This window comes from Uloborus diversus, chromosome 5 (assembly GCF_026930045.1).
Source record: "Uloborus diversus isolate 005 chromosome 5, Udiv.v.3.1, whole genome shotgun sequence".
Classification (NCBI taxonomy): Eukaryota; Metazoa; Arthropoda; class Arachnida; order Araneae; family Uloboridae; genus Uloborus; species Uloborus diversus.
The window spans coordinates 23,819,831-23,957,184 of record NC_072735.1 but is presented as its reverse complement, the minus strand read 5'-3'; the positions used below and the strand labels follow the sequence as shown (position 1 = coordinate 23,957,184).

General features: G+C 35.0%; 1 protein-coding gene across 1 annotated transcript; it reads left to right on the top strand.

Moving 5' to 3' along the window:
* The first annotated feature begins 24,933 nt into the window (after positions 1-24,933).
* On the top strand, positions 24,934-105,240 carry LOC129222496 (organic cation transporter protein-like). Its single transcript, XM_054857009.1, has 10 exons — positions 24,934-25,037; positions 61,678-62,052; positions 64,272-64,375; positions 70,769-70,923; positions 76,369-76,537; positions 83,384-83,528; positions 86,619-86,710; positions 91,399-91,613; positions 102,521-102,702; positions 105,097-105,240. The coding sequence occupies exons 2-10, from the start codon at positions 61,678-61,680 to the stop codon at positions 105,238-105,240; spliced, it is 1,581 nt and encodes a 526-aa protein (XP_054712984.1). The 5' UTR covers positions 24,934-25,037.
* The last annotated feature ends 32,114 nt before the right edge of the window (positions 105,241-137,354 follow it).

Sequence of the window (137,354 nt, the reverse complement as noted above, 5' to 3'; positions counted from 1 at the left end):
ATTTTATTTAATTATTTTTTTATTAGTATTAAACTTAGTCATTTTATCGCTTAGTATTTAACTTAATCATTTTCTTGCTTGTTTTTACTTTATCGTTTTTTTTTCCCCGTTATTTTTTAAACTTAGAAATTTTTCACAATTAGTAACAGGAATCGAACACACAAATTCTTCGAAACATTATCAAGTCTACAATTTTCATCCAACTAAGTTAATTTAAAAACTTGCAATCAATTTACTCTTAGTAGTAATTAACACTTATCATTAACAAATTTTCACGATTTTAAAAAAATCAACTTATTTAATTTTTTTCCAGTAAGCAAATTTCGCACTCAAGTTACATTTCATCACTTTATATGCTTTTCAAGAGTTTCATTTTAATTTATCACATTTTATTTAATCAACTCTATTAATTATTTTTTGATTAGTATTTAACTTAGTCCATTTTATCGCATAGTGGTTTACTTTATTATTATTTTTTTTTTCATACAAGCACTCTTGTTAGAATAAAACAAAATTTTCAACCTTCATGAATTAGAATCACTTTGACTATTTCATTTTCCCAATAATATTTTACTTTAACAACTAATTTCTTTAACAAAATCGATATCATTTATTTTAGTCTTTATCCTTTTCGAACGATACATTCAAATGGACAGCTATACGTTAGATTAAGAAACTTAATCTAAAATTTGACAGATTAAGTTAAAGCTAAATACTGACTAAAATTAAGTACAAAAGACTAACCTTTTTGGGGTGAAATCTCTCAAGTACCAGCTATCGCGAAGTTATTTAAAAACAGTGAATGAAATTGTAATAAGTGGATTGTTAATTATAACTCAATCTCACAAATTACAACTACACGCATGTTTTATTTGAAATCGCTGCATACAGCTGTTTGCCCATCGTCGATTTGCAGAAGGCATGCCGTAAAATCGCAAATCAACTCGGCTGTTGAAAAAAACTACCGTAATCCTACAGCACTTCGGATGGTCCACACACAACGGTGCGAATTGAGGAAATGACTTTATCAATATTTCTATCTACCCTATACCGATAACAGATAACAAACCCCACGTGCGAGTATGATTCATCCCTTAGCAAGTACGTCTTGTAAGTGATGTCACTGTTTCTGACCAATTAAAATTAGTTCACGTTTCTCAAATATCAAGCACATAGATCGACAATAGTCTGATGTCAGGTTTTCCAAACAAAATTTTAGATTTTAATTCGTAGTTTCGAATTAATTTCTTTTTCATTTCAAACTTATAAAAAAAATTTCCAGCTTGTAAGAATATTTCTTTCAAAAACAGATTTTTGATTCAAAACAGTATTTTTTCAAACTTGTAATATTTTTCTACTTAGAAAATGAAATCAAAAATTTTTGTTTTCTTTAATCATATAAAATGTTTTTAGGAAATAATTTCTCAAACTTGTAATATTTTTCCACTAATTAAAAAAAAAATCAATTTTTTTTTCAATCATTTAAAAATAAATTTTTAATCTTACAACAATAAATTTTTTCCGCAAAAATATTTTTTTTCAAATCAAAATAATAATAATAATAATATTTTTGTAACATATTATTTTTTTTCTTTTCAATCTTTTTTTTTAGCCTTAGTCATTCTTAACTCTCATAGGATTAAGAGTCACAATACTAAAAACAACTTCCTGTGAACTTAAAAAATAAATCAAACTAGGTTTTAACACTAGCGGGTGAAGAAAAATCCTAAGTACATAGAATAAAATTTCACGACGTCTTTCAAAGCTCAGAATCACTCTAAAAATGATTCTCCAAACATCCACTATAAACCAATGAATATTCACTTTAACCAATGAGAAGTGTACATAAATCTCTTGCTACTGACGTCATAGAATATCACACGAACTTTTGAGCAGAATTGAGTTGTTTTACACAGTATTCAGATTTTTAGAAAATGCCAACACTTTGACTTCCAAATTCATCCTGACCTACTACGAGTAATTTTTAAGATGGTAGCAGGTTTTCACATCACAACCGAATGTCGATGACGGTTTCGCATCTCGCGCATGACATGGTCAATCACGTGTGATTGATCATGGCTGGTGAAGGGCTGGTTGAAAGGCTGGTGAATATCATTCTGAAACTTTGAAGCCTGAAGATGAACAGATGGGATGCAACGAACATGAAAATGAACACTGAGGCTTCTCCACAGCCTGATGATATGATACACTTGGGTGATTGTATTTTCACTTTAGGTGAATACTTTTCGGAAACGTACATGCGTGCATATTAGAAGATATACGTGTGGGAAAGATGGTATTCTTCGACCAACTAAGGATGGTATTTCCTTAGAACCAGATGTGTGGAGATCACTTATTTCAAGCCTACGTAAAAATATAAATCAAAAATTAATCGAAGACCGTGATTTCGCTTTTGTTATAAAAAAGGAGAGTCGAGTGCGAATGGTAACATCTGTGTTAGTGTGCAAAGATTGTTCAAACTGAAACGAGAAGTGTTCCAGTTGATGCCTGATAGAGTTCTACTTTTGGAAAGCCAGACTGACAAATTGTGCTACGCGTCCCCTTGTATCTCACGTAGTGTCAAAGACAAACTTATGACTTATACTCTAAAAGAGTACATCCTTTCGGAAATTGAGAAAAAATATCCCTGTGATTGTCGATGTGATAAAAATCAGCACATATACATCACAAGAAGTTCGTAAACTGGCTGATTCTCTACGTAAGTGACTATTTGATGAGCTCATATGCAACATAAACTACCTTTCTAAAAAAGAATGTGTGGATTGTAAAAATGGATTCATTTTTTACATGAGAGAGAGTGCATGAATGTGAATCATTAACAAGGGGTCGAAAGTTCGACACTTTTTTCGAACAGGCTCTTTTTAATGTTAATTGGGAAAACTTGACTCGTGGACTTCGTTACTTTGAATGTTGATAGTCCATGTTTAAAATGTCATGTGTCTGATTTATTTGATGCAATCGATGTTAAAAATACGCTTGAAAGTTTTGAAGAGTTTAACTTAAAGATGAAAGTTTTTTTAATTGTCTTTTACTGTGTGTGTGAATAAATTGTGTTTATCATTTTAAAAGAGACTTGTGTTTTGATTGAGTTGTTGAATATGGTTGATGGATTATACTTTGAAATCACTCTTACATATATTTTTTATATGCACTTTATTGTAAGTAATCTTTATACTGTCGGTGTTGTCTTCATCTTATTGTATGGTTTTGTAATTAAGACTGAATGAAAATATAATTTTTGTAATATTTCTATAGTTTAATGCATGCGAAGGACTTCGACTAATGCTAAGTGGAAAGTCAAAATTAGAACCGTAAAGCTTAAACATGTCAATGGTTTGAAAACAATACACAGTTATATTCACATACACAAACTCGTACGTATCAATACACTTACATTAAAGAGAAATATTAAAGACTTATAAATTCTCATATGAGATAAGAACGCTCTTTCTTAACTTAGTTAGTCACATGATCGATAAAAGATCCTCACCTATTTGTGATTTGTCATGAAATAATATACATCGATAGATATGTTACTAAGTGTGTAATAGTTTTTATTTTTCTTAAATTCAAAGTTAAAACCAATTTGTTAATTGTAGGATTATATTAAGTGCTAAAAATGTGATATTTTCGCTTATAATTTCGGTTGATGTGTAAAGTTTTATTACAAGTTCCCTCACACGAATGAACAATAACATGCTAGATGGATATTTGAAAGCTTGAGTGAATGATTTGTAAGTATCTTAAACATTATTATTATTATTTCTAATGCATGTGTGTTAATTAATACTTAGAGTGCAAAGAGTAAATGGTTAAGTGCTATTGCTTATTAATACTAAGAGTAAAGTGATATTGAGTTTTAAATTTAATTAAAGCATTTCGTTTCAAGATTCAGTTGAAAAAATTTTATTTTGTAAGTTTGAAAATTTTTGAAAAAAAAAAAAAAAAAGAAAATAGTTTTGCGAAAAAAAAAAAGATTGAAAAGAAAAAAAAATAATATGTTACAAAAATATTATTATTATTATTATTTTGATTTGAAAAAAATATTTTTGCGGAAAAATTTATTGTTGTAAGATTAAAAAATTTATTTTTAAATGATTGAAAAAAAAAATGATTTTTTTTTAATTAGTGGAAAAATATTACAAGTTTGAGAAATTATTTCTTAAAAACATTTTATATGATTAAAGAAAACAAAAATTTTTGATTTCATTTTCTAAGTAGAAAAATATTACAAGTTTGAAAAAATACTGTTTTGAATCAAAAATCTGTTTTTGAAAGAAATATTCTTACAAGCTGGAAATTTTTTTTATAAGTTTGAAATGAAAAAGAAATTAATTCGAAACTACGAATTAAAATCTAAAATTTTGTTTGGAAAACCTGACATCAGACTATTGTCGATCTATGTGCTTGATATTTGAGAAACATGAACTAATTTTAATTGGTCAGAAACAGTGACATCACTTACAAGACGTACTTGCTAAGGGATGAATCATACTCGCACGTGGGGTTTGTTATCTGTTATCGGTAAAGGGTAGATAGAAATATTGATAAAGTCATTTCCTCAATTCGCACCGTTGTGTGTGGACCAACCGAAGTGCTGTAGGATTACGGTAGTTTTTTTCAACAGCCGAGTTGATTTGCGATTTTACGGCATGCCTTCTGCAAATCGACGATGGGCAAACAGCCGTATGCAGCGATTTCAAATAAAACATGCGTGTAGTTGTAATTTGTGAGATTGAGTTATAATTAACAATCCACTTATTACAATTTCATTCACTGTTTTTAAATAACTTCGCGATAGCTGGTACTTGAGAGATTTCACCCCAAAAAGGTTAGTCTTTTGTACTTAATTTTAGTCAGTATTTAGCTTTAACTTAATTTGTCAAATTTTAGATTAAGTTTCTTAATCTAACGTATAGCTGTCCATTTGAATGTATCGTTCGAAAAGGATAAAGACTAAAATAAATGATATCGATTTTGTTAAAGAAATTAGTTGTTAAAGTAAAATATTATTGGGAAAATGAAATAGTCAAAGTGATTCTAATTCATGAAGGTTGAAAATTTTGTTTTATTCTAACAAGAGTGCTTGTATGAAAAAAAAAATAATAATAAAGTAAACCACTATGCGATAAAATGACTAAGTTAAATACTAATCAAAAAATAATTAATAGAGTTGATTAAATAAAATGTGATAAATTAAATGAAACTCTTGAAAAGCATATAAAGTGATGAAATGTAACTTGAGTGCGAAATTTGCTTACTGGAAAAAAATTAAATAAGTTGATTTTTTTAAAATCGTGAAAATTTGTTAATGATAAGTGTTAATTACTACTAAGAGTAAATTGATTGCAAGTTTTTAAATTAACTTAGTTGGATGAAAATTGTAGACTTGATAATGTTTCGAAAAATTTGTGTGTTCGATTCCTGTTACTAATTGTGAAAAATTTCTAAGTTTAAAAATAACGGGGAAAAAAAAACGATAAAGTAAAAACAAGCAAGAAAATGATTAAGTTAAATACTAAGCGATAAAATGACTAAGTTTAATACTAATAAAAAAATAATTAAATAAAATGTGATAAATTCAATAAAACTCTTGAAAAGCATATGTAGTGATAAAATGTAACTTGAGTGCGAAATTTGCTTACTGGAAAAAAATTAAATAAGTTGATTTTTAAAATCCATGAAAATGTCTTAATGATAAGTGTTTATTAATGCTAAGAGTAAATTGATTCCAAGTTTTGAAATGAATTTCAGTAGAAGTTATTTTTCGGTAAGTCTATTTTTAAAATTTGCTGACATGAAGTTTTGATACTCGACTTATAATTTTAACATTTCTTGGGTACTTCATTGATGTTTAACATTTTTGTGTTATGTGTTTTATTTTACCGTAGGTAAAAATAATTAAATAAAAGTGAAATTTATAAATTGTAATGAAAATTCTGTTAATGAAATTGGTTGGTTGTAAAGTAATATTTTGGAAAAGCTGTAATGAATGATAAATAGTAAAACGCAGTAAGTAAAATAGTAAAGTATGGTAAAGTAAAATAAAAATATTCAGAGGGGATTTAATTCATGAAAGTTGAAAATTTTGTTTTATTCCATCAAGAGTGTTTGCATGAAAAAAAAATAAAGAAAGGAAAATATGATTAACTTAAATATCGATGATAAAAAATAATTATTAGAGTTAATTAAATGAAATGCGATAAATTAAGTGAAACTCATGAAAAGCATATGTAGTGATAAAATATAACTTGAGTGGGAAATTTGGTTACAGTAAAAAATTATTTAAGAAGATAATTTTTAAAATTCATGAAAATATTTGATAGTGATAAGTGTTAATTAATACGAAAAGTAAATTGATTGTAGATTTTGGAAAATTAAATGGATAAATGTATAAAAATAATAACGTATGTGATAATTTAAAATATTAACAATGAAAAAGAATCAAAGACGATTAAATGAATCTAAATCGTAAATGAGTTGCTATTTTAGTAAACTCAAACTAGAGTGAAAAGCATTTTAGTAGGAACATGTTAAAATCTCTTGTGCTAAGAAAAATAAATAACTTTTAAGCATAATTTTGTAACTGGAATAAATGTATGATAAAATGATTAAGTTAAGTATTAATGAAAAAGTAATTATTAGAGTTAATTAAATGGAATGTGATAAATTCAATGAAACTCTTGAAACGTATATGCAGTGTTGGAATGTAACTTGAGTGCGCAATTTGCTTACTGGAAAAAATTAATTAAGTTGATTTTTTAAAATCTGAGAAAATTTGTTAATGATAAGTGTTAATTACTACTACGAGTAAATTGATTGCAAGTTTGACATGATTGCAAAAATTGAAGACATGATAACGTTTTGAAAAATTTGAAGGTTCGATTCCTGTCACTACTTGTGAAAAATTTCTAAGTTTAAAAATATCGGAAAAAAACGATAAAGTAAAAACAAGCGAAAAAATGATCAAACTCTAAAATATACTAAAAAAAAAATCGAAATCACTAAAAATAATCTAAGTCTGAAATGCTTGAAATTAGTTAAAGACTAAAAAGTTAAGAAAATAGTTAAAGACTGAAAATAATTGAAAAACACTAAAATAGTGAAAAAAAAATCAAAGTGCTAAATGACAGGAAAAAACGTTAAAGTTCAAAATGTGTGAAAGAATATTTAAGTTAATTATTTCTTCGAAAATTTAACAAGTAAGAAAAAATATTTTGTTGTATGAAAGTCAAAAAAAAATTAGTTAAGAAAATTATTTCTTCGAAATTTTTACAAGTTAGAAAAAATATTTGTCAATTTGACAAAGAAAAAAAGAAATTAGTTAAGAAAATTTAACAAGTTAGAAAAAATAAAAATGATAAAGTTTAAAATGCATGAAAAAGAAAATCAAAGTTTAAAATATATTTCAAGTCCACAAAGCATTGAACCAGATCTAAAATCTCGAATGGGTTGTATTTAAATAAATCTTTACTTAAGTGAAAACTTTGTTATTATGAAAAATAATAATAATGATGATAGTTTCAATTATGAGCTGAAATACAGTTAATGATATGCCATGATTAGTACTAAAGAGTGAATTAACTGATGGTTTTAAAATTAATTTAATTGTAATATTCGTTGTCATGGTACAGATTCACATTAAGACTGAAAGTGTGATGGAAAATATAGCATAGTGGTTAGCATACGTTTTTGCTAACTCAAAGTTTGGATGTTCGATTCCCGACACTCTGTAAAATAAAAATAATGAAATTCGCGAAACTTTGGTTGTCTTGACAACCATTCGTCGAAATTATTCAAAGTCCGAAAAAAAAAAGAATCATCGAAAGAATGATAAATATAACAGAGTTGGGATTTATTTTTACAAGTATAATAAATGCATGAAAATAATAAAATGACAGTGTAAACGATTAATAACGCGATTAAAACATAACTCATGAAAATGTATAAATCATATTGAATATTAAAGCTGATTGATCTAACTTGTGAAAAATCTTCAAAATTGATCTGCATTTGTATGCAAATTGCATTGGCAGATGAAAAGAAGTTGATGGGGTGTATTTAATACACCGGGCTGGTTGGTGGGACCGTCAACTTAAAACATAAATTTATTTTGTAACAAAGTTCAGAAACGTAGGGAAAATCTTTCACGGTAAAAAAAAAACGACAAAGTCCAGTATGTTTGAAAAAAAAAAAAAAAAAAACACTGGAAATAGCTCTGTACAACTTCATGAGGATGGCATGACAAAAAGTATCACACATTCTTATGACAACAATTGTGACGTTTTGTCATACCCTAAACAGGTTGCCACTCGAAAACCATCGTATAAGGTTACGGAAAAATATTCTAAGTCCAAAAACTTTTCACGGTAAAAACGACAAAGTCTAAAAATATCCCTGTAACCTTTCACGGTAAAAACGCGAGCAAAAACGAGGAAGAGCAAAAACTCGAGCGAAAATGTAGCCGAGCGAAAACGAGGAAGGGCGAAAACGTAGTCGAGCGGAAGCGAGGAAGAGCGAAAACGAGGAAGGGCGAAATCACGGGAAAAAACCCTGGTCACCTTCTTCAAGTTCGAGGCGCAATCGTCAGGGGGTGGGAGGCGGAGGAGGCGTAACCCCAAGGTCAGAGGGGGAGTGGGAGGAGGTGTTACCACCACCACCACCTCCTCCTGCCGCAGAACTGTCCTTTTCCCACTACTCCTATTACTCAGTACTTTAAAACTTCGAATTAACTAGTGTGTAATAAGTCACGGAATGCTGAATAAAAAGTGTACATTTTCTAATTATGGCTATTTTTATGCAGTTGCTTATCAGATAAGAGAAGTGATTTTTTTTCGCACCCCGATGTTACGACTATCCCCGATTTAACGTATAAAAGTTTCGGTCCCAGTGATTTCGTTAAATCGAGGTGCGACTGTATTTTCAGAGCGAAAAATTGTTACTTAAATTACAAATTCATCTCAATGGGGTTGTTTCCTTCAATCAAAAGTATTACTTTTAGTCACTGACCTTGATAGAATAAGCAAAAAAAAAAAAAAAAAAACATTTAGCGAGGAAAGTCCTTTATTTTCAAAACGTTTAACTTTTTGAAGTGTCCGAATTTTCAAATAAGGTGTTGTCCTTGTGACGTAACAAGTGATGAATTTTGGAGTGCATTCCCCTGGAGCACGGAATGCTTACGGCTAACGCTTACGCTTGCTGTCTACCGCGCTTCCATGTTATGATGATTCAGAAGCGAATTGAATATTGCGTCTGCACTGATGGCATCAGTGAATGGCATTTCATCACTTGTGATGTCATGCACAGAGCATAAAAAAAAAAAAAAGGATCTGCGCACCGATTAAAATTAAAAAAAAAAATATTAAACTTCGTCAATTTCTTTAAAAAATGGTAAAATCCATGCTTAAAAGCATGCTCTTTCAGAAAAAAAAAAACTTAAAATCTCTTAAACAACCCTATTGTCTGTTGCGTGCGCCCCATATTTTTCCTTTTAAAACGCTCACAAGTATTTTGATAACTATTAAAAACTCATAAGCACAAAAAAATCCAGACAATCTGTAAGAAATTCTGAAATTGTACAGGGCTTTTAATCTGCACGAAGTTTTAAGAAATTATTATATACTTTTTAGTTCATTTTGAAAATTTGGTACTTTAAAACTTTATTTAATTAATTATTAACTGCTCTTTTTCATTCGGAATTTTCGATTTACCGAAGGAGGTCTTGACCCGATCACTTCGATTAATCGTTGTTGCAGTGTATTGCTATTATCAACTTATAAAACAGTTATTTTTACAAATTTATTTAATTTCAGAGAAAACAAAGCATCCTATTAATGAAGCAAAAATCTTCCAAAGCTCAGCAAAAATTACTTCCTGTAATGATGAGCAGATAAACTTGAGCCATAGAATGATTTTATAGGCGAAAATAATATAGTTTAACGATAACTTGTTGCACCATATACTCTATTTTAGAAGAAAAATGGAGTGTAAAAGTGACGCTTTTAATGAGTGAAGCTTTAAAAGTGATGTAGTAATATGGTTTCCCCTTTCGCACAGATTCAACACGAATAGTGTTGCTGCAGCAGAATATTTTTTTTTTCATTTTATGAAGCGAAGAAAAGAAACGTTGGATTTAAAATAAGCAGCATTATTTTTAAAAATACTAACGATTACGCGAATATATTCAACTTTTCAAAAATTTCTTTTAGAATATGGAAATCTCTTTCGTTTTTATTTTAGTTATTTGTGGTAGACAGACAAAAATTATTTTTTAATTTTATCAAGATTCATCGATTTGTAGGAATTCGACCTACTGTCGTGAGAAATGTATTTTTCCTCATTGGGAAATATCTTATAGCTTTTTAACCGAAAAAAATAAAAAAGGGGCTTTACATATGATGTCAAGCTTTGAAGGGGAAGGGGAGATCGAGATATTTTGACAGTTTGTGACAAGGGGGAAGGAGGGGATAGTAAGAAGTGTGACATCACGCTTTTTTTTTTGTAAGTATATGTTCAAAAAATGTTGACAAAAGTTTGGTATATCTTCTGGACATCCCTTATTGCTTAACTCATTTTCCCGGATGTGAAATTTTTGCAGCATTTGTATGTGCACTTTATTCCCTAACTAGTAGTACACGCACGGCTTTGCCCGTAGTTGAAAATTAAAAGGTCATTCGGTTCGTCTGTATATTTACAAATAATGGATGACGAATTTCTCGCCAATTGGCTATGTTCATTCGCTCTCCCATTCCACGTCATGATAATTTCGCAATTTACTCGTCCATCTTATGATATTTTTGCTCCGGAAAATAGTCTTAAAATTGAAACAGAAAAAGAACAAAATCGAATTTTCGAAAAATCGCTCCGAGGTGCACATCCCCATGCTACAAACTAATTCTGTGCCAAATTTCATGAAAATCGGCCGAACGGTCTAGGCGCTATGCGTGTCTCAGAGATCCAGACATCCTACAGACATCAAGACAGAGAGACTTTGAGCTTTATTATTAGTAAAGATTTTTAACTTCAGCTTTTAATTGTAACTAGCTGCGTTGCTCGGTTTTTCCCGGTCTACCTCTAAAATAACCAGTGTGGCAAGTGACGTATATTCAGCAATCAGGCTTAAATAAAAGGAAAAAAACATCATGCAAAATTTCCCTTTCAAACAATGACGACAGATATCAAAATACTTTTAAGAAATTACAGTGAGAAAGATTTATTTAAAAAGCGTAACCATGGAAACACAAAATAAAATAAGTTGGAAAGATGGAAAGAAACAATGGATTCAAGAAGCGTAACCGTGGAAACGCGAAAATAAAATGGTTAACATCTTAAATAGAGATGAGATTTTTCGAACTTTAAAAGGGCTTGTAACTTTTTTTTCTTTTGAGATAGAAGCTTGGTTTTTTTGACCATTGGTCAAGATAGATCTGGAGTAAAAAATGTAGCTTTTTCCTGTGGGACAATTGTGGAAATTGCGGGACAATTCCTTCACTTTTTATTGATAGATTTAATGGAGAATGTAGTGCCTGAATTTCAGCTAGGCCAAAAAAAAAAAAAAAAAAGGCTAAAAATGAGTAGGTTAGAGCATTGAAACAAATTACGTAAAACGCGGAAAATTCTACTCTTTCCCACAATATACAGGGTAGTTATAAAATAACGTTAGGTGTTCAGGGCCCTCTAGCGAGTGAAGTATTGAACCAACCATTGCCAAATTTCATGAACATTCACAGTAGACCATGAGATTTCGATTTCTGAAATTAAAAAAAAAAAAAAATAGTACCAAATTCGCCAGCAAGGGAAATTTCGGCGTTGAAAGATGTATTACTGTGACTATTGAAGGATTAAATGTTAAATGATAAAATAAGTATCAATTTTATTCACAAAATATGATTTTTACCGAAAAATGAGGTTCAATATGACCAACACCGAGATTTTCCTGGCACTGTATACAATGCACAATATTTTCCACAATTGGGGGGGAGGGGGGGGAGAGATTAATACTACCTGCAACATTTTTCTAGTGCTGAAAGTTGAGATATCGGGAAAATGTCGCAGATATACACAGCACCGTTACGAAATTCCCATGGTTAAAAATCACAAGGTGAAAGATTGAACGACCACGGTCTACATACCGTTGGAAATGCATAACTAATAAAACTGCTATTAAAGAAATGTTGCCGCCATACATTCAGTATCTAAAGCCCAACATGAGGGTGGTGCACCATCTTACATGAATATTATTCAGAAAGAAATCCTTGCTGCCGTGCCGAAATTTCTTCCTGACGACTTTTGGTAAAATTCTTCTCTTGTTACAAATTGACATTTCTTGTTGGTTTTACTGAACTTCATTTGTAAGCAACAATTGTAGCAAAAAACTTGATGTGTGCTGCATTTTTTGGCATTTAGTTCTTCAGTATTCGCAAGTACTACACTTATGCAGCGCCAAAATTCCCCCTTGTGGTGACTTTTGGTACTTTTTTTATTGTAGGAATCAAAATCCCATGGTCTGCTATGTACGCTCATGAAATTTGGTAATGTTTCGTCCAATACTTCACTTGCTAGAGGGCTCTGAACACCTCACGTTATTTTATAACCACCCAGTATAATATTAATGCGTGCAAGTATTTTTTCATCCCCCTATTTGGGAATTTATGTGAAAATTGGACCTAAATTGGAATTTAAAAAAAAAAAAGAACTATTTATCGAATTTTTTCGAACTGACCTGCAAACCTTTTCCGGACTTAGAGAAATAGATTGAAAATTTCAGCGAAATCGGCCGGGTAATTCTCGAGTGTTGCGCATTTAAATACACAGACGCTTTTTGGAGACTTCATTTTATACTATATAGAGATATAATCGAATAGACAGAATCATTTTGTATCATAATATGAAACATCAACTTAAAAAAAAAAAAATGTTAGCTTGAAAAATTATGATTTATTCGTGTTGCGCGTATGACCGTACGGTCATACCCGCAACGCGTACAAATTATTTCTTAAATGAAAGAAAACATTTTAGAAAACTGATACTTTATAATCATTCCCAACCCTTTTCACGTCGCGACCCCTTTTTCGGCAACTAAACAACTCGCGACCCACTATGTGCCCTCCTCTATATATATATATATGTGTGTCCTATATATTTACTGTTTGATTAGCATATTATTTTATTTTGAGTTTTTCCTACCAACACACCAACTTATATTAAAATAATTTGCAAATCAAACAGTAAATTAAAAAGTTATGGCAAAAAAATGTCATGTTACGGACTCTACATAAAGGTAAAAAATACCGTGAAATGACTCATATATATATATATATATATATATATATATATATATTATATGAGTGTGTGTATCTGTGTGTTCGCGTATGGGTAGACATTGTGTATATTTTACATGATAACTCAAAGAGCTTGAGTTATTTTATTCTTTATGGGTAAAACACAATGATTGTAGAAATAAAAAAAAGATAGTCCCTAACGTTAACATGCATTTCAACACTTTGAAAAGTCTTGCGTCCTAGCAGTGCGAATGCAGGATTTGGTGTTCGGCGGAGCTGAGCCCATGAAAATCTTACATAGACTTGGTGTCTCCAACTTTCATTTAAGTGAATGAAGGCATTTTCTTTTAACAAGCCGTCATGGGGTCAAAAACTTGCGAGGGGAGCGTTTGACAGTCACTCAATACTTTTCATACATACATATATATATATATAGCAAGAAAGGGAGAAAGAGTGTCAATAATTTTGCTTGAAGGGGTGAGGGGTCATTACTAGCATATGAGCAATAAAATTAAGATAATTGTGTTATAAAAGCGGAAAAAAAGAGTTAACAATATGAAACTATAGTCGTAAACGCAAAGGTCAAAATCCAGAAAATGTTCGACAATGAAGCAGTTTACACGAAATCTGGTGATGTTAAGAGGAGGAGGAGAGGTTCAGAGATTTTTATGAACGGTTGAAGCTTGGAGACTGCCTCTAAAATTTCTTGAAATTAAAGTACTAAAGATGAAGTTTTAGACAATTTTCCACCACAGGGGAGAGGGAGGAAAATTCACTAATTTTTCAAAAATAAAAATGACATGCCGGGCTACCTACCCGGAAAAATTTTGAATTTGAAGTCATAAAAATGCATTTATAAGCCGTCTTTTCAAACCATAAGAAGAAGGTTTGGATTTGGAGTCTCTCCTCCGCAGTTTTTTCGGAATTAAAGTCCCAAAAACGAAGCTTTACAAGAGTTTTAATGACCTGGAGGGAGAAAGGATTGAGGGTACTCCCGCGGAAATTTTTTGAAGTTTACATCCAAAAAACAAAATAGTAGCTTATCGTTGATAACAAAAAGAAATGATCGGAGACCCTCACCAATTCAAGGCCTAAAAGCGAAAATTTATACGATGTTTAATGATGTGAAGGGGGAAAGTAAGCACTCCCCTGGAATTTTTTTCAAAATCAAAATCCTAAAAACCCATTTCTTAGCTATTTTTTAAGAAGTTAGGGGACAGGTTTGGGTTCGGGGTTCTTCCCCGGAATACTTCCAAAATTAAGTCCTAAAACAGAAATTACAGGACATTTTTCAGGATAAGGGTTGTGGTGAAGAAAATCTCTCAAAGAAATTATTCGGAATTGAAGTTCCTAAAACGAAATTTTAGACGATTTTAGATAATGTTAGAGGGAGAAAAATTCGGTACTCCTTCGCGGAAATTTGTAGATATTGAAGTCCCTAGCCCAAAATTCAAGATAATCTTAGAGGACGTTGGCGATCAGCTGCTCTTTTGTGGGGAGGGGGGGGGGGAGCGGTGCTGCAGCCCCACATTTCCTCTCCTGGATTCGCCACTGCGCTCAAGTATTGATGCTACTCCAAAATGATGCGATTTTTTCCGTATGTATTTTAATTTTTAAATTATACAATGATATATTTTTTTTAAATTTAGAGATAGTTTCGCGATCCCCTAAGAAATGCTTCGTGATCCCATTGGGGTCGCGACCCACAGGTTTGGAAGCCCTGCTTTATATTAGAATACAAAATATGTTCTTTATATTCGAAAAAATAGAAGTTAAAGGTTAAATTTTAAATTTCCGGGAATAAAGCCAAAGCCCAAGTATATGAATAAACATGTCTCATTTGGGCGAATGGATTGAGCAATGAGTAAGTAAATAAGTAAACATAAAATAAATTAAATTAGTGGAGTGAAGCATGTGGTGGATTCAAAGCTTTGGCGATGGTTTTTCCAAAAGAAAACAAAAGTTCTGTTCTATAATAAACAGTGTTCTTGAATAAATTCATTAAATTTTATCTCTCAGTTATTCGCAATATGTTAATTTTTTTCATATTTACTGTCGGTTTTACATTAGAGAACGATAATAAGCTGAAAAGAATAAGGAAAACTTGATAGTTTAGAAAAGTACATTGCAAGGAGTGAGGAACTGTTAAAATAAGTATAAGAGTTAAACTCATACCGTCGCTTGTCTGGAAAAATCAAATAACTTACCTTATAGTCAACGTAATTGATAAAGCATGTACGAAAACCGCTGAAAATTTTGCAAAACACATTCAAATGCTGTTATGTTTTCACAGGTGGACATAATTTCGGGCTGTGCTGAACATAAAGCTTCATTCATTTAGTTTGAATAATGTATTAATCCTAATTGCGAAAGAACCTTTGACTTTTCACTTTTTTGATTGATCGCACGACATCAACAAAAAGTGGCCGCATGTATACTACTATTTAGTGGAAGCAGCGCTGTGATGTTAATTTTTAATTTGTTACATACGTACCCACAATTGTTTCTACTCAGTTCATGTGTTCCTAATACGAATTGGTATTATCATGGATGACAGTCTGCATGAAATGGAAAAAATTAACACGTGCATTGCAGAATAATTAAGGAAGAAAAATGCTGCATAGCGTTCCATGGTTTTTAACAGAACTGCAGCAGACTTTGTTTTCTAGAGGTGGGGGAGGATTCTTTAATCTTTACTAATAATAAAGCTGAAAGTCTCTCTGTCTGTCAGGATCTCTGTGACGCGCATAGCGCCTAGACCGTTCGGTCGATTTTCATGAAATTTGGCACAGAATCAGTTTGCAGCATGGGGGTGTGCACCTCGAAACGATTTTTCGAAAATTCGATGTAGTTCTTTTTCTATTCCAATTTTAAGAACAAAATTATCACAGATGGACGAGTAAATTACGAAATTATCATAACGTGGAACCGTAACATGGGAACAAGCCAATTGGCGAGAAAATTCACCATACATTATTTGTAAATATACAGGCGAACCAAAAGACCTTTTAATTTTCTATTACGGGCAAAGCCGTGCGGATACCACTAGTTTGAAAATAAAACTAAATTTATATTTTGGGACTTCTCATGTGTCACAGCCAAAAAAATATGGATTCGTAATGTAATCGGCTTTGAAACAGTTAGGGAATAATAATTGTGTAATGAATGATGTGTTTTATTTCTATTTAGTTAGTAGAATTTATTGTGCAAATGACATATATTAAAAAAAAAATCGAAAAATTTTGAATCGAAGTATTTTTTTAAAAACTTTTAATAATCCTAATTTATAAAATATGAGAGTAGTGTGCTGAACAACTTAAATTCAAATAAAAGTAGCTGTTTTCAATACAGTATCAATATATTAATTTTATTTCAGTTCAGTTAGTACAATTAATAACGCAAACGATTTAGGAGAAAAAAAAGGCTAGAAAATTTTGTATCAAAGTGTATTTTTTTAGTTATGATTATTCCAATTAAAATTATGCATATAGTGAACATAATAACTTAAGTTAAAAATAGGTATTATTAATAAAATAACTATAAACAATATCATTTTTTTTTTAAATTTGAGAATAAATTGCAATGTTATATGAGTGCTTTAATTAGATGACATCTGCCTGCAGCTTGGTTATTCACTTATTTACTATTCCAGACTGATGAGTCCATAACAAGGACGAAACTGCAGTCTCTGTATGTGATGACCTGGATGTCGGCACTTTGCATGTAAACAAAACCTTGTTGGCCACTTTCACCAAACCAGGAAAACGTCGTCAAATGAAGCTCCGTTGCACTGAAAATGGAGGAAGGAAAATAAAGGACATTTGATTGAAAAAAAAAAATTTGGATAGTTCTGACTGTCTCCATTTTGCTTGAATGTCTCAAAAATATCCTTTCGTTTCCGAAATTTTATAAGAAAAAATAAAAAGAGAGGTCTAATTTTTATGAAATTTTTCAGATGAGAATATAAATCTACTATCAAAAATACTTGCAAATCAAATCCACATTCGACAAAATATTTATAGTACTCGTACTACAGGATCATTGTGGCAACATACAATCTTCTCCGAAGCACATACCTACTGACTGGGAAAGTAGAGGAAAACAATCAAGTATTCCTACTAAAATTAGAACTAGTTTTCAAACAATGCAACTTTAAATGGTATTGAGAGCTAAAACATGATGCTATAAATCAAGCACTGTGAAAGAATTATTTTAAACTATAAAGCCAAAACTCATTTATTAAACTTAAAAACACCAATTGAAGTGAGAATAAAACTTAATGAAAGTTTAAAAAAAGAAGAAAAAACGTAAAGCTGAAAATGTAAAATAAATTTATGTAAATAGAATAGATTACATTCTTTTGGTGGTAACGGAAATAGTAATCGTGATAAAGGGTTCCCAAAGTGGGTGCTGTGGGACCCTGGGGTGCCGCAAGGAGAGGTGAAGAGTTCCGCGAAGTGTCGATATTATCAATATATTTTGTCGTAAAAATTCAAGAAGGGAAAATGTCGACCTTCACCGGTGCTTCACCGGAAATATTCGGGCTTCGCCAGTGTCTTTGGTATGTGGAAATTGATATTCACCGGCCATTGTCAACATTAACCAGATTTTGGTCTTTACAATAACAAATAGTATACATAATAGAGATGAACTAGGGTGCCTTGAGAAAATTCTAATTCTTCAAAGGGTGTCGCAAATTGGAAAAGTTTACGAACCCCTGCAAGATCAAATCACGAAATATATTTTTTAAGTGTCCCCTCCGCAACGAAGCATTTCACCGCGGGGTTTGGCTTATTGTATAAAAGTATTTTTTGACCCATATATGTTTCATTATAGGTCTTAAAAAAAAAAAAAATGTAGATATATATGAGCCAAATCACGGTAAAAGTTTCCGATGCGAAGGATATATTTCAAGCATTTTATCGAGGTTGGGCCCTATGCAGTTCCTCTATGCAAGATAGTAGAAGAATAATAAACTGGCTTTTCATTCATTTATTTAGTTTCGATGACTGGTATGATGAGAGAGAAATCTGGAATACTTGTTTGCGGGAAAATGACAGCTTAGTGTATTCAAAGCAGAATCATTTAAAACAGAGAACCATCCATGAAAAAACGCAGAATCGATTAAAATGCAGATCAACATTTGAAATAAAATGAAACTAAGTTTAGGTATACAAGGTGTCCGAAAAGTCCTTGACACATTTTACAAATTCATAAAAAAGCAACAAACTACTGTATAAAAATGCAGTTTGCTCTTCACATGTTCAAAAGAAAATTTTATGACATCGTAAAAAAAGATAAATAATTAATAAAATAAAAATAAAAAATAGAAAAAGTGAGAAAGAGAAAAAGAAAAAAAAAAACGTAATCATAAGTAAATGTTGTACCGTCACAGCAAGAAAAGAAAGCGTCATGTGAAGTGTTAAATCATTTTATCGAACAGAAAGCAGGGACTGATTTACGGCAGGGCATTCGGGGCCCGTGCCCGGGGCGCCAAAGGAAAGGGGGTACCAAATTTCTGTCATCATTTTTTTTATAGGGACCAGTGTTCGGGGCCTCTAACTAAAGGAAACAAAAAATTTTTGTCATTTGACAATTTTTTTTTTATTAAATGAAAGCCTATTAGCCAATTGTTGTGGAGAACGATCATTTTCGCTATTGAAGAGAATTAAGTGTCCTTTGCGTACTCTCATTTCTGATGGTAAATTATCTTCATTAGCTCTGTTATCAATAGAAGGAAGTTTGACCTAAAACTTGATTATGAGGACATTATAGATGAATTTACTACAAGAAAACAAGGGAGAAAATATATAAAGAATCATTGATGCGCAGAGAGCACATTATGATTTACCTTTACCATTTGTATCATAGTTTTTCCATTTGCAACTGTAAAAAAAAATTTAACATGAAAACCATAAATTTATTTTAGATTTATATTAAATGATTTCTTTGCAAAACATCTTAATTATTAACTTTTTTCGTATGAAATCGGTATTTTAAAGTTTTCTTTCTATCAAAATAATATCCAACACTTACCATCATATTTTTTTTGTGTGGGGGGGGGGGGGAAGCACCACATTTGTCAGTGCCCGGGACACCCAGGTATGTAAATCGGTCCCTGACAGAAAGCAATACCTTTCATGACCAGAGTGCAATGTATGTACCGTTTGTGTATGACGAATGAACTTAAATGACGCGTGTGTGTGTGTGTGTGTGTGTTTAGATGTAGTTCGAGCAACCTACGGTGCACACATGTTACTAGTAATGAATGGCATAACGTTCTGTTTTAGCAAAATTACCCAACTCCTCACATGACGATACAGCGATTCCTTATAATTACACTGTTATCTTTATCGTACTCCGGTCCCCCCCCCCCCCCCTTTTTACGATGTCATAAAAATTCTTGAACCTGTGAAGTACTATAGCATAAACCACATATTCATACAACAGTTTCCTGCTTTTCTATGGATTTTTAAAACGTGTCAAGGATTTTGGGACTCCCTGTATTTTAAACGAATTTAGAAAACTAGTATAGATTTCAAAAAATAACAGTCTAATACTGTAAAAAAAATATTTGATGACAATAAGAAGGATAGTTTTGCATGAAACTCATGGTTCAATGAACTCTAAAAAGTTTGCACGCATGGAAACCAGTTGTTCAATGAGAAAATTTTGGATGCTGCGTTATTCCAAAGTTTGCTGTAATCGTTACAAAAATGTGCCTTGTTCAACAGTTGATACACAGATTGTAGTTTCTTCCTTTTATTGGCTTTTATCGGTACAACCATGTGACCTGAATAAAGAAATTAATAAACGTCAATGATTTGAATGATCCATAACCACTTAAAAGTTTCATTTTTTCATCAAGAGAGAAAAAGCGTTCGAGGATCATTCTCGAGTTCAATACTTAACAAGGATTTCCTGTTTGTTTTTTTATTTCATTTTTGACGTCAGTTCACTTTCACTAAGCTATCGTAGCATGATTGCCTGGATTCAGTTTTTAACTTCGTTCGATAAATAGGAAAATTAAAATAACTTTTGCCGACCATTACAGGGTAAGTTAATTTAAGTGTAGTAATATACGCAGTGAAACCCCGATTTTACGTTCACCAAATTTACGTTTTCCCCGCATTTCATGTTTTTTTCTTAGTTTAACGAATACGAAAAAAAAATATGAATTTAACTCGGATTGTAAGTTTCTTATTTATGAATTTCCTGCATTTTACATTTTCCCTGGGAGCTAAAAAAAAAAAACAGAGAGAAAAATGTGAATTTACTCGGATTGTAAGTTTCTTGTTTATGAATTTCCTGCATTTTACATTTTCCCTGGGAGCTAAAAAAAAAAAAAAAAAAAAAAGAAGAAGAAGAAGAAGCTGTATGTCTCCTTTTGTATTTTTTTTAAAGATAATTCACGATGTTGAAAGTTTATCTTTGAAAACAGAAATGCTACTGCTCCATCCGTAGCCGACCAAAGTCAGAAAGTGAATTAACTGCCTTCGTCGGCTTCTCATTCTAAGTGGAAACGAAGCAAGCAAGTTTGTTTAAAAAAAAACTAAAGTAATACAGATGATTAAAATGAAAATATATATATATATATATATATATATATATATATTAGGGCGGTCCTTATTTATATGGGAAAATATTTTTTTCGGAATTCAACAAGTGACGCCCCCTAGTTTTGTGACACTATAATAAAAAGTAATCTGTGCAAAATTTGAACTCGATCGGTTAATAATAACACGTGCCCCTAGGGCGTTGAGCTTTAACACTTTTAACAATTTTCCCACAAATCGAGTTTTTACTCTAGACCCCGTACATCGTTTCTCCTAGGTTTGCAAAATATTTTTACAGCGAGGTAGCACTAAAATTAATCTTTTTAATTACTTCATAATTATCTAAAGATTTTACATTGAATAAGAATGAAATAGTGCTTTATAAACTTTACCTTAATCATACGCTTTTCTCAATGTATTTCAATCATGTGCAATTTCTTCTGAATCTTGGACTATCTGTAAACTAAACTGCTTTTGTGACTCAAATTTGGTAAATTGATTGTGAAATTCTTCGATTATTATTGTGCTCCTCTTTCAGTTGCATCATTCACAACTTTCAGTATTTTAACGATACCTCTTCCCTTTAAATAGCTTCCTTCATTTTGCCACGAATCAGGATCAAATAGGAAAACATCTTTTGGTGTTTGTAACTTATCAAACAGTTTTATATTGACTTGTAATTGATTCTATAAAGAGGGAGATCTTTACTAAGGAAGTATTCGAAATCATCTACTGTTATTTGAAAATTTTTATACGGTCATCAGACACGTCTTCCTTATTAGCAAGCATTTTTTGGAGTAGTCTTTTCCTATCTTCAAAGTTAATTCCTTCATCCAATATGAACAAAGCTACTAATTCATCCCCTAAATACCATAAGTGATTTATGAATTTTCCAATCACTGTTTCTGCTGCATGTTTGTCATCATTTTGTACGCTGCTAGCTTTTTTAGACACATTATATTATTTAAAGGAGCCTAAATTGGGTTGCTGCGAAAAATCATATCTTCATACAGCATCTAACTGTAAAACAGCATTTATGGGCTTTCTCTTCATGTAAGGTCAATTTAAATTGTTGCCAGTTTATTGCTTTTTTTTCAGTTGCATCTGGATGTAGCTTTTTGTATCCCAGTGAATAACTAAAAAATCTAAATTTAAATTCATGAAATTTGATTTTACCTCTCGAAGATTTTCTCTTGCTCTCTTAAGGGATGTTCAATTGATCACTAGGTCATTTGGATTTAAATTTACTGCATCTACATAGGCTGTTAATAAATGAACAGCATCTTTGTCCCTAATACGGCATTTGTCTAACAGTGATGAAAGGCGAGCCGATATCAATAGTTGTTAAGCCTTTCTTTTTCGTTGTAGTAGAACAGATATAGAAAAAAGTTTCAACAAGTTAGGATAGATACCCATTTCGGTTTCTAAATCTTGTGAATTGCAAGAAGAATTTGATGATAATAAAGGTATATGTACTAAAATAGAAGAAAATGAATTTAAAGTATAAATTTTTACATTATTCCGATCTGGACTTTTTTAAATTTATATTTTATGTATGGAAAATACAGTATATATTTATGTTAGAGAATCGAGTATTTTTCAAAATTTATGCTTTATGAGTTAATAATTGCACAAACATTTAAATATATTTATAACTAAAGAACAGCGAATTAAAATACAATTGCCAGTATTATATTTATAGCGCTGAAATCTAGCGACCCTCTTTGCCACACCTATAACATACACAGGAAATTTTTTAAAGCAACACCCCCAAAGCCTGAAGGAGGTAATTTGTTATCGTCAAAGATCATTCACTAATGGCCTAGACCATTCATTAATGGCCTTTAGAATCCCTTGTGTCTATATTGGTTGAAAGAAATGTTCCCCTGCCGCTTGGTTTGAACCGAGCGGAAAATAGCGGTATGGCTGACCCAAGGCCATTGGTGTACAAGAAGCCTCTGTAACATGTAAAATTTTACTTAATGAAAGTGAGAGAATGGTCAGTCTGGAAGTAGCAACATCTATTCGCGTTCAAAATTACTTTAAATATGAAACTAAAGAAAACTTTCACATAAAAATGAGAAAATCCGCAATTTTTTCTTCGAAACTCAAAAAAGGGGGCCCTAGGGGCACGGGTTAATATTCATGGATTGACTTAAAATTTTGCAAGGATCATTTATTTGTATAATGGAACAAATTGAGGGGGCGTCGCGTAACATATCTACAACTTCAAAAATAAAGACCACCCTAATATATATATATATATATATATATATATATATATATATATATATATATATATATATATATATATATATATATAATTTTTGTGTTAATATTATTATTATTCTGTTTGTTTGTCTGCTTGATAACCATTAAAAACTTAATTAAATCTCACGGAAAAAATATTATCAATATTTAGTTAAAATTAGGATTTATTATAAAGTGAGCAATAAAAAGCAGTCTTCCTTCATTTAATTAATTTTTTAAACCTATTCAAAATTTCATGTTGGGGAAATTGTTTGTTGTAACTTGATTCTATCATTAGTTTTTCCTATTTTTGCACTCTCACATATTGAACAAAGAGATATTGAACAAAAAGAACAACCCTCCAATTTTGAAAGAAAAAAATCACACGAATGAGAAATGTTTGCACAAAAAGCATTAATTGAAGCAGTGAGAAGCAAAGGGATGTAAGTGGACATTTTCAAGTTTTGAGTAAAACGCGTTTAAAGATAACTTCCTAGTTTGGCTTTCATTGAATGTTTTTTTCAAAATCATGCTGTACAGCAGCATTTACCAAGACTACCTATACTATTTCTTACCCCAAGACAGAGGATACGTTCCCCTTCCATCTCTGTACTGATTATATCCATTTTTTAAAATTTGCCGCTTACAACCTTTTGCTTCTCACTGCCTCAATGATGCATTTTACTGAAATGTATTGAAAGTTAGTTACATTAATGTTTATTCTCAGAAAAAAAATTAAAATAAATAAAATAAAATAAAGAAAAACCAAAAGCGCACAGACGCACATACAAACATTCCCCTCCCCCTCTTTTCCCCCACTCCTAATTTAAAAAAAAAAAAATTATAAAAGGAAAAAACCTTTTGAATTTTCAAAATTAATTTGAATTCTGAAATTTTGAATTCAAATTATGTTTTTCGCAATCACGAGTTGCGATAGGGACCTACTCATTTGGGGCTATTGTTTCTAGAAACAGCTCCTGTCTCCCCAAGTCTACCCCTCCTCCTGGGCGGTTACGTGTGTATAGTTGTGTGTGTGTGCAGGCGTGTGTGTATGTGTAGGTACTGGTGCATGTATGTGTAGGCTTGTGTGTGTGCGTAGACCTGTGTGTATGAGCGTGTGTGTGTGTATTTTTGTGAGAGTGTGTGTGAGAGTGTGTGTGTGTGTGTGTATGTGTGTGTATGAGCGCGCGTGTGTGTAGGACATGGACGCCATCGACCAGGAGAAACGGATTCCAGGAAGCAGTGCTCGGAGCCGCGCCTGCAGAAGCAGGTGGGCGGTGGTGCTGGTGTGCCTGGTCCAAGCTAAAAAAGGAACCACAATGCCAAGGACGGTCAAGCGATAACAATAAGCAATCGTGATTGCTCAAAAAAAAAAAAAAAAAAAAAAAACACACACACACACACACACACACAGACAAACAAACAAACAAATATTTTGATAGATGTTGGCACATGACAAAGTAAGCTCATTTAATTGTGAAATGAAACAATTCTTTAGCCGTATAATAGAAAAAGACATTTTTTTCTTCACGCATAATTAATAAGGAAAAACTTAAACTACTGATCATGTCGGTAAATACTTCTCCAAAGCGAGTTCAGGTGTGCACCCCTCAGGAGTTCCCAACCTTCTGACCCAATTCAAAACAGACTTTTACTGTCTCATTGTCTTACTTTCGTCAGGGATTGCTCTTTTGGAATACCGGTTTTGCAAGAGGCCAAGCACGTGGATGAAAAAAAAAATGAAAAAAAAAATGAATCTGTCGTTCCGCTCACAAGTTATTGGGAAATGACCAGCGACCCACGCTCAGTTCAGTGTTCCAGGAAATCAGCTGGGTAGAGATGTAAACATTGAAGTACTATCAGTCGAAGCTCTTTCACTTCATTCAAATAAAGATAGGTCCATTTGCCGGATTGACACAAGACAGCGAAGGTAAGAATCATTTGTTGCTAAATTTGCTCAATGCTTCAGTAGTGATATATTTATTGTTTATGTTTTTAATGAATTAAGATATACGGCATTTATGTTTGAAATAGTAGTCATAGAAAACTGATTTTTTCTCTTGCTTTTTAATTAATGCTAATTTTAAACTGAGTTGACAACGAGATGAAATGTTCGGAGTATGCTCCTAATACTTGCGTTGATCAAGTGCGCAACTGGAATCCTTAATTGTTCAAATACTTTGTTGGTGTTTTTCAATGAATTTTTACACCCTCGTTAGAGGGTATTCTGAGGAATTTCTGAGCTTGCGTACAGTTACAAAACTAAATTAAAATATAAATAATAATACAATAAGCAATAACATTGAAAATAAAAACAGATATTGTGACGGCAAGAGGTCATTGTATTTGAACGAAAATAACTTTTGAAAAAAAAAAATATGATTTAATTTTTCTAGCCGCGATAGCAGTCTAGTTTTTCTAGACGTGGAAAGTTTTCTGTTTAATACCGCGGAATCTTGTGATGCCACATGGAGAGGCAAGGGTTGCCGCGAATTTTCCATAACATCAATATATACATAAGGATAGACTAGGATGCCGTAAGAACATTTTAATACTTCAAGGTTACCGCGAATAAAAAAAAAGAAAAAATGGAAGCCCCTGCTTTCAAGGGTCATTGATGGGGACACAGTAAGACAGTGCATTTTTGACAGTTTTTGCCGAAAGAAGTGCTCTCCCATTTTTCAATGGAGCAGGGAAGCTCACATTTAGAAAGAAGCTTCTAACTCAGAAGTCCCCAAACTTCAGACCTCCGTGGATCCCCTCCGGAAAAATTACGAGCTTCGCGCCCCCTCCCCCCCCCCCCCCCGCGTGCGCGGGAAAAAAAATTGACACAGTTAAATCTATATTTCTTTCTAATATATTTTTACGCTTTTTTTTTCTTTTAAATTTATTCATTCATTGTTCTGCATATTTTTCATAGCTCTTGTCTGGTTTTCATTTCTTACATTATTATTTTGAGCTATGGAAGTAAAATTATATTTCAAATTCAATTAGGAATAAAAATGTTATAACCAAATTTCTACAGTAAGTTTACTAATAAAAAAAAAAAAAAAACTTTTGAAGTTTGTGAACAAAACACTGGTAACCTAAAGTAAGAAAGAACAACGTCAAAAAGCACAAACTGCTGTGTTAATTTTTCATATGAGTTGTATTTTTGGCGTATTAGATTTCAGTATTCTCATAAATGTACTTCCTATTTGAATTAAAATATCGTTACTCGTAATTCAATCTCCATTATATTTAACGTTTTAGCTAGGTAGCACCGCGGACCTCCTGGCATGGACTCACGGACTCCCGGGGTCCGCGGAACACAGTTGGGGACACTCTGTTCTAAGTATTAGCAATGCTTACTGCGGAGAATTTATTTATAGACAAAACAACTTGTTCAACCCTACCGTATAGTTACATAAGCCCTCAAATTCAGTATCGTTATTTCAAAATACACATTTGTTTCTGTGCATTAATAAATTCAGATATTTCTTTTGATTTATCTATCTATCAATTTGTCTCTTTCTCTTTGCCTAGAATGGTGTGTAACTATGTACATGTCATTTTTGAAAACCACCACTGTAAGTCCAACAATGTACTGGTCAATGTACTAATTTCGAATATTATTTTTTTTTTCGTCAAATAATATTGATAGTATGATAGAGCTGCAAAAACACATAGCTTGTAAAAACAAGAGCAAATCTAGTACTTTTGGAAGGCATTGGAAGTTTTCAGGTTAAACAAGCTCATTTAGATTCAACGAATTAGTTCTCGTTGATATTAAGCCTAATGCATAATAGTGTTTTTCTGGACAATTTTCTTCTTTCAAGTAAAGTATTTCCACAACAACGAGAGTAATATTTTAATAACATAGCAAAAGAAGTTATAAGTTTGTCTTTCCAGACACCTTGTCAGTTGCGGATTTAACCGATAATTTTGGGAGGAGCCATTAAAAATTTTAGAACAAACTCCCCAGAACTTTTATTCAAATGAAGTGTTAAAAACTTCTATCTTTAGAGACGTTAGGTGAGGGGAATGGATTAAAGAATCTCCCATCACGAAAGAGTTTCGAAATAGAAATTTCTAAGTACTATTTGGAAATTAGGGTCCTAAAAACGTATTTTAGGCTATTTTTGATGATGTAAGAAAAAATGTCAGTGTTCGGATGTTGACCCCAAAATACTTTTTGAAAATGAAGCTTAGAAACCGAAATATTCTGTTGTTAAATGTTGAGAAATTAGGAGAGGGGTTGAGTGCTCTTCTAGCTTCTCTGCTGTCAAGCCTAAAAATGCATCTTTAGGCAATGTTTACTGACATTAAAGGGAGAGTGGGGGTGTTTAGAATATCCCCTTCCTGGAAATGTTTTGTCATTGAGGCTCTAAAAATCCAATTTCAAGCTATTTTTGGACGTATTAGAGAAACAGATGCAAGATTCGTTACCTCTCCCTCCAAAAACCTAATTTTAATGCTTTCATCACGATATCAACCGGAAGGGGGGGGGGGGGTCTTATCGGAAATCATACATAATTGAAGCTCCAAAAAAGTCCAACTAAGCCGCTTTTACAAGTTAAGGGATAAAGGGTTGAAAAGCTAATCTCCGTTGAAAAAGTTTCCCAATAGAAGTTCTAAGATTCAATTTTTGGTTACTTTTTGCGGCATTTGCGGAGAAGCATGGGAAAAGGGGGCTCTCCTCCGGTAAAGTTTCGACATTGAAGACATAAAAATGCAAATTTAGACTCTCTTTGGTCTCGTAAGCAATAGGTGTGTTCTGAAGACAACAGCATTTAAAGATTGTCCAAGTGTCTAAAGTTGGAATCAAGAAATGATGTAAACGATGGAGCAAAATTTTGGAAATTACAGTTCTGGTTTGAGAATTTCTCTCTCAATTAAGATCTAAATTTCTTTTAAAGTAAAAAAAACATGCGTTAAATTTTGCTCTTTTCCCATAATATTTTTTTCTTAAAAAAAAATTCCTAGAATCTCAAGGTTTTGGGAGGGGCCATGGCCCCTATGGCCCCCTCTGCACCTTGTTGATATCAGTTTAAGTTCGGTTTGTAGTTAATAATTGAGAAACAAAGCCTTCGACATTAACTACCCTTGTTTGTATCCCCAAATATTGGAATGAATTGGTTTTAATATGCTATACCTATTACAGATGATAGTTTCATCTTCCAATTTTACTAGTTATCATCAAATTTGTAATTTTGGCTCTTACAACCCCTTTGCTTTTAGGTGCTTCAATTTATGTCTTTATAAACAATCGCTTTGGCTATTGCATTGCTCAGTTATGCACAACAGATAATACACTTTCTCAGTTTCTATACTCTACAAAGAGATGAGCATTAAAGCATGGAATTTTCATGGCAAAAAACAGACGCAGGGTGTGAAGATTGAATGTTATTTTTTAAAACTCAAATTTTATATAATCGAAAATTAAATTTTTCACTTGGTTTAATTTTTTTTCTCCTAATTCTTATGAGTCATCTGATGAATATGCAAAAGCTGGAACCATTTCAATCATAAATAAACGAGATATTAGATTGGGAACCTTAGAGTGGCCTCATTTAGCACCTAATATAATAAGATAAACTGGGTGCCGTGAGAAAATTGTAATTCTTCAACAGGTTCCGCAATTGGAAAAAGTTAGGAAACCTCTGCAGTATATAATATTTTACTCTAAGTCATCTGATGCGTGACGAGTAGAGTATATAAAGAAAATTTTAACATTTTGAAACAAATAAAAACAGTAAGAAAAAGAAAATTTTAAGTTTTCTATTGAAAAGTGAAATTCTAATACTTAAAAGCAAGATGCGTTACAGTCAACTTCCGCTACAACGCGATTCGACTTACGCGAAATGGCTATAACGCGAATATTTCAGGAGCAACGCATTTTTAGAGCTAAAACGAATTTCTCGCTCTCAATACGAAAATATTTGGAAATGAATCGTGATGCTGTTTCGGCTATGTTATTAACTTCTAAACATTGACTTAGTGAATGTACTTTCATCCTTTTAACATCACTGAAGTTCCCACACACCGCAGTATAAACATAGCTTTGATAGTGTGCATAGATCACCACTCCTTATTTTTCTTTTATTTATTTTAAATATGAAAGGTGATGAAATATTGGGGCACCTAGACACGCTGTTTTATAAAGGGTGTCCCAAAATTAACGCAAGATTTGAATTTGCCACCATTTTTTCCATAAATTGTTGGCAGCCATTAAAAAAGAACAATTTGACAGTTGAGAGTTTAGGGTTAGTAAAAATGGGGTGTCATTACACCATACAGCTAGAGAGAGTGAAACATTTCAATTACTGCATAAGGCATTTCCTAGTCGCGTACTCTCTCATTTCGGTGATCAGAATTGGCACCCTAGATCGTGTGATTTAACATTTTAAAATGTCTTCTTATGGGGTTATTTGAATTCAAAGGTCTATGTCAACAAGCCCACAACCACCCGTGCATTACCGTGTTGCGATACCGAGCGCCAATAACAGTAACTGCTTGACCAGCCTCAACTTTCATTATTTTTGAAACAATTGTTCAATAATGAAAGCGCGTTATTGTATCGTATAACGCTCCATTTTTGATTACCCTAAACTCTCAGCTGTCAAATTGTTCTTTTTTCAGGGTTGCCAACCATTTATTGCAAAAATGGCGGCAAATTCAAATCTTGCGTTAATTTTGGGACACCCTTTATAAAGTTTGAAGATGGAAACAAAAAGCGAAAGTTTGTGACAATTTAAGAAAAGTTAAAGATTCTTAATACGCTTGAACAACTAGAAAGTGGGTCGAAGGGAGCACGACAATTAGGTATGAGTGAATCTTTCATGCGTACAGTTAAAAGTCAAGAGAAAAGGCAATCCGTATATAAGTCCAGACCTTAGTTTTAATATGAAGCTCGCAGAGTAGTGTTTAAGCAGAATGCAAACAGTATGAAACTGGAATCTGCTCTTGTATTGTAGATTATAGAGACCCTGAAAGAGGGGTGTTACCATAGATCTAAAAATGAAATAAAAGTCTGCTGTATTTAAAAATTTATTAGAAATAGGATCAGAGATAGCGTAGCATAAATCACCATCTTCAATTTTTAAGTCATAAATGTAACTTATTGTATCTACTGTATTGTATTCTTACAGGGCAGTGCTTTATTATTACTACATGCTGTACGTTCCGTACTGTTTCATTTTTATGTCTCTCTCTCCCATTGATCATTGATTTTGTGCATCGTAACAGTATTTTAAGTTGAATAATGCAGCTTTTTTAAAAAATACGGTAAAGATTCAGCTCATTATGCAAGAAAGGTAAATATATAGCTAAAAAATGATCAAAAACAGTTTAAAAGGTGTTTCTGAAATGATTGGGTATGTTAATAAAAAATCATATACACAGCACTTTTCCATAACGCGAAATTTCGATTTGCGCGAGGAGTCTTGGAACTCATCCCTCGCGTAAGTTGGGATCCGACTGTAGTTAAAAATAGCTAACCTTTGGATTTTGGAGTGAAACTTGAACACGAAAAACGAGAGGAGTAAATAAAAAATCGTTCAATTATCGATTTAATTCTAGCACTGTAGTCTTGTAATGCCACTTGACGTTCTTATTTTTGTTTTGCTTTAGGCATCTATTTGTCTACTTCATGAAATATTACAGCATACATTTCAATTCACTCTTTCTGATTGAAATTTAATACACCTAGCATGTTTTACGAACATTGAAATGGAAGCGATGAAAGATCAAGTAACGGCGCGACCCCGATGGTGGAAGTGACCGCTGTCTCAAGTATCGACTGAGATAAAGAAATTTAAATGTTGATTGACGACTCTTCTTACTGATAATCAAGACCGTCATCGTTACATTAATAGCAGCAGTGTTTCCCTATAGTCCGTGGAGTTTGTGACAAAAATACCCAAAACATTTCACTTCCGGATACCAGTCTGAAATTTTGCACAGTGCTTATGTACATATCTAAGAACAAAAATCCACCGGGAGGCATTTGATCAGAGGTCATGAACCCCCTGTGATGACGTCATCAAAATGGCCGCCTTATTAAGAAAAGTGCGTTCGTTTAACTGCTTAGAACTCTATTATGGATCTTAATATTGCGAAATTAAAGTATATAATTTAAAAGCACTTTAAAAGAGCTATTTAATAGTGATTGACTTTTTTCCCTATCACAAACAGTTTTAGAGTTATTACAATTAACGTGATCAAAATGGCCGCTTGAAAAGGTAAGTACGTACGTTTAACTGCTTAGAACTACATTACAGATCTTTATATTGTGATATGAATGCATATCATCTGAAAGAGCTTTAAAAGAGCTATTTAAGAGATATTGATTTTTCCTAATAAGACAAGTAGTTTTAGAGTTATTAAAATTCCCGTCATTAATATGGCCGTCGCAGAAAGGTGAAAAGTTTCGTTTAACTGCTCAAAATGCCATTAGAAATTATTCTTCTGTAAAAAATAGCTACACTAATTAAAATCTCTAAAATAAACTATAAAAATATGCATTTCTTCTCCCCCCTCCCCCTTAGTAAAGAGTTTAAAAAATTTCACTGCAATAACGTAACTACATGGGGCGGGAGGGGGGGGGGGCATTCTCATTGAATTGTTCCAACTGCTCCGCCGCATCTAACCCGCACTGAAACTTTTAATTAAAAATTCCTTACCGGATTCAATACACATATGTATTGTCACATAATAATTCACTTCTCCTGCAAGTGCGAACGTCTGCCGTCTAGCGGCAAGAATCAGAACGACTACTCGATTTTTCCCCACCAATAAGCTGTAACTTTGGATTGCAGTCCACCTAGCTCGTTTCTTTCCAACTCTGCTGTTCTCAGCAATAATTAATTCCATAGTGATATGTTTATTATTCAGATATAATTTTCAATAACTGAATATTTGACTGGTTAATGCTGTAGCAAATAATATCAAATAAAGATCAGTCATATAATTCTGTTACGGTTTGAAATCGATAACTTCAATTGTTGGTTCCATCTAGCATTAAAATTATCATATAGCTTGTATTCATTTCTTTATGTCCTTTTCAATAAACAAAACGTATTTAAAATTCGTAATATTTTTTAGAATAAATGTTTCTCCTTCATTTGGTCCATGTGACCTCAAAATACTAACCTAGCTTGCAATCATTTCTTTCATGTGCTTTTGAAAAAGTAAAATATTTAATGAATTGAGTGTTTGTAATCAGGGTCCCATCTACGCCCTGCTAAAATCTATTCAGTGGGCTATGCTGAATGAGTATGGCGAAGATAAAATGTTGGTCATGTCAGGTGGTCTCCACATAGAAATGGCTGTTTCATCTGCAATAGGTACATGGCTTGAAGGAAGTGGATGAACTGAACTTCTAGTAGAAGCTCATGTAACAACATCGGGAAGAGCAGAAAGAACACTAAAAGTTTCGCATATGAAGAGAAGTTCGATAAGCTCACGACTTTGCAGTAACTACTCTCCAAGTTCTGTTAGAGAAAGCGTATCAAAATCGAAAAGATACAGAGGAAACATTTACAGACTGGGTTAAGCGAAGATCAGAAGAATTGCCTCAGTTTAAGTACTGGAAGATCACCATGGAGCTAGAATGTATATTTTTAAATCTGGTGCGCACTATTCGTCAAGGAAATTTCTCAGATTTTACTGTCACTCTTGAGAACATATGTCGATGGATGTTTGTTCTTGATCATACAAGTTATGCCCGATGGCCTTCAGTATTTCTGTTCAATTGGAAGCAGTTACCAGAAATGCATCCAGCTATTTTTCAGGAGTTTCAAAGGGAAAATTTATCTGGCTCCAAAACTGAGAGGAAATTTTCCAGGATGGCACACGACCATTTGCATGAGCAAAACAACAAATTGATTTAAAAATCATCAACTAATCTATCACGTTTAAGTCATGAGGCGTCATTAATACAGTGGATGGTTGCTGGACAAGAAGTTGTGCGCATGATTGGGGAGTTTGAAGAAAATCAGAGCCTGAAGTCTGACGTCAATACTGAAAAGCTAGATACTAGATACATGAAGATACTAGAAGCTTTTGTATTCGGTATGAAACTCATGTTTCCAGCCTAGTTGAAACATTTGAAGAACACGGGAATCCTTTCGAAGATGACGATTTAACTACAGTAAACAGCAACAAAATTGTTCTCTCGGAAAAAAGTGCCATTTCTGTGATGTCAGCGCAAGCCAGTTCAATACATTTGTAGAAGATCGCTTAGTGTTGAGAAAATTGTCCATACATGATGTTATTAAAAGAAACAATCTCCTCTTGATGAGCAGAAAAATATATCTGTTCAGTCCAAAGACGAGCAAAACATTGTTGATTTGAGGAGGGGCAGCACTCTTTTTACTAAGCTATATGTTGCCTGCCAAGTAATTCAAATGGATGTAAAAGAATTTTTTCTCATGAAAACAGCTCGTGTCCACCTTCTATGTCCAACCTCGGCAAATTTAGGAAACAAAGAAAAAAGTCCGACGTAGTTTCTTGTATCGTCCAATCAACTGGACTGGTTTTGACAGCTATTCCGGAAGCAATTGTCCATTTATGGGGCTGCACTGATTCCATGCTTGTTCCTCAGTCTACTGGAACTGTCCAACAAAATTGCGATCAGATTGTGAATATTAATGAGACTAAAAGCGTTCATAGGGTAGATTTAGTTTTTGACCGGTATTCAAAAGGAAGTTTGAAAAGTGACCCGAGACAATAGAGAGGATCTGGACCAAGAATGAGTATTAAATCCAATGTTTTGATACCAAAGTCATTTACTAAATTTCTTGCGAAAGATGAAAATAAAGAGGAGCTTTTCAAATTGTTGGCAGAAAATCTCGTGAAGATGGATCTACCAGATGGAAAGCAGGTTGTATGCTCCTACAAAGACACTCTAATTGTTTGAGTCAAGAACAGTTTTGAAACCATTCCAACCGTATCCCACGAAGAAGTCGATGCGAGGCTATTCCTTTATGTGCAGCATGAATACTCGAAATACTCAGGTCATGCAAAGATCACCGTGAAAAATGTTGACAGTGATGATGTAGTGATTGCTATGTTCCGAATTCTGAAACTGCAAGAGCTATGGGTGGAGTGTGGAAGTGGAAAATATCTACGGTATCTTCCAATCTAACGTTTTGCACCGTAAAGTTCCACAAAGTGTTCCAGATCTTCTGCCTTTTTCCCATGCCTTTACATGAGCACACGGTGTCTAATTTTACCAGCATTGGTAAAACTAGGTACTGCATGGAAAATGTGGATGGCAATTAGAGATGCTGACAAAGTTTTTTTGCACTAAAGTACCCAAGAGCATCAATGAAGACGATGAGCATTTCCTACTTATTCAGCGCTTCGAAGTCCTGACGTATCATTCATCAAGCTCAATGGAAACCGCAAATGAAGCTAGAAGAATTTTCTTCACCCAGTAAAACAGACCAGTTGACTGTATTCCACCATCTAGCAATGATCTTCTGCATCACCTTAAGAGAGCAATATTACAGTGTTTACTATGGACAAAATGTCTTCAGCAAAATTTTTAGCTCTTGGATCCATATCAGTGGGGATGGGTAAAAACCGGTGAAGAGTTTGAACCTCTTTGGTATGCACATCCCGAAATAACAATGGAGAAAATTCAGGAATTTATATCAGGCAAGTGCAAAGAGATGTCTACACGCTGTCGATGCGTCAAATCAGATCTGAATTGTGCACTTCTTTGTAGTTGTGAGGGTCAGTGTAATACGTAAAACGTTCTTTAAAAAAACTTACTACGGTTTTTGTTATAACAGGTACTTTTTCTTTGTATTAAAACATGTAATTTTCGTCTATTTGTCTTATGTTTAAAATGAAAGCATTTAAAAAAAATTGTTTTATTATACGATAGCATTAATAATTAAGTTCTCGATCCATTTGGGGCAGTGTCTTTGATTATTTCTGCATTTTTACCTTTCTTTCCTTCAATATAAAAGTAATATACTGACAAAAAATGTTAAAACATGAAGTACAAATTTAAATTTAATGAAATTGGAAAGGTTCTTTTATAATGCAGGTAAAACAGTAAAAATTTTACTCCAATATCGCAGAATACAGGGAAGTCATTGTTTTCCTACCAATTTTCACGTTGATATTGTAATAATAATTAAACTATTTGTCTTCTTTACTAATAATAAAGCTCAAAGTTTGTCGGGATATCTGTCGAGATGTCTCTCTGTGACGAGCATAGCACCTAAACCGTTCGGCCTATTTTCCCAAAACTTGGCACAGAATTAAATTGCAACATGGGGTGTGCACCTCGAAGCGATTTTTCGAAAATTCGAATTTGTTCTTTTTCTATTTCAGTTTTAAGAATATTTTACCGAGCAAATTATCATGACGTGGACGAGTAAATTACAAAATTATCGTTACGTGGAACCGTAACATGAAAGAATTGTTGAAAAGGCCAGGGCCCACCCAGGGCTGTCGTGCACCTGAGGAAGGAAGGAAGGAATCGTAAAATGGCCAAGCAAATTAACATAGCAAATTGAGGGAAAATTCATCATCCATTGTTTATAAATATACAGGCGAATCAAATGAACTTTTAATTTTTCTACTACGAGCAAAGCCGTGCGGGTACCGTTAGTAGAAAAGATAACTAAGCACTGTTGAAGAGCTTTTTTAAACTGCTTTCAGATAATGTATTTGAATTTTTCAAAATTATGACCAATTATGTAGTTTTAATCAGTTAAACCAACGTGCTAACCAATACATGGCGGCCATTTTGATGACGTCACCACAGGGGGGTCTTGACCTCCAATCAATTGCCTCCCGGCGTTTTTTTGCTCTCTTATATGAACATAAGTGCTGTACATAATTTCATACTGGTATCCGGAAGTGAAATGTTTTTGCACAAACTCCACCGACTACTATGCAACTTGTGGAATAAGTTTATTACTATTGTAATCTTTGCGAAAATGTCAAGCGATCCATACCTTTTTGGCAGGATTCTAATTGACTTGTTGAATTATATCTGGAACAATCAAGTTCACTTGTTAACGGAAGTTCCCTTCCGAATGCTTCCTTGTATTATTCTCCCGTTATACGAATCAATGGAAGTGGCTCAGTGGTAGCGCTTCGCACTCCCACGTCACAGACTCGGGTTCGATTCCGGAGTTGGACACTAGCCACGTTCACAACAGACTTTTCGACCCGGTAAATCCCCGCTCTGGCTCCGCAAAAAAAAAACGATTGAAAAATTCCCCGTTTCCATGTAAAAAGAGGTTCTCCCATTGCACTAGAGAAAGTGGTTTTTACCCAGCATCCATAGCGGCTAGTAGACGAACTTGTTTCGCGTAATGCGTTCCGGGTAAAAACACCGCTTTCACTCCAGAAGCTAGCAGGAGTAGAAAGATTCCACATACACCCCGCAAATAACCGGAACGCGGTGTAAAGCAGGTTTTTTCTGCTGTCAAAAGTGTCCATGGAAACGGCCTTACTGTTGACTCAGCCAGTTATCCCTTCAGTGGGTCGATAAAAGTGAGCACCAGGCGTGCTTGGGAACTAAACCCTGGTGGTTCCGCGTTTGGCTGACCACGTAACTGGAACATCTACCTTGCAATCTAGAGACTTGGAAAATTGAGATGGGCCCAGTAGGCCTTGACGTGCATGAGCTGTTGCCCCATTGCGTTTGGTTTGGTAATGCAAAAAAAAAAAAAAAAAATACAAATTAAAATCACGTTGCATGCTAATCGAGCATGAAATGCTTCTTTTATGAGTAATGGGTATAACGAGCACCGAGTACTTTCGGTATTACTTGCAAACTATTTTTCAATTTACTTATTGGTTATGTACTGTTATTTAAATGCATATTTTTTTTATTGATAAGACAGTACCAGACTCAAACTTTTATTCTTGCCAAAATTTGGCCTCAAGAACTGTTAGATCATCAATAAATGAAAGCATCGGAAACAGCAAAAATAAAAAGGTATATTTATCTATCGCTAGATGGTATGATAAATCGTATTCTCGCACATTTATGTGCAACATGTTTTCATCCTTGAAGACTAGTTTTCGAAAAAGATATTTATTTTTTATTACTTTCTGTTGCTATACTGCTTACTCATGTTTATCTTCATATTTCTCTTTAAAGATATTTGAAGGACCCCTTTTTTTTAGCAAGCAAAAAGTTCTTAAATGATAAAAGTTTTAAAAGTAATAGAGGAAACCCGGCTAAAGTGGATACCCCGGGCAAAGCGAATTTTGCCTATAACTCAACTCAAACCAGACCCAAATAATTAGTTGGCCGGTAGCTGCGTTGTCATAGCAACGGTCGCCTGTTGCCGCTCCGTGTGCGGCAAACACGTCGGGACAAGTTCGCCTCACGCGACGCCAGTGAGCGAACAAAGTATGTTTTGGGGAAAAAAATATTAGTTTACAGAGGTTAGTGTTTCATTTATAACTATAATACTATTTGTGACATATTCTTTGTTATGAGTTGGAGGCACATATGTACATGCATATGTACCTAAGAACATATAGATGGTCGAAATATCCATTTTGAACGCCTCCTTAGTTAATTATCGCAAATTCCCTTGTGATGTCTTTATGCGCGTAAACTTGCGTCACTCAAAAACATTATGAAATAGTAAGTTGTAAACTCATACGTACGTAGTATGATCTAAAAGTTCGAGGACAAGTTGTATAAAACCTTACCCTGAATTACTCACATTACCGAAGTACATCTATCTACAAAATAGTCACCTTGAACGACTATTCACTTCTGCTAACGTTCGTATAGCTTTTAGAAGGACTCCTGGAAGACATTTATTGCAACCTCCTGTAAGGCCTCTTGCGCTGCTGCTTTAACTTCATCGTGGGGAAGAAGGCAACTTTCATGTTGAGGATGCACGGTTCGATTGGTCAATACTCTGATATGACAAACAAATAACATAACGTTTCGTCGGACTTAGCTCCGTGTGACTTTTACCTATTCCCAGTAAAGAAAGGGACGCCGCTTTCTTTTGTCAGGATAAGGTAAAGCTGCATCACAGAAGGTAGCGAAAAATGCTTCCAGGAGTGTTTTCAAAAGTTATATGAACACTGGCAGAAAGAAGTACATAGTCCCTCAAGCTGACTTTTTGAAGGTGGATGTGTTTCGGTAATGTGAACAATTCTGGGTAAGGTTTTATACAACTTGTCCCAGAACTTTTGGATCGTACTACGCACAATATGTATAGAGCGTAGTTATGCTTTTCACAAAGAACAACAGCAAAAAAAAAAAAAAAAAAAAAAAAAAGAAAGAAAGAAAGAAAGAGAAAAAAAAAAGGAAGAAAACAAAGAGACTGTTTAATAACCAATTAATTTGTTTTTTAAATCGAACATATAACTAAGATTTCAGTAATATTGTAATAATATATGGATTTATGTACGCTAAACATAGTTAAAAACACATTAAATTATGTTGTTTAATCATTCAAAAAAAAAAAAAAGAATAAAACTATGAAACCGTCAACAGATTACGCAATTAAAGTGGAAAGATTGCACGCAGACATTTTTTAGTCATCAAATTAAACAAAAAAGGTAACAGATAAATTACAACATTAAATTATAATAGGAATAGTTTTACAAGTTAATAACTGAATACATATACTACTTGATCTGATGTTTGCACACGTAATATTGAACAATTTGATTGTTTAATCTTTTATGAAGCACTACAAACAAGTTCAAATTAAATTTTTCAATTTAACAATCATTTTCTGAAATTAAAAAAAATTGCATAATAGAAAATCCTTGAAACTTTTCTATAACATATTATTAAAAATATGATGAAAACGAAAATAACTTATTCATTGATTTTATATAAATACATAAAAATAGTTACTTACAAAAAAATCGATCGCTATTAATGAAGCAAAAAAGATGGCGCATTACGAAATATAGGTAAAACAAGTATAAGAAATACGCAAAGTGACATTTCTTCACCAGAATAAATAATCGCTAAATATTTAAAAAATGCTTGAAACGACGAGGGTGGGTTATGGGGGGTCACCCTCTGATTTTGGAGTAACTCACAACATTAAACTTCGGCCCCAACTTCGGCCTCATTTTTTTAGTACAGAACCGCTACCACCAACGCCTCGGAAGAATTTCTGAATCTACTTCAGCATTTCCGAAGAAAAAATTCAAAAGTCCCTTTGATTTCCGAATTATGTCACCATTTAAAACGTCTTTAATCAATTTCTTACATTAATGCTCTAAATTCTTCCTAAACAATAGATAAAGCTTGAAAAAAAAAAAAAATCTCTAATTTTATAAATGGTGTTAGTTTTAAACAACTCAGAAGTACAATTAGAGTTTAATTTCAGAAATTGAGGGTGTGGAGGAGGGGAGCGCAAGTGTTCTCGGAAATACAAAAAGTAGTCGTAAGAAATAGAGTTCAAAATAATCATAAACATTGAGCAGAAAAACCTTTTTAAAACTTGCACCCGAGTTTGTTTTGACGTGTAGTGGCGGATTTAAAATATAGCAAATGTTGCCTTTGCGTGAGAGGCCCCATAACCATAGGGGCACCGTAGGAGTTACAAAAATGCTTATGATAAATGTTTTACAACTTCTGTGATAGAGAAATAGGGCCCCAAAATGTATTTCGACGGGCCCCAAACTTGTAGCTCCGCCGAAGCGATACAGAAAAGACTGCATTACTGTAATTCATATTACAAATATCGAAAAATTAAAAATTACCGTCGGTTCAACGGGAATCTAACAAAATGAAACAAAACCGGTTACGCCATCTCATATTTGTTTCCATCTGCAATTCGGCAATATATCACCCATCACCCAATGATCGTCAGTCTGAGACGCTATATTAGTTTTGCATTGAAATAAGTAATTAATAGCCACAAAAAATGAATAAATAGGCTTTTTAGAACGCCCGATCGAAAACAAAAAGGGAAGTGCATAACTGGAACGTACGCACACCCCACATGCGAAAATTTAGCCTTCTACAGCTTACCATTTTTGAGTTACGACTTATGGGCAACGACTTAACCGCAAGAAACAACGCAATAATTAACTTGTTTGGTACCTGAATGCAGTATTACAAACTCTTTAAGGGGTGACTAAAACTGAAATTCATACTGATATTGAAGTAAACAATTTTATATGAAAACAATAACTCCCTTTACTTTGTTTTAAAAAGTAAAACAACAAAGGTGCTTTTTTTTTTTTTTCAAAAGACATTGGCCAATTCCATCGGCTTTTCGGTGTTTTTTAAGGCCGATGGTACGATGTTTCCTGCAAGTTAGCATCGGCCGCCGATGCCGATGCCGATGGCTAAAATGTTGAACCATCGGCGCCGATGCATCGGTCGAGTTCTAAAAATTATCCTTATATATAATAGTGTAATTAATATTAAGGATAATTCTTATTGCATTAAGCAAGTTTATTAAATGAAGACTGATTATAAACATTTGTTTCAATTTCTAAAGTTATAACTAAACGACAATAATCAAGAAAAGCTTAAGGTAATCACGTTGCCCGGGTTTCCCCTACTGGTGGAAATTAGTCTGTTTTAGTATGACAAAGCGGTTGGACTATATTTCGGAAGTTGATACTTCATTCTTAAAGTAATCAAAAAATTGACAGTGGTTTTTGACTTGGATAAGCTTCAAATTTCGACATAGAGAAGTTGAAAGAGAAAGAGAAAATAATGTTTTACACAGACTAAAAAATTGTATATTATACTATTGTTACATAATGCATAAATTCTTACTTAATAGTAAATAAGTACTGAAGTGTATATTAATAAAGACTTCTCCTGTTCTGCGCTATGAAATATCGGTAAATTTTCCACATCCCATCAAGGAGGTAGTTTTCATTAAAAAGTGCATACTATACTTCATTCATGAAGAAAGAAAGCGAATATCAACAAAACCAACTGAAAATTTTCCAAATTTATATTGTGAATTCCTCACGGCAAAATTAATGTATAGAAATATACAGAACATCTTTTCTTTTTTATGACATTAAGAAGAGTTTTCTCACATTGAAAAATAAATCTTAGAGTTGAAAAAAAAAATTGTATAAAAGTTAACAGATTAGCTGCCAAAATTTTCGGCAAAGAAAGCTTTTGAAAGTAGTTAAGGTGATCGACTGTGTTGAAAGACATTTTTCCAAAAAATAACTTGGACATTTTTTTAAATGTTATTTTTTAACTACATATTCGTATGTTTCAAAACTATGAAAAAATGTAAAAATAAGCTCTAAAAATATTTAAAAAATCGATAAATTGGAAGACAAATATCGATAAAACGTGTCTTACGCAAACAGCTATGGACAAAATTTGTTCTGATAACACATAAATCCTTTCAGGAATACATTTTTATGACACTTATATGCGTTTTCCTGGAGAAGATTTCTTGTTTTTCCAAAAAAAAAAAACTCTCAAAAATAGCTGAATAAAGTTCCTATATTAGGATTTTCAAAAACAAAATGCTTTTGTAAAAAATTATGCACATAAAAATATTACTTAATTCTAAAATTCAGCTTAGATTTTTGAGTAAAACAGCAAACATAAGACGGAAAACTATCTCAAAAAATTTCACATCTATACTTGAATAGTATTTTGAGATATCAGTGTTGCAGAAGACAACTTTTTTAATATCATTCTTCAGAAAACGCATTTAAATGCAACTTTTAATCAGGAGTTTAGTTTACTACACTGTAATAATACAGCTAAAATTCCATTTGTAATTCATGTAGAGTAAAAACTAAGACCGTTCTGGAAAGCTAACAAATCAGACTACAAAACGGAATATTAAAAAAAAAAAATAGTTGCAAAAAATAATTTAAAAATAAAAATCCTCATAAGACTACATTTTAGTTGAAAAGTTTTTAACACTTTTGCTTACAAAGCAATGAGGATAATGTGAAATTTTAAATATAAAATTTTTCATTTCTCCAGAAATTAAAAAAAAGAAAATTAATTTGAATTCTGAAATTTTGAATTCAAATTATGTTTTTCGCAATCACGAACTGAAGGCCATGTCACACGTAACGAAATTCGCTCAACTTATCCGTTCAACTTCAAGCTTTCATTCAACTTTCTCTTGGAGAAGTTGAACAGGGTTGCCAGGCTCTCAAACGAAGGGTTGATCCTAAACGTGGCTTCTGTCTAGAATTTTGGGCGAGTTAGCACAATATAATCTGAGCGATGTTTTTTGGATTTAAAGGGGGGTTTTTTCTACAATTTATTTCAAAGCTGTAAATAAATTTCAGTTTTGAAAGTTGCAATCTTTCGAAATTATGAAAAAGTGATTTATAAACATCTTGATTTTAATAGCTATATGCAGCGATAACAGCCCTTTTACCTAATAACTATGTGAAAAAGCAGGCCTGGATCTATAAATTTTGATCCCCCCCCTCCCCCGATAAGAATTGAATAAAAACATGGAAGCTTTTCTTCACTTTTTTTTTATTTTAAATTCAATATTATTATTTATTTTTGTTTTAACTCGCTATTTTGATTTTCATACAAAGGTTTTTTTTTTTTTTTTTGACTTTTTTTTCTTTCGAGGGAGTTTGAAATTCTTCACTCCTGATTTTTCTTTTTCTCATTTTACGTATAAGTTCATTACAAAATCAATGGATCATATAAAATTTTTTACATTAAAAAATTTTGTTTTATTCATCTTTCTGGGTCCAATAGCAAGGTTTTTTTTGCAAATGTAGGTAACTCCTATGTAACTATTACGTTTTTTACTTTGATTAGTCTTGTTGCTTTTCATAATGTAATTAAAGGTTTTTTTGAATAATTTTATTTGAAACGGACATTTTCGTGTCTCATTTAACAATTCTATGTATTTATTTCACATTTGCTGATTTTCCAAAATAAAATCTTTCAATTATCCTGATACTTTACAGAAATGTCCTTAATGTGTTTGCAACTTTGAAGATTTAAGTGTATTCGTTTATTTAAAAAGTTTTCCAATTTCTTGGGTCGTAGCTTTCCCCCCCCCCCCCCCCCCGCCTGCAGACATGCAGATGTAGACCTGATTAAGAGTTGATATTTATAAATAACTTGTCTATTGATGTAAAACTTGTGATTTTTAAACCAGTAATCTTGTCTACCATTTTAAAATATGTGACAAAAATTTACTAACAGCAATTATAAATCAAGTAAACGAACATTTCTAAGTTATTACTTTTAAACACTTATCTGCCCAAAACCTGACTAAAAAATTTGTATTTACTATAAAATTACTACAACAAATGATTCTCAGTTTAAAATATTTTGATTTCATACACTAAAGGAAACTTTTCGACTGTTTTAGATAAAAAATATATGTTTAGTAAAAAATCCCAAACAGGATGTTGATTTAACAAGCTGCTTGTCTGTAGAATGAGAGAGATGAACAAAAGAGCTACTAATCGTATAGGATAAAAAAGTATTGGAAATAGCAGTATATTGAATAGTAACAATAATAATGACTATTTATTCCTTAAATTTTTTAAAGCTGAAAGTGCAAGGCAATGCATACATTTGTCTAGTTTAATCTTAAATTTTTAAATAGTGAAGAGTATAAAGTACTTATTGCATAGTTTACAAGTTACATAGAACGCAGGAATACTAACTTTTCTACTGATTTAGGCAGGTTTGTACTACTTTTCATAGTTTGAAAAATTGGACTTAAAATGGTTCTATTGATTAAATTGAGTCATGCAGGTACATTCAATTAAGTACGAAATGTGAGTTGTTTTACTTTTGTTCTCTGAGAAGAACAATGCTTCATAGATGTTTTTACAGAGCATACTGAAAGAACATTATCTTTTATAATATGTACCAAGAAAGAAAAAAAAAATTAAAACTGGTTCATTTTTCTTAGTATTCAATTCTTTAGAGAAACTGACACATAAAATTTATACATAAACTTTATTTACAATAAGTTACATACACACACACTCATATATATTAATATATAATTTCAATTACATTTCAAAGTTCAACAATAATTAACTTCGGCCTGGTACAAACAGTTTTTGACTGCAACCTCTATAACTGCATCTGTACACAATCACATGAAATTCTTTCTCACATAATCTAAAATTATAAAAACAAATTAGACAAGTATATATAACATGAATATCATACAGGGAGGAGGACAGGCAAAGTACCCCTTAGCTTTTATGAAATCAATGTTTTTCCGTAAAGTATAGGCATGGTGTGTGTGCTGTTTTTAAACAATCAACCAATTGCTTCACTTGAACGCAGTTGATGGATCTTTTGATTTTCCGACCCAGGATCATGTGATCTAGCTCTACTGTCCATTGGCATCAGCTCCCCCGGAGTGGTGGTATCCATGCTGCCCTACATGTACACACACAAGTGACTACATAAACGGATGCACCTACACCCACACAAGCCACCGCCTAGGAGGAGGGACATGCTCGCAGAGGTTGATTGTGTAAAGTAGAGAGGGTCGGATATAAATAAAGTTGATTTCGGAAACAAGAATCAGTAGTAGAAGAAAGTAACCCAACGAGTAGGGTCCTAACACAGCTCGTGTTTGCGAAAAGCATAATTTGAATTCAATATGTCAAAATGCAATTTTTCATTTTATTTATTCATTTTGATGAAATATGCATTGAGTATGCATTTCACTCTTTTAGGGGCAGGGGAGGCAAATGTATGTACTAAATTAATATTAAAAGTAATATTCTAAAAATGATTTGCAATAACAGCTCACTGTGTCTGCGATATAAAGAAATAACTTCAAGTCAAAAAAAAAAAAAAAAAAATCAGCTGCATTTTAAAGAACAAGCATTAATGCAGATGTATTACATTAGTTGAAAAGCTTTTTTAAAGGTTTTGTTTCAAGCATAAGTAGCTATTCAACCAATTTCAACTAAAAGTCTCTTCTCTAATTACTGTTTTTAGGAACATCAAGTAAAATCAAGTAAACATTTCAATTCAGAAGAAAACTTATCAGCAGTAAGTTACCTCCCCTAACCCAGAGTTAAGGCAGAACCACATGTAATCTACCAGACAGCCCGGTTATCATATCCAGAGACTGCAGTTTCGTTCTTATTCGAACTCATCAGTCCGGAAGAGCGAATAATCGAGCTGGAGGCAGATGTCATCTCACCGAGACCATCCGCCTCCAGCCTCTGGATGTGATAACCGGGTGTCTGGTATTTTACATGCAGAAGAAAACTTAAGTAAAAGATGATAAATTGTAGCACAAAAAATGTGTTGTTATTAATAACAATTGATCTATGATGTGTATATACTCAAATGTTTAGGACACAGATGCTAAAGATTTATTTCATTTATTCATTTCTTTATTTTTTGTACATATTTCTATTGCATGAATATTATTTATTAAAGAAAAATGTATTTGTTGTTGTTAAATGTTTGGAAAGTGAAGCTTATCTGTGAATTAATTTTTAACTTCGTGTATGTGTTATTTGGCCAACTTTGATGCACTATAACTCTGATACCAGTTGAATCTCAGTCACCAAATTGTAATCATAGGTTCATGTGATAAAAAAATGCTACCTGTATCAATTTCATTGTTTTTCACTCGGTCCCTCTTGAACTATTTCGCTTTAAACTTTGCGAAAATGCAATATTTGGGAAACTTTAATGTCCTATAACTCTAGTACCAGTTGAGTCTCAATCATCAAATTCTAAACATATTTTCATGTCATAAAAAGGTGTTACCTGTATCAATTTCATAATTTTTTACTCAGTCCCTTTTGAGATATTTGACTTTAAACTTTACAAAAATTCGATTTTTTCCATTTTTGAAATAGTTTGCAAAAAAAGGACAAAGTTCTCAAGTTTAAAATTTCTACAACAAGTAGTCCTATATTATATCTACACAAGAAAAAAAATAGAGCTGAGACTCTCCTCCTTTTACTATTTTTGTAGAACTAAAACTTGTATTTTGTGCTAATTTTCAGTTTGTAATTGTTCATTTTTTTCTTCACTTATCTCACGATTCAAATAATATTTTGAAAGCAAAACGTATTTAAGGCATCCTTCTGGTGATGTAGGACTTTGTTTTGTCTTGATAGCTGTAAAATTAACCGAGTTAGATGCATTTACGTAAAACTTATTTTTGGTCCAAACTAAGCAAACTTAAAATGGTGGGTTAAAAAAAAAGTATGAGCCTAAAAATTTTACTTTAACACTTTTGAATTCACCTAGTAGTGAGAATTAACTAGTAAAAAATTAGGAAAATCAAAAATGTCGAGCAACACGGCCTGGGTGATTTCTACGGATTGACCCATTACCGTTGCTCTGTTTCAGATTGTTTACAAACATTCATTGATTTGGCAAGATTGCACACTACGAGATTGGCGAATTTGGCAAAGAAATTCTTACGACGACTTTAAACTAGAAAGTGACCTTTTAACACAATAATAAGGTGGATGTTTATGAAATATTACGTTTTATATTTGTTTTTAACGAAAATATAGTAATAATAACTCACCTGAAGTTATTCTAGCAGTTTATTCCATTTGTTGCACACGCAGTTGATGTTGTTACAGGCGGCCATGTTGTATTTTGACGTCACAAGTCAAAGGATTGCTTCCTCCTGATTGGATGAAAGTTGAGGTTGATCCAACTTTTTTGCCGAGAAGATAAAAAGTTGAATGGAATACGTTCAACCACGGAAAGCATAGCACACGGGGATTTTCCGGTCGGAATTCGCTCTCGCGGTTGAGTCGAACCGAAGTTGATCGTCAGGTTGAACGAATTTCGTTACGTGTGACATGGCCTTGAGACAGGACCCTACTCATTGGAGTTATCGTTTCTAGAAACGACTCCTGTCCCCCCACCCCCAAGCCTGCCTCTCCTCCTGGGCGGTTACGTGTGTATAGTTGTGTGTGTAAGTGTGTAGGCTTGTGTGTTTGCGTAGACCCGTGTGTATGCACGTAGGCGTGTGTGAGTGTATGTGTGTGAAGTCGTGTGTGTTATGTGTGTAAGTGTGTGAGCGTGCGTGTGTGTAGGACATGGACGCCTCCGACCAGGAGGAGCGAATAGCTCAGGACCGGAGCAGCCGCGCCGCCTGCAGAGGACGGTGGGCGGTAGTTCTGCAGAGGCTTCTGGTCCAAGCTCAAAAAGCCACGGACATCAAAAACGGTCAAATGAGAACAATAAGCAATCGTGATTGCTCAAAAAAAAAAAAAAAAAAAACATAAGACGGAAAACTAGCTCCAATAATTTGACATCAATACTTGAATATTGTTTTGAGATATTGTTACAGTAGACAGCTGTCTTGTATAATATCATTCTTCAGAAAACGCATTTGAATACAACTTCCGGTCAGGAGTTAGGTTTACTACTCTGTAATAATATAGCTAAAATTTCAGTTGCAATTCACGTAGAGTAAAAACTAAGACAGTTCTGGAAAGCTAAGAAATCCGACTACAAAACGAAATATTAAAAAAAAAAAAAGCATAAGACGGAAAACAAACTCAAAAAATTTCACATCAATACCTGATTTTTTTTTTTTTTTTTTTTGAGATATTGTTACAGCAGACAGCTTTCTTGTATAATATCATTCTTCAGAAAACGCATTTAAATGTAACTTCCGGCCAGGAGTTTGGTTTACTACTCTGTAATGATACAGCTAAAATTCCAGTTGTAATTCACGTAGAGTAAAAACTAAGACAGTTCTGGAAAACTAACAAATCAGACTACAAAACGAAATATTAAAAAAAAACATAAGACAGAAAACTAGATCAAAAAATTTCACATCAATACTTGAATATTGTTTTGAGACACTGTTACAGTAGACAGCTTTCTTGTATAATATCATTCTTCAGAAAACGCATGTAAATGCAACTTCTGGTCAGGAGTTTAGTTTACTACTCTGTAATAATACAGCTAAAATTCCAGTTGTAATTCACGTAGAGTAAAAACTAAGACAGTTCTCGAAAGCTAATAAATCATACTACAAAACAGAATATTTAAAAAAAAAAAAAAAAACGAATATTTCATCGAAAATGTCGCATGATACCTTAAGTGAGTACGGATATTTAGAAAATTTATGATGATAATGTATATTACGTCAGAAATTTCCACTTTTATTCTTTGCATCAGTTTAATCTTAACTTCATTTGAGGATATTTGTTCTTGTTAAAGTTAATTTAATTTATAGCTGTCATATAGATCGTTAGTGTCATTAGCAAAATTAAATCGGAGTACCATTAGTCAAATATCCCAAGTATGACCTTGTTCAATTGATTTCGCTTATTAGGTTACTCCACTTGCATCTTTAAAACAGAATTTCATGCATAGTTACAAATGTATCTGTTCACGAGTAACACTGGGGAACACTTCCGGTGAGTCGGATTTTTGAATTGTTTCCAAAATAGAATAGGCATGTTGGTTTTGAAACTGTAGTTACTTTTTACTTTTACTACGTTAGGTTATTTTCTATGCACCTTATGTGGATGTGAGAACGTGGTCACTTCCCGCGGAAGAGCGTGTATCATGTAGGAAGCTCACCGCTTTCCTATTGGCGGAAGGAAACTTTTTTGAATGAGGTGGTTTCCTTCAGTCAAAAGTACTACTTTTAGTCATTGAAATGGATAGAATGAGCAAAGAAAAATAACATGGACCCAGAAAATACTTTCACATTCCCAAAGTTTCCCCCAGTTTTTTTTTGAGCAATCACGATTGCTTATTGCTTTCATTTGACTGTTTTTGGCGTGCTAACATTTTATTTTCCCACCGCCACCCTCCGCACCATCACCGTGGAGCGGCTCCTCACGATGCTGCTCCTAGAGCGAAAGCCGTCTCCAGGTTGCATCCATGTCCTACACACACGCGCATACATACACAACTACACACACACACGCTCACATACGCACACAAACACATACACACACATACACAAACACATACACACACGCATACATACAGACACCTACACATATACACACACAAAAACATACATACACACAACTACCCACACATTCATGCCTGCACACAGATACAAACACATATGCCTACACACACATACACATACCCCCCCACACACATTCATACACACAACTACCCACACACTTATGCCAGCACACAGACACAAACACACACACATACACATACCCCCTATACACAAACACACATACCCCCCACACACAAACACACACACACTCGTGATTGCGAAAAACATAATTTGAATTCAAGATGTCAAAATTCAAATTAATTTTTTTTAAATTAATTTTTTTAAATGTCCGATTCTTCAAACAAGGTATCGTCTTGATGACGTCACAAATGATGCACTTTGCCGCATCTTTCTACTACGTTTCCACGTTATGATAATCAAGCAGCGAATTAAAATTGCGCTCTACGCTTGCTATCAAACATATCGTTGCCAATACACGTGAGTAAAGATGCAAATTAAATATTTTGCATTGTGAATGGCGACACTGAATGGCATTTCATCATTTGTGATGTCATCTGCAGAAGCCGTAAACAATAAAAGCGCTCCGATTTAAGCAATTCTTAAAAAATATTAAACGTAATCAAATTAATCAAAAAATTGGTCAGATCCAATGTTTTTAAGCATGTTCTTTCAGAAAAAAAAAAATACTTTTAAAATTTTTGAAACGACCCCATTGAAATAAAGAGTTTTTTTTCTTTTTTTTTTTTCAAAAATAAGTTTCACAACAAAATTGTGACAATTTTTTACTCACTCTATTGTTACGGCAAAAAGAAAAAAAAAAAAGATTTAAAAAAAATAATAAATTTAAAAAAAAAAGAAAATCATTTATATTTTGACGCATTTAATTCAAATTATGTTTTTTGTTAAACCCCATTCGTTGAGTTTCTTGTTTCTACAAATGGATGGGATTGGAAATGGAGAAAAAAAATTCGCATCCGTCATATTATGAATGGTGATTTTCTTGATTAGGCAATACAAGGCATATCCGTTAAAAAAAAAAAAAAAAAAATTGATTAGGATGCGGAGTAAGGATGAAGATTTTACGGCCGATACTCACCAGTGCACTTGTTATAAAAATTATATACAGCGTATAACGTTATATATTTTTATTTCTTATCAATGTTAAATGATGGGAATTAGTAATCTCGAAATTTCGTATTTCGATAAAGTTTTGCTGTTTAAGTTTATCTATACAGGTGTTTTTTTCCTGAAAAACGTAATTTCACACTGAAAAACCCTTTTACTTGAATGTAATTTTTGTTTGAGTTAAGCCCTGAAAGAAATATGAATAAAATAAAATCGCTGCCAATTTGTAACTACGGCGACGAAAATTTCGCTCTCTAAATAAATATTAAAAACAATCATTACCATGGTAATCTGAAAAATCAGAGGAACATCAACTTTGGTCAAATGAGCATGATAAGCAATTGATTGCTCAATAAATAAATTAATGAGTTCAATATGAGGAAGTAAATAAGTAAAGAATTAATAAATTTAAAAAATGTGGCACATTAAAAAAAAGAGAACAAATGCACTGTCATACTTACTAGGAAACCATACCAGAGTGTAAAAATGAAAAAAAAAAAAAAATTAAAATTAATTTGAATTTTGACATTTTGAATTCAAATTATGTTTTTCGCAATCACGAGTGTGTGTATGTAGGCGTGTGTGTTTGTGTGTGTGGGGGGGGGTATGTTTGTATGTGGGGGTGGGTATGTGTATGTGTGTGCTTGTGTGTGGGAGTAGTTGTGTGTATGTGTAAGTGTGTGTGTGTATGTGTTTGTGTGTGTGTATAGGTGTATGTGTGTGTAGGTGTATGTATTTGTGTGTGCGCGCGTATGTGTAATTGTATATGTATGTGCGTGTGTGTAGGATATGGACGCAACCTGGAGACGGTTTTCGCTACAGGAGCAGCATCGTGAGGAGCCGGTCGACGGTGATGCTGCAGAGCGTGCTGGCGGGAAAATAAAATGATAGCACATCAAAACAGTCAAATGAAAGCAATAAGCAATCGTGATTGCTCCAAAAAAAAAAAAAAAAAAAAAAAAAAAAAACAGAATTAACAATTGAAATAGTATAGTAGACATGTTTTTGAACAAAAAACATTATTTGTCTTCATCTCCTCGTAATCGTACTATGAGGTCTTAAAGTCACCAAAGTGCCAAATTTAGCGATTTTTGGTGAGAAATGTCACACGCAGACGGTGAAGTAGCGCGATACTTTCCATTTTTCGTTAAGTCTTTAAACTCGGCGACTTTTCTTAAATTTTGTCAGACTTTAAGACTTTACATCTCGATAACGGTGATACAAGGGCAAATAATTTTTGCGTCAAAAAACAAAAAAAAAAAAAAAAAAAAAAAACATTGTACTCTGTCGATTGCAAGTTCGTATGGGTGCCTTTTTCTTTGAACTAAAACATTCTTTGTTTTGCAAGTGTAAAATCCAAGTTATCAAAGGTATTTTATATGGCACCGCATAGTCGTGTTTCTTTGCATATTTTTATACGTTTTATGCAATTACATTCATTAACGATTTTTCAATAGTTTGCGAGTTATTTCTTTAGGGAAAGAAACTAAAATGGGTTATGTCTAAAAGTTTAACGAAATGAATAATAAATTTTTCTTACGAGTTTTTGTGCATATATATTCGGTTGCAGTTTAGAACCATTAACAAATCCTATTATTTACATATACAGTAAAACCTGTAAAGTTGACCACCTTTGTAAGTTGACCACCTGTCTATGTTGACCGCTTTTGTCAGGAACGGAATTAGTCCTATCTTATATAATGAAGGAAAACCTCTGTAACTTGACCACCTCTCTATCTTGACCACCTGTCTATCTTGACCACTAATGAACACCAAGTTTGGTTTGGAGTATTGAAAAAAACCCTTTGTAAGTTGACCAATTGGTTTATTTTTTTAAATTTTACTAAGCAAGTGATTCTTTTATAGCTTTCCAAGAATATTTTTGATGCCAGACCAGCATTTTACCAATTAAACGAAACAGCAGCATACCTAAATCTCCTTTTGAGTTTAACCACATGGGAAAACTACTAAGAACCCTTTTATTCTCCAAACTTGTTTTTCTTTTGTTGTTAAGCAAAAAGTTTGTCATTTTTGATTAGCTATAAATTTTTAGGAACTATTGATATAAAATGAGTAACTTTTCATAAACAATAAGACTTTTTTTTGATCAATTTACTGAAATTTTAAATTTGCATGTCACATAATACGTCATTCTGAGAAAATAATCTCTAAAAATATTTGAATAATATCTTAAATGATTGTTTCAAAGTAATGCTAAACAATGAAAGTGAGTTGAACAGAAGGAGTAGGTATCATTTAGTCAAGAAATGAATACATGGTGCAAGAATTACAAAAAAAAAAAAAAAATCATTACCCCCTTTATAAGTTGACCACCTGTCTAAGTTGACCACCAAAGTACTGCACCGCAAGTGGTCAACTTACACAGGTTTCACTGTACACGCAAACATCTGGAGATCAGCTGATTCATTTTTCCACGATTGCAATTACTTTCTGTGCTTATATTCGATATTTAATACTTTCTCAACTGTACTAACATCAAGTATTAACTAAGCGAAACCAAACAGATGGGTAATGCAAACATATTTCGTTCATAATTTAAGATTTTAAAGAAGTTTCTGTTGCAGAATAGTTTTCCTGCGTAAGATAATTTTCATGGTAAATTAATATTTTCATGGTAAGCTGCAGTTTTCTGAAAAATACTTAGCACTTTTAAAACAACTTTCTAAAATAAAATTTGTTCAATATAATTGTACCATGTAATCTCTTTATTGATTTGTAGGACCATTGGTGCTATTTATTAGTAATACATTAAAATTAAAAATAGTAATAGTATAAAAATAATTGAGACCGGTCCGACGTGATCCGTTTCCCCGTACTGATCGTATACGCGGTTGGTCAAAATCATCCTAATACGTCTAATCATCAGGATCCGACTTACTAAAAAGGCCCACAATACTTACACTGGGCCCACAATAATTTGGAGGCCCCCTGAAAGCTCTATACCGGAATACGGTGGTTGATTTACAGATTTAGGGACCGTTGGAACGTATTTTTAGGGGCAACTTTGTCTATTACAGAATGATGTAAATCACGGCTGTCCAACTGCAAAGAGCCCACGGACCAGAACTTCGGTCAATGATCACCTGGCGGGCCGCAGTTTGAAAAAGTTGAACAATAACCTCTTACCTCTTATACAATAACAATTATTAGTTATATTATTAATTACAAAACAATGAAAGAGAAAGATTATAAAACAATTCGCTTACATTTTAATGGGAAAACTGAGGCCGATCCGCCTTCTTGACAAGGGCAGGAATGTCAACATCGATGTACGTCAACATCGATGCGGGCCGCACAATATGTGTTGGCGGACCGTATGCAGCCCGCGGGCCGCCAGTTGGACAGCCCTGATGTAAATCATTCATGTGCATTTATGAATCTTCTTCTGGGTCTCTATTAATTGTGACATGGTAAATTCATTCGCTACTGGCAGAATGAACAAAAATTCTCCTTTAGTCTTTTTACAATTAACAAGTCATTATTTTTTAACTATTATTTTAAAAATGTGCGTATTTTTTATATAGTTGTAATGCTATGCATAATTTTTAAAGTATAGTTTGAGGCTTCTTAGGAAGAGCGGCCATAGGCCCAGGCCTAGTGGGCCTGTGCGGTGGTTAAGCCCTGCAAATCATTCTAGTTCATGATCTCATTAACAAATGGGAACGATTGTCGATATTTTTTTTTTCACAGAAGGTAACCATTTTACATGTGAGCAAGTACCGAACAGCATTTTACAGCACCCAGGGACTGCAGTTTCGTCTTCGTTTTGGGCTTCTCTTGGGGCGGTTACTTGTAGCTATACACTTGAGCTTTTGGCTTCACGTTTGGAAATGCAGCCATACCATGTTTGTGTACCAATCTCTGCTGTGATAAAATATTTTTTCCACCAGTAAGAAGATATAATCAGCTTTAATACGAGTTTTCTGGCCTTTAGCTTTGCTATGATCATTCTAGACTGATGAGACCAAAACAAGGATGAAACTGAAGTCTCTGGAGGCTGTAAGAAGCTCTTCAGTGTATGCTTGCAATTCTGTCTTAGCTCCAGCTATGGGGCGTAACGTGTAGCCTCGTTTTGAATGCGTCAGAACACTTTTTGCGTGACTCAATTTAAGAAACATAAAATGTTTTTTATATGTATTACTGCTGTCTGTAAAGAACTGGACGGAACATTCGCACTTTTTTTTTTTTTGCCGTCGTCCAGTTCAGTCAGTGAACATAAGCAATTCGTATCACTTCAATCTAGCGTTCAAAACATAAACCAGCACTCTATATCACTATCAGAAATCTGCTTCAAATATTGTTTTCCTCCTTCTTCTTCCTTCTTTTGAGTTACAAACATTATTTTTTGCTAGCAAGTAGTTTTTTCTCAAAATCCCGAATTAGTTCTGTAAATACAATTGAACTTCGATTAGTGAAATGATTGGGATGGACCTCCATTGGCAAAACAAAGTTCCCGGATGATAGCTTTTACATGAAAATAGTTGTTAAAAGACCGCAGAAACTTTTAACTCCGGATTTGAACCTATAAAAACTTTACAACCTAACTAGTAAATGAGATGTTTTAACCAGTTTCTTTTTTTATAAACACCAAATTAGATCTTTTAACGTCACACAAGTCAGAAAAATATAACGCAAGTTTAATAACACACAGCATAGTAAAGTTTGAACTAGATTGTGCATTTAAATAATGCAGTTAACTTTATGTTTTGTTTTTTAACTTCAAGCATTAATATTAAGTTAAAATAATTACTAAATAAAACATGTTTCACTTTTAGATGTGATCGCTTTCAACTTTAATTGCATTTTAAAAACCAGAAATATATGCAGCGTTCCGAAAACGTACAGGCGAGTTTCAAAGGGAAAAAATCCAGAAGTGAGGGAGTTGCACGGATAATTTGGTGCTTGCAGTGACTATGAATTGAAATGCTTATGCATCAAAAGTAAACGAGCTGATGTGTGCATCACATGATTTCTTTTTACTCCAATTTAATGTCATTTCCCCATTACTGGCAATTTTAATGTGATTCAATAGTTTACTCTCTAAATATCACCAACAGTGGCCAAATTAAAACAGATAAAAAAAAAAAAAAAAAAAAAAAAAATCCGCGAAAATTGTTGCCAAAACTTGGCAACCAAAAGACTGGCAATATATCGCCAAGTGTCCGCCAAGTGATAACACCACTTGAGTTTACATCGAAATTAACAATGATTTCCCCCAAAAAGGGGCAAAAGACCCCTTTGGAAACACCCGAATGCAACCAAATGGGGAGGTGCACAACTAGACCCCACTAGGAGTCTACGTACCAAATTTTAACTTTCTAGGACTTACCGTTCTTGAGTTATGCGACATACATCCGCACATACGCACATCCGCACATTACACATACATACATTTGTACATGTAAACGTCACGAGAAAATTCGTTGTAATTAACTTGGGAATCGTCATTATGGATAGTTCGTGTGTCTATACGTTCTTTAAGGCACTTATCCACGTGTGGTCGAGTCGAAAAAAAAAAACAAAAAAAAAAAAAAACCTCAATATTCATTCATTGGTGACTAAAATAGAAATTAAGGTCGATTTTGGAGTGAAAATTTTTTCGCGAATACAATACTTCCTTTTTTGTAAAAGGAAGTAAAAAATAAATTATAAAGAGGCAAGGATACCGACGTCGGACAGACGATGTTCCGATTAAATGGGTTTCGTGTAACCGAAATTCTATTGTAATGCATTTTATTGTTTCCTTTTTGGAAACATTTGTTTTTAGGTCCAGGACAGACGTTTTATGTCGATATTTTTAAAAAAAATTTTAGTGTTTAAATCGAAAAATCATTTTTCAGCTTAGTTTACCAGCGGATCCGTTCAAGGGCAACATCATTTCAGCGCTTAAAACGAATTTTTACCTTGAGAGCTTTGCTTCAATTCATTTTCTTTCTTCATGACATTGAAGAAGTTCTTCGTTCAAAACGTGATCAGCATCTTGTTACCATGCTTTGGAATAAAAGTGAATAATAATAATAAAAAAAAGCACAAATAAATTAGAACATGAAAGAAAGTTTTAAAATTCGGCAAAATCATTGCTAAAAGTAAAAGAAATAACAAAATAATGAAAAAACAACTTAAATGTAATAGAAATTGAAAGAGGAAAAAAAAAGGCTTACAAGAATTCGTACTTGTCCATCTGTAGGTCTTGTCTCCCTCTAATAACTTTTTTGACGCAATAGTCCAATTGGAACGTTAATGCTGGAAAACTTTCTTTCGGATAGAATTACGCGTATGTAGTGGCACGTTGGTCCAGCTATATTATTTTAAAAAATGTCCAATATAATATAGTGCCGTCCATTTGTATCCAAGTCTATTTGTATCCCTTCCTATTTTCCTCGTTGTAGGGGAGACTGGGGTAATGGCGGTTACTATGATTTCTCGTAAAGTGAATAATTTAGATTTAAACTGATTGGTGCTGCCATTTCACGGCAGTTTATAGATGTACTACTGAAGCGCTGGCCATCTTGCCAGTCGTCGTTTGCCTGTTGGGTAAGAAATACTATTTTGACGTTTCGCCTTTTAAAAAAGATAACTGTTTAATCCCCTATCAGCTCTTACTGTTTACCTTCCTTGGAACGAGACTGATTTCACAAGAACAAGGTAAGCCATATTGCTGTATCACGTTGTGTTTTATTAACGTCTTAAGCATTTTTTTTTTTTTTTTTTTTTTGAGCAATCACGATTGCTTATTGTTCTCACTTGACTGTTTTGATGTCCTTTGATTTTATTTTCCCACCGCCACCCTCCGCACCATCACCGTCGACCGACTCCTCACGATGCTGCTCCTATAGCGAAAGCCGTCTCCAAGTTGCATCCATGTCCTACACACACGCGCATACATACACAACTACACACACACGCACACGCACGCACACACATATACACACAACTGCCCACACACTCATGCCTGCACACAGACACAAATACATGTGCCTACAAACACATACACATCCCCCCCCCACCACCCACAAACACTCATACACACAACTAACACACACATACTCGTGATTGCGAAAAACATAATTTGAATTTCAGATGTCAAATTTCAAATTCAAATTATTATTTTTTTTTTTTTGAGCAATTACGATTGCTTATTGTTCTCACTTGACTGTTTTGATGTCCTTTGATTTTATTTTCTCACCGCCACCCTCCGCACCATCACCGTCGACCGGCTCCTCACGATGCTGCTTCTATAGCGAAAGCCGTCTCCAGGTTGCATCCATATCCTACACACACGCGCATACATACACAACTACACACACATGCACGCACACACATATACACACAAACACATACACACACAAATACATACACATGCACACAAACACATACACACACACATACGCACACTCATACAAACAACCACCCACACATTCATGCCTGCGCACAGACACATATGCCTACACACACATACAAATACCCCCCCACACACATACACACAACTACTCACACACTTATGCTTGCACACAGACACAAACACACATGCCTACACACACATACACACATTCATACACACAACTACTCATACACTTATGCTTGCACACAGACACAAACACACATGCCTACACACACATACACATACCTCTACACACAACACACATACCCCCCCACACACACAAACACACACGCCTAGATACGCACACGCGTGATTGCGAAAAACATAATTTGAATTCAAGATGTCAAAATTCTTTTTTTTTTTTTTTTTTTTTTTTAAGCCGTTGGATGGAAACATGCGGTTGGGGCAATGGCGGTCACCTCACTCGGGGTAATGGATGCGCCCCCTGAGAGGTATTTATGTGACATGTGTTCTGGAAAGTAAAATTAACTTGAGGTACTAAAAGAGAGCTCTTGAACGTGTGTAAACATTTTGGCATTGACCTTACATTTGTAATCCTTTTTTTTTTAACCATGGAAAGATGTTTGTTTTTTACTCCCTTTTACGAATCAAAGGAAGTATTGCATTCACAAAAAAAAATTTTGACCCAAAAATAGGCCTTAATTTCCATTTTGCTAGCCCTCGAATGAATGTTGAGTTTTTTTTCAAACCGACTACACGTGGGTATATGTCTAAGAACGTATAGACACCCGAAATATCCATTTTGACGATCCCTGAATTAATTACAACGAGTTTTCTCGTGACGTCTGTATGTACGTATGCATGTGCGTATGTGCGTATGTATCTCGCATAGTTCAAAAACGATATGTCCTAGAAAGTTGAAATTTGATACGTAGACTCTTTGTGGGGTCTAGTTGTGCATCTCCCCTTTTGGTTGCATTCGGATGTTCCTAAGAGAGTCTTTTACACCTTTTTGGTGGAAATTTATTGTTAATATTAATGCAAACTCAAGTGGTGTTATAGTTTGGCAAACACAAGGCGACACATCGCAAAGATTTGGTCGCCAAGTTTTTTCGCCTGTTTGGCGAAAAAAATTTTGTCGGGTTATTTATTTATTATTATTATTTTTTTTTTTAATTTTTTAAGTTTGGTTTTATTTTGGTCACTATCGGTAATATTTAGGGAGTTCACCATTGAATCACATTAAAATGTCCAACATTGGGAAAATTAATCTCTATAAAACGTTTTTTTGCTTCAGTTCCCGAAAAACTTAGGGCAAAAATATTTAAAGTGTTTCTTTGTTTTCTTCAAGGCACTACTATTATCATTAAATTGGCGTAAAAGGAAGTCATGTGATGCACACATTAGCTCGTTTTACCATAGAAAGATGTTTTTTTTTTTTAATCATTGACTTCATATTATGTTTATACTTTCAATTCCTTTTTGTAATAGCTAAAGAACAGAATTATGTAATAAAATAAACATAAATATTTCAGTTTAAAACGTGCCTATGTTTATTGAAAATCCTCATATTTCTTATTTTACAACCATTAAGTAATAAATGACATTACTGACTGCCATTACCCCAGGGTAGGAGTCATACCGGTCAAAATTGATTTTGCAAAACAATTTTTTTTTTCACTAGGTAAGATTAATTAAGGCTCAATTTGAGTCTGCAATAGGTAAAATATACTCTAATTAAGCAATTTTACATGATTGCGTTCCAAATTCAACACAAAGTGTTTTATATTCATTTTCCCTTAGGTGATTGCCATTACCCCAGTCTCCACTACATAAATTACGAGTATCATTATCAACATCATCACAGTAACTGAAGACATTGATTTTGCTTCTAACGAAAAATCGGATCAAGTATACTGTTCTAAAAGGGTAACAATAATGTCGTCTCTCCCCCCCTCCCTTTTTTTTAATTCAGGGACAATCCCCGAGTTTAGATGAACTTCAAATGAAACTTTTGAAGGAATGTTTCTTGTTGAAGCCTAATTTTTAAATAACTTCAAATGGAGCTCTAAAGCGAATACTTTTTTTGAAAGAAGCGCATACTGATTTCTCGGACACATCAAAGTTACTCATGAATATGTAATCCACTGTAATATTCCAATCAGACACAAGATTGTTGCTTAGTTATTGACAAGTATTGCCTGAAATGTTTCTTGTTCTCTGAGAAACAATTTAGCACCAACATCAAATATTAAAAATAAAAAAAAAGGAAAAAACTTGGTAGTTCTGCTAGCAAATTGTCAGCAACCCATGTCAAAGTTACCCATGAATATTTAATTCATCGTAATATTCTATCCAGACACAAGATTGTTGCATACATATTGACAAGTGTTGCCTCAAATATTTCGTATTCTCTGAGCAACAATTTAACGCCAGCATAAAATAAATTAAAAATAACCTGGAGACTTCAATTCTGTCGGCACATCGTCAGATCAGTGTTTGATACTATGGTGACGCACTCGGATCTTTGTGGAAGATGATAAAAGACAGATTCCTCGATAGCAAAACCGTTTGAAATTTGCAGTAATGTTGATAGTTACAAAAAATCGTTTAGATTTTTAAGATAACAAAAGCCCGGTTAGATGAATAAATCTTAAAATTTTAGTGTCTTTAACCTATGACTTCTTATATCAAGCATCATTTTTCAATATACAAGTCTCATTCTTACATAAACTTGTGTTTCAGTGTCTGTTATAAGCGTCGTTATATACGCGATAAGGCGCGCGGAAAGACACTCTTGGATATCGTAGAAGAGATCTTAAATGAAAAATATTCATAACAAAATGATTTGTTTGAGAGACTGCGTTTTGATCGAAAATACTTAGAAAATTATCTCTCGGTTAAATAATTTAATTATTTATATTTGTTTTCCGCAAAAGATAGAAAGACTTCATGATAATTTACTCCGTTTCTATCTGCGCTGCATGTTTTGAGCAATCACGATTGCTTATTGTTCTCACTTGACCGTCTTTGGTGTCCGTGCCTTTTTCAGCTTGGACAAGGGGCCTCTGCAGCAACACCACCCACCGTCCTCTGCAGGCGCGGCTCCTCCGAATCCTTTTCTCCAGGTCGGTGGCGTCCATGTCCTACACACACACACTCACACACATACAGGCTCACACACATACACACTCGCCTACGTGGTGCATATACACAGGTCTGTGCACACACACAAGCCTACACACACACACCTGTACACGGGTAACCGCCCAAGAGGAAGGGCAGGCTAGGGGGACAGGAGCCGTTTCTAGAAACAATAACTCCAATGAGTAGGGTCTTGTCACAACTCGTGATTGCGAAACACATAATTTGAATTCAAAATTTCAGATTTCAAATTATTATTATTATTATTATTTTCATTTTCAAAATTTGTTGTTGAAAGATGGCACGAAATTTCACAACTAAAAATTTATCGGAAGAAGTGAAAAACGAATTACTACAGCTGTTAACATTGCTTGATAAATTGGGATTTGTGATTAATTTGGAATGCATAGTATAAATGATTTTTACCATCAAAAGTACGAAAAATGTTTCAAAAAATGTTTTTTTTTTTTTGAATGAATTGAGAACGTTCTCGATAAAGTGAATAGTTTTCAGGCCCCAGTTGTAACTTCAGGTTATTTTTTAATCTCTTCTTATTCTTGAAATTTGAGCATTTTTTGTAACAGTTCCTCAAAAACAAGTAAAGTTTTATTTATGCAATTATTAGTTTATTGACAAATACTATGCTTTTAAAAAGTAGGAAAAAACTCTCTACCGTTCTCAAAATGCTTTCACGACTTTCAATGATCCCCGAGATGAAAATTTCCTTTTTTCCGAAAGGGGGGGGGGAGGAAAACTCACTGGTTTGTAAGAAAATCACACGTTTTTAACGGTCTGCAAATAAAAAATTTTTCAACAAGAAAAAAAAAGGGAGAAAAGAAAATTACCAGTCGGCGAGTTTTTTTAAAAAAGGTCAGTGGGTCAAAAAAGGTTGAGAAATGCTGATATAGACCTCCCGTTGTTTAAAAGGAGATTTTTAATTTTTCATGTTGAAAAATCCTTGTGGTGTCTTCTTTTATTGTACTTTGACAATAATCATGTGTCTCAAAATATTTTCTGCATTCATTATAACGATTTTTTCTTACTAGATGGCTGCGTCAGCAACCCCAGTCTGTGAAACAACGGAAATATTCAACATAATCGGAAGTTTTGGAAAATGGCAAAAAATAGTATTCGCCATCTTTTTCTGTGTCAACACAGTAGGCATTTTCCAAAACTTCGCAATGACATTCTTGGCACCAAACATGGATTTCTGGTGCATAGAACCTGCTGTGAATTATTCCTGGACATTAAATTCAACAAACTTGCCAGGCTTTAACAGAGAAGATCAGTGCTATGTTTCTGTGTCCAACAATTCAAGTACAACAAGAATGAACTCTGATGAATTGAATCTAAACCATACTATCAAGTGCACGAAGTGGGAATATGATACTTCGTATTACTCGCACACAGTAGTCAGCGAAGTATGTATTTTATATTGCTTTTTGTATTGTTTTTTGTATTTTTCTGCTAATTATTAACACAAAGATACTTTCTGCAGTTTTATTACCTGAATATACATACAGGACCCTTTGAAATCTAGATATATCTGCTTCTTGTAAGCAGAAATCAAGTGCACTTAGTCAGTTTAGACGAATTATCAATTCTTAATTCTAAATGTGAAAATCGAACTTATCTCTAAGTCGCCACTTTTGTAATTCGTGACTTTTTCCAGAACGTCGAGCTAACTGTTTATACTAGAGTTAGTAATAGTACTATTGAAGCAAATTTCTGTTCTTTGTAATTGCAGTACTGTTGGAATTATTAATGAATCATTGGGGAGTCTGGGGTGCGTTGATGCATTTCATTTTAGGGGAATGTTTTATTTTAATTCTATTGAAATTATTCTAAATGTGAAAACTAGTTCTAAACGTGAAAATCGAACTTATCTCTAAGTCGCCACTTTTGTAATTCGTTGCTTTTTCCAGAACGTCGAGCTAACTGTTTATATTAGAGTTATTAATAGTACTATTGAAGCAAATTTCTGTTTTATGTAATTACAGTACTGTTTGGAATTATTAATGAATCATAGGGGAGTCTGGGGTGTGTTGATGCATTTCGTTTTAGGGGAATGTTTTATTTTAATTCTATTGAAATTGTTCTCCTAAATGTAATGTAAGGTGCTATTGTGACTAGTATAAGCAATACATTTTTTTTTTTCGAAAGATTAAATACTAAGGGTAGAGTAAAATGTAATGTAACGTTACCTCTTTTCTGTCAACTAACCCCAGTAGTGAGGTGAATTGATACACTACGCGGGGTCAGTTGATACGTTAAAAAAGAAAATAAAATCAATACTACTTTAATATATATGTTTGTTTCTAGGGCATTGGTTTTTCTTTCTTTTTTTTTTAGATAAAGCACATTAATAATGAAAATAAAAATTATAAGATTTAGTATCATTAGTATTATAGTTAAGCCATCCAAAAAAAAAAACATAAAATGTAGTCCGATTATGTTACCATATAATCGTAATCCCAATTCTAACACTTGTAAAACGTAGCACTTTTATCTACTTCACATGTGTGCACAGCTGTTACGTTGCATGCACTTCACCTAATTTTCTTCCATTGATTTATAGTATGGGTAGAGGTAAACAATACAAAAATATTCTTCCTCCTAGCTTGAGCTCCCTTCGCCTCTTTCAATGAATCTTTCTCCTTTTTTTAAATTTACTGTTAGTTTTAGTGACTTTTGACCTTCGGTCAAAAGATAACTGTTTGTGACTACTGGTGACTTATTTTAAAAAATCCTTTTGTTTTTCCCTACGTTATTAAGATATTTTTTGGGGAGTGTTGGTTTTGATCTCTGACTTCAGTTTTCTTTTATTAGAGTAGCGAATTTTATACTTAGTTGGAGGCACATCTTCTGAAGACATTAAAGCATTTTCATCTTCTCTAGAGCTTAGACCTGTTAGACACTAAGGTTCAACTCTCATCATTTCCACATTACTAATATGAGCTGAGTTGACGTGTAGCTCTTCGCAATACTCTCTCTCTCTCTCTCTCTGTGGTCAACACCACTGAAGATTTCTCCGTTAAATGAAAATATTATTGTTCAAATATCCAGCTTGTATGTAAGTTGACGTCAGTGTTTTGAGGAGTGCTTCCTGGAAATATTCTGGGGGTGCCATATATGGTCACCGACCTTCCAGGATGACTCTTCATCCAGTAGTCGAAAGCTGAATCAGAGTGTGGAGTTAGTTAATACACGTATTAACTCCATGTTGAATTTATTAATAGAGTTAATTTAACCTCTTAGAGAAGTAAGTCTTAACTACTGGTAACAAGAGTCTAAGCAAAAAATAGTAAAATATTTGTCTAAATAGATTCAAACTAAGAAAGTGTAAGCTGTTCAATGTATTAAAACATTTTGATCTGCCTTGAGATTCTTTCTGTCATCCAAATGCATGTGGAGGCAATACATCAATAGACCCCGTGTAGTAACTAATCCCAGTCTCCCCTATGTACGGAGTTATTTTTATTTTATATACATATATAATACATTTTTTATCTTCTTTTTTTTGAAATTTATAGCATTACACAATAAAATAGTAATAACAACAAGAATAATATTTGAAAAAAAAAAATAAATCAACTAATAAAATAAAAATCTAACATTTAACCATTTAATTTATTTTCAGTGGGACTTGGTGTGCGACAGAGAGTGGTTGGTATCTTTATCCAAGTCCATATACATGTTTGGATTTTTGCTTTCTGTTTTCGTTTTTGGTCAGGTGTCCGATTGGTAAGAAAATGCTTTTCTTTAGTTTTTTGATAAATAAAAAGTAATACCCTAAAATTTCTAACACCAACCGCCTCAGAATGTTTGCCCGAGCCAACGTTAGGTGGCTAATCTAGTTTCCCTCATGGCTAGTTTGAAGTTATTAATACCTGATCTACGGATAATACTATCGGAGTAAATTTATGTTTTGCGTGGTTACAATATCATAAAATTTTAAAACAATGTGTCATGTAATTGCAACAAAACACAATTTGTGATATGATACGTAGAATGTAAAAAATGTGTTATGTGTTAGTTCGTAGTTATGTAATTACGATACCGTAAAGTTTAAATATTTAACTCTCTTATAAATCTGCATTTTTTTTTGTCGAAACATTCTTTACAATATCAAAACAAATACTAAAGTTAATTTGAATGTTCGAAAGGGTCTTTACCATTTTAGTAGGGTAGACCGGGGCACGTTTACGCAGTGCCCTTTCTTCAAAACGAATTATAACTGGAAAGCCATTAGCAGACATAACAGATTGATGCTAACCCCTAGTAAATATCCTCACAAGATTTTGAGCATAGTCGAACTTCGGTCTAGCATGCAAATAGAATATTCTGTTTTTTACCAAGTTGAGTAAATTTTGAGTTGAACGTTTTGAAGCTTATTCTCAGTAATTAATACTTATTTAAGAAAGAACAAATATATAAAAATTAGCAGAATTTTATCCTTTATTGAGAATTGTGTTTGTATAAGCTGAAATGTTATTACATGTTTTTGCACGTTAAAAGTAAATCTAAATTTGGGGACGGGCAAGTTTAAGCATTGGCGCATGAATACCTTTACGCACATTCTTTCTGTGTCTTACTGCTAAACGTGCCCTGATACTTCTTTCGCTCCGAACTGTCTTAAACCTTTTTAGTGTTTTCAGGCTATTTAGTTTTGAAAATCACCATTTAATTTTTAATTGAGTTAGAAATTCGTATCTTATAGCTTACAATCATGTAGCGCTGTCTTCATGCCCGTTCAACTATTACTTTATACACTATTCAGTCAGTAATAAATTTGCTTTATTTTAACGATAGTAAGACATTATGTTCAAAATACTAACAGAACCACGTTAGGTGTCAAAATGAATATGTGTAAACGTGCCCCGTATCCGGGAAAGGTTACGCAACCGACTTGGACTCAAAATTATTTTTTTTAACGGTTAAAAACACAAACTGAGCAACAACTGAATGTAGCAATTTTGACTCCATTAAATCCTTTATAAAAAATCAATGTCTAAAATTTTCTAAGCTGAAAAATGAAATATTGAAAATTCATTGAAAAAAATCCGCATAAACGCGCCCCAATCTACCCTACAGCAAAGCCAGACTAACGTGTCACATTATCACTACTTTGCAGGAGAGCGTAAAAACAAAAACTTTGATGCGGACAAAGGTTGGGACTTGCGCTCTCACAATACTGGTAAATAATTATCAATGATTTTTTTTAAAAATAAAACTACTCTATTGTGGCTCAATGTTGAATAATATTATGCATGCAATACTGCAAACTCCTGAAAATCTCAATTTTTGGACTTGCGTTAGTCTGGTCCTGTGGTACAGAATTTTTCCTTCTATGGTTTCCTAAGATTTTTTGGCTGAATTTTGCTCGAATCCATTAAAAGTTTTAATTATAGGTAGGTATGAATATTAGTACTGGATACACACAAACGAAGTCAGAACAAAGCAGACATATATTTAACATTTTAACGAAGATATTAGAATAAAATTTATAATGTCTCCTTAGTTTCACCCACACAAAATCCCCCCTAGTTTTCAGTTTCAATCATATTTTTTGATATATATTAAAGGGGGTGGATATTTGAAATGTCGGCGAAACTGAGGATGAACCAAATTTATCACTCAAGGTACGTGATAAATTGCGAATTGATTCAATTTTTTTTTAAATTTTCATTTTGATCCAAAAATTCACTTAAAATTGCCTTTTTTTTCGACCTCAAAAATCGAAACATTTCAACAAATAAAAGAAACTTTTGTGCAGAATTAAAGTTCCCGTAAGGTATAAAGGTAGCTGATAAAAATGCTACTATATTTGAATATAATTTATAGTAATTTTATAAAAAATGTTTTGGAAACAGATGGTTGTTAGATATATACGTGTGTGTATGTACACAAATTTCCACAAAGGCTTTCCATTTTTCATGTGACAAGTTTTTTGTAGTCACATTTTTATTCAATACATTGAGTATAAAATTTTAGCATGTCAAAAAAGTACATGTAAAGGAAGTCACGCATGACCTTTTATGTACAAGAAAGATTACGCGTAATTGTTTAAATCTGAAATCTGCAACAGTCGAGGCAAAGATAATACCCGAATGCGCAACATTAACTGTGATTTCGTAAGCGAGATCTGATGGTAGTGAAAGAAGCTTTGCAGAGGAGATGAATTGAACTCTTGGAAAGTTTACTTTATTCTGTTAATTAATAAGTTGTGTTTATTCTAAGAAATAAAAGAATTTTTCTTGCAAATAAATCAGTCAACACTGTAATGACTCTTTTTCTCAACATGACCTTTTTCTTGGTGGCAACGCCAACTTTCTAGGAATTTTAGAAAGCTCTTTTGATAAATGTGAAGGAACTTTCTTTTACTGTCTAGAACTAGTAAAATATCCTTGATTTGAAGCAGCTAAGCTTTTCATCATAGAAACGTGTAGCAATTGCACAATTGTAACTGACAAAATTGTAAAAAAATTCATCCACAACTTTAAAAATTTTTGTGACGTGAAATAAAGATAAAATAAATAACAGTATAAAAGCCCTTAGCAGTAAAATTTATAAAACCTTGTTAATTGAAATATTTTTAAAGTAGAGGCAATAAGTTGAATTTGAAAGACTTTCCGAACACAAAAGAAAAATCATAGAAAATCGGGCAAAGCCTAGGAATTGATGCAATTCAAAAAAAAAAAAAAAAGCACAACTTAATCATTAAAAGCATAAAAGCCGAATGTATTTTGCGGGATAGCTTTTTATCCATAGTTATAGATTCGTTATTATCAGCTCCAAATAAACAAAAAACACATACTTTTATCTAAAAAGCATTCTTCATGCTGTGCAGTGTATTTCCAAGCGAAAGTTCTCCATTCTATTGTCTTTTCATTTTCTTGAAAATTTAATCAATGTATATTAATGACGGGCCGAAAAAATTAAAATTCTACACAGCACTTTGAGACAGTGCAAAAAATTTGTGACTCCTAAACACTAATTGCTTTAAAAAGTTTCGTGACTCTGAGTTAATGTCTTCCACTCTGGCGAAAGACTTGAATTTTAGAGACTTTTAGAAAAAAATAAAATAAAGAGACTATTTACAAAATATTTTAAATTCCGCAAAACGTTTGGCCTTAGTGAGGGAATTTTGTAACTTCCTAACACAATTTATTATATAAAGTTTCATAACTTTTTGGTTATTTCATTCGGCTCTAGCAGGAGGTTTAAAGTTTAGTAAAAAAATTCAAAAGTGTGTGTGTATGTGTGTGTGTTTTTTAGGATATTAAAAATTTGCAAGGTATTTATAATCTAATCACATGTAAGATATTTATAATCTAATAACAAGGTATTTATAATCTAATCACATGCAATTTATAATCTAATCACATGTAAGAATTATGTCCATTAGAGACCACAGTATTTATACGGTTGCAAAGACTCTGTGAGAAAATGCGAAAAAAATAGTTTTACTAGCAATAGTGTTCGAATTAATTGGGACAATGATGTTTTTTATGGGACTTTCAGCTTGGTTGACAGCTAGTGTCAATGGGTTCCCTTAAGCAATTCTGTGTCTTAATGTCATCTGAATGTCAGTTTTCACTGCTTAAATTTAGTCTAGCTGAGGAATTGGGAATATTGACAAATTTTTTAGTTTGTTTCTTTGAGAGGAGAATGTAACATTTTCCATTCTTTCATTATAGTGTACGAAATAGGGACACAACTCCAAAAGAGATAGAGGTGGGACAACGCCAAAGATAATTGGACTTAACAGGCACAAATCCATAGGGTATGTAACTTCCTCTTCTCACAAAAACAATCTGAAGAATTGTACAATATTCATAATTTCTCATCAAACCAGTTCTAAGCAATCAAAACTGACATCCAGATCGCATTGAGACAGATAGAACAGTTTAGTGGGACTTGCCGCAGCTAGCTAGTAATTAACTTGGAAGTCCGCAAAATAATAGCTTTCTCCCAATTAATTCGAAAACTATTATAGTGGGGACAGCATTTTGCGATTGTTCCAGTTAATGAAGTCAGCATAATATGCAGTTTCAAATTGAAGTTTTTTGACACGGAATGTGTGTGCAATCTTCATCAGCATAAATGCACTTTCTCTAGTCTTTGAGATTCTACGAATACCTAGTTCTCTGATATGCGCCTTTTATTTCGTCTGTTAACATACTTAACAGGATATTTTCTGGAGAGGTAAAAAATGAATTCCGACCATTGACGGAATCAATCACAATAAGATAAATTTTTGGAAAGTATCTTGATGCATTTTTTAAAATAAAACTATCAAAGGTCCCTTGCCAAAGCAGAAATAATGGGGTGGTTCCTTCAGTCAAAAGTACTACTTTTAGTCATTGAAATGGATAGAATGAGCAAAAAAAAAAAAAAAAAAAAACATAGACCCAGAAAATATTTTCATTTTCCCAACAGTTTTTTTTTAAATTTTTTTTTTTTTTTAAATGTCCGATTCTTCAAACAAGGCGTGGCCTTTATAACGTCACAAATGATGCACGTTCCCGCATCTTTCTACTACGTTTCCACGTTATGATAATCAAGCAGCGAATTAAAATAGCACTCTACGCTTGCTATCAACCATATCGTTGCCAATACACGTGAGCAAAGATGCGAATTAAATATTTAGCTGTATGAGTGGCAATACAGAATTGCATTTCATCATTTGTCATGTCATCGCCAAGAAATGTAAACAATGAAAGCTCAACGATTTAAGTATTTTTTTAAAAATATTAAACTCAAACAAATTATTTAAACAAGGGTCAGATCCTATGTTTTTAAGCATGCTCTTTCAGAAAAAAATACTTTTAAAATTTTGGAAACGACCCCATTGACTCACTGGCTTAAAATGCAGTAGTTTGTGTTAAGAAGTCACAAAATTCCCGCAGGAAGGCTAAACGTTCTGCGGAATTTAAAATATTTCGTAAATATTCCCATCATTTGATTTGTCTTACAAAAATCTAATAAAATTTAAGTCTTTTGCCAGAGCGGAAGACATTAACTCAGAGTTACGAAATTTCACAAAGTAATTAGTGTTAGGTCGTCACAAATTTTCCGCACTAAGGTTAAATGTTCTGCAGAATTTCGATTTTTTTCAGCCCAACCTAGTGTATATGTTATCAAAAATGTATAAATAAATTACTAAAGACTCATATTGGGCTGGCCCACGCGAATCAAGTTTTGCTATTAAAACTGTCCACTCTTATTGAAACTAAAGAGTCAGGGAAGTATGCAACGTAACCTTGTTCCCATGAGAAACACTGTAGTTAAAGCATGTGTGATTTTTCAGTTAAACAAATGAATACAGTCGGACCTCCATATATCGAAGTAGCAAATTGCCAGAAAAAAATCCGATATATAGAAACGATCTTATTTTATCATAAAAATCTCCTAAATCATTAAAATTACAGCTAATTTTCGTGTATGAAACCCAATTTCTAATTTATATGAGCATCGGATTAAATGAAGGTTAATAACTAAAAAATTAACAGAAATTACATTTTTGCGCCTTATGCACATTCACTCTTCGGCAATTCAACTTGATCCGCAGCACTAAGGGATTTTCGTATTGACAATGTAATCGAGAGAAAAGTAAAAAATCAATCTACTTAACTTAAATGATTTTTACTGACGCTAAAAAGACTAGGAATGATAATTAAGAGACAAAAGGGATAACTTGAAACTGATTTTACAGTGTCACTTGTTACAACTAAGATTTAAAATAATCTTGAGGGAACTTAAGAACTTCAGAACGATACAACGACCTATCTACACACCCCTCAACCCAGATTCGTTATGAGTTTCGTAGCAACCTTTAGTGGACATAGTGTTCTACTTTAACCTTCATTTTTCATGAGACGAACAGTCTAAAAGTGGAAAACAAAATCTACAAATGTCTCAAATTTTTTTTTCGATATATAGAGATTTTTTCGATATATAGAAACAATTTTCCTATGTAATGAACATAGAAATTTGCTGGGATTTCGATATATAGAAAATTTCGATGTGTGGAAGTTCGATATATAGAGGTTCGACTGTAATTCTTTATCGGGAAAAATTCTTCTCAAAACTCTGAGTACCAGAAACTTAGTCAAATGTTTGTCTATTTTGCAGCATTGGAAGGTTCCCTACCATCGTCATTTCATATCTCGTCACAGTTGCGAGTTTACTACTCTCTCTTCTCTCTACTTCCTACTCGATGTTCGCCATTCTCAGGTTCTTTCAAGCTTTTGGGAGAACGGGTCTCACCACCGTCGGATTTGTGCTCTGTAAGTTGATGTCTTTCTTTTATGAAAACACACTCGCGTATATCCAATCTTACATGCACTATCAAATCAATTAAGAAACATTTTCACTTCCAAGGGGATGGTAAAATTTTCAGAATGGTTATTAAGGCATGGATGGATACAGAATGCCAGTTTAGAGGGCTCATACTGAGGAATGACACCCCCCCCCCCCTCAGCTACGAACGACGGTTTTGGGTGCGAAAAATTTCTGAAACTGCTTGAGTGTCAATGAAAAGCACCAACTCGGCCAGGAATATTGTACCTAATAGGACAAAAATGTTACTAATTAATTTCATAAGCAATTAAAAGAAGTAAGGTAGGTGCGGGTAATAAGGCCTACCTAAGGGAGATTTGGAATAAAATGGAAAGAAAAGGATCCGAATCAGCAAATTTCAAATTTAATTAAAGTACCATTCAATTACTACACGAAAATAACAAAAAACGGCCTTTCTTGCCGAAAACAAACATAAAATTAATTATTTGAAAAAACCTTGCAATTAAGCCTTATTATACTACGGTAGGGTAATAAGACCTAATATTTTAACACTCGTAAATAATCAAAATAAGCTATTAACATTGGTAATTGAGATCATTTGTAATATCCTTAAGCATTACTCATGCTGAAAATCTTCAAAAATTAACAGCCGTCAGGGCACTCAAAAATATCTTCGTCATCGGCTGTCAAACCGACGCAGTGCTCATGATACCACCTGTTGCATTTTGAACAGGGCCTCATGTCATGTTTTATCCTCCTCACAAGCGTGACAGTACCAACTAGCATCGTTTTTTTTTTTGGTATTTTTTTAATCGTCTTTCTTTGAGGGTTGACGTCATTTTTTTGCTTTTTTCTCTTTTCTATATTCTTCAAACAGTTCTTTGAGAACTTTAATTCCTCGATAATTAATAGATTTTCTTCTTAAAATTGATGTTTTTTCAGTATTTTTCACTGGAGTACGCATAAACTCCTGAAAAGCTTTTTTTTTTAGTTGAGCTAGTGGTACATTGTCCTCTTCATCGTCCGAACTAGAACCGTAAACAATGCCGTACGTCGTTCCAGGAAGTTTGTTTGGGGTACTATTAATTATTTCATCTTATGCTGTCGATGTGGAAGGCCTTGGGGTTATTGGTGTGAGGGAGGTGCGAGGTTGCGAATTTTTTTCTTGAAATTTGTCAGCTTCGGGAGCTGGAATTTCTGTTAATACAGACGGAGCAAAAGCTGTTTCTGAAATAGCCTGTGGATTCAATGGATACAAACCAGTGGCTTTAAAGCCGCTTGTATGTTACTATGTGTCATGCATTTAGACCAGACATTTGAAAGAATAACATTAAACCGTGCCTTGGTGAGCTTTTTGTCTGGGTTTTGTTCCATAAATGATAAAACTTCTGCACATCCCAGTGGTGTTCAAATGATCGATAGACGGCTTTATCAAGGGGTTGGAGTTCATGAGTGGTGTTCGAAGGTAAACAGTATAATGATATATCGAGAGAATCGGCGACTTCAACGATTGTTAAGTCTAGGTGACAAGCCGCTCCATCAAATATTAAAAGGGACTCTCCTGCACTTTTAAATCTAGATAGGTGCTTTAGAAATTCTATAAAAAGTTCATTAGTCATATAACCCTTAGTAGATTTTTCTACCAAAGAACCCGGTGGCAAATTGTCATATAATTCTGCCTTCAACCGTTTGCCTTTAAATATTATCATTGGTGGTATAGCAGTACCAAGTGCATTTACACATCCAGCTATTGTGACACTTTCAGCGTGTTCCGAAGATTGTAAATGCACTCTTTTAGTCCCCTTCTTTGCCAAAACAGTCTGCTGGTGGTGAATTGTGAGACGGCAGCCTTTCTCATCCATGTTGTATATTCTTTCAGGATGACTTCTCAAGTCCAGATTATCATAAATTTCATTCAGTATGTTAAAGTGATCATTAACGATAAATTTGTTAAGCTTTTGAGCTCTGGCCGGGTTCATAAATTGAACTTTTCGTCTAAATATTTCCGGGTGTCTTTTCATAAATGCTTTAAACCAATCTTTACCAGCAACTTTAGCAAGTTTATTAAAATTATGCTTTATGTTATTAAGCTCACAAAATTTATAAACCAAGCGTCGGGGAATACGTGGTGTCACAGGCAACCCTGCAAACCTCAAAATTCTGATGACAAGATCAGCTTCCTGGTCATCACTGAGAATAGATTTTCTACCAAGTGTTTTTTTTTTCAAACTTCCGGTCTGGAGATGGTGTCTAATGGTTCTCCTGGGAACATTATACCTCACAGCTGCTTTATATGAGCTCAGCATACCTCTTCTTACTGCTTGGACAGCCGACACTAAGTCATTATCAGACCACAGTGCTCGTTTGGGGGGCATCGTGATGTAGGCACTAAAATAAGAATGAACCCAGTCGTAAACAGCCGCAATTACTAATAAACACTCATATCATGTTGAGAAAGGTTCAAAATAAGATGCACAGCTGAAAAACTACGTTACAAAAAAAGGAGTATAATAAGGCCTACGGTCAACTTTCGTAGGCCTTATTAGCCGCTGACGTTGAATTTAAAAAAATACAAAAAAAAAAAAAAAAAAAACAATAATTCGATCATATTATTTCACTCAGACATGAAATATCGATAGAAGCATTCAAAAGACAGATAACTTTAGCGCAAAACTATGCATAAAAGTATGATATTACAAAAATTACTTACATTTCAATCTGACGATTTTTTATGATTCGTGTCTTACAAGCGTTCCGTGAAAATGAATCTGGGCTCGCTGGTCAAAACAACTGAGCATGGCGTTGCGACCAGTTTCAGGTGCCATCTGGGAGTGTAAACTATCTTCGATAGCGTTTTTGAGCGGCTACAACCATTTTAAATTATATTTTCGCTGTTTAGGCCTTATTACCCGACAGGCCTTAATACCCGCACCTACCTTAGTTTTTAAATGTTTGCTAATTAATTTCAAACCTTATAAAATTAATTAGTAATAATTAGTAATAAAACATTACTAATTAATTTCATAAGCATCTAAAAGAAGTAGTTTTTTAAATGTTTATTTTTAAAAATGTTCAATGAATTAAAAAGATTATTGCAGTCGTTTACATTTTACTCATAAATTTTTGAGCAGAATGGGAGTATAATAGTGCCGATGATTTGGGTGGGTGGGTGGGGGGTCATAACCCCCATGGTTCTCCTCCTGTATCAGCAACTCTATTAAGAAACTAGATACAAAATACCGACAGCCCGATTATGACCTCCAGAGACTGCAGTTTCGTCCTTGACCCATCAGTCTGGAATAGTTCAATACTCGAGCTGGAGGCAGATGTCATCTCGTTAAAGCTGAGAGTTCCAATAAACTGGTAGCTAAAATAAATTCAGTACACCAGCGAGAATCCGCAGCAATGGTGTGGTTCAACTCGTTCATTGAAGGCAAAGCTTTGGTCATAAGCAGCTAGTTACCACCAGCTCGGTTATTGACTATTCCAGACAGATGCGTTCATAACAAGAAGAAAACTCCAGTCTCTGGATGCGGGCTGGCGATACTTTGCAAGTAGTTCTGCCCTATCCCTGGTTTACAGACAGTAACTTACAGCTTATATTACGGAATCAGTTCTGTTATTGATTTTGAATTTATGTGCGCAAAACCACTACTACTTGCATGCTGCCCTGAGCATATAAATAGCAGTACCTACATTTTTTTTCACTTTTTGTTCTTTTGCATTTTTGTCATTATTAAAGACTATTTCTTAGCTTACATTCTCTGTCATAATCCCTGCGTTTTGTTTCCGGTTTTTAACTGTTGCCAGAAACAATGAAAAATAATGGTAATTATAAAGTTAAAATATTTCCGCTTTTTAATTGTTGCCAAAAAAAAAAAAGAAAAATGAATAAATAAATATTTAATAAATTTTAAAAAGTAATTTCAAGGCTGAACTTAAGCAAACATATATTTGTACGTATTTTAAAAAGCTTTTTTTTTTCATTATAGTCATTTAAAATTGCTTTTAAATTCGGACATGCAATGTATTGAAAAGAAATTAATGATAAATATAAGCTGTTCTTTTTATGCGCAATACATTTATATTAAATGGAAAAATATTTTTTTTCCTCTTAATAACAGGAAAATATGTTTTAAATTTAAAAAAAGTTTTCCCTCAACAAATTTACAAATAGCTTATAGAAATAGTCTTAAAAATTAAAAAAAAAAAAAACATTTTTTTATATTTTATTTATTTTAATGCATCTTTATTGTATAAACTTGTTTAGTTGGTTTCCGTTGAAAACGAAGCATGAAAAGAAAGTCAAATTTTTCCAGTGTTTGTAGGGAAGCAAAAAACGCGTTTCTTCAAATATCTCAAAAACTCAAATTTGTAGATATTGCTTACAGCAGCATGATATTTGACATTTTACTTATTGCCATTTGACATTTTACTTACAAGTTGTACAAAACCTGGGCATTGACTTTGAAAGTTTTACAGTACCACGCTGTATGGAAAAAAGATGAATATTCCAACTTATATGTACGTAGTTTTTCAGCAAATAAGCTTTGAACTAGCTGCGTCGCCAGGCTTTGCACGCTCTACCTCGAAAATAAAAGTATGTCAAGTGACGGGTGTTCAACAATCAGGCTTGATCAAAAAGAAAAAAGAAAAGAAAATCAGTAAAATTTTGCCGCAGATTACGGAGAAATAACCAAAAAGGAAACATTTTAAATCCCCCAATTAAGGGGAAAAGCCTCAACCCAAAATTTTATTTGTTCACATTGGAGAAAAAAAAAATACCAACACAGATCTTTCTTCTCAATGATTTTCTAAAAGCATTGTTACGGAAAGTTGAGATGAAGCACTGAATAGTAATTTGAATGGAGGAAAGACTTCGAAACATAGAAATTTTATGTCGAAATCTAAGTCTCAAAATTAATATATATATAGTTTTTAATTGATACCTCCACTAATTATTATCGAAGAATTATGTTAAATAGCCAAACATAAAGACGGGACGATTACGAATCCATCGATATCTGGTTCGATGGTCAGTTCACTGTCGTTTGGTAACTTAGACATAGATACATACATACATAGATACATATGCTCAGTTTTTAACTATATAAGATTAATCCTGAATTTAATCTTGAATTTTGAAAACTATGTGAGTTTCGTTTGTATTTAGTATGTTTCGTAACGTGTCTTTCATGGGCATTTAAAATGGAATTTAATAACTTAAGATATTTCTAAGAATTACAACGCAATGAAAACTCAAAATGAATCAATTTTTAAGATGTTGAAGCTGCTACAATCTCAGTTAATAGCCTGTTTTAGATATTTAAAAGTAAAACAAACATTTTAAGAAAAATTTGGAAACTAGTTAACTTTTTATCGTTTTTTCACGCATACCGAGCACATTTCAAAAGCATGTTTCTCTGTTTCAGTAATGGAAATCATAGGATCTGCTCATCGGACTAATGTAGGAATGGCAATTCAGCTCGGATGGAGCACAGGTCTCTTCTTTTTAGCTGGCATTGGTTTTTTTTTCCGACATTGGTTTTGGTTCCAAGTTGCTATTGCAGTTCCCATTTTACCTCTTGCTATCGGCTACAAGTGAGTATCAAGATTGAATGGAATTCCCTATTTCAACATTTCTTCAAAACTAATAAGTTCAAATATTTTTTAACTTTTGTTCTTAGTTTTCATTTTAACCCGTTTTATCTTTCGTACCTGCAGGAGTGCCCATCATCCCTCCGAGGGCAGTGGCGCTCCCAAAATATTAGAAAGAGCTCCCCAAGAGCTAGACCGACCCCCCCCCCCCTCCACACAAATAAAGAGTAAAATACTCTTCAAAACACGCTTCAAAAAGTTCAGTGGCACAGTCTATACCATGACCCCCTCCCCCCTCCTCCCGCGCTTCCTGTTAGGCAGTAGGCACCCCTGCTACTTCGTCCCTTGCTTAAACAAATAAAGAATACCCGTAGTCTAGTCAATGAGTGCTCAAAACAAGGGTGTAGCGTGCATGGAATATGCGATAATTTTAGGATTCAGAATATTGTTAGGGGTAGTTAGTAGTAAACATACTAAAAGTCCCCGACCCTAGGGGGTGAGCTAAAGGTGGGAGGGAGGGGGGGGAAGAAATTTTTGGGTTTTACAAATAAAAATACAAAAGTGACGATCAGCAACAGGCTCTGAGTCTGAGCCCAGCTAGGCTGGTCCTAGTCAATTTACAATCCCCAGTGAAGATCAATGGCCCTCTTAAAACTATCTACTCCCTTGCTCATTACCACCTCTTCCGGTAAGCTGTTCCAAGGTTCTACTACCCTGCTAAAATAATAATTTTTCCTAATATCCATGTTAGCCTGAGATTTAAATAGCTTAAAACAATGACCCCTTGTCCTGTTTTCAGTGCTAAACTTCAGCCCCGTAACATCTTTCATTTTAATAAATTTAAACAACTGAATCATGTCCCCTCGGTCTCTTCTTTGCTCAAGACTGTACATTTTTAGCCTTCTAAGCCTGGAGTCATAGTCTAAGTGAGAAAGTCCATTTATTAGCCTTGTAGCCCGCCTTTGAACCCTTTCCAATACATTGATGTCTTTCTTAAGATAAGGAGACCAAAACTGAACAGCATACTCCAAATGAGATCATACCAAACTTCTATATAAGGGCAGAAGAACTTCTTTAGATTTTTTGTTTGAAATAGATCTATTGATAAACCCAAGCGTCTTATTGGCTTTGTTACTAGCTATGCTGCATTGTTGATAAAACTTTAAATCCTGACTTATTAGGACGCCCAGATCAATAACTTTTCCCGCACTCCCTTTAGACCCTTTCTTGAAGAGCTGTGTAATGTTAGCCAGCTTCCAATCCTCTGGCACTGTTCCCGAGTTATAAGAAGCATTGAAAATATTTACAGTTACATCTGTTAATTCCTCTGCACATTCAACTAAAATTTTTGGATAAATATTATCTGTTCCCGGAGCCTTAGTCTCTTTAATTTTTTTCAAATGAAGTAAAACGTTATCCCTGGAAAATACTAAGTTCTCAAGCTGTACTATAGTTTGTGTCTTACTGGTGTCAACTGTTGAGATACAGTTATCGTTAAAAACACTTGAAAGAAAGTTATTAAGAACATTAGCAATATCACTATCGTACTGAATTAAAATTCCGTGCACATCAACCAGTGGCCCAATATGACTATTTCGAACTTTCCCCGAACTAGCGTTTGCAAAAAACCTCTTAGGATTCCTATCTATGTAATCTGCCAGTCTTTGCTCCAACTCTCTTTTCTGAATCCGTACCAAATGCTTAAATTTACGCCTTGCCTTACAATATTGGAGCCTATCTGCACAGTAACCAGTTTCTTTAAACCTATGCAAAGCGGCTTGCTTGTAATTTAGAGCGTCTTTAATTTCCCTGGAGAACCACATCGGCCAAATTTTTGTGTTGACACCCTTTCTCCTGAAGGGAACATGATCCCCGACCGTTTTCGCTAGATTTTCCTTAAACTCTGCCCACTGAAGATTCACATCGCTATTGTCCAATCCGGAAGAAAAAACTGCTTTCAAACTCTGCCTAAGTGCCACAAAATCAGTATTTCTGAAATTGGGTACAAACCTAAAATTCTCTACTTTGTGCATATCAAATTTAATCCTAACCCTAATACTGTTGTGGTCGCTATCTCCAATGTGTTCCCCTACACACAACCCTTGAACAGAAACTTCCATGTCACAGAAAACTAGATCCAAAATCACGCCCTGTCTAGTACCCTGAGTTACAATTTGATCTAAGAAACAGTAACCAATTACTTTCAAAAATTCCTCTTCTCTGCTATTACTGTGGTAAAAATTATTCCAAGCAATTCCTTTAAAATTAAATTATCCCGTTATGATGACTGACCCCTTGCTTGAAATGTCACTAATAATACTACACATCTGTTCATCTTGACCCTGGCTTAAGTTGGGTGGCCTATAAATGCTCCCTAAACGTAATTTTCTGCCCTTATTGCTCATCAACTCCAGCCAAATCATATCAATCTCATTAGGTTTATCATTAATTACCAATTCATTGCAAGTTAAAGTGTCTCTGACATAAAATAAAACCCCACCACCTCTTTTACCTACTCTATCTTGTCTAAACAAATTATACCCAGCAATAGATAATAAATCAGCATCATTTTCGGTAGCCCATGTCTCGGTAACTCCAATAATATCCAACCTCTCGTCTATTATTATGCTCTTTTCAACTCTTCGTTATTCTTGATACTACGAGCATTGGTATAAAAAACTTTAAGTAAGCTCATCTTACTTTTATTTAATGCTGTGCGATTATTTGAATCCCAACTGTTAAAATCTTTTCTCTTATTAGCCACCCTATTTCCGTTTCTACTAAAATCCCAATAGTCCCCTTTCGAATTCTGCTCCTTAAACTATGCCCCCCATTCCAACTTAGTTTTTTGATTCTGAAGCCTCTAAAACTAATCCACTAACCAAATGTCGGAAACTATGGAAAAAATGCGTTTGAAATAAAAATTCAAGCTAAATAAACTTCCTACGAAGCTGTTTCTACATATATTTGTCAAATTTCCAATATTTTTTCGGGTATGTGTTGTGAAAAATCGATGTTTTTTGGAAAAATTCTCTCTTTTTGTCAAACATTTGCTCTTTGTGCCTTCCATGGTGTGTATTCATAAAAACTGTCATGGAAAAGTTGTAGAGCTTTAGATTTCCTTCAATTTGATATGCCGTTTTGTTATATTTTATTCAACCAATGAAAAGTTACAGAATTTCAAACAAGCATTTTCATGGCAAAAAAATGGAACACTTGCCATTCACAAATTTCAACCTGACTTGAAAGGATCGCGCACTTCCCCTTTCATCAATTAATTCTATAATCCTGATGGACAATAAAGAAATATTTGTGGATTACTACAACACAAATGATGTTTGAGGGGGGGGGTCGTGAAATTGTGACTTTGTGACAAGGAGAAGGAAAGAGTAAGAAGTGTGACATCAAGCATTTTTTAATCCGAATATGTTTATAAAAGTTAGTTTATGAAAAGACAAATGGAGAGGGGGGTCGAAAATGTTGAAAAAAAGTGTAACATCATTTATGGACAGCCCCTTTCCAAGAAATCGGACGGAGATTAGCAGAACTACGTATATGCAGTATGAATTAGCTCCATAACTCACGGAATTGTTAAACGAAAGTGAACTGAGGAAGTGCAGAAAGTCAGCACTTCCGCAGTAAGAAACTTGTTAGAAGTAATTAAAAAGCAAACATACTGAAAGTCCAAGACCGTGGGGAGGAGGGGCAAAGGTGGGAAGGGGGAGCCAAATTTTGTGGTTTTCGATTGTATCTCGGAAACGGCAGGAAAAATGTGTTTCCGAATAAAAGGGAAAATTAACTAAATTTATTGTGAAATTGTTTTCATACATATGTCATTCCAGTAGTTTTTTAGGTATGCGTTCTTGACAACCTTTTCGGGAAAAAAATATCTCGTTCTTATTGTCTCAGAGTCCACCGGCTGAACACTTGAACCGCAGATTCAAACCTGATACCAAAGGAATACGAAGAATATGCCTAATCACCGCGACACCCAACTGACAAACAATAAAAATTATGAAGTTCTAGCATGTACTCAATTCCATAATTCTTATTGAAATGAATATGAGACGCCATAGCATGATAATGAAACTTCCAGTAATAATATAAATAAGGTAAATAGCTGACCGGGGGCTCTTTTTCGAAATTTTAATTTTTATTACATTATTACTAATCATATTTTGAAAGTGTTTATATGGAATATGGACTGACAGTAATTAGAAAATGAAAATATCATCTTTAAGGTGACATCTTGGATTTATTCTGAGGCGGAAGGGTAATGTCACCAGCAGTGGAAAAGTTGTTCTAAAAAATTGGTAATGTATTGATGTCATCGTCGTCCCCTTTGTTATGGATAAATATTTTGATTCGTTGTTGCAACTGCCCTAGCAATGCAAGCTTGCAACAGAGTAGTTTAACGATGATTTTCGACAAGTGGCCTTTCGGTCACTTGTAGAAAAGCAATTTTTCAAAATCATCTTCAAGATTCCGTCAGGAGCAACATCCGATTCCGAGAGTTTTGGCACGAGTTGGTCATTCCTCCTTTCCCAAACCGCCAATCCGGTACTTCACCATTAAGTTCCTAGCTACAGGTGTACCTGGTGGTACGGTTGAGTTAGAGATCAATCTTGATGTTTGTAGCTTCTTTGATAAATGATCTGTAACGGAACTCGTTGAGGGACTTTTCTGTGGCTAGAGCACCACGCCATGAGAGATACATATGACCCCAGCAGTCTCAATGGATTCAGGGGAAGAACTGTTGATATATACCTTAAATACATGTAGTATGATTTTAGATTTCTAGTACATTTTGACAGCAGAATGTGGTGATCAGTTGGGGATTTGGCTATCAAGAGAACAACCAAGAGGACTTCCTTTCAAATGATAGCTACCGAAGAATTTTGCCATCTTTTGATAGCCGTCTTCGCAATATCGACGTCAACATCACTTAAATCTCGGAGCTTATTTGTCTCGTTTTTCAACAGCTTCATCATTAGCGGATTGGTCAACTGACTTGTTATTATGAAAGTTGGACAAAAATCTTCGTTTGTCGGTCGTTTCAATTTTCTAACTGACATTGATTTCCATATGGTTTATACAGTCGTCTCTTTTTGCTTAACAGTTTTGTAGACTATTTATACTCAGTAACAACAAATTAAATTAAATCAATGTCTTTATCAGTTTCCTTAAACAGTATGTATAGTGCTGACTTTCTGCACATCCTCAGTCCATCAATTCATACTGCATATACGTAATTCAAATCTTCGTCTGATTCCTTGGTAAAGTGCTGTGTGTGTGTGTGTGTGTGTGGCCATTAATAATGTCGCACATTTTCCCAACATTCCCCCCCCCCCCTCCCTTGTCACTAAGTTCGTTTTACAAGCTACTTTTCATAAACATGTTCGTATTTAAAAATGCTTTATGTCACACTTCTTACTCTTTCCTTCCCCCCTTGTCACAAAGTCTCAATTTCACAACCCCCCCCCCCTTACGTATTTAAAAATGCTTGATGTCACACTTCTTACTCTTTCCTTCCCCCCTTGTCACAAAGTCTCAATTTCACAACCCCCCCCCCCCCCTTACGTATTTAAAAATGCTTGATGTCACACTTCTTACTCTTTCCTTCCCCCCTTGTCACAATTTCACAACCCCCCCCCCTTAAACATCATTTGCGTTGTAGTAATCCACAAATATTTCTTTATTGTCCATCAGGATTGTCGAATTATTTGAGGAAAGAGAAAGTACGCGATCCTTTCAAGTCAATTTGAAATTTGTGAATGGCAAGTGTTCCATTTTTTGCCATGAAAGTGCATGTTTGAAATTCTTAAACTTTTATTGGTTGAATAAAATATAGCAAAATGGCATATCAAATTGAAGGAAATTTAAAGTTGTACAAATTTGTCACTGACAATTTTCATGAATACTGATCCTGGGACTCACTAAGAGCAAATGTTAGGCAAAAAGAGAGAATTTTTCCGAAAATCATCGATTTTTCATAACATATAACAGAAATATTATTGTAAATTTGACAAATATGTGTAGAAACAGTTTTTTAGGAAGTTTATTTAGCTTGAATTTTTATTTTAAACGCATTTTTTCTACCGTTTCCCACATTTTCTCGAAAAACCCAAAATTTTCTGCCCCCCTCCCTCCCACCTTTAGTTCACCCCCTAGGGTTGGGGACTTTTTGTATGTTTACCTACTAACAACCCCTAACAATATTCTGGAGTCAAAAATTATCGCATATTCCATGCATGCTACAATGTGTTCATTGACTGGACTACCGTATCTGTTTGAAAACAGTAAGTGCAATTGCTACAGGGCGCGAAACACTATCTCGGAGATTTGAAATGCTATTGGAAATTATCAAGAGAATATACATAAAAGTTTAAAAATATGGTAATAAAATAAAGAAAGAAATATATAAAATTTTACATAAAAATATTTTAGGCTTTAGTAACAGCTAGCATATCAAATTCAAATGCCTGAGAACAGACACGCTATAAACACACACAAACAAAAAAATGTGTCAAAAAAGAAGTAAGCAACAACGTGTTCAAAAGTGAAAGGATAGGTCAGTTTCGCCAACACGAAATCCCCCCCCTCCCTGTTTTTCAGTTTCAACCATACATTTTGATATATTTAAAGGGGGGGGGGATTTGAAATTTCGGCAAAAGTGGAGATAAACCAATAGTTTTAAAGAGTCAAAACACATGCTGTGTAAAGTTACAATTTTATGTTAGTCACTGTGCAACAATGATCCATCGAAGTAAAAATTTAAAACGTCTCATCAAATTTTATTTTAAAAACTGTTAAGCAATATTTTTAAATTAATAGCTCTTTCAATCTTAGATACATACCGGAATCTCCTCGGTGGCTACTCATGCAGAGAAAATACAAGAAGCTGGAAAAAGTACTCGAAACCGCAGCAGTGATGAATAAAAAAGAAATAAAATGTGACATGAAAGATTTGATTACTAATAAGTTTGCAGTATCGGTAAGTAAGTTTTGAATAAAGGTTAATATTTTAACATACTGAAAGAAAGATTTGATTTTTAAGGGCAATATTGTTTAGTTTCTTTTTTTTTTTTTTTTTTTTTTTGAGCAATCACGATTGCTTATTGTTCTTACTTGACCGCCCTTGGCGTTGCGGTTCCTTTTTCAGCTTGGACCAGGGGCCTCTGCAGCACCACCGCCCACCGGCCTCTGCAGGCGCGTCGGAATCCGCTTTACCTGGTCGGAGGCGTCCATGTCCTGTGCACATACATGGTCACACACATACATAGTCACACACATACACACTCACATATACACACACGAATACGTACATACACACAGGTCTACGCACACATACAGGCCTACACATGCATGCACGCGCGACTACGCACACACACACACACAACTACACACACGTTACCGTCCAGGAAGAAGGGCAAGCTTGGGGGGACAAGAGCCGTTTGTAGAAACAATAACTCCAATGAGTAGGGCCCTGTTGTAACTCGTGATTGCGAAATACATAATTTGAATTCAATATGTCAGTATTCAAATTAATTCAATTTCTTTTTTTTTTTTTTTGTCACTTTCAGTGAAATATTCTATTCTGAGAATTAATTTTTGCTATGTTACCTGAGTAAACACATCAGATTCATGAAATTAAGAAAACAGAAAGCTTGCCTGACCATTGGCGTGCGAAGGATTTTCTAAAATGGGACGGTTAATTTTTCCCAGACCCGTTTTATAAACCCGTTTTGATGCCTCCCAAAGTATCCCAAGTATAAAATTGAAGCTAATACAGTGTTACAATGTCAGTGCTAATGGCGGATACAAGAGAGGGGGCTCATGGGGGGTCATGACCCCCCCCCCAAACTTGCGGTAATATTTGAATGTTTGCTTGGAAAAATAAAAAAAAAATGCCGAAATCATGAGAAAAGGTAAATGTGTTTTTGAATTCATTTTTTAGAGCATTAAAGAAGTGATGGATACAAAGAAGGTGGGAGGGCATGGGAGTCGTGATCTCCCCTCCCCAATCTCCGACAAAACTTTTTAATCTTTTGTAAGGTTTATTGCATTTGAGTAGTGAAAATGATTGCTTGAAAAAGAAAGAAAAGAAAACTTGATCGAAACCACAAAAAAGAGTAATAAATAATTTTTTAATTCCCCCCTTTTTTTAGGGGTACGTATTACATGTCACTTCTCTATTTATTGGAAGGCAGTAACATAGCTTTGCTTGAGACAGTCTGTCTTCAGGCGCCAGTATAATGAAAGAAAAGAAGTGCTTGCCGCCCGATCGCTTTTTATAGAACAAATTTAATCGCCGAAAGTTATAATAATGCGTAAATATTTTTTGTGTAAAGTTTCCGTAAATTATCATTCTTTTCTGTTGTGATTTAGACTTAGTTATTCGGGCAAGAAATGTAAAATTTTAGTGTCATGTTTGCCCAAAACCTCGTCATACGAGGCTTCCCGTAAATTGGCCCATCGTATTAGACGGAGACTGTACTGAAAAAATTCGCGTTTGTTAGAAAAAGGACTACCAATAACAAAAACAATGAAGCGTTCGGATGACAAAACATTGTTGTCTTTTCTGAAAAGTTGAAAAGAAACTTATGAACCCAAAACCGGTGGAAACGTATTCGGAGTTCTTGTATCCGACTCGGAGACTGCGACGTTTTCATTCGCCTCTGATTTTTTTCTACAATTGAAAAGAATTGGTGAGTATTCATTAATAATCCGAATTATATTCATAAAATATATAATTTTAAAGATGATTTTCGCAGCATTTATTACTATTATATTGAGTAAAGTTTTATTGTCTTTTTCTGCGTACAACATGGATGTGTCAAGTATTATTTAAATTTATAATCAATGATGGATGTGTGTCCTGTGTCGAGTATTATGCTAATATTTAATCAATTTCTAAATTTATCATGTTCATAAAACATTTAACTTTTTTAAAAGATTTTCGTAGTACTTATTTATTGTTATGGGTTGGCTGGTGGTCCTACTGGTCTAGACAAATTAGAATACAACTTAACTAGGTCATTTTAATGTATTGAATTATTATTAACTAATTTTATCTAATAGTAATTTAAGTTTTTAATTTATTTTTGTTAAAATTAATTGAGTTTGCAACCAACTAATTTCCGATTTTGTGCCTTTGTTGACATCTAAAGAATCCGAAGTTCAAGAAAATTGTTGCAAGTAAGACGATTTTCTTGAGCATGACCTCCTTCCCCTTCCTAAAATGAATCCCCTTCCCCTCCCACTGGCCCGGGCCGGACAAGTTTTTTTTCTGGAGCAAATGCTTTCCTTTTTTGCAATACTTCCTTTTTTGTAAAAGAAAGTATTGTTCAATCGTTGATTTTCAAAGCTTTCAAAATTTATGAACATTTTTATTAAACGGTTTAAATTGAATGGAAAATAGTTACACTGCTTCTTTAATATCAGTTTATTACATTTGGAATTTGTGTACTCAAGCGATAAATTCTAGTTGGGTATAAATTATCTGGTTATAACAATAGTTAAACTTCAATTTATTTTCTGTTCAAGAATCTCAAAACACAGTTTCGACCATCTATTGCAATCTGACGAATACTATTCTTTATCTTTACTAATAATAAAGCAGAAAGTCTCTCTGTCCGGAGGATGTCTGGATGTCTGTAGGATGTTTGTAGGATGTCTGGATGTCTGTGACGCGCATAGCGCCTAAACCGTTCAGCCGATTTTCATGAAATTTGGCACAAAGTTAGTATGTAGCATGGGAATGTGCACCTCGAAGCGATTTTTCGAAAATTCGATGTGGTTCTTTTTTTATTCCAATTTTAAGAAAAAAACTATCATAAATTACGAAATTATCATAACGTTTAACTGTAACGTCGGCACAAGCCAATTGGCGAGAAAATTCACCATACATTATTTGTAAATATACAAGCGAACCAAAAGACCTTTAATTTTTCTATTACGGGCGAAGCCGTGCGGGTGCCATATAACATAAAGTTACATAAACTTATCGCAAAATAAAATAAAACACATTTCGCAAATCAAATACATTCATTTTAAAACGATGTTGTTCTCTCTCCCCCAATAGGCTGAAGGTGAGAAGGGAACAAGAAAAACTGTTCTTGATATCTTCAAGACACCGAAGATGCGAAATAGAGCGTTCAACATGATTTATTTGTGGTAAATAAATAGTTTAACTCTTTGAATCCTTATATACCTTCCTCATTAGTAAAAAATGAAGAGCAATTTCTCTGTAACATAAGTATCAGTTGTGGCACAAAACACCCTACAAATGCTCCAAATATGTTATTCTTGTTTTCATTGACTTAGTGAAGAACCAGGGTTTTCATATTTTTAGCAGATTTGAAAACTTAGCACGTAGGTGAACGGAAACCAACCGAACCCTTAGAAATATTTTAAAAGATGAAGGAAGTTTTTCCCATCTTTGCTTAAAACGAAAAATAAGACATTTTTAAAAAACTGTCCACAAGGGAAAGATTGATAAAAGGGGGGAGATTGACCAGCATGCCGGGAAATCCGAATTTCGAGGCATGTCAGATAACACTAGTCAACAAAAAAGAACTTTTTGTCTTCATCCTGGTTTTAAAAGGTCAATTCCTAATGATTTTTGGTCGAGAAAAACTAATATGGTAATGGATTTTTTTTTTATATGCTCTAGTTTTCAAGATACATAAAAGCCCACTGGAGAAATATGCACAGCAACCACACATGGATTTAAAGGTAATGTTAAAAAGAAAAAAAAAACCTGTGCAATACTTACAAACGCAAATACAAATGTGACGACGAGCAACAGGCTCTGGGCCCAGCTAGGCTGGTCCTAGTCAATTAATTAGTCCTCAATGAAGATCAATGGCCTTCTTAAAGCTATCCACCCCCTTTCTCATTACCGCCTCTTTCGGTAAGCTGTTCTAAGTGCCCACGACCCTACTAAAGTAGTAGTTTTTCCTGATTTCCAAGTTAACCTGAGATTCAAATAGCTTAAAACAATGACCCCTCATCCTGCTTTCCGTGCAAAAATTTAATCCATTAACATCTTTCATTTTGATAAATTTAAAAAACTCAATTATGTCCCCTCTGACTCTCCTTTGCTCCAGGCTATACATATTAAGCCTATTAAGTCCGGTATCATAATCTAAATCCGAAAGTCCCCTTACTAGTCTAGTTACCCTTCTTTGAACCCTTTCCAATACAGAAATATCTTTCTTCAGATAAGGCGACCAAAACTGAACAGCATACTCCAAATGAGGTCTTACTAACCTCCTATATAAAGGCAGAAGAACCTTCTTAGATTTATTTGAGATAGATCTATTGATAAACCCAAGCACTTTATTGGCTTTGTTACTTGCAATTCTGCACTGTTCACTAAACTTGAAGTCCTGATTTGTTAAGATACCCAGATCCATAACATTTTCTACTGACTAATGACTGAGCCCTGTAAACGATAACTCGAACCATGACCTAAGTGTAGCGCTTGACATTTCCCTACATTAACTGCCATACCCTATTTATCCGCCCACTTGGTAATATGATCTAATATGAAGCTGTTTTACTTGTTCTTCATTTTCGACAATCCCCATAACTTTTACATCATCAGCAAAACAATTCATGCTTCCAGAAATATTTTCATTGATGTCATTCATAAAGATAACAAACAAAAGAAGCCCTAAAACTGATCCCTGAGGAACTCCGCTTAAAACATCACTCCATTTAGAATGATTTCCTCTCACAACTACTCTTTGTTTCCTACCAGTGAGCCAATTTCTAACCCAAAGTAAAGTTTTTCCACCTATTCCTATGTCAGCTAGTTTGCTGAGAAGAGCAACATGCGGTACCTTGTCAAAAGCTTGCTAAAATGTTATTATATAGGTCATGTCTTATTAAACAATGCTTATTTTTCGGAAAGCAGTGGCTGCTTTTGGCTTATTGCTGTAAGCGCTTCATTTTCGATTGCTTTTTGCACGTCAATCTCTTGTAATAGTTCAGCAACAGTTAGTGAGCATTAACTCGGCCCAATGACCCTGATATCTGCGTTCCATTGTAAAGATATCTTGGTGAAACCTTTTCTCATGCACACTGCTCATAGCTTTAGTTTTCAAACAAAATATCTTGGAAGAAGTGAACAAAATAGAGTTTCAGAATCACATCATTCATCAATAGTCACAGAACTTCCGTAGGGATTGTTTGATCAACTGTTTTTAGTTCTCATTTCCTCTGCTGCTCAGAAGTACTTGTAATATTACTATTACACCCTTAAAAGTTTCCTAACTGTTTTTTTCTCCACTATTTCATTTTTTTTTTTTCAAAAACAGTGATCCTCATAATTGCGCGTATTTGAAGAGCCATTACAAATTCTCTCTTTAACCTTAGCTTCAATATATCTTGGAAATTTCATTCTAAGATATTGGAAAATTGTCTTTGTTCACAACTTTCACGAAGTTCTTCATTATTACCAGCAGAATGAGCATGCGTGGAAGCAGAAATGGGTGGATCTACTAGAGGCTGATTTTGGGCATTTCTCTTCCCAGAATTTTATTTTCTTGAAGTCTATTTCGGTTTTCATGTAGTGAGATTTTCTATCCCCACCTGAGGTCGAAGCTTAGAAGACAGTCAGTCCTATGGGGGGTGTTTATCTGCCAGGAAAAACGAGCATTAGTAAGAATTCATTTTCCTAGTTGGCTCTATGAATTGAGAACTGGAGCTAATCTCTATTTTTATGGTGGTTTTAGTGTTTAGCGAGGCAAAATACTTCGGAAATAGCTACTTTTGAGCCGGATGCATTTTTGAAGTTGACTAGTGTAATTTGGAGTTCATTTCGGAAAAAAGAAGGAGAAAAAACGAGCGTATGGATGAAAAGACATGTGGCAAAAGTGAAATGCCGATTTGTTTGCCCTGTTTTTATGCATTTACATGTACAACTATGCAATCTATTTTGAGTTTGATTTGAGTCATATGCAACTGTATTAAACTGGTTCTGCATGTTTATATGAAAACGTTTCGTAGAGGTGTTACTTTAAATTTAATTGCTTTTAAAACATCAATTTTTAATTTTAATTATATTTAAAAGTATAAATTGATCAACTGCAAAAGTTTCTAACGCCTGAAAAAAAAGATTTTAATTTTAAAAAGAATCTGATTTAATACTATTAATTCCATTTTTATTTTTTATTTTAAAAAAATCGAGGTTCTTTTAAGCCCTGATCATAATTATTATTTTTTTTTCCTCTCTTTTTTCTTTTCTGAAACTGATTCTTTAGGTTTGTGGTAACAAAAATAGGAAATAAAATACTTATATTTGAATCTATTTAAATATCTTGTAAGGACTGCATCAATTGTAGTAGCATGGGCGCCCATATGCAAAATTGTAAGGGGGGGCTCAGATATTTTAACCATGGTTTAGCAGAATATTTTCCCCTTGGAAGCAGATTTCAGGACAGATTAGAGTCATTAAAATTTGACATTTTTAATAACTTATTCATTAATGACTGGAGAAGAAATGTTTTTACATTTTTACAAAGAAAAAAGTGCTAAAATCAAGGAAGTTCTAATTTCTAAGGGGGGCAAGCTCCCCTTTGCCCCCCCCTATATTTGCGCTCTTGTGTAGTAGTACATCTCCTTGTACTAAAATTGCGATCATTGGATGTCGTTAAATTAAATTCTCTATTTAAAAATTACATTCACCATCTGCAAAGTTGATGTTAAACTCCCCACTCAAAATCATTGGTAAATCACCAAATCTCTTTGAATTTCATTTTGAAGTAACACTGAAGAGTTTTTCGAAAAAAAATAATAAATTTTTGTTTAAAGGAAATAAATTTTCGTTCAAAAACTCTTGTATTGCGTTTATAGACTTATAGCCGGTGAAATAAAAACAGCAACCATTACAATTCGCTGTCCATTCGCTGAGTGGCAACGACAAACACATGTATCACTGATATCAAAAGTTTTTCCCATCTCAAAAATTCCCAAAGCGTCGAAAGAAGTTTTCACTTCAAAAATATTATATAAGCTTAAAAATGTTTTCTTCTGAAGAAAAAATGCACTGACCTGGGTGAGGATCGAACTCACGCGGTGCTTGACAGTGCTACTGAGGTTCGCAGTGCCCAACGAAAGCAATGTAGTGAAGGAACTGAGAGAAGCCGTGCATGTGCGCTGTATTCCAAATGTCGGTGAGGTGAGGTGACGGTATCGCCAAATGAATGGTTTTTCCCCACCTTAAAAATGCTCAACGCGCCTAAAGAAGTTTTCACTTCAAAAAAAAAAAAATAATAATAATAAAATAAATAAATAAATAAATAAAATAAAAATAATAATAATAATAATTACATGGAGCCAAAAAATACTTTTGTTTCCCCAACATTTAATTTTTAATTGAATTTTTCAAATGTCAGATTTCTGAAACAAAACGTTTCATCGAGTGATGTCACAAGTGAAGAAAGCCATTGAATCGGGACACGTGGTAATCTTTTCTGGCAAGATATCATCTTTTGGTGATTTTCACTGCGAGCAATTATTAGCGGAACGAGAATTAAGTTAAATAAAATATTCATTTGGCGAAGTTCGAAAATGCCCTGAAACTTTGTTCTAGTAAGCCTAGTGACTTGTTCACTTGTGACGTCAGTGATGAAAACGATGAATGAACGTCTTAATTATATAAGATTATTCTTTTAAGAGAGAAAATAAGTCAAAATTAATTTTAAAAAAGAAACTCATCCCATGTTTTCAACCTTGCTCTGTCAGAAAAAAATATTTTTGAAAATTGGAAAGCAACCCAATTGATACCTGCCAATAAGCGGTTTCTTTAAAAATGCGAGAAGTGTTTTTGTGATTAATAAAAGCTCTATTCACAGGATCGTCAATGCCTTCCTGTACTATGCTATGGCTTTCAACACAAACGACTTAGCTGGAGACTCGTACTTGAATTTTTTCGTCTCTGGTGCACTTGAGTTCCCTTCCTACGCCGTTACTTACATAGGAGTACGCTATTATGGAAGGAGACCGTCTCTCGTTGGGCTTATGCTAATTGGAGGGGCAGCATGTGGCGCTCAAATTTTTGTGCCAGAAAGTAAGTGTTATTGCTGCTGTTGTTCTTACTAATCTCCTATATGACCTTGCGGAATTATTACTAAATAATTGGGGCAAAAAGGAAAATAGTTTAAATGCCCTAGAGAAATGGTTTAAATGCCCTAGGGAAATATTTTAACTGCACCTAAAAGCTTCAATAATAAAAAAGAATGCAAGAATTTTAATTTATTAACTTTCAGAAGCGAGAAATGGCAACACATAATACAGTCAACTCTCGACAACTGGAAGTCCCAAGAAACCGGCTAAAACGTTCGGGTTATTGACAGTTCGAGTTATGGGAAGTTTTCACAACAGTCTTAAACGTTAGAGACCCAATAAAAACTTTGAGATAAAAAAAATATTCGAGTTATAAGCTTCGAGTTATCGAGATCCGACTGTATTATTTCGAAATGTTTGCACAATAACTATCTCGCGCCAAATGAAAATAAATTTTCACTTACTTTAAATTGATCTAGTACCTTTTCTAGGCAATTTAAGTCCTTCGAATATCCGAATGTATACGGTGGAAAATGGCTTAAAGGGTTTTTTTGCGAGCTTTCCAACCATACCAAGTCTGAAACACTGAAATGCATTCCTCGTGTAGAAAGAATGATTTCAAAAATCAATTACAACTTAATGTTTCACGCTACAAACAATGAGTTTAAACAGTGAAAAAGAGTAACATTTAAAAATTATGAATTTCGCTAACTGAACAACGTTTATAAGTCTTTTTCTTGTGGAGTCAGGTTATTGGACCTTGGGTGCCTTACGAAAAATTTCGTTTATGGAATTTTTTAAGACCTTTCCAACCATATAAAATTCGAAAAAAGGACTGTCCATTTTCGTAAGGACCGTCCATTCGCTATTTAGAGTAAAAATACGCTTTTAATTAATATCTCCATTAACTACCGTCTGATTTCAAAAAGATTTATTGATGACCGAAAACTGGACAAAAGGTACTAAAGAAAAAGAATGAAAAAACCGGAGCTCAAAATGGTGGAGAAAAAACACCCCTTGCCTATAACGCCGTAATAAACCTTAGGAGAGACTAGGGGTACTTAATCCCTTAGGCTTATGATCCCTCTACCAAAAATGTATCAAAACCATAAGTACAGCATTGAAACCTGACAACAATGATAAAGTTACATTTTTACATAAAAATTGGCAACTCTTTCTTTTTCAGCCATTTTGTTTTAGCTCAAGAAATGAATGTGTCAAAGGAAACTTTTTTAAGGAAAGCATTCTGAAGTTTACATTATCTGTTATGTAAAACTGAAAAAAAAAAAAGCGAAATATAATTTAAAAGTATCGACAGTCTTTAATAATTAAGACATACTTTTAGTAAACTGCCACTGATCGTTAATAATAGAATAAGAATGTTTGTAAACATCTCATATTAGGGATACTTGATCCCTTCGTTTCAGGCCAGGGATCAAGTATCCCTATAACAATAACAATATAAACACAATGAAAGCAATATAACTGTAGTTTACTTAGTTGACTTGAATATTAAATATTTAAAACCATGTTAACATGATAAAATTCATCGTAGCATAAGTGATAAATATAAACAATCATTGCAGTAAATCTGCGAAATAGTTAAAGTATCAGTTCGCGCTTGTAACCAAACTCAGGGTTTTTATTTCCACATAACATCTCAAACATATAAACGTGAACTACAACTCCACTGATGAATTATGTTATGATCAGCCAAATGAGCTTGAACAAGTTGAAATAGATTATCTTTGTTTGAATTTTAAAAAAGAAATGATTTAGCTTAGTTAGATTTACATCGAAAAAGAGAGTTGCCCATTATGTAGGTCAAATGGAATGCAAAGTTGGATTTCTAGAGTTTGAAATAAGTTTTTTTTTAAACGAAAAAGTAATATGCTGAATCAATCTATTTTTCCTTAAAGATTGACAAAAATGCAATAAATGTATGTGAATGTGCTAAAATGCCACACCCAGTTAGGTTGAGAGGAACTTTTAAGAATGGGGTGGTTTCCTTCAGTCAAAAGTACTACTTTTAGTCATTGGAATGGATAGAATGAGCAAAAACATAACATGTACCCAGAAAATACTTTCTTATTCCCAACAGTTTTTTTTTTTAAATTAATTTTTTAAAATGTCCGATTTTTCAAACAAGGCGTGGTCTTGATGACGTCACAAATGATGCACTTTGCCGCATCTTTCTACTACGTCTCCACGTTATGATAATCAAGCAGCGAATTAAAATTGCGCTCTACGCTTGCTATCAACCATATCGTTGCCAATACACGTGAGTAAAGATGCGAATTAAATATTTTGCACTGTGAATGGCAACACTGAATGGCATTTCATCATTTGTGATGTCATCGGCAAGAAATTTAAGCAATGAAAGCGCACCGATTTAAGTAATTTTTTTAAAATATTAAACGTAAATAAATTATTTAAAAAATGGTCAGATCCTATGTTTTAAAGCATGCTCTTTCAGAAAAAGATACTTTTAAAATTTTGGAAACGGCCCCATTAGAACTGTAATGTTTGCAGTTGACTATTCTGGTTTTGAAAACATGTGCTAGGCTTTCTTTTTGTTTTCCATAAGTATACAGATACTTACATTTCTCTTTTCTTTCTTTTTTTTTTTTTTGAAATTAATTTAATTGGTAAAACTCTTAATTTTATTATTGCAAGACAAGAAGCAAATAATGTTAATATTTGTTAATATCATCTTTTTTTACATTATTTGTTGTAATTTTAGCTTCATCACGCTACTTTAAAAAAATATTAGTTTTATTTATAAAATATTGTTACAAATCCTGTAAATAGTAATTATTGTAGGAACGTAACCTGTAAATAGTTTCCCGTAATGAATATACAACCCCTTTTCATATGGCTAAAGTATACGACCCCTATTTCCTTTTTGTTCATTGATAAAATTTGATAACGGTCTACTACTTTACAGAAGCGTGTGGAATATTTGAGAAATTTCTTTTCGGTGTCTATATAAGCCGTTAGCGATGGATAAACAGTTAGTTTCGATTGATATTTCGAACTGAGAGCATTTTTGCTCTGTTTATAGCGAGGCATTTCGCTGTGTTGTTTTCGTATTTGGAAGTAAATACGTGTGTAAACGTTGAGTTTACGGTGTTGTGTGATAATTGCTTTATTGCTGATGAATAATTTAGCAGTTGTTGACGATCTTTCCTGTACATAGTGTAAATAAATTTCCTGTGCTTTTATCAAGAACTGTGTCTTCATTTCAAGAAAGTGGAAGTCGCACCGAATCCGTTACAATTTGGCGCCCAACGTGGGGCTTCTTCTGGACTTTCTTGGAGTAAGTGTGACTTTGGACATTTTTTTCATAAAGACTTCTTTTGAATTTGGACTTTAATTTTATGGTGATTACTCGCGCAATGGATGAACAATTAAAACAACTTCTTGATGCAATCAACTCTGTTAAAAATGAATTGGCGGCTAATCAAGACCAATTAAAAAGTGATTTGACTGCAAGTTTTACTGCAAATCAAGAACAATTAAAAAATGATATGGCGGCTAATCAAGAACAAATAAAAAATGATATGGCGGCTAATCAAGAACAATTAAAAAGTGATCTGACTGCAAGTATGTTGGCAAATCAAGACCAGTTAAAAAGCGATTTAACGGTGCTGAAAAAGGACTTAACGTCTAACCAAGAAGAAATTAAAAACGACCTTATTTCGGTAAAGACTGTGATGGAAAATAAATTTAATGACATAGAGCATCGAGTTGATGCTATTGAAGAAAAATTTGATACCGTTGAAAGCCGATTCAATGCTGTAGAAAATAAATTTGAAGAAGAAGATAGAAGATTTCATCTACTTAAAGAAGAGATCTTTAAGGACGTGGAAAGGAGATTGGCGACCGCGGAAAGCAGCTCTGTACAGTTTGGCGCTCCCACATCGGTTGCTCGACCGCCCATTAAACTTGCCACATTTGATGGGAAAACTTCGTGGCAGGTTTACAAAACTCAATTCATGATAGTGGCGGAAGCGAACGGATGGGACTCTGCTACCAAGGCCTGTCATCTTGCAGCATCCCTGAGAGGTGACGCAGCGGACATTCTCCAGACCCTTCCGGACAGCCAGCGCCTGGATTTCGCCGCCCTCACAGCTGCGTTGGAGCTTCGCTTCGGTGAGAAGTGCCAGAAAGATTTCAGCCGACTCCAGTTGAAGTCCCGTTTCCAGAAAACTGGGGAAACCCTGCAAGAGCTTGCGGCGGACATCGAGAGACTGTCTCATCTTGCTTTTTACGACTGCCCTGCGGATGTTCGAGACAACCTGGCACTCAACTACTACATCGACGGGGTTCGAGATCCGGAAATCCAGAAAGCTCTACGGATGGCGGATGTCAAAGACCTGAATTCTGCCGTTGTGTATGCGATGAGATACGAGGCCGCCCAAGAAGCAACCCGTGTGGATCGCCATCTAATCCGGACTCAGGAAGCTGATGAGTCTGATTCCAGGTCGTCCCACCTCGCTGAACTTGAGAGACAACTCGGTGACTTGACAAGACATTTGAGCAGCATAACAGCCCAAAAGAAACAAGAGCAGAAGTGCTGGAAATGCGGTAGTGAAGGACACCTGCGAAGGAGTTGTCCGGCTCGCCAAGCTACGCGAGGGAAGGAAATCACCACCACTAAAGCTCTGCAGATTTCCTCTTCTAGTAGTGGCAGTGATGGACTTTTCATTTACGCACATGTAAATGGGAACCCCTGCAGACTGATTGTTGACACTGGAGCCAATGTGACAATCATTAGGACAGATGTGGCTCGTGAATTTGGATTGAAACTGCTGTGGACATCGCCACGCGTAAGTCTCCAGACTGTGACAGGTGACAAAATTGAGATTGACGGTAAAGTGGACTTGGAAATAGTGTTTGGGAATGCCACCTACCATCATACGGCATTCGTCGCTAATATCACGGACCCCTTCATTCTCGGATTGGACTTTTTGAAGAAATATGACTTCACTCTCGACTTCAAGACTAATGAGCTGCACTCGATGAGAGAAGACATAGCCGTTTTCCCTGCAGAAAGTGATGTAAAATCCGCTCATCAAATAATAGCTCAAACAGATTTATCGATTCCCTCAAGGTCAGAATCATTAATACCTGGCTCCCTTGAAGAAAGCAATAGTTTTCGATTTGGACTCATTGAATACCCTAACCTAAGCAATAGCCTAAAAGGAGTGCTGGTAGCATCTACGCTTGTGGACCTTTCTAAGGATGTAATTCCTGTGAGAGTCGCCAACGTGAGTGAAAGGCCAAGGAATATCCGAAAAGGTGAAGTGTTGGCTACTTGTACTCCAGTAAACTGCATCATTAGAAGAATCAATTCCCCCGAGACTGTGTCTTCCGAGTCCTTGACATCGAAGTTAATTGGGAGTGCGCCGTTATCGAAAGATCAAAGAACTGCTGCGGAACAATTGGTGGATGACTTCAAGCATCTGTTTTCATCTACATCGGAGGATGTTGGCCGTACGAATTTAACGCAGCATAGGATTTACACTGGAGAACACCCCCCTATTAAACAGCATCCAAGACGACTACCGTTCGCCAAGAAGGAAGAGGTTGAGACCCTCCTGAAAGAGATGAAGGAGAACGATGTAATCGAACCATCATCCAGTCCTTGGGCGTCTCCCATCGTCTTGGTCCGAAAGAAAGATGGCTCCACCAGATTTTGTGTCGATTACCGGCGGCTGAATGAAATCACCAAGAAAGACAGTTACCCTCTTCCGCGGATAGACGACACCTTGGACACTCTTTCCGGACACAAGTGGTTTTCGACCCTGGACTTGAAGAGCGGCTACTGGCAGGTTGAGATACACCCTGATGACCGAGAGAAGACAGCGTTTACAACTGGACAAGGCTTATGGCAGTTCAAAGTGATGCCCTTCGGCCTCTGCAATGCACCAGCTACGTTCGAGCGTCTTATGGAGACAGTGTTAAGAGGACTTTCCTACGAATCCTGTCTGGTCTTTTTAGACGATATCATCATCGTGGGACGCAGTTTCGAAGAACATCTGGCAAATCTTAGGAAGGTGCTGCAGAAGCTTAAGGAAGCCAATCTGAAGTTAAGCCCGTCCAAATGTAATTTGTTCCGCCGGGAAGTGAACTACCTTGGTCACATCATCTCTTCTGAAGGTGTACAAACCGATCCAGAAAAGGTATCTGCGGTCAAGAGTTGGAGTCGTCCCGAAAACATCCATCAGCTGCGAAGTTTCCTGGGGCTCTGCACGTACTACAGGAAGTTTGTAAAAGGTTTTTCCAATATTGCACGACCTTTGCATAAGCTGACGGAGAGCAAGCAAAAGTTTGAATGGTCCAAAGAATGCAAAGATGCATTTCTACGACTGAAGGAGGCTTTAACATCAACGCCTATCCTCGCCTATCCTCAGCCTGAAAAATCCTTTATCCTGGACACTGATGCGAGCAACGAGGGCATCGGACCTGTTTCATCCCAAGAAATTGACGGAAATGAACATGTCATCGCTTACTGGAACAAATGCTTATCAAAGTCGGAGCGAGATTACTGCGTCACCAGAAAGGAGTTACTGGCCATAGTTCATGAGTATTACGTAAACAACAATGGTTGATAACATAAAGGTTGTAGATAATTTTTTTTGCTTTTAATGTTTAGTAATATTTCTTGTTATTATTGTGTTTTCTGTATCTGTTAGTTATTAATTAATGTGTATATTTGTAAACTTGTGATAGAAGTTTGGCACCCTTTCTGGGGATTGTACTGCCCGGGACGTGCAGTTCTTGGGAAGGGGGCAATGTTACAAATCCTGTAAATAGTAATTATTGTAGGAACGTAACCTGCAAATAGTTTCCCGTAATGAATATACAACCCCTTTTCATATGGCTAAAGTATACGACCCCTATTTCCTTTTTGTTCATTGATAAAATTTGATAACGGTCTACTACTTTACAGAAGCGTGTGGAATATTTGAGAAATTTCTTTTCGGTGTCTATATAAGCCGTTAGCGATGGATAAACAGTTAGTTTCGATTGATATTTCGAACTGAGAGCATTTTTGCTCTGTTTATAGCGAGGCATTTCGCTGTGTTGTTTTCGTATTTGGAAGTAAATACGTGTGTAAACGTTGAGTTTACGGTGTTGTGTGATAATTGCTTTATTGCTGATGAATAATTTAGCAGTTGTTGACGATCTTTCCTGTACATAGTGTAAATAAATTTCCTGTGCTTTTATCAAGAACTGTGTCTTCATTTCAAGAAAGTGGAAGTCGCACCGAATCCGTTACAATATATTGTTCACAACTGTATTGTAGAGCAAGTAACTGATCAGAAGCATCAGAAATTCATTAAAGTTGAGTAAATTTTTCTACCAATTTCCTAGTTGAATTTAAAACAATCTAAATATTGTGTTTGCATTATTATCATCTAAGAAAGAACGTTATAAATATAGCTATTTTTTTGAAATATTATGTAGAAAACCAAAATCTATAGGTAAATTGTTGATCTAATGAAATGTCTATGTATTTTTTCAGTGGGATCAAGTATCCACATGAAGGGATCAAGTATCCCTTGATGTGGGGATGCATGATCCTTTTATAAAAATATTGAAAAAAAAATATTTTACAAAAAAGAGCTGTTTAATTTTAACTGAAAAAGATACTGTCAGATAGAGGAAAAAAAATTTATTGTTCACGCAATTGAAAAAAAAAAAAACTGCAGCAGAGAAAAAAAAAAGAAAACAAAAAAATTGAAAAGAAAAAATTGAAAGTGGAGATCAAGTCCCCCCCCCCCCCAAAAAAAAATATATGCGTTAAAAAAGAAATAAAAACACATTGATCTCAGTATTAAAATATTTGGTTCTTGGTCAGTAAGTCGCACTTGTTGTATATCGCTTGAAATACATTTAAAACATTGAATATTTCTGGAGGTAATCATTTTTAATAACAATAGTGTTTTCAGAATTAAAATATTCAAAACATATTTGATAGAGGCTTTTTTTTTTTTTTTTTGCCGGACATTTACAAGTTCCACACATATTTGAAATAGGGTTTTATTTTATTTTATTTTTACTTTCATTATTATTTTTTAATTACTTATTTATTTATTTATTTATTTTTGAAGCCGGACATTTACAAGCGTTAACCATTCATATTTTTAGGCTTGGTATGCTTGAGCACTGATTGAAAATAATTTTTAGTTCAAATACTTTATTTTTATACGATTTTTATTATATATATTTTTATCAAATTCAAAATTGATAATAATTTCTCTCGATTTCAGAAACTAATTTTTATTTTTATATATATATTGAAAAATTAAAAGCACTTCTTAGCCTATAAAGATATGGTTAAGAGTCTTATTTAAATAGTACTAGCTGCGTCGCCCGGCTTTGCTCGGTCTACCTAGAAAATCAAAGTTATGTCAAGTGACGCTTGTTGAACAGTCAGTCTTAAATAAAAGAAAAGAACATGGTGAAGAATTTCCCGTCGGAATAATGGCAACAGTTCATGGAAATCTCCGTTTAAATTGGGGCCTTAGTTCTTAAAAATTCCCATTCGAATGACAAAACTTCGGTAATAAAGTATACAATCCTCTAAAAATCAAAATACTCTAATGAATAAGGTGAAATATCGATAAAAGGATCATTAGACTAAAGGCAACGGTCTCACTATAGCGTCAACAAACCCTTTAAATCTTCATTCAGTGAGGATAATGAGTCCTTAAAGATCCCATCAGAGTAAGGGCAACAACTGCTAAAAAATTCCAATTAGTCCCCCAAATTCTTCATCAGAAAAAGAAATCAATTCATAAAAAATTGCACTTTTTCAACTTTTTAACTTAAGATTAATCCTAGTTTCCTAGACATTGATAGTATACGTGAAATACACCGCCAGCTCAGTCATTTCCAGCCTAGGACTGCAGTTTCGTGCTTATTAGCACTCATCAGCCCGGCATAGGAAAGTGACTGAGCTGGAGATGGAAAACCTCTTAAGGAAGCCAAGAGTGCGAAACAAACTGGTAGCTAATATAGAATTAGCAGACCAGACGAGTGTTACTGCAGTCCTCGGCTGGAAATGACTGAGCTGGCGGTGTATTTCACGTATTTCTGCTTTAGCCCTGGCTAATGGGCGGTAATCTACTGAATATACCTTGCCTTGCGTTTAATCTTCGAGTTGAACCGAACCACTGCTTTTGTCACTCGACTGGTCTGCTAATTCTGTATTAGCTACCAGTTTGTTTCGCACTCTTGGCTTCCTTAAGAGGTTTTCCATCTCCAGCTCAGTCACTTTCCTATGCCGGGCTGATGAGTGCTAATAAGCACGAAACTGCAGTCCTCGGCTGGAAATGACTGAGCTGGCGGTGTATTTCACGTATTTCTGCTTTAGCCCTGGCTAATGGGCGGTAATCTACTGAATATTGATAGTATACGTTTCTCTTTACAAGTCGCCACAGTCTGTTAATATTGTAACAAGATGTTAGATAAATACGCTGATATGCTGCTTCTCGAAAGCATCATTAATGAGCTTTAAACCCACCGCATCCTCCTGCAGAATTAAAATTTTACATACATATACAAAGTAGGATTCAAAAGTAATGAGGCTCACGTTATACTGACACGTGCGCCTCCTGCAGCTAGCTCCACTTGAAAACGACGGAGGTGAGTTGTTGGCTTCATTGCGCAATGCGAGGCAGTTGCGTCCCAGCTTTCGAAGCGGACAGAGCAACGTTTTCCAAAAAGGGAGAAGCATTCATACTTTGCGGACGCGAAAAAGGCACATGTCAGTCTCTCACCCAATAGAGAGAGCGCGCTCATCTCGTGGAGACCAATGAAATGCGACGCCCAACTCTACGGACGTCGGCTTCTGTCCCGTCGACGGGTCCCGTACAATACGGCTTGCTGTCATGGCAACGCCGGCCGAAAACTGGTTTTAGGGAGAAAAGTATACGTCGGTGACGGATGTGCGGACGCAGTGTGAATGTTGCATTAACAGCAGCCCCAATATGGTGGTGTATGACACGGCGATGTGAAAAGTTCTCTAAGTAGCTCTACATGATCAAATTTAACTTCTGGTTGTTAAAGTCTCCTTCCGAAACGTTCACAAAGCTTTAACAGGCTTTTGGGACTGAGTTTCTGTCTTATTTGTAAGTCAAAAAGTGGCAAAGACCAAGAAGAGGCAACTGACGAAACCCCGTCTGTGTACGCCCGCCGTCAGTCCGTACTGATGTGAATGCAGTGAGTGCGTGAATTTTTGAACTCGGACAGACGTTTAAGTCTCTACCAAGTAGCAGAAGCCCTGGATTTATCAGAGACAATGGTGCAACGTATTGTTACCGAGGAATTACACATGTGGAATGTCTGCGCGAGACTTATGCCGTAAGTTTTGACTGAAGTACAGAAGCAGTGGTGTCTCTGCCTCCCTATAGTCCGTATTTTTTGCCTCTTGACTTCTTGTTTCCGCTCTTAAAATCAGCGCTGAAAGGAAAACGTTTCGACTCCATCGAGGACATTCAAGTGAAGGTCATGGCAGCCCCTGCAGAAATCACAGAACAGGACTTCAGGGATACCTTTGAGTCCTGGAAAAGCTGCCTACAGAAGTTCATCGGTGTAGGAGGTGCCTATTTTGAAAACTGTTAGTCAGCTGTAACGATCTGCTCAATGAATTGGTCTTTTTGAACGAAGGCTCATTACTTTTAAATCCTACCCTGTATAAATTTTTACATATAAGTCAAAATACTCACTTAAATATAAAACATTTCGTTGAGCAGATAATAATTGAAAAACATAGCATCATTGGCATCAAGATATATTTTTAGCGCTATTAAAACAAAATTTTGAAAATAAAAATTTAACTAAACGAATTTCTCTTATTATCCGATGGTTACTTTTATTGATTATTCTTATTTTCAGCTCTCTCTTGGTTGACGGTTACCTTTGCGATGATTGGTAGATTTTGCATCACCGGATCTTTCGGAATACTGTATTTGTACACCACTGAGCTTTTCCCAACTGTGGTCCGGAATGCTGCGATAGGAACATGTTCCATGTTCGGGAGAATTGGTTCTATCGTAGCTCCTTTTATGAGAGAACTGGTAAGATCAATTTAGAATTTTTGTCGAGCTGTGAGGACTTTTTCCAGCTATATAGTATTTTTAGAAGATATTATTTTCCTTCGAAATAATGTCATAATTGACCAAAATTGTACTTTCTGTTTACTATATGAACTTCCTTTCTTAAAGTTGAAAAAGAATAAAGATTAATTTGAACTGTGAGATTTGAGAAACTAAACTGCACTATTTTTCTGTTGCTACAGACACATTAACTGCTCCTTAGTTCTGTTACCCCCGTGCGAAAGAAAATGAGTGTAAAGATACATATAGTTACGGAGTACTGCGGAGTCATTTTATATTAAATCAGCAAATGGGCCGTGCCTCACTATTTTTGATTTTGATGAAATTTGATATGCAATATGTAACAATATTTTGTACTCCAAAACTTATTTTTTTGTTGAAAAAGCTCTGTGTAACTGTTTCAAGTCCCCCTGGTCTAGGGCACCTAGACTAGGTTCAAGATACCATATCGCAGAAGTAGTTTCGTAAGTTCCTGCTTGCCATAACTCCACAGCAGTTACAGAGAGGTGCCAATAAACTTAAGAATATTACCAGGTGAAGCAGGACTGGAACAAGGGCAAGATGAAAAAGTCTTAACTTTGTCTACAAATTTCATATATTTGAACTACGTAATCTTGCTGAGGAAATCTATGCAGATCTTGTGCCTTGCTTGTACAGACACAGATACATGGCAGGGTACAGGGGCATTACAGGAATACTAACCGTGATGCGCGGGAGGAACTCTACAATTTTTCTTAGGTTTAAACAATTTTTTCGTACTGAAAAACAACCAGTATCAGCTTATTCTTTCTGTGCTTCTAGTATGCTGCCGTGTGCAGGTAAAGGGCAGTAACTGCAAATTTTTCATTTTTCATTTTTTTAGCATTTTTGTCATCTATTGTATGTTATCGTTATTGTACAAACTCGCTTATTTGGTTTCCTCCTAAAAAAGGCGTGAAAAAAAAAAGTCTAATGCTAACATTTTCCTATTGTTAGTATTGAATCCAATACACATTTTTTCAAATATCTCGAAAACACATTTCTGCAGACACTGTCGTTTACCTGCACAAGGCAGTATGCATAACTAAGTGCGATAAGAATAAAGCCTTCTACAGTAAATCCCTTATTCACATTTTTGTGCTCCAAATGACGAAAATGGCACTTTTCGAACCACGTTTTAACCCCGGAAACTAACTTAAATCATTGCTTTTTATGCGCAAATAAAAGTTTATTGATTCTGCTTTTGATTAAGCCGTGTCTGATCTTTTAACTAACTTTAATGAATTTACTCTTGAGCTTTTAGAAAAAATATATCAAAAATGCCAAATTTTACTCATCCGAGGAGGAAACAAATAATTATAACTCGGGAACAAAGTTTCAAGAAAAAAATAAACAGTTTGGGAGTACAGAATAATGATACATTTTTCATACAAAATTTCATCAAAATCAAAAATGGTGCTGCACGAAAATTTCTGAAAATTTGAAAAATTTATGAAAAAACTTTAAAATTTCAAAAGTCGGAGTCATTTTTCCCTCTTGTCTAAATTTTTGCTAAAGCTACGGAACCAGAGTCGGAGTGAGTCCGACTAATTTTCGTGTACAGGAGTCGGAGTCGATGACTCTAAACTTCTAGGAGTCGAAGTCGGGAGTTGGTCATGAAGAGCTATTTCCAACAAAATTTGTTTGATGCAAATCCGCCTTTAAGTGAGGTATCTACAGTTGACTTTTAGTTTCCCCGTAGGCGCTAATGTTAAAGGATTTGAACTGTTTAAAATTGAACGGAAAGTTGTTTAAATCAAAAAGATGTTATCTGTCAAACTTGTCTAACAAATACATGAACTACACCGCTAGCTCGGTCAATTCCAGCCGAGGACTGCAGTTTCGTGCTTATAAGCACTCATCAGCCCAGCATAGGAGTGACTGAGCTAACTGGTAACTAATACAGAATTAGCACTGACCAGACGAGTGACCGAAGCAATGGTTCGTTTCAACTCAAATATTGAAGGCAAGGCGGGTATATTCAGTCAAAAGGTATTGTGAGGAAGAGGGGGGGAGACAGACTGATGGACCGACAGACATTTTGATCCATCTAAATATCCTACTTTCCAATTTTTTATTTTTCGATGTTTCTTCAAGTATTATATTTATTTTTGACTTTTTTTTTTTTTTTGTTTTTCGCGATATTTCTAAGATACATTAATCCTTCTTACATTCTTTTTTCTTTTTCCTCTGGCTTTTAATATTAAAGTAGGCGAAAAAAATACAGTAAGTAAGTAAAAGTAACTGCAATTCATAACTTCCAAAACTTGAGTTTGTCAAAAACATTTTTTTTTATTATTTTGTTTCACCTGTGACACATTGCTTTTTCCTTTGCAGGGTAGAGCTACACACCCGTCTGTGCCTAGCGTCGTGTACGTTGTGCTTGCGTTTTCAAGTGGTCTGCTGGCACTCCTCTTGCCTGAGACAAAAGACAAACAAATACCTGACACAATCGAAGAGGGAGAGAATTTCGGAGAGTAAGTGTTTCCCAAATAACGTTTTTGGTACGTTTTCATAAATACAGCAACATTAAAATAATAAATTTAAAAAAAGATTATACAAGGTAATGTAAGTCTACAAAAAGTATCTGAAAATTGGTGTAGAAAATTAAGTAGTATTATCAATCAGTAACAGTGCCTCCGTGTTTCTGTGATAGAAGATTCGTCTTATAAACCGGAGGTCGGGGGTTCAATTCCCGCCGATGCCGGGGGCAAGTGGCTTTGTACGCAGTGCTCTGTGCATGAGAAGCTGTTTCGCTACTGTATAGTTAAATAAATAAATAAATCAGTCCCAGGTATAGCGTCATAACCGTTCTAAATAAAGCAAAATAAAAATATTTAATTTTCTTATCTACAAAAAGTTGGATTTTTATTGAATTTAAAAATTCTTGTTATGATTTTCTTTGATTTTTACTAGCTCACCAAAATATTTTATAACAGAAATGCCGTTGTGTCACAAAATATAGCCTATAGCTATTGTAAATCACCGTTTATTAGCTAAAGCTTTAAAAAAAAAAAAAAAAAAAAAAAGTTGACTTGAGAGAAGTTATAAAACAAAAATGCCCCACCAACTTTTAAATCTACCATTAAGCCTATCAGATGCTTTACTTGTCCAAAATTGCTGTTGAAATTCGAAAATTATAATATGTTTTTTTTTCCTTCTCTTTCTCTCTTTCTTTTTTTTCTTCCTGCAAACCACTATTTTCAGCTAATTTTTGACATCAATTTTCTATCAATTTTTGAATTATTTGCGCAGTTTATGACAGTAAAACACTAGTTTTATTCGTCACTCATGGTACATACGTTAAATTTTAAATATCATTTTTAATATTTATTTCTTATTTTTCACTGATTATTTGATTGAGATTGATGCAAAGGTATAATTTTTTTCAGACATGTTAGTTGTTTCCTATTACAGAGTTGGTTTTACTTGTTAAATAGTAAATTTAATCGCTATTGTTTATATTTTGCTTCATTTTTCATTTTGACGTAAACATTTTTTCAAATAAAAAATTAATAAACAGGTCGTTTGTATTTAAAACACTTAAAAGGACACTTTTGCCTCCAGAATCAAATCTCCTTACATAAAGGAGATCGTCTATCAATTCTATTTCTATGAAGAAGACTTGATCTTTTTTCCTAGCTTTGATTATTTTCTTTAAAAAATTTCATTATAAATAAATAACTTTAAAAAACAGTATGGCATTTTGATCAAAAATGATTGCTACAAATATATAACGAGAAATCGTTCACTTCCGTTGATTTAAACGAAAGTTATATACCCCAACAACAAAAAAAAAGAGGGGGGAGGGGATCAACTGTCCCAAGTCTCCCCTAACAAATGGATCTTTTGTTGTAGAAAAATAAGACCTTACATGTTTCTACCTTTATAAATAGCAAGTGCATTTTTTTTAAATTTTAATTAGAGATAGTTCTGGGAGTTTATACCGGTAACACTATCTTCTCTTCTCTTAAGACATTATTACAATCAGTGGCGAATTCAGACTACCATTTTAGAGTGGGTCACAATGAAGGATATTGGGTTTTGGGTTCAAAAAATTTCAGAAATTGCTTGAGGTCAATAACAAGGATCAAATTGGAAAGGAGTAAGGTAGTTCTGCCTATCGTTTTGAAATTAAGATCATTTATTACTCCTTGCTGTCTTTTGTATTTTTTTCCAAATTTCATCACTTTCTGACCACTTCTTCTTGGTGTTGCATTTCCAATGTCGAGCAATGTATAAATAAATATATGATTAAATCCCATACCCGCTTTGCCCGAAGGCACGTTTTTTATTTCAACAATTATAACCTTAAATTTAAAAAAGAAACAAACGAAATGACTATCGTATTTTGTCGGTGGATGGTGTCAGAACAACGTAACATTATTGAAAATAAAAAAAAAAATAAGCTGGTCTTCGACTAATCACAAGTTACAATACTACATTGTTTTTTTTTATTTAGAAATGTATCATTTTTTTTTTCATTTTAAGCCTGGTTGCGCCATGCCGCTTCATTGCTACTTCATTGGGACTGATTAAAACTCGGGGGTGTTCATGTAAACTCGACATACGTATGCATCGCCGCTTACACATCATGGGGGGGGGGGGGAGGGGATACGTAGGCTTACCCGCTTTGGGCCACTCTCATATATGTTTCTTCATGGGGATGACATTTACCTCCAGCTCGATTGTTGACTAATCCAGGCTGATAAGTCCTTAACAAGGACGAAAATGTAGTGTCTAGATGTCATAACCGGGCTGCCTGTGTACTGCATGCAGTTCTGCCTTACTCCGGTCTTACGGTCGGAAACTTATTGCTCAGTTATAACCCTTGTTTTCATTTACTACAGAGATGCCGTTTAAGTTCAAACGCGTGTTCTTTTCTATCAGATTAGCTTTTGCACTGTTTGCGAATAAAACTCAGGACACCCATTTCAAGTTATTTGACAGCAATTGCCGAAAGACTGCATGGTCATTAGTACGTATGATGTTAACGAGTAGGAACAGCTAGCTAATGCAAGCTACAATAGAACGTGAAGAAAATTCGAGTACACATTTCAAAGCTCTCTCAGCCAAAAATGATTGTGATTTTTAAAAAATGTGTTTAAGTCAGTTTTTCATCACAGAAACTAATTAAGCTTTTTTTTGTGTTAAATCGCTGTATTCCCCAGAAATTCATCCATTTTTCTTTGTTTAAAATCTGTTTAATAGCACACAGAGTATACCTACAGTAAATATTTTTTTTCATTTTCCTTTGTGTTCAATAACTAATGAGAGTTAATTTTTGTTAAAAAATGTAATTACGTAAGTACTGTATTCCATGTTATGTGCATACATATTATACAAACATTTTTTATGATTAAAGGGCATACTATATTTTTAGGAAAAGTATTTCCTTGGTTATTTTCAAAAATCCGAACAATTTGAAAACCTAAAATATCTATATTATGGTTCCAAATAGTTCGGATTTTCAGAGTTCTGCATACAAATTACCTTTTTGAAAGGCAAATCACTTTGTACCTAAATAGTACTGTAAGAGTTACGCAAAAACTTATGGAAATTTCTATGTGTTTACAAGGCTCATTTTAATTCACTTTTCTCTTTATTACTACTATCGATATTATGTTTTTCATAATATATTTAATTATTACATGCTACATTTACCTTGAACTGCCATTTTGATTTTGTTTCATGGTACTTTTACCCATTTCAGATTAGAAAAGAAACAGAACAATTGTAATGGGAACAATACTATAGCATTGGAAAGAAAATAAATATCAGTTTACTACTGAAATCAAATGTGATTTTAAAATATCCAATCCTTTTCTCAATGACATTGGGTAATTTTTGAAAAATAGGAGTAAATTGTAATTTGTAGATTAATTACCACTCTTAAGGATATTTGATATCATGAAAGAAAAAAGGAAAACTCGGTTTCATTCTCCATCAGTTTGTACAGATTTACGTTTCCGGCAATGAAACGGCTGTTCCTGGTTGAACTCATATCAACTCATCGACTCAACCGCTCACGATGGCGAATAGTTCATGGGATGAATAAGCAGCAATAGCTCAGAAGTATGGTTACAGTTTTGCCCTAAAAGAGTACATGATGAAAAAGTTACCTCAGTCAGTTTTAACTTAGTGTGGCACTTTTATTAAAACCCAACGCAAATTCATTTTGTGCAACTCTTGCTGAATAGCATGCGGAGTAGGAAGTGAAGAATCTCTGGAGCACCAGGAACTCAAAATGGACTTTAAATTACTAGGACAAGATGGAAAGAAGTTTTATACCTTTGAACAATTGGTGTACCCTAGCTCCAAGCCTTGGGCTCTCTGCCGTGTATGTCATTGGGTATTGAGAGCAGCAGTATTGCGTAACTCTTATTGGCTAGAATACTAAAGAGAAAGTGGCCTTTCTAAGTAGGACCACATCAGCACCTGCAACTGAAAATGGATTTGAAACAGTAAGGACATAATGTGAAGAAGTGATCAATCTATCAATAATATCTGTACCCAAGTTGAAGTCTTTTGCTCTATCTTGTGTGGCACTGGTTGACGTTCTAGCTTAGTATAAAGTACGAATTCGAAGTAACTTCTACAACTTTTTCCCATTAAAAAAAAAAAAAAAAACAGTACAGTAACATGCAATTAGCCCTGTGTTAAGGGCGGTAAGTTTACTATTTAGTACAAAAACGCTTTCCAGGTTTGCCAACTTTGGAGGAACAATTTGAGATGCATCTGTGGTGATTTTGAGGGGCAATTTGAAATTTTGCAGAGCAGTTCGGTATATTGTATAAAAATCAATAAAAATAAATAAAAACACATAGCTGAAATTGTTTTAGAGCTTTAATAATTATTTTAAGTACTAGTATAAAAATAATTATTTTTAAATTAATAATACAGCTTTAAACCATGTTTCAATCTTTGAGTATAAGCATCTTTAATTTCCCATATTTGCATGTTTGACATGATAAAAGCAAAATATAAACTCGAAAACGTTCGGCCAGGAAATGCGGAGAAAAATAATTTCTTTGCGGAGCCGCGGAGTTTCGCCATTTTTGCGGAGCAACTCTGCATAATGCGGAGCAGTTGGCAACCCTGGTTTTTTCTTTTTGGGGAAAAAGTTGTTGCAGTTTACCCGTGCATAGTGTTTGTCGTTGATTTGAAGGAGCCTGCAGACCAAATAACTTAAATACTAACTGTAACGTTACTACTCGTGTTTTTTAAAGCATTCATATTACTTGTGTAACCGACTAGTAACTTTTACCATTACTGTTTAAATAACATTTCACTCATTCGTTAAGCTAATGCATCTGTCAAAATCAATTTTTAGGCTGTTCTCTTACCTAAATTAAAATAATATTCAAAATATAGTAATAATTCCATTATCATTTTTTTAAACTCTTATATAAGATATTTTTAAACTTCTTTATTTTACTTTTGGGGTTAACACATTCTAGATTTTCGGCAAAAGGCAAATAAATTCATTTGAGAACTTCAGTGTCATTATTCTTGCCCATGAATTGTATGCACTTGTGAATATTTTTATACGTGAGTTTATAAGAAAGTGGAAATGAAAAATACAAAAAATAATAAAATGTCTAAAAATATGTGTCTCGTAATTTGTCTCTTTCGATCATAAGAATTACACGCTTGAATAAACATCATTCTGAACCCAACTTCTATATGACAGTGCCAGTCGCGTTAACAATAGAAAATTACACTCGCTTAAAAACTAAAAAAAACACATGATTTTGTAGCAAAATGAACTAAAAAGTTAAAGAAAAATACTTTGGATGATAAGTATGATAAAATAATTGACCAAACAACTAACTTTAATGTAAAAAAACCGTGGTGGGGGGGGGGGGCGCTGCCAATTCAATAAATTTAAGATAAATGATATGGAGCCCCCCCCCCCCCCCAACGCTTTTTTACTTTGAAGTTAGTTGTTTGGTCCATTATGGTATCATAACTTTTTTACTTCTCAGTTCATGTTGCTACAAAAGCGTGTTTGTCTATCGAATTGTAGCTTAAAATTGGAACAAACGTATAATTAATGGCTAATTAATTGATTTGATTATAGCCTATTGCATTGTCTTTGAGTCTGAAGTCGCATGCCAAATTTCCAAAAATTCCGATCAGGGGAAGTGGATGAAAATTGAGTTGCATAATTTCGTTACATACTTGTAGATAAATACAGGTGAAGCTAATAAAAGCGTATTAAAAGAAAGTGACAACTCATTTAAAATTCAACCAACCGTACAAAATTAGAATTGGTTTGTCTGATTAAACCGAGATAGATGATTATACAGGAGAAATTGCCAATGCCTCTTAATTTACCTGGCCTGGATAAAACATCTCCGTGAAAACCTTTTAAAAACAAATAATGTCTAATTGAAAAGTTTTATTTCATGTCCCAAAAACACATTGAGTTTCCCTAAGAGATGTAGCTTCATAAAGTACCTGTACCCAATATGGACATTCTAAAACAAATGAATTTATTTCACTCCTGTGTACACACGTCACAGGACTCCAAACATGCATGACCATGACCACTCACTCTGAGCTATTGACTATCGTTAGTAAAATTAGCGAAATTATAATGGGGTAGTTTCCAAAATTTTAAAAGTATTTTTTTCTGAAAGAGCATGCTTAAAAACATTGGATCTGACCATTTTTTAAATTATTTATTTAAGTTTAATGTTTTTTAAAAAATACTTAAATTGTTGCACTTTTATTGTTTACACTTCTGCCGTGTGACATCACAAATGATGAAATGTCATTCAATGTTGCCATTCACAGAACAAAATATTTAATTCGCATCTTTACTCACGTGTATTGGCAACGATACGGTTGCTAGCAAGTGTAGAGCGCAATTTTAATTCGCTGCTTGATTATCATAACGTGGAAACGTAGTAGAAAGATGCACCAAATTGCATCATTTGTGACGTCTTAAAGACCACGCCTTGTTTGAAAAATCGGACATTATAAAAAAATTAATTAAAAAAAACTGTTGGGAAAATGAAAGTATTTTCTGGGTCCATGTAATTTTTTTTTGCTCATTCTGTCCGTTTCAATGACTAAAAGCAGTACTTTTGACTGAAGGAAACTACCCCATTATTTTGGTTTAATTTAAACGATAAAAACAAAAAATGTTTACAAGTGTCCATATAAGGAACCACGTGTCCCAATTATGGACATACATGTATATTAGGCAGCATCCAACGGTATCAGTATTTACCTGGTAAACATTGCCAGTCCGAAGGAGATAGGGTGAGAAATACGCACACACAAACAGACGCGCAGAAATTTTTAGTATAGATTACGCCTCAGGTTGTCGCGAAAAAAAAGCAAGTGCCGGTATTTATTTTTTATTCGGTAAAATATTTTTGAATGCGTGAATCTTATCGACGAACAAAAGAGCACTCACCGACATTAATTGGTTTGCAGGAATGGCACAAAAGGGAACTTAGTAAGGGATCGAATAAATAGTGTAATAATGAAAAAAGTTGAAATAGGTAACAATCGAAAGAGCATATTGAGATATTTTTTGACACAAAAAGTATTTGCCCTCTTACCCCCATTATCGATTAACAAAGTCTTTAAGTCTGCCCAATTTTTAAGAAAAGCGCCAAATTGAAAGACTTTGCGAAAAACTGAAGATACCAATTTCACCGTCTGCATGGGGTAGGACATCCATCTGCAAAGCGTGTGAAAGATGTCGTCCACTACTCATCAAAACTTGCAAAATTTTGAGACTTTTCTTTAAATTTCGGCATATTTTAAGAGTTCACTAGCTGCGTCACTCGGCTTTGTACGATCTACCTGGAAAATAAAAGTTGTGTCAAGTGACGCGTGTTCAACAATCACGTTTGAACAAAAAAAAACGAGCTGATGTGTGCATCACATGACTTCCTTTTACTGCAATTTAATGTCATTTTCTCATTATTGCCAGTTTTAATATGATTCAACAGTTTACTCTCTAAATATCACCAACAGTGGCCAAATTAAAAACAGATTTAAAAAAAAAAAAAAAAATTAAATCGCCAAATTTGTCGCCACTTTGGCTACAAAACTTGGCGAAAAGAGACTGGCGATATATCGCCAAGTGTCCGCCAAATTATAACACCACGTGAGTTTACATCGAAATTAACAATGATTTCCCCCCATAAAGGGGCAAAAGACTCCCTTTGGAGCATACGAATGCAACCAAAAAAAAGGTGCTCAACGCGACCCCACTAGGAGTCTACGTGCCAAATTTCAACTGTCTAGGACATTCCGTTCTTGAGTTATGCGACATACATACATACATACGTACATACAGACGTCACGAGAAAACTTGTTGTAATTAACTCGGCGATCGTCAAAATGTATACTTCGGGTGTCTGTACGTTCCTAGGCACATATCCACGTGTGGTCAAGTTGAAAAAAAATCAACATTCATTTGGGGGTGAGCAAAATGGAAATTAAGGCCAATTTTTGGGTGAATTTTTTTTCGCGAATACAATACTTCCTTTTTTGTAAAAGGAAGTAAAAAACCTAGTGGCTTCACCTCCATTACTCCAATAAACTGTCCCGTTTCAACTAGAAACACAAATGGAAGGACAGGCCTTAGCAAACAGATAATACGACAAAACATTTAAGAACGAGAGGCTGAGAGCAGAGGGTAAGGAAAATAGAAAGTAAAAAGCAAAAGCTCAACCCCAACCAGGGGAAAGCCTGAAGAGACATCAAGCGGCGAGAAACATGAACGGCCGAGAAAACAAGAGAAAAGGACAAGGGGACACATCACATACAGGCACGAATTCTGTCTCTTTCCTTATTAAACTTATTGCAGACAAGGATGGTATGATCCACTGTGTCAGGAGTTTCGCAAGTTGAGCACAGAGGGGAGTTTACTATGTTTGATGCGGTGCAGGTTGAACTGAGTGAGAGTGGTACGGGTCTGAGCTCTTGATAGCAAGACATCTTCGTATCGCTTTTTGTTAAATTGTGTTTGCTCTTACTTGGACCATTAAAGTGACTGTATCCGGTAGAGTATTTAGATCTGTTCCAGGAGGCTGTAGTTTTATCTCTGCACTTTTGTTTCAGATTTTGTATAATGTCTTCAGGGGCAATCCAATGGAGAATGGGTATTTTCCCCGTGTCCCATGCTAGCCAATCTGTCTGCTGTTTCATTTGATTTGATACCCACGTGAGCAGGGGTCGGAGCAAATTCGAGTACATGACCGTTAGAAGTGTGATTGGCAATATTTTTCGTAATCATCGTGATGATATGGGGAGGTTTATTGTTCGCTCCTTCGAGTGCAGAGAGGACTGACAGACTGTCGGAAAGGAAAACTATATTTGGTCCTGTGTTTCCGAATCGACTAACGGCGAGCCAAAGTGCGAGCCCTTCAGCTGTGAAGATGGAGTTCATGTTTGATATTTTCCCCTTTATATTTTCGTTTGAACTCGAATTGTGGACCCCTATTGCTGTAAAGTATTGAGTTTTGGATGCATCAGTTGCAATAATATGGCAGTCTCTCCAGTGGGTGGCACTGTAGTAATCGAAAGCTTTGCTAATTAGTTGCCATGGAATATCTTCTTTTTGGAAAAGAAGAGACTTGAGGGGAATTTTAGTTCTGTTTGGATTAATATTTGAAGGTACACAAATTGGGATTCATTGGCTGGGGTAGATGTTTAAGTAGATCAATATCACACACAAACAGACGCGCAGAAATTTTTAGTATAGATTACGCCTCAGGTTGTCGCGAAAAAAAAGCAAGTGCCGGTATTTATTTTTTATTCGGTAAAATATTTTTGAATGCGTGAATCTTATCGACGAACAAAAGAGCACTCACCGACATTAATTGGTTTGCAGGAATGGCACAAAAGGGAACTTAGTAAGGGATCGAATAAATAGTGTAATAATGAAAAAAGTTGAAATAGGTAACAATCGAAAGAGCATATTGAGATATTTTTTGACACAAAAAGTATTTGCCCTCTTACCCCCATTATCGATTAACAAAGTCTTTAAGTCTGCCCAATTTTTAAGAAAAGCGCCAAATTGAAAGACTTTGCGAAAAACTGAAGATACCAATTTCACCGTCTGCTTGGGGTAGGACATCCATCTGCAAAGCGTGTGAAAGATGTCGTCCACTACTCATCAAAACTTGCAAAATTTTGAGACTTTTCTTTAAATTTCGGCATATTTTAAGAGTTCACTAGCTGCGTCACTCGGCTTTGTACGATCTACCTGGAAAATAAAAGTTGTGTCAAGTGACGCGTGTTCAACAATCACGTTTGAACAAAAAAAAAAAAAAAACGAGCTGATGTGTGCATCACATGACTTCCTTTTACTGCAATTTAATGTCATTTTCTCATTATTGCCAGTTTTAATATGATTCAACAGTTTACTCTCTAAATATCACCAACAGTGGCCAAATTAAAAACAGATTTAAAAAAAAAAAAAATTAAATCGCCAAATTTGTCGCCACTTTGGCTACAAAACTTGGCGAAAAGAGACTGGCGATATATCGCCAAGTGTCCGCCAAATTATAACACCACGTGAGTTTACATCGAAATTAACAATGATTTCCCCCCATAAAGGGGCAAAAGACTCCCTTTGGAGCATACGAATGCAACCAAAAAAAAGGTGCTCAACGCGACCCCACTAGGAGTCTACGTGCCAAATTTCAACTGTCTAGGACATTCCGTTCTTGAGTTATGCGACATACATACATACATACGTACATACAGACGTCACGAGAAAACTTGTTGTAATTAACTCGGCGATCGTCAAAATGTATACTTCGGGTGTCTGTACGTTCCTAGGCACATATCCACGTGTGGTCAAGTTGAAAAAAAATCAACATTCATTTGGGGGTGAGCAAAATGGAAATTAAGGCCAATTTTTGGGTGAATTTTTTTTCGCGAATACAATACTTCCTTTTTTGTAAAAGGAAGTAAAAAACCTAGTGGCTTCACCTCCATTACTCCAATAAACTGTCCCGTTTCAACTAGAAACACAAATGGAAGGACAGGCCTTAGCAAACAGATAATACGACAAAACATTTAAGAACGAGAGGCTGAGAGCAGAGGGTAAGGAAAATAGAAAGTAAAAAGCAAAAGCTCAACCCCAACCAGGGGAAAGCCTGAAGAGACATCAAGCGGCGAGAAACATGAACGGCCGAGAAAACAAGAGAAAAGGACAAGGGGACACATCACATACAGGCACGAATTCTGTCTCTTTCCTTATTAAACTTATTGCAGACAAGGATGGTATGATCCACTGTGTCAGGAGTTTCGCAAGTTGAGCACAGAGGGGAGTTTACTATGTTTGATGCGGTGCAGGTTGAACTGAGTGAGAGTGGTACGGGTCTGAGCTCTTGATAGCAAGACATCTTCGTATCGCTTTTTGTTAAATTGTGTTTGCTCTTACTTGGACCATTAAAGTGACTGTATCCGGTAGAGTATTTAGATCTGTTCCAGGAGGCTGTAGTTTTATCTCTGTACTTTTGTTTCAGATTTTGTATAATGTCTTCAGGGGCAATCCAATGGAGAATGGGTATTTTCCCCGTGTCCCATGCTAGCCAATCTGTCTGCTGTTTCATTTGATTTGATACCCACGTGAGCAGGGGTCGGAGCAAATTCGAGTACATGACCGTTAGAAGTGTGATTGGCAATATTTTTCGTAATCATCGTGATGATATGGGGAGGTTTATTGTTCGCTCCTTCGAGTGCAGAGAGGACTGACAGACTGTCGGAAAGGAAAACTATATTTGGTCCTGTGTTTCCGAATCGACTAACGGCGAGCCAAAGTGCGAGCCCTTCAGCTGTGAAGATGGAGTTCATGTTTGATATTTTCCCCTTTATATTTTCGTTTGAACTCGAATTGTGGACCCCTATTGCTGTAAAGTATTGAGTTTTGGATGCATCAGTTGCAATAATATGGCAGTCTCTCCAGTGGGTGGCACTGTAGTAATCGAAAGCTTTGCTAATTAGTTGCCATGGAATATCTTCTTTTTGGAAAAGAAGAGACTTGAGGGGAATTTTAGTTCTGTTTGGATTAATATTTGAAGGTACACAAATTGGGATTCATTGGCTGGGGTAGATGTTTAAGTAGATCAATATCACACACAAACAGACGCGCAGAAATTTTTAGTATAGATTACGCCTCAGGTTGTCGCGAAAAAAAAGCAAGTGCCGGTATTTATTTTTTATTCGGTAAAATATTTTTGAATGCGTGAATCTTATCGACGAACAAAAGAGCACTCACCGACATTAATTGGTTTGCAGGAATGGCACAAAAGGGAACTTAGTAAGGGATCGAATAAATAGTGTAATAATGAAAAAAGTTGAAATAGGTAACAATCGAAAGAGCATATTGAGATATTTTTTGACACAAAAAGTATTTGCCCTCTTACCCCCATTATCGATTAACAAAGTCTTTAAGTCTGCCCAATTTTTAAGAAAAGCGCCAAATTGAAAGACTTTGCGAAAAACTGAAGATACCAATTTCACCGTCTGCATGGGGTAGGACATCCATCTGCAAAGCGTGTGAAAGATGTCGTCCACTACTCATCAAAACTTGCAAAATTTTGAGACTTTTCTTTAAATTTCGGCATATTTTAAGAGTTCACTAGCTGCGTCACTCGGCTTTGTACGATCTACCTGGAAAATAAAAGTTGTGTCAAGTGACGCGTGTTCAACAATCACGTTTGAACAAAAAAAAAAAAACGAGCTGATGTGTGCATCACATGACTTCCTTTTACTGCAATTTAATGTCATTTTCTCATTATTGCCAGTTTTAATATGATTCAACAGTTTACTCTCTAAATATCACCAACAGTGGCCAAATTAAAAACAGATTTAAAAAAAAAAAAAAAAAAAATTAAATCGCCAAATTTGTCGCCACTTTGGCTACAAAACTTGGCGAAAAGAGACTGGCGATATATCGCCAAGTGTCCGCCAAATTATAACACCACGTGAGTTTACATCGAAATTAACAATGATTTCCCCCCATAAAGGGGCAAAAGACTCCCTTTGGAGCATACGAATGCAACCAAAAAAAAGGTGCTCAACGCGACCCCACTAGGAGTCTACGTGCCAAATTTCAACTGTCTAGGACATTCCGTTCTTGAGTTATGCGACATACATACATACATACGTACATACAGACGTCACGAGAAAACTTGTTGTAATTAACTCGGCGATCGTCAAAATGTATACTTCGGGTGTCTGTACGTTCCTAGGCACATATCCACGTGTGGTCAAGTTGAAAAAAAATCAACATTCATTTGGGGGTGAGCAAAATGGAAATTAAGGCCAATTTTTGGGTGAATTTTTTTTCGCGAATACAATACTTCCTTTTTTGTAAAAGGAAGTAAAAAACCTAGTGGCTTCACCTCCATTACTCCAATAAACTGTCCCGTTTCAACTAGAAACACAAATGGAAGGACAGGCCTTAGCAAACAGATAATACGACAAAACATTTAAGAACGAGAGGCTGAGAGCAGAGGGTAAGGAAAATAGAAAGTAAAAAGCAAAAGCTCAACCCCAACCAGGGGAAAGCCTGAAGAGACATCAAGCGGCGAGAAACATGAACGGCCGAGAAAACAAGAGAAAAGGACAAGGGGACACATCACATACAGGCACGAATTCTGTCTCTTTCCTTATTAAACTTATTGCAGACAAGGATGGTATGATCCACTGTGTCAGGAGTTTTGCAAGTTGAGCACAGAGGGGAGTTTACTATGTTTGATGCGGTGCAGGTTGAACTGAGTGAGAGTGGTACGGGTCTGAGCTCTTGATAGCAAGACATCTTCGTATCGCTTTTTGTTAAATTGTGTTTGCTCTTACTTGGACCATTAAAGTGACTGTATCCGGTAGAGTATTTAGATCTGTTCCAGGAGGCTGTAGTTTTATCTCTGTACTTTTGTTTCAGATTTTGTATAATGTCTTCAGGGGCAATCCAATGGAGAATGGGTATTTTCCCCGTGTCCCATGCTAGCCAATCTGTCTGCTGTTTCATTTGATTTGATACCCACGTGAGCAGGGGTCGGAGCAAATTCGAGTACATGACCGTTAGAAGTGTGATTGGCAATATTTTTCGTAATCATCGTGATGATATGGGGAGGTTTATTGTTCGCTCCTTCGAGTGCAGAGAGGACTGACAGACTGTCGGAAAGGAAAACTATATTTGGTCCTGTGTTTCCGAATCGACTAACGGCGAGCCAAAGTGCGAGCCCTTCAGCTGTGAAGATGGAGTTCATGTTTGATATTTTCCCCTTTATATTTTCGTTTGAACTCGAATTGTGGACCCCTATTGCTGTAAAGTATTGAGTTTTGGATGCATCAGTTGCAATAATATGGCAGTCTCTCCAGTGGGTGGCACTGTAGTAATCGAAAGCTTTGCTAATTAGTTGCCATGGAATATCTTCTTTTTGGAAAAGAAGAGACTTGAGGGGAATTTTAGTTCTGTTTGGATTAATATTTGAAGGTACACAAATTGGGATTCATTGGCTGGGGTAGATGTTTAAGTAGATCAATATCACACACAAACAGACGCGCAGAAATTTTTAGTATAGATTACGCCTCAGGTTGTCGCGAAAAAAAAGCAAGTGCCGGTATTTATTTTTTATTCGGTAAAATATTTTTGAATGCGTGAATCTTATCGACGAACAAAAGAGCACTCACCGACATTAATTGGTTTGCAGGAATGGCACAAAAGGGAACTTAGTAAGGGATCGAATAAATAGTGTAATAATGAAAAAAGTTGAAATAGGTAACAATCGAAAGAGCATATTGAGATATTTTTTGACACAAAAAGTATTTGCCCTCTTACCCCCATTATCGATTAACAAAGTCTTTAAGTCTGCCCAATTTTTAAGAAAAGCGCCAAATTGAAAGACTTTGCGAAAAACTGAAGATACCAATTTCACCGTCTGCATGGGGTAGGACATCCATCTGCAAAGCGTGTGAAAGATGTCGTCCACTACTCATCAAAACTTGCAAAATTTTGAGACTTTTCTTTAAATTTCGGCATATTTTAAGAGTTCACTAGCTGCGTCACTCGGCTTTGTACGATCTACCTGGAAAATAAAAGTTGTGTCAAGTGACGCGTGTTCAACAATCACGTTTGAACAAAAAAAAAAAAACGAGCTGATGTGTGCATCACATGACTTCCTTTTACTGCAATTTAATGTCATTTTCTCATTATTGCCAGTTTTAATATGATTCAACAGTTTACTCTCTAAATATCACCAACAGTGGCCAAATTAAAAACAGATTTAAAAAAAAAAAAAAAAAAAATTAAATCGCCAAATTTGTCGCCACTTTGGCTACAAAACTTGGCGAAAAGAGACTGGCGATATATCGCCAAGTGTCCGCCAAATTATAACACCACGTGAGTTTACATCGAAATTAACAATGATTTCCCCCCATAAAGGGGCAAAAGACTCCCTTTGGAGCATACTAATGCAACCAAAAAAAAGGTGCTCAACGCGACCCCACTAGGAGTCTACGTGCCAAATTTCAACTGTCTAGGACATTCCGTTCTTGAGTTATGCGACATACATACATACATACGTACATACAGACGTCACGAGAAAACTTGTTGTAATTAACTCGGCGATCGTCAAAATGTATACTTCGGGTGTCTGTACGTTCCTAGGCACATATCCACGTGTGGTCAAGTTGAAAAAAAATCAACATTCATTTGGGGGTGAGCAAAATGGAAATTAAGGCCAATTTTTGGGTGAATTTTTTTTCGCGAATACAATACTTCCTTTTTTGTAAAAGGAAGTAAAAAACCTAGTGGCTTCACCTCCATTACTCCAATAAACTGTCCCGTTTCAACTAGAAACACAAATGGAAGGACAGGCCTTAGCAAACAGATAATACGACAAAACATTTAAGAACGAGAGGCTGAGAGCAGAGGGTAAGGAAAATAGAAAGTAAAAAGCAAAAGCTCAACCCCAACCAGGGGAAAGCCTGAAGAGACATCAAGCGGCGAGAAACATGAACGGCCGAGAAAACAAGAGAAAAGGACAAGGGGACACATCACATACAGGCACGAATTCTGTCTCTTTCCTTATTAAACTTATTGCAGACAAGGATGGTATGATCCACTGTGTCAGGAGTTTTGCAAGTTGAGCACAGAGGGGAGTTTACTATGTTTGATGCGGTGCAGGTTGAACTGAGTGAGAGTGGTACGGGTCTGAGCTCTTGATAGCAAGACATCTTCGTATCGCTTTTTGTTAAATTGTGTTTGCTCTTACTTGGACCATTAAAGTGACTGTATCCGGTAGAGTATTTAGATCTGTTCCAGGAGGCTGTAGTTTTATCTCTGTACTTTTGTTTCAGATTTTGTATAATGTCTTCAGGGGCAATCCAATGGAGAATGGGTATTTTCCCCGTGTCCCATGCTAGCCAATCTGTCTGCTGTTTCATTTGATTTGATACCCACGTGAGCAGGGGTCGGAGCAAATTCGAGTACATGACCGTTAGAAGTGTGATTGGCAATATTTTTCGTAATCATCGTGATGATATGGGGAGGTTTATTGTTCGCTCCTTCGAGTGCAGAGAGGACTGACAGACTGTCGGAAAGGAAAACTATATTTGGTCCTGTGTTTCCGAATCGACTAACGGCGAGCCAAAGTGCGAGCCCTTCAGCTGTGAAGATGGAGTTCATGTTTGATATTTTCCCCTTTATATTTTCGTTTGAACTCGAATTGTGGACCCCTATTGCTGTAAAGTATTGAGTTTTGGATGCATCAGTTGCAATAATATGGCAGTCTCTCCAGTGGGTGGCACTGTAGTAATCGAAAGCTTTGCTAATTAGTTGCCATGGAATATCTTCTTTTTGGAAAAGAAGAGACTTGAGGGGAATTTTAGTTCTGTTTGGATTAATATTTGAAGGTACACAAATTGGGATTCATTGGCTGGGGTAGATGTTTAAGTAGATCAATATCACACACAAACAGACGCGCAGAAATTTTTAGTATAGATTACGCCTCAGGTTGTCGCGAAAAAAAAGCAAGTGCCGGTATTTATTTTTTATTCGGTAAAATATTTTTGAATGCGTGAATCTTATCGACGAACAAAAGAGCACTCACCGACATTAATTGGTTTGCAGGAATGGCACAAAAGGGAACTTAGTAAGGGATCGAATAAATAGTGTAATAATGAAAAAAGTTGAAATAGGTAACAATCGAAAGAGCATATTGAGATATTTTTTGACACAAAAAGTATTTGCCCTCTTACCCCCATTATCGATTAACAAAGTCTTTAAGTCTGCCCAATTTTTAAGAAAAGCGCCAAATTGAAAGACTTTGCGAAAAACTGAAGATACCAATTTCACCGTCTGCATGGGGTAGGACATCCATCTGCAAAGCGTGTGAAAGATGTCGTCCACTACTCATCAAAACTTGCAAAATTTTGAGACTTTTCTTTAAATTTCGGCATATTTTAAGAGTTCACTAGCTGCGTCACTCGGCTTTGTACGATCTACCTGGAAAATAAAAGTTGTGTCAAGTGACGCGTGTTCAACAATCACGTTTGAACAAAAAAAAAAAAACGAGCTGATGTGTGCATCACATGACTTCCTTTTACTGCAATTTAATGTCATTTTCTCATTATTGCCAGTTTTAATATGATTCAACAGTTTACTCTCTAAATATCACCAACAGTGGCCAAATTAAAAACAGATTTAAAAAAAAAAAAAAAAAAAATTAAATCGCCAAATTTGTCGCCACTTTGGCTACAAAACTTGGCGAAAAGAGACTGGCGATATATCGCCAAGTGTCCGCCAAATTATAACACCACGTGAGTTTACATCGAAATTAACAATGATTTCCCCCCATAAAGGGGCAAAAGACTCCCTTTGGAGCATACTAATGCAACCAAAAAAAAGGTGCTCAACGCGACCCCACTAGGAGTCTACGTGCCAAATTTCAACTGTCTAGGACATTCCGTTCTTGAGTTATGCGACATACATACATACATACGTACATACAGACGTCACGAGAAAACTTGTTGTAATTAACTCGGCGATCGTCAAAATGTATACTTCGGGTGTCTGTACGTTCCTAGGCACATATCCACGTGTGGTCAAGTTGAAAAAAAATCAACATTCATTTGGGGGTGAGCAAAATGGAAATTAAGGCCAATTTTTGGGTGAATTTTTTTTCGCGAATACAATACTTCCTTTTTTGTAAAAGGAAGTAAAAAACCTAGTGGCTTCACCTCCATTACTCCAATAAACTGTCCCGTTTCAACTAGAAACACAAATGGAAGGACAGGCCTTAGCAAACAGATAATACGACAAAACATTTAAGAACGAGAGGCTGAGAGCAGAGGGTAAGGAAAATAGAAAGTAAAAAGCAAAAGCTCAACCCCAACCAGGGGAAAGCCTGAAGAGACATCAAGCGGCGAGAAACATGAACGGCCGAGAAAACAAGAGAAAAGGACAAGGGGACACATCACATACAGGCACGAATTCTGTCTCTTTCCTTATTAAACTTATTGCAGACAAGGATGGTATGATCCACTGTGTCAGGAGTTTTGCAAGTTGAGCACAGAGGGGAGTTTACTATGTTTGATGCGGTGCAGGTTGAACTGAGTGAGAGTGGTACGGGTCTGAGCTCTTGATAGCAAGACATCTTCGTATCGCTTTTTGTTAAATTGTGTTTGCTCTTACTTGGACCATTAAAGTGACTGTATCCGGTAGAGTATTTAGATCTGTTCCAGGAGGCTGTAGTTTTATCTCTGTACTTTTGTTTCAGATTTTGTATAATGTCTTCAGGGGCAATCCAATGGAGAATGGGTATTTTCCCCGTGTCCCATGCTAGCCAATCTGTCTGCTGTTTCATTTGATTTGATACCCACGTGAGCAGGGGTCGGAGCAAATTCGAGTACATGACCGTTAGAAGTGTGATTGGCAATATTTTTCGTAATCATCGTGATGATATGGGGAGGTTTATTGTTCGCTCCTTCGAGTGCAGAGAGGACTGACAGACTGTCGGAAAGGAAAACTATATTTGGTCCTGTGTTTCCGAATCGACTAACGGCGAGCCAAAGTGCGAGCCCTTCAGCTGTGAAGATGGAGTTCATGTTTGATATTTTCCCCTTTATATTTTCGTTTGAACTCGAATTGTGGACCCCTATTGCTGTAAAGTATTGAGTTTTGGATGCATCAGTTGCAATAATATGGCAGTCTCTCCAGTGGGTGGCACTGTAGTCATCGAAAGCTTTGCTAATTAGTTGCCATGGAATATCTTCTTTTTGGAAAAGAAGAGACTTGAGGGGAATTTTAGTTCTGTTTGGATTAATATTTGAAGGTACACAAATTGGGATTCATTGGCTGGGGTAGATGTTTAAGTAGATCAATATCACACACAAACAGACGCGCAGAAATTTTTAGTATAGATTACGCCTCAGGTTGTCGCGAAAAAAAAGCAAGTGCCGGTATTTATTTTTTATTCGGTAAAATATTTTTGAATGCGTGAATCTTATCGACGAACAAAAGAGCACTCACCGACATTAATTGGTTTGCAGGAATGACACAAAAGGGAACTTAGTAAGGGATCGAATAAATAGTGTAATAATGAAAAAAGTTGAAATAGGTAACAATCGAAAGAGCATATTGAGATATTTTTTGACACAAAAAGTATTTGCCCTCTTACCCCCATTATCGATTAACAAAGTCTTTAAGTCTGCCCAATTTTTAAGAAAAGCGCCAAATTGAAAGACTTTGCGAAAAACTGAAGATACCAATTTCACCGTCTGCATGGGGTAGGACATCCATCTGCAAAGCGTGTGAAAGATGTCGTCCACTACTCATCAAAACTTGCAAAATTTTGAGACTTTTCTTTAAATTTCGGCATATTTTAAGAGTTCACTAGCTGCGTCACTCGGCTTTGTACGATCTACCTGGAAAATAAAAGTTGTGTCAAGTGACGCGTGTTCAACAATCACGTTTGAACAAAAAAAAAACGAGCTGATGTGTGCATCACATGACTTCCTTTTACTGCAATTTAATGTCATTTTCTCATTATTGCCAGTTTTAATATGATTCAACAGTTTACTCTCTAAATATCACCAACAGTGGCCAAATTAAAAACAGATTTTAAAAAAAAAAAAAAAAAATTAAATCGCCAAATTTGTCGCCACTTTGGCTACAAAACTTGGCGAAAAGAGACTGGCGATATATCGCCAAGTGTCCGCCAAATTATAACACCACGTGAGTTTACATCGAAATTAACAATGATTTCCCCCCATAAAGGGGCAAAAGACTCCCTTTGGAGCATACGAATGCAACCAAAAAAAAGGTGCTCAACGCGACCCCACTAGGAGTCTACGTGCCAAATTTCAACTGTCTAGGACATTCCGTTCTTGAGTTATGCGACATACATACATACATACGTACATACAGACGTCACGAGAAAACTTGTTGTAATTAACTCGGCGATCGTCAAAATGTATACTTCGGGTGTCTGTACGTTCCTAGGCACATATCCACGTGTGGTCAAGTTGAAAAAAAATCAACATTCATTTGGGGGTGAGCAAAATGGAAATTAAGGCCAATTTTTGGGTGAAATTTTTTTCGCGAATACAATACTTCCTTTTTTGTAAAAGGAAGTAAAAAACCTAGTGGCTTCACCTCCATTACTCCAATAAACTGTCCCGTTTCAACTAGAAACACAAATGGAGGGACAGGCCTTAGCAAACAGATAATACGACAAAACATTTAAGAACGAGAGGCTGAGAGCAGAGGGTAAGGAAAATAGAAAGTAAAAAGCAAAAGCTCAACCCCAACCAGGGGAAAGCCTGAAGAGACATCAAGCGGCGAGAAACATGAACGGCCGAGAAAACAAGAGAAAAGGACAAGGGGACACATCACATACAGGCACGAATTCTGTCTCTTTCCTTATTAAACTTATTGCAGACAAGGATGGTATGATCCACTGTGTCAGGAGTTTTGCAAGTTGAGCACAGAGGGGAGTTTACTATGTTTGATGCGGTGCAGGTTGAACTGAGTGAGAGTGGTACGGGTCTGAGCTCTTGATAGCAAGACATCTTCGTATCGCTTTTTGTTAAATTGTGTTTGCTCTTACTTGGACCATTAAAGTGACTGTATCCGGTAGAGTATTTAGATCTGTTCCAGGAGGCTGTAGTTTTATCTCTGTACTTTTGTTTCAGATTTTGTATAATGTCTTCAGGGGCAATCCAATGGAGAATGGGTATTTTCCCCGTGTCCCATGCTAGCCAATCTGTCTGCTGTTTCATTTGATTTGATACCCACGTGAGCAGGGGTCGGAGCAAATTCGAGTACATGACCGTTAGAAGTGTGATTGGCAATATTTTTCGTAATCATCGTGATGATATGGGGAGGTTTATTGTTCGCTCCTTCGAGTGCAGAGAGGACTGACAGACTGTCGGAAAGGAAAACTATATTTGGTCCTGTGTTTCCGAATCGACTAACGGCGAGCCAAAGTGCGAGCCCTTCAGCTGTGAAGATGGAGTTCATGTTTGATATTTTCCCCTTTATATTTTCGTTTGAACTCGAATTGTGGACCCCTATTGCTGTAAAGTATTGAGTTTTGGATGCATCAGTTGCAATAATATGGCAGTCTCTCCAGTGGGTGGCACTGTAGTCATCGAAAGCTTTGCTAATTAGTTCCCATGGAATATCTTCTTTTTGGAAAAGAAGAGACTTGAGGGGAATTTTAGTTCTGTTTGGATTAATATTTGAAGGTACACAAATTGGGATTCATTGGCTGGGGTAGATGTTTAAGTAGATCAATAAATTTTTGTTCCGAATTCCTAAAGGAGTTTTTTCTAATATGGAAGGGATTTTTTTAATCTCACAAGAGAGAAGCATTTTCCTGATTGGCGAGAGTTTGCCCAAGGCGACTTGTCTGATAAAAAAAATCTCAGATATAAGATCATGTGTTAGGCTACAGGAAGTCTCGTTTGCTTCTCTAAGCAGGATAAGGATATGGGTGAATTTTGGAAGACCAGTATCTATTTGTAGAGCAGCATGGTACCTTATTTCAATTTTATTCTTATTTGTCTGGGAAGAAGATAAGTAGATGTGACTGCCAAAATTAATCTTGCTCTTGATGCAACCGTTCGCAATGTTTAGAAGATCTTTTGCTCTTGCTCCCCATCTGTTCTAGGCAACAACTTTTAGAATGTTGGTACATTTAAAAACTTTTTTGGATAAAAAATTTATGTGTGATTTGAAGGTGAGGTTATTATTAAAATAAATGCCTAATATTCTGATATTTTCCTTCCATTCGATGGTATCATGGTTTATAGATAAATTTCGATCTGTCTTCTTTCTTTTACTTGAAAAATTCACTGCCACATATTTCTCCGGCACAATCGTCATGTTCCAAGTTTTACACCAAGAATAAACTTTGTTTAGTGAATTTTGAACATCATTAAGTGTGTTCACTGTTATAACCAGGGGTTCCAGACTAGTGAATATATTCCCCCTAAGGTGAAAGCATGGTGTCCAAGGGTGCCATGATGGCCAGGAAATAGAGCAGGGGTGCGAAAACAGCAGACAATCGCAGACAGGGGTGCCAAAACAACAAGAAATTGCTAAATGACTCGCTGGCGCATGCGCTTCCGGCATACATTCACCATTCAACCACTTCAGTATGGCGGTCGAATGATAGGTTGCATCTATGCGTGGCCTTCTATGTCTTTCACATTGAATAAAGTACACTATTTGCTTAAATCTCAACTTTTCTGAGATAATTCTTTAAAATAACAAGTAAGTACAGCTTTTGATCACTTTGTAGCTTTTAGGGCTTTCAAACATAGTTAAAAGTATGTTTACTGCTTTTCAGTTACCGTTAGTTTGTTACGGTACCGTAGTACCGTTAGTTGTTGTTTAGTTTCAGTTTATCGTTAGGGTCATTCCATACAGATTCAACGGATGAGTGTGCTCGACCATTTTTAATTTTTTTGAAACTCATAACCCAAAAAGATGCATATGAATGATGTTTAAAACCACTTTTATTTTTTCTCTAACCTTAACCCTTGATTTTTTTAGAGGTCATCAAAAGTGATTTTCGCAGTAAAAAATGGGAGTTTTAGACCTTTGCATTTTGCCCAAAATCTATTTGAATTACATTTATGGCAGTTAATTTTGCGCTTTGATGTTAAAGTGCATAAGATGATAGTCTTACATGCTGAGTTACGTGGCTGTAACTTAATATATAAAATAATTTCAACAGGTTAAAGTTCAAGGTCAAATGTAAAATTTTTACTCATTTCAAAGGGGGATATCTCGCGTAAGGGACGGAAACACAAAATGAAATACGGCAAAAAGTAATCACTTAAACCATGCTAATAAGAATATGTAACTGTTGCTGTGTGTTTGCTTACCCTTTATTCGTTCCCGCCCCTCAAAGATCAGAAAAATGACAAAAAATGACATTTTTGGACCCCTGTAAACCAAAAGGGGATGGAATTAAATATAAAATTTATTAGTCAATTGAATATTCCATTCGAGTACTATACATGTTATATATATTGTTTTGTGTATTTGGTTTGTAAAAAAGATACAGGTCTTTGAAATTGAGCAATTTTGCTAGTTAATTTACGCACTAAAACAGAAATAAAAAGTGTGAAAACTTCATTGCACTTTCTTAAATGGCGTATATAATATATTATACTGAAAAAACATATTTTAAGGATAAAAAAAAAACTTTTTTAATTTGATAACTTAGAAATATTTGGATTTGAATGAGTAGTTCATACTTTTCATACTTGATTGACAGCTTAAGTAGTTAACTTATAGACTATCTACATACACAAATTTTCAATACACACCAACATATGCTCTGTACATTAACATATCTAATTGCCTTAAACATATGCAAAAACATTATATATACAAAATTTAAATTTTAAAAAGTGCGTTTTTTATTTCTCGTTTGAGTGTAGTTTTGAAAAAATGAACTTACCTAGTAATCACCTAGTAAGTGGTAATGGTGACTCGAGTATGTGGCGTTTTGGAATGCTTTGCCAAGGCACATTCATAATTTGATACTTTGAAAATGTACAAGGAGGAAGGCAATGACAGGGGTTCTAAATTTAGTGATCAACACAAGCTATGTAATAACTTTTTTTGACAATAATGGGCATTTTCTTTTGAGAGTCTTTTTAGTAACACACTTTTCTTCATACCTATTGCTACGGGACAATAATTTTACAGTGATAATATTTAAATACGGTGGCATAAAGCAGTGATTAAATGTTGTATTGGGAATTTTATTTGCAGAGTCAAACCTTTCTTGCAGCATTTTTTCAGCTAGTTTAATATACTGAATGCTCACAAGGATACATGCAATGTTTAGTAACAAAAATTTAGAAGGTATACATTTCTGGAATTAAAATGTGACTTCTAGTAGTTCTTTGCAAGCTGTCTTAGTAGTGTCAATTCTTTTCACGGTTCTTCTGATTTTGTTACAATGTTCATTACCGTGTGATATTGCATAGAAATGCCATTCAGCTCTCAAGTTGACATCCGCTTCGCGATTACATAAATTAAGAAAGTTCTTTCTATTTTTGTTGTGTATTTGAGTAAAGTATTTCAGTACGCCACATGCTGTGTCACCACCAGAACTATAGTACTACTGTGTAAGTCCCTTTTCTTGAAACTACACTGAAGCAAGAAATGAAAAAGGCACCTTTTTTTCCCTTTCAACTATGTAGATAATGCTTTTACACGTGTTTAGGCAAGTTACATAAGTTAATGTACAGAGCGTATGTTTGAATGTATTGAATATTTGTGTGTGTAGATAGTCTATAAATTAACTACTTAAGCTGTCAATCATGTATGAACTACTCATTTATGTCCAAATATTTCTAAGTAATCAAAATAAAATAATTATTTTCATACTTAAAATGTCTTTTTCCAGTATAATATATTACATAGAGCACACTATATGTAATTCAAGAAAGTGCAATGAAGTTTTGACCTTTTTATTTCTGTTTTAGAGTGTGAGTTAACTAGCAAAATTGCTCATTTTCAAAGACCTCTATCTTTTTTAAAAACCAAATACACAAAACAATATATATAACATGCATAATACATGAATGGAATATTCAATTGGCCAAGAAATTTTATTTTTAATTCCATCCCCTTTCGGTTTACAGGGGTCTAAAAATGTCATTTTTCTCAATTTTCTGATCTTTGAGGGGCTGTAATTTATAAAGGGTAAACAAACACACAATTACAGCTATATTTTCTCATTAGTGTAAACTCCAGGGATTAGTTTTTGCCATATTTCACTTTGTGTTTTTATCCCCTAAGCGAGTTATGACCCTTTGAAATGAGTAAAAATTTTACATTTGACCTTGAACTTTGGCCTGCTGCCATTACTTTAATTATTAAGTTACAGCTACATAACTCAGTGTGTGAGACTATTATCTAATGTACTTTAACATCAAAATGAAAATGATCTGCCATGGTTGTTATTCAATTAGATTTGGGCCAAAATGCAAAGGTCTAAAAGTCCCATTTTTGACTACGAAAATGACTTTTGATGACCTCTAAAAAAATCAAGCGATAAAGTTAGGGAAAAAATAAGAGTGGTTTTAAACATCATTCATATGCATCTTTTTGGGATATGAGTTCCAAAAAAATTAAAAATGGTCGAGCGCACTCATCCGTTGAATCTGTATGGAATGACCCGTTACTGTCGTGAAATTTCCATCATTCAAAACGCTACTAAATGTATCTATCATTGTTTTCTTGAGTACTCGATAAGCAACATTTAATCACCAAAATAATAACCGCAATAAGATTATCAATAATCAACAAGTGAGAACCTAAATAAAAATGATTCTTGTGCTTCGTAGATTACTACAAAACAGCAAACGCAAACAATAAAAAAGAAATCTCTCTCTCCGTCTAGCTGTTTTTTTTTTTTTTTTTGCTTTTTCATTCAAGTGTTTGAATCATTTCCTGTTAGCGGTTAATATTTCGATAGCGTTAGGAATTTCTTTAGGTTTTTAAACTGTCGAAAAATTTGATGTGCATTTCATTTTACTGTTACTCTTGATTGAAATTTTGAACGTTCGAGAAACGATTTTGTTTTTCCGTAACTTTAATATCCCGGAATATTTTTGGCTCTTCATGTAAATAATTCATAAGTACCTCTACACTTTACTTTCGGTCGGTGCGATTATTTCTCACAAATAATTATTAACTTAACTATGATTATTGAAATAGTTACTCGTCTTTAACTTTAAATATATTTGTTAACCCTCTTTGATACCGAGTAAAGTGGGTAGATATTTATTGTTTTATTCATTTTTAATATTACTTTGTAAAAAAAAAAAAAAAAAAAAAAAAACTCATCGGTACGCAGAATTTTTTTCACAAGTTTTTAACGGCCCGAGTGTTATTATAATTATTATTATTTATTTTATTTATTTTTAAGAAAAGGATAAAAATTTCACAGGTCTGCAATGTTTTTAATTTGCTTTTACCGACCCGTGGGTCAAATGAGGTTGAAAAACACTGAGTTAGAGCACGATCAGATGAATTAAAGCAATGAGCACTTCTTAACTATGTTGAAAACTCTGAAATATGATCAAATGCTGTAATTACAAGTTTCAATCATTTCCAGTACTGAATTCATGCAATGTGAAAAATGTCCAAAACGTAAATCATAAATCAAAAAAAAAAAAGAGTTACACAACTGAATTCAAAAACGCACACAATCGGGGGAGGGGGGAGGAGGATCTACAGTAAGGGTGCCATTTACGCGGACCAATACTCCCAAAGTGTTGCTATAGAACACTTTGTATCCGTCCTCTTCGCTATGATGTTGGTTTCGGTTTGGAGTTGATGTGCTCTTGCGCACAAATTGCGGGAATATCCCCAATGCATAGTTGATAGTTAGCAATAAATATGTTTCATCGTTGATCTTGTTTCTTTGAAAAAAAAAAAAAAACATTTCTCTGTCGCCTTACATTTTTGGACCGGTAGAGCCGGAGATAGTACGAACAATGCCTACCATCAAAAGTTTAAATCGAAAAAGTAACAGCATTTGTGCCTAACTAGCCAAACTTTCGGCAAAAACTTTAGAAACTCTCACAGAAAGCGAACTTCGTGCTGCTTTGGACTCTTTAGAAGACATAAAAAGTCGTTTCGAAACTTTAAAACAGAATTACTATGATACAGAAGATGACGAAGAATTTGAGAAAATAGAAAATTCATTAGCAAAACTGGATGGAAATATTCAAGAATTTCAGGTGAGTGCGAAACTCTGTCTTTACAAATCTATTGAAGATGATAAATCTAATGTTGCAGTTGAAAATAGTAAAAATATTCGTTTACCTGAAATTCCATTACCCTATTTTGATGGTCAATTAAGTAACTGGAGCTCATTTAAACAGCAATTTCAGAATTTAATTGAAAGTAATCCGAACTTATTTGACTCTCAAAAGTTTTACTATTTGAATGCGTCTTTGAAAGGCGCTGCAAAACAAGTACAGTCGCCGACTGATAATTACGATTCGTTGTTTAAAGCTCTTACGCTTCGCTATGAAAACACAAAGTTAATTGTTGATAGCCATGTACAAAGTATTATTAATTACAAAACAATAAATAAAGAGAATCCTACAGAGCTTCGAATTCTTATTGATAATTTGCAGAAAAATATTCGCGCTTTAAGTGTGTTAAAATTTGAACGCAACAACTTTGTTGATATTTTGTTGATACTGTAACGGATCCGGTGCGGCTTCCAACTTTCTTGAAAGGACGACACAGTTCTTGATTAAAAATACAGGAAATTTATTTACACTATGTACAGGAAAGAGCGTCAACAACTGCTAAATTAATCATCAGTAATTAAGCGAATATCACACAACACCGTAAACTCAACGGTTGCACATGTATTTACTTCCAAATACGAAAGACAACACAGCGAAATGTCTCGCAATAAACAGAGCTAATACACTCTCAGTACAAATTCTCAATCGAAACTGACGTTTTATCATGCGGGACACTTTTTATACACACCGAAAGAGAACTCTCAAATATTCCACAAGATTCTAAATGCTTCTCGAAAATCGCAGACCGTTATTTTATTTCTTCTTTTTATTCATTCACGAATCTTATCAATGAAAAAATAGGGGGTACATATACTTCAATCGAATGTATAGAGGCTGTATATTCATTACAGGAAACTATTTACAGGTTACGTTACTACAATAATTACTATTTACAGAATTTGTAACATTGCCCCCTTCCTAAGGACTGCACGTCCCGACCAGTATAATCCACAGAAAGGGTGCCAAACTTTGCTCGCAAGTTCACAAATGCACACATTAAATAATAACCAATAATACACAGAAAACACAATAATAACAAGAAATATTACTAAACATTAAAAGCAAAAAAATTATCTACAACTTTTATGTTATCAAACATGGTTGTTTACGTAATACTCATGAACTATGGCCATAGTATGGGGTTAACCGATCATAATGTACAATCCTAGGTTTTGAATTAGGTGATTTTTGGATCCTCACTACGACGTCATTCAGTCGGTTAAGGACTTTTTAGGGTCCATCCCAATGCGACTGCAATTTGGGTGAAAGACCTTTCTGTCGGATGGGATTCCATAACCAAACCTTATCGCCTTCGTTGAATTCATGTCCAGTAGACCTTGTGTCGTATCGGGTCTTCATCTTCTCCGCCGCGATGTTGATTCGCTCTCGTGCGAAGTTATGAACGTCTTCCACCGGGCCTGGAGATCCTGGATGTACTCCTCAGGCGATGCAGGCGCATCCGAAGGACCACCGAAGACGAGATCACAAGGTAGCCGAAGCTCTCGTCCGAAGAGCATCTGAGATGGGGCATATCCGGTAGTCTCGTGGAAAGCACTGCGGTAGGCCAGCAGGAACAAAGGTAGCTTCTTGTCCCAATCCTGTTGATTTCTGGAGATCATAAGCGAGAGATTATTCAGGATTGTGCGGTTAAATCTATCCACCATGTCGTCCGATTGTTGGTGTAGTGGTGTTTTCCTAGTTTTCTCAATTCCGAGAATTTGACATAGACCCTTAAACCCAGCAGAGATGAAATTCCTCCCTTGATCGGAATGAATCTGCAAAGGTGTTCCATATCTCGAGATCCAATGTTGGACTAGAGTCTCTGCTACGGTGGTAGCCTCTTGATCTGGAATCGGATATGCTTCGGGCCATTTGGTGAAATGGTCGATGGAAACAAGAATGTATTTGTTCCCATCAGCAGTTCTTGGTAGAGGACCTAGGATATCGATCCCAATTCGTTCGAAAGGAGCTCCAACGCTGTACAGATGTAGCTTCCCTCTGCTCCTTTTCTTCGGTCCTTTACGAGCAGCACAGGCGTCACAAGAATGGCACCACTTCTCCACGTCATCCTTCGCCTTGCTCCAAAAGAAGCGCTCCCGAACTTTATTGAGGGTTTTCAAGACACCAAAGTGTCCTCCAGTCGCACTACTATGTATTTCTTTCAGAACATCTGAAATCCTTCATCGGGGAGGTAGTAACTGCCACCTAGATGTTTTGCCGTCATCAGATTCCCATTTTCCAGATTCCCAGTACGCCGTTCCGTAAATGGAGTGAGTTCCATAAAGTCCAGTATCTTTTTGTTGCAGGACTGAAGATGGAAACATCCTGCCAGCTAGGTCGCCGACTGTCACTCTCCATGAACTCCAAAATTGGTTTTATGTCGGGGTCTTCAAGTTGATCTTTTCGAACTTGGTCGTCACTCCATGGATCAGGTTCTGGTGATGTTGGAGTCACTGTCATCTGATAGGCAGTAGGGCTAGTCGTTCCATACTGTTTCTCGATTCGGAAACAATAGTGGCAGTTCTCAGGACAGGGTCTCCTTGATAAAGCGTCTGCATTACCGTGAGAAAACCCTTTTCGATGCTTGATCTCCATGTCATATTCCTGGAGTCGCTGTATCCACCTGGCTATCTGGCCTTCCGGATTTTTGAAGTTCAAAAGCCAAGTTAACGAGGCATGATCTGTCCGAAGCAGAAATTTTTGGCCGTAGAGGTAATGATGGAAGTGTTCTACAGCTTTCACTATGGCCAGTAACTCCTTTCTGGTGACGCAGTAATTTCGCTCCGACTTTGATAAGCATTTGCTCCAGTAAGCGATGACATGTTCATTGCCGTCAATTTCTTGGGATAAAACAGCTCCGATGCCCTCGTTGCTCGCATCAGTGTCCAGGATGAAGGATTTTTCAGGCTGAGGATATGAGAGAATAGGCGTTGATGTTAAAGCCTCCTTAAGTCGTGGAAATGCATCTTCGCATTCTTTGGACCATTCAAACTTTTGCTTGCTCTCCGTCAGCTTATGCAAAGTTCGTGCAATGTTGGAAAAACCCTTCACAAACTTCCTGTAGTACGTGCAGAGCCCCAGGAAACTTCGCAGCTGATGGATGTTTTCGGGACGACTCCAACTCTTGACCGCAGATACCTTTTCTGGATCGGTTTGTACACCCTCAGAAGAGATGATGTGACCAAGGTAGTTCAATTCCCGGCGGAAAAAATTACATTTGGACGGGCTTAACTTCAGATTGGCTTCCTTAAGCTTTTGCAGCACCTTCCTAAGATTTGCCAGATGTTCTTCGAAACTGCGTCCCACGATGATGATATCGTCTAAGTAGACCAGACAGGATTCGTAGGAAAGTCTTCTTAACACTGTCTCCATAAGACGCTCGAACGTAGCTGGTGCATTGCAGAGGCCGAAGGGCATCGCTTTAAACTGCCATAAGCCTTGTCCACTTGTAAACGCTGTCTTCTCTCGGTCATCAGGGTGTATCTCAACTTGCCAGTAGCCGCTCTTCGAGTCCAGGGTCGAAAACCACTTGTGTCCGGAAAGAGTGTCCAAGGTGTCGTCTATCCGTGGAAGAGGGTAACTGTATTTCTCGGTGATTTCATTCAGCCGTCGGTAATCGACACAAAATCTAGTGGAGCCATCTTTCTTTCGGACCACGACGATGGGAGAGGCCCAAGGACTGGACGAGGGTTCGATGACATCATTCTCCGGAATCTCTTTCAGGAGGGTCTCAACCTCTTCCTTCTTGGCGAACGGTAGTCGTCTTGGATGCTGTTTAATAGGGGGGTGTTCTCCAGTGTAGATCCTATGCTGCGTTAAATTCGTACGGCCAACATCCTCCGATGTAGATGAAAACATATGCTTGAAGTTGTCCACCAATTGCTCCGCAGCAGTTCTTTGATCTTTCGATAAAAATGCACTCCCAATTAACTTCGATGTCAAGGACTCAGAAGACACAGTCTCGGGGGAATTGATTCTTCTAATGATGCAGTTTACTGGAGTACACGTTGCTAACACTTCACCTTTCCGGATATCCCTTGGCCTTTCACTCACGTTGGCGACTCTCACAGGAATTACATCCTTAGAAAGGTCCACAAGCGTAGATGCTACCAGCACTCCTTTTAGGTTATTGCTTAAGTTGGGGTATTCAATGAGTCCAAATCGAAAACTATTGCTTTCTTCAATGGAGCCAGGTATTAATGATTCTGACCTTGAAGGAATCGATAAATCTGTTTGGGCTATTATTTGATGAGCGGATTTTACATCACTTTTCTGCGGGGAAAACGGCTATGTCTTCTCTCATCGAGTGCAGCTCATTAGTCTTGAAGTCGAGGTTGAAGTCATACTTCTTTAAAAAGTCCAATCCGAGAATGAAGGGGTCTGTGATAGCAGCAACGAATGCGGTATGATGGTAAATGGCATTTCCAAACACTATTTCCAAGTCCACTTTACCCTCAATCTCAATTTTGTCACCTGTCACAATCTGGAGACTTACGCGTGGCGATGTCCACAACAGTTTCAATCCAAATTCACGAGCCACATCTGTCCTAACGATTGTCACATTGGCTTCAGTGTCGAAAATCAGTTTACAAGGATTCCCATTTACATGTGCGTAAATGAAAAGTCCATCACTGCCACTACTAGTAGAGGAAATCTGTAGAGCTCTGGTGGAGGTGATTTCTTTCCCTCACGTAGCTTGGCGAGCCGGACAACTCCTACGCAGGTGCCCTTCACTACCGCATTTCCAGCACTTTTGCTCTTGTTTCTTTTGGGCTGTTATGCTGTTCAGATGTTTTGCCAAGTCACCGAGTTGTCTCTCAAGTTCAGCGAGATGGGGCGACCTGGAATCAGGCTCATCAGCTTCCAGAGTCCGGATGGGATGGCGATCCACACGGATTGCTTGCTGGGCGGCCTCCAACTTCATCGCATACACAACAGCAGAATTCAGGTCTTTGACATCCGCCATCCGTAGAGCTTTCTGGATTTCCGGATCTCGAACCCCGTTGATGTAGTAGTTGAGTGCCAGGTTGTCTCGAACATCCGCAGGGCAGTCGCAAAAAGCAAGATGAGACAGCCTCTCGATGTCCGCCGCAAGCTCTCGCAGGGTTTCCCCGGTTTTCTGGAAACGGGACTTCAACTGGAGTCGGCTGAAATCTTTCTGGCACTTCTCAGGAAGCGATGCTCCAACGCAGATGTTTGGGCTACGAAATCCAGGCGCTGGCCGTCCGGAAGGGTCTGAAGAATGT

Coding starts and splice junctions, on each gene's coding strand:
- LOC129222496 (XM_054857009.1), top strand. CDS start 61,678: ATGGCTGCGTCAGCAACCCCAGTCTGTGAAACAACGGAAATATTCAAC. Junction 64,376..70,768: donor TTTGGTCAGGTGTCCGATTG/GTAAGAAAATGC, acceptor TCTATTTTGCAG/CATTGGAAGGTTCCCTACCA. Junction 91,614..102,520: donor TCAAATTTTTGTGCCAGAAA/GTAAGTGTTATT, acceptor TCTTATTTTCAG/CTCTCTCTTGGTTGACGGTT.